Consider the following 122,879-nt stretch of genomic DNA (forward strand, 5'->3'; position numbering starts at 1 on the left):
GAGGGGTGCAGGCAGGGCCCGAGGCACGCGCCGGGCGACCTGGGGGCAACGCGGTGCACGGGACGGGCCGGCCGCGACGGGCTGTCCCGTGAGGAGGGGGGGGACGCGGCGCTGCGGCCACCCGTGCTCCAGCCGCTGTGCCACCCCTGCGACGCTGGTGTCGTTTGCACGGGAGATGGGCCCCGGGGGCACTGGCATTAGCCTTCAGGATGGAGAACAGAAGTGTCGGGGCAAGAACTGCCCTGAACGCTGGGAGCCGAGCAGCAGGGGAGCACTGCGCGATGGGGGGTTCCTGCTTGGCATGGTCGGCCACCCGCCTCTATATGCGCGCCCAGCTTGGCGTGTCTCGGACCGGTTCTACTGAGGACTCCTGTACGGTCCCCCAAGCACTGCGGCTGCCCGTCCGTATGGCGAGCTCCCCCCAAGCTGGGCCACCCGTAGCCGGGAGCAATCGGTTCCCGTCGTCCCGCGCACGAGCCATTGAGCACCCGGGCGCCAACTGAGCATGCTTCCCTGGATCCACGGGTAGTTGCCTACCAAAGCCCCGGCCCAGGCGCCGGTTTCTATCCCGGCGCCCGGAGCCAAAAGCAGCATCTTGTTGGCCTCTGCGGGTCTGCGAGCTCCCCCAAACAGCTGGGAGCCTCACCTGGGTCCAGCTTTGCCAACCCGACGCTCCTCTTCCTCTCTGACTCTGGGAGCTGGACTTGTCCTCTCCCGCTCCGGGCCCGGCTTTCTCGCCCGGACGCTTGCTAAGCGCAACCGAGCGCGGCTTCCCCGAATCCCTCGTGGAAGCTCCATAGCGGCATACCCGTGTTATGGGTCTCTCTTGTTTGTCTGGTACCGCCGATCGCACCCAGAGGTCCGATTCTGGGGCACAAGCAATTGCTTGGGGCAAGCCAGTGGCCATCGTCTCTCTCGGAAGCGCGCCAACTCCTCCCCCTGGCCCAGCCTCCCCGTTGGCTCGGCAGCGACACTTCTTTTGCCAATGCCAAGGATCCCGGTGCTGCCTGGCGCCTCGGTGGGCTCAGCTCATTGTGGGAGTTGGTACTGGGGCTCGGGACGCACCGAGTCGCGAGGTGCCCGAGGGTATCGGCCACGCATGCCAATCGGACCCGGCCCACTCGGACGTCCGCAGCACCATCTGTCCCCGGCCCCCAGCCTCCGCGATGGAGCGGCGGCTGTGTGCTCTCTTGCGAACGCCCGCCGCGTGCGGCATGGCAAAGGTCCCCTGGTCAAGTGGCGTCGGGACAGGCCATGCGCCGGCATGGGATGTGAGGACGGCGTCGGTCCTGGCCTTGGCCCGCCGGGCAGGGCGAATGTAGCGTCTGACGCTCCCGGCCCAGGCTCCTCAGAGACTTTCTGCCTGTCCCTTCCCTCTGGCGGAACCTGTGCGCGGTGGGCTGAGCCCCCGGAGGGCTCGGCATCCTGCGGCCTGACTCCCCGTGCCACCTCAGCGTGTGGCCTGGGGACACTTTGGGCTGATTCTTGCTGCGGGGAATGACTGGGGAGCTCCCATCTGGTCGGAGGGATCGTGCCGCTGGCTGTGCGGACCTGCGGCTCGGGCGACCCAGGGCCAGGAGGCGAGGAAGTAAGGGGGACTGTCAAACGTGCCGTATGCTGGTCGGGATGGAGCGAGCGACGGCTCGCGGGCTCGCAAAGCTGGCGCCTGGATCGAACGGCGGAGGCGTGCTCGGTCAACGTCGAGTGAAGCTCGCTCGATGAGCCTGAGGTGGGTCACTCTGTCCCGGTTCCCTCTTCCTGACGACCGGTTCCCGATTCCCGCTTGCTGGTCCATGCATCCGAGGTACTCGTGACGTAGTAAGAGCATGTTGCAAATGAGCGACGCATCCTAAAGGGAGAGAATGTCACCTGCTACGCACAGGTGCCAACGAAGAGGTCAAAGGAGATCCCGCGTCCCAGACAGAGCCCGAAATGAAGGTCAGTTTAGGATGGGACGGTGGGACAGAATCCTTGTCGGGCCGCCCCAGACTTTGCGTCGAGGCCGCTGGTGGACCGTCCCAAAGAACCCAGAGCACGGTCCCACCTGGCGCAAAGCTGGCAGCAGACCTACAGGCTGGGGAATGGCCTTCTTGTCAGGGCAGAGGCAGAAAAGGATCTCGGAGTCGTTATTGAGGCCAAAAGGAACGTGGGCTGACAGCATGGGGACGCGGGCAGGAAGGCCGACCGCACCTTGTCGCGCATCCACAGGCGCATCTCGAGTAGGTCCGAGGAGGCGATCTTCCCCCTCTCTGCGGCACCGGTCAAGCTGCAGGTGGAGTACTGGTTCTGGGTGCTGCGCTTCAGGAGGGATGTGGACAACCTGGAGAGGGTCCAGAGGAGGGCCACTCGCATGGGCAGGGGTCAGCAGGGCAGGCCCTATGAGGAGAGGCTACGGGACCTGAACCTGGTCGGCCTCTGCAAGAGAAGGCTGAGGGGGGATCTGGTGGCCGTTTACCAACTGGTCAGGGGGGACCAGCAGGCATTGGGGGAGTCCCTGTTCCCCCGAGCACTACCAGGAGTGACTAGAAATAATGGTCACAAGCTGGCAGAGGGTAGATTCAGACTAGACATCAGGAGGCGCTACTTCACTCTCAGGGCAGCTAGGTTCTGGAGCCAACTTCCAAGCGAAGTGGTGCTGGCTTCTACCCTGGGGGTCTTTAAGAGGAGGCTGGATGAACATGTTGCCGGGGTTGTTTGACCCCAGTGCTCTTTCCTGCCGTGGCAGGGGGCCGGACTCGATGATCTGCTCGGGTCCCTTCCGACCTGACCAACTAGGAAACTATGAGATCTCTGGCCAGAGACTTGACCAGGCCAAAGCGCGGCGTGGCCGTGTCGGGCTGCCGCCTGACGCCGCCCCAGCCCCCACGCTAAGTCTCCGGACCCGAAGAAGGCACCGGAACGTGGGCTGGGACGATCCCGAGAAATCCTTCTCGGGCCACCCCAGCCCCCGTCTCTGTGCCCCCGGGGGATTGCTGGACATCCCTGACGAGAGCCTTGCCCGACCCTGAGCACTGTTTCTTCCCGCCACGCTGCTAACCGCGGCACCCCTGTGCCCACTGCGCTCGGTATGCCGGCTCGAAGAAGGCATTTCATTTGGGCCAGGATTAGGGATAGAGATCCTTTTTGGGTCACCTCGCGCCGTGCCTCTGCGGCACCGGGGGACTCTTCCGTAAACCCTCGGCCAGGTTTGTGTCCGGTCTGGAGAATGCTTTGGCCATGCTGGGCGCCAGTGTACTTGCCGTCCGCAGGTGCGATTTACACAGCTACCCATAAGGACCTGCTGTCCTGCTGGGCCTGGGGGCCCAAACCCTTGCAGAAGCATCCCGGAACAGGCCCCCCCCACTGCCTAGGTGCCTCCCAAAGACGTCCGGGCACGTCTGCGCGCAACATGGCGCTCGCTTTTGGCGCGTCTGCCCACCAGCGGACACCTGACCTTGACAACTGTGACGTTGCCGTTCCGCCCGGCCCTGCATTTCAAAAGGGTGGGAGGGGTGCTCCAACTGAAGGTCCTCGAACCGGCTCGGTGAAAGCTGAGTCCACATGCTGCTGCGGGCGCGCCACTGAGAGCGGCTCTCGGAACTGTTCTGTGCAAAGCGCCAGCCCGGAGCATGTGGATCTGGGTCCGAGCACCACCCAGAAACGTGGTCCGGTCGCTTCAAGCCGGGCATTGTCATTTAAAGGAAGCTGCTTCCTGGCTAGCCAAGGGCACCTTAAAACAAGGCGATGACAAGGGACGAGGGGACCGCCGGCCCTCCCTGAGCAAAACCCGAACGACGCGCCGGTACCCGTCGCTCAAAATGGATCGCCGTCAGAGTTGGTGGCCGCCCAACCTGGGGAGCTCCCTGCTAGGCCAGGCGCTCTGGAAGGAGCGTTGCCCATGGACGCCGTTTGGGGACTCTGCTGCTCGCGGGCTGCCAGAAAGGCCTGACTCGAGCCGGTCTACTTAGAGCGGTGGGCCAGGGGGGGCTGCTAACTGGCCCGAAGAAACCACGCTCTGGGCTGGGCAAGACCCTGGTCAGGGTTGTCCCGGACAGTCCCCCGGTGCCGCAGAGGTGTGGCCCAAAAAGGATTGGCAATCCTAATGGCAGGCAAAAACCCAGTTCCTTCTGCAAGCCATTATACATAGTACTAGCAAATGGCCCGTCAAGCATGATCACTGGCCCCGCGACTCGCCCTGCTCACCCTCTTCCGCTGCCCCACTCTCCCCGCACCTCCCTCCCGCCGCGTCCGGCCTGGACCCGAGCCATTCCCCCATCTGTGAGTGCTTTGGGTCTGACCCCCTTGCCCCCTCACCGCTTTGGATCTGACCCTGCTCCCCTCCTCCCTCCTGCCACTTTGGGATGGCCCTGCTTCCCCCACCCCTTCCCCGCTGCTTCGGGTCCGACCCTGCTCCCCTCCTTCCCCCCCTCCCCGCCCCTGCAGCCGCTTCGGGTCCGCCTGGCCCGCATCTGCCTGTCTCGTCTCCCCTCCTTCCCTCCCTCCCTGGCCCCCGTCTCCCCCTCCCTGCCGGTTGTTTTGGGGTGCGGGCGCAGTTGGCTAGAAGCATAGTGGATAGACAGCCAGACACGCAGACAGCCAGACTAGGCCTTGTATGATATTAGTGGTTATGGTGGGGCAGTGGTCAGCAGCACGGCGCGACGAAACCGCACTCGGGGCCAGGCAAGACTCTGGTTGGGGTGTCCGGGGGAGTCCGCCGGTGCCGCAGAAGGATTTCCATCTCTAGCCCCAGCCCAGAAAGCGCTCCTTATTCCAGCCCTCGTCCTTAGTACAGCGGCTGGGAGCGGGGCGGCGGCTCTGAGTTGGCTGCGTGGCAGAGCCGAAGTCCTCTTTGGGCCGGAGAGTACTGTGGTTGGGGTTGGCCGGGCGAGTCGCCCGGTGGCCCAGAGTCGTAGCGTGGGGTGGCCCCACAAGGCCTTCCATCCCCAGTCCCGGGCCACAAATGAGTCCCTCGTTTGAGCCATTCTTATCGTCAAACAGTGGCTGGGCACGGCCAAAGCACGGCTCGGCTCGGGCGAGTCTGTCCTCAGCGGTGCGCGGGAGAGAGATTGCGCGGGGTGGCCCAAGAAGGAGTCGTGGCTATCATCCCAGCCCCAAGTCCACTTCCTTATTGGGGTCCAGAGACTCGGCGCAGCGGCCGGGGCGCCGGCAGCCTGGGGCGGCTAAGCGAGACTCTGGTCGGAGCGGTCCGGGAGAGCGCCCCGGGCGGGGGCACAGAGACGTGGTCTGGGCTGGCCTGAGAAGGATGTCTCACCGTGAGCCCGCGCCGCATTCAGGTGCGGCAACTTAGCGTAGCCCCTTTTGGCGCGTGTGCGGTCGGAGGTACCCGGGAGAGTGCCTTGGGGGCACGGAGGCGAGGCCCGGGGTGGCCCCAAAAGGGTGCCCCGCGGTCATCCCGGCTCCCACCCCGCGGCCTCGCCCCGGGAGGGGCCACGCGAGGCGCAGAGGCAGAGGCGGCCGGCGGAGAAAAGGCCCGCCCGGTCCGTGGCGGGGCGGCGTCGGTCCGGGCCCGGGTCGCGTGCCGGCGCGACTAGCGAGCGGGCGCTGCCCTCTGCCGACGGGCAGGCGGCAGCGGCCGGGGCTGCGAGAGAGCGGCCGGGAGGCGGCCCCGCAGCCCTGAGCTCCGCCAGGCCTTGCAGCGGCGGGGCCGGGGCCGGGGCCGGGGCCGGGGCAGAGCGGAAAGGAGCGGCGGGCCGCGGCGCGGATGTTGCTGAGGCCGGTGCTGGTGCGAGGCGGGCTGAGCCCGAGCCCCCGGTGCCTTGGGGGTGCACCCGGCCGCTCTAGGTAGCTAGCTCGACAGCTGGGCAGACAGACAGACAGGGAGAAGACGTATATATGGAGAGAGAGGGCGAGCAGGAAGCCGTCCTGGGTCAGTTGCCCGAGGTGCATTTCACAGGCGAGTCCCCTCCCCAGTCCTCACCCCTCTCCCGAGTCCTCAAAAGGCCAAGTGTGACGGCGGCCTGGGCCTGCTCGTGGGGTGAATGGCAGCACCTCGAGGAGCGGGGAGCCTCTTGCTGGCGGGGGAACGGCTGGGAATGCCCTGTGCGTGCCGGACGACAGCACGGAGAGGCCCAGACCCCTGCGTGCAGCGTGAGCGCTCTCTTTATTAGGCGTGACGTGTTGCCCGAGAGAAATGTCTAAACGTGGAGCAGGGCTTCACGGGTGGCATCCCTGACGCTTTTGAGGAAGCGGACGACTGGGGACCTGCCGGTGCCCCGCTGCTCCGGCCCGGAGGGAGGAGCCGGACGCGGGAGGCTGCCTCGGCTTGTCTTGGCGGCAGCGGCGACGACGTACCTGGTCACAACGGCGATGCGGTGCGTGCGGAAGGCGGCCAGCGCGGTCACGCACCCGTTGTACGCGCAGCACAGCACCTCGTTCCCAGAGGAGAGGACCAGGTTCCGCAAGGGAAGGAAGGCCTGGATCGCTTCGACAAAGGCCCTGTGGCAGGGGGGCATGTAGTCGCGCATCCGGCACACAAAGGCCGCTGCAAGAGATAGCCCGAGAGGTGCGAGGGTGCCCTGGCCAGCGCCCAGCCTGGCCTGCATGTGTCTCGACAGGAGGGCGCGAGCCTGACTTCCGCGACAGCCGCGACTTACAGCTCTCCTCGTGGTGCCGGATGCCCAGGAAGGCGTCAAAAGCGTGGAGCACGGTGCTCTGGGCCGCGCTGCCTCCTGAGTACGCCTGCGGCAGCTCTGACTCACCTTCATAGAGCAGCCCTGCCTGCATCGCGGGGTTATCCCGCCACCTGGGCGGGGCGGAGGAGGTGGTGAGACACTGCGGCGGGAGGCAGGCAGGCAGGCCGAGGCAAGGTCTCGCAAACCCGACCCGGGCCTCTGCTCCTGGCGGCACCCCTGCTTCCAGAGACCTGGGCCTGCGGGGTCAGGCACAGGGCGGCGGGCTGACCCCACAGGCCACCTCCGCCACGCTTGGCCGGCTGTGGAGTCCCAGGGCCTGTGGAGTGAGCAGCCCTGGGGTGACGGGTTCCTGAGCCGCCCGGGCCTTGCAGGGAGGTCAGCCCCCCGTGCTTGGGAGGGCCCTGCTGCCGCTGCGACACACTCACGGCAGCCTGGCCAGACCCCGCCGGGGCAGCCCCTCCGTGCCCCCATGTGCCTGTGGAGAGTGGCCTGGCAGACGTGTGGCCCGTACAGGCGCTCACCCGGAGAGAAAGAGGCGGATTGTGGTGTAGAAGGTGTCTGGATCCACGTGGAAGTGCTTGTGGTTTCCAGTGCACTGGAAAGCCCAGGAGGATGAATTCAGTCAACACTGTGTTATTCTTCACGACTTCATGGCTTCTCTCTTCCCTCCCATGTTGGCGCTACAGGAAGAGCAAGAGTGACAAAAGATTAGCTCATACCTTCTACACCCAAAGTCCAAAAAAAAGATTAGGGTTGTATCACAGCAGCTTTTTATTCAGTGCCTGCTATCTATCCATCCATGCATCCTGGATGGACCAACAGGTGTCTGGATAAATATATATTCATCTAGACAGAGACATGGAAAGACAAAGATTTAGGACTTTAATACATGAAAAACAGTCAACAAAAAAAGCTCAGTGTTTCTGTTACAGTATTCATTAATTAATGTGTCTTTTCCTTGTTAGCTAAATAGATCAGGGAATAGTTACTCAGCTATTTCTCTGTACCTTCGGATACATGAATGGACAGATATGCATAACCACTCCTGTAGAAACCTCGCTTTTTGAGAATTATTTTATTTATATCAAGTCCTTATATCCCTGTCAAATCCTTATCCCATCTACTTACCTGTCTACTTATCAATCATGCCACTAAAGGTCAGGTTTTACTACCTCTATATTCATTGGATTTTTAGTGTTGCTAATGTTTATGGGGAGTAGTGCGGGGGGGCGGGGGAGGGAAGATAATCAGGTGCTATGGTGATTAGAGTTATATTAGTCTCCAGACTGATCTGATTGGGTCTTAAATCTATGAGGCTTTATCAGTTATAGAAACCTTCTGTTTCTTCTAAAAGATAATTCCTTGAATAAAACCATACTATCATATTAAAATAGGGCTTGAAGGAACCTTGGAAGGGCATCTAGTCCAATGTCCAGCTTAAGCCAGGATCATCTCTTTCTAAATAATCCCAGAAAAGTGTTTGTCTAACTGGAATTAACATTTCCATAAAGAAGGATTTTATAACTTCTCTATTCATCTTATATAATGCTTAACCATTTAGGAAGTTCTTCCTATTATCTGGTATAACTCTCCCTTCACGCACCTGGAACCCATTACTTCTTGCCTAGTCTTCTAATGATTTGAGGATAATAAAATCATCTCATTGATGGGTCGATGGAACAGGAGTCAGACTTCCAGTGAAAGAGAGTTGGGAAAAAAAACCAAAACTGGATAGATTTCTGACTCCCACCTTATATAATAGTGGTATATCAGACACACAGAAAACAAACCAAAAAAACAATCCCAAAGAGCAGCACCCTACCTACACTCCTGGCAGCCCCGGGCAATCCTTTAGTATCATTCCACTCTTTGACAGATATAATGATAATAATACTAATTAAAATGACCATTTTCAGGCCCCCTTTCTGTCCGGGCCCCAGGCAGCTGCCCAGTTCACCCATGCCTGTGTCCAGCCCCATCAAAGAGCCAACTAGAGACAGACCTCTTGTATTATGATGGGGACTTATCACAGTAGTTTCCCATGGTCTACAGAAGCAAGGCGAGTGCTTTCCACTCAGCAAAACCCCTAGGTAAGATGGATGTGTGTTTTGTACACATCGCTGTACTTGCAAAAAACAAAACAGTCTGCTTATAACACAGGAACAGTGATCCCATGTTTAAATTGCACAGGAAGCAGAGGAACATGTTTGCCAGGAAATGCAAAACCAGAAGCAAACCAGCATCTGATTTTTTTGTAACGTCCAATTGCTTATTATCACATTGGTGTGCAAACATTTGTGAATTAACAGTCTGCATATTTTGTTTGCTGTGTACAAACCAACGTCCAACCTGCCCCCACAGTCCCTAAGAATAAACACAATTTTACTTACCACAGTTTGGGAACATGCAGCCTCACTTTTGAGATGTTCAGGGGTAGGAGACTGGTCCTTCAGCAACTGGTAAATGACCCCTGGAATTGGTCAAGGTGGCCACACAATCCAGAGCCTTCCAAAGTTGTAAATCCTACTTCTTTTGCCCTACAGAAACCTCACAAAATCACACATTTAGAAAAAAAAGGGGGGGGGGAGAGAAAACCACTCCCATGTCTCCCTCTTCTCAGTATCAGGAGAGAAAAAGGAAAATGAATATAGTGTGAGCAGAGGCAACCTTCAGATATCATCATTAGAGTTGCTACATAAGAAACTATAGAGCTAGGCAGACATTTAGGTCTTCATAGAAGGCAAATGAGAAAAAAATAATTAGACAAGTGGGCACCCTTTCACTGGAGGATGAAGAGGCAATTCCTTCAGTAAGTGAAAAGAAGTAGCAATGCCCAATCACATAATACAAAATATAAGTGTTTGCCTTTTGAAGAATACGTGGGAGTCACCTTACCAAAAATAAAGCATATTATGCCCTTACCATTCTGAACTCCATTTTCTAAATTTGAATCTCTTGAAACGTCTGCCCAAAGCCAACGAGAGCACCCTTTCTCCATAAATTTGAGACTTCTTGATGCTATCAGTACCAGAGACTTGAAACAGTGAGATGGAGGTGGTATGGCCAGTGCCTAGGAACCATCGAAGAGTGTGTTAATTATGATATCTTGGCTGCTCTATTTAAGGCCTGATGTTTCTTTTCAAAATACTTATCGTTGAGAGAGTGAGACAGAGATTTCTCAACATCCCTGGGACATTTGTCTCTGGAGTTTCCCCAGTTAATTCCCAGGTGATGACTTATTAAGACTTCTGTGTTTTAGCAAATAACAATGTGTGCCACTGCACTAGGAAATGTCTGGGAACTTTGAACTCCCCCCCCCGCAACAAACTTTACTTATTTAGTAACAGCATATTTACTAGAAAACTATATTTCACATAGTCTAATCATTATTTGCAAATTCTTAGACAGTATGCTATTTAACAGTATGCTGCTGTAAAAATAATTTTCTAAATCAGTGGTTCCCAATGTGTGTTCCGGGTACCTCCACTGGTATGCAGACAACCTGTCAGTAGCACATATTAACAGATGTATTATATTACTTTATATGACAAACATTTGCTGCTGGTACTTAAGGTTATAGCATTTGAAATCAGTGTTGTAGAATCTGTTAGAGTTTGGGAACCACTTTTCTAAATTAAATAATATAGCCATACCCTGCAGATCTAAGAATAAAAAAATAATAAAGCTTAATAATAAATTAATGTTTTTAGATTTATTTTCACTAACTTGTCCTTCCATGAATGAAGTTTTCACTTCCTAAAAATATCTGCATAGATCAGTTATCACACACTAGAAACTGTAACAGATAGGCATCTTATCAAAAAGACCCCAAATTCACCACATTGCCACGTTCACTCAACAGATGTGGAAATGCAAGGTCTTCTCAGTATGTACTTAAGGTTGATAGACAGGGTCCATTTGAAGGAAGAAGTACCTCAGGTATTTAAGGCAGATTTCAAAGATGTATCACTTGCAGCCTTGTCTCATGAAGATGACCCCAAATAAATAAGTTATAGTACCACCTATGCAGAAACACTGAAAGGCAGAGTGTCCATCACCACGGACAACTCCATCAGCACCGTGTACCTGCAACTCAGCCGCCTGTGGCCTGCAGACACTGCCACGTATTACTGTGCTCGAGACACAGTGGGCAGGATGCCATTCACAGCCGTGCAAGAACTCTTGGTCTGCAGCCAGCGCTGTCACAGCTGTGCTTCTGCGTCAGCCCTGCCCGAGCATTTCTGCAGCAGGGCCACTGAGGGGCAGTGCGGGATCCTGTGCCCTTCTCTGCTCCACCGAATCTGACAATATATTCCCAGCCCCTCTCCTCCTCTGTCCTGTACATGCTGGTTGCCAAGCTTTAACAGAAATAATGCTGCAACCTAGTCAAGATGGGGCACACCTACAGAGTGTCATAGGAAGTGGGGGACAAGTGGGGTGAAGGGGTGCAGGGGCGCGAAAGCGAAGGGGAAACAGCAGGTGCTGCCCAGCTAGTGTCAGGCGTGGGACAGAGCCATGAGACACTGCAGGGATGGGGGGAAGGTGGCTCACACCACTGCATGCACTCCTGGGCAATCAGGGGAAGGCGTGTGCCCCCCAGATCTGTGCACTGGACATGGGTTAGATCTCACCTCAGGCTTGCCCATGGTGCCAAAATTTGTTGCTGCATCACTGCACCTACAAGTTTCAGTGCACCTGCCCAGGAAATGGGAAGTTTTGTGTATGCACAATACCTGTGCGGATCCTGAAGTGGTGGAAAGAGCTGAAGCACTGTGCGTAAGTGCCAGGGACGACACAGCAGTCTGCTCGGCTCAGCGAAACTTTCCAGATAGTGGTAAATGACACACGATATTCATGGGCACCCCCTATGTCACTACAACAAGGTATCTCTCACAACCCTAATATTTATAGCCGAGATGCCCCCACTCCATGCCATCTCTTCTCTCGCTCTGTATGGATGGCCCTTTTTACTTGTCTCTTTGCTGAGTCGAAACACCTGCAGCTTGCAGCTCGTTCCTTACCAAGTGCAGCTCCCCACTTCCAAGATTGAGCATCTAGAGCTCACGCCTGGCTTAGTTTGGGCTTCCCTAGTTCAGTCCCTGATGAATTTGAGTCTTTTCAGCTCAGTGCAGCTCACACCTGCTGAGTTCAGCTCAATTCTTGTTATAATGTCTTTACTAGCAAGTTCTCGCCTTTTACTCCTTAACTTGTTTAACAGCTGTTTCAGGCTCTGAATTTGTGTTTGTGCTCACTGTATCTTTTATCAGTCTGCCAACAGTCAGTAAGGCTGTTTTCTCTAAAATCCCTTTGCACTGACTTAGCTTAACCACGGTTTAGCACATTTAAGGCCTAGCATAACAGGAACTCCTTCACGTACCAAATGATGGAGGGGCTTGGGCCTGTCTGCAGCGAAGGAAGTGGGGACAACTCAGGGCTTACACCTTCTCACCCAGAAGCTGGCGGTGAAGGTGACCTGGGGAGAGTGAACACGTGGCTCTGCCCAGTACACCTCTCTTCTACAGAGCTGGCTGGTCTTGACCAGACTCCCCCAACCCCTACAATGCCCCTGCTGTCTCTGGGTCGGCTCCTAGAAATCCCAGCATTCACCCTCCCCAGGACGGAGGAGAAATCCTGAGTGGGGCAACTCTCTCTCTGACACGCTGGGATAAGACCAATTTTCTCTTTATTCACCATAGTCACACATACACAACCATCAGACTGCAGTGCTGGCCCCTGTCTTCAGTAAAGCATTTGGCCTGGTGGATTGTCAGTCCTCATGCACAGGTGATTAGACATCGGAGGCAGTGGACACTCCTGTTCTTGGCTTATTTTCTTAGTAGTTTGTCTTTTTGGATATCATGTATCCTAGGGTAGGTCTGTGTTAAGGTAGCCTGTGAGCCATTCCCCTCAGAGTCACCAGCTGGGGGTGAATGGCCCAGGCCAAGAGGAAGCAGAAGAGGATTGGGGCAGAAGCCTGTTGTTTCTTTTTATCCCTGGCTGCGCCTGACTGTGCAGGGAACTATGCAAAGTGGCTTGGTGAACTCTCAAGCTAAAAGCCAGCATCCTGCCCTAGCCCGAACAGGGGTCTTATATGAACAACAGCAGTACCTTACTCTCTGGTTTCACAGCAGAGGACACCAAAGATGAGGTGCTTCTTAACCTGCCTCTGCTTGCTGACAGTGTGTCTAGGTAAATGGGAGATATTCGGAAATAGTGAGATACTAAATCAATGAGAAGCCTGCAGTGTCAGCAATGATTGTGTCTTCTCCACAGGGGTGCAGTCGGCAGTGGAGCTGGTCCAGTCTGGCACCGTGGTGAAGAAGCCTGGGGGACTGTGAAGATATCCTGTAAAACCTCTCGGTTCACATTCACTGATTACTACATGTACTGGGTGCAGCAGGCTCCAGGGAAAGGCTTGGTGTGGGTTGGAGAGATTATCCCTGAAGATGATACTACCAATTATGCAGAAACACTGAAAGGCAGAGTCTCCATCACCACCGACAACTCCATCAGCACCGTGTACCTGCAACTCAGCCGCCTGTCGCCTGCAGACACTGCCGTGTATTACTGTGCTAGACACAGTGGGCAGGATGCCATTCACAGCCGTGCAAGAACTCTTGGTCTGCAGCCAGCACTGTCACAGCTGTGCTTCTGCGTCAGCCCTGCCCGAGCATTTCTGCAGCAGGGCCACCGAGGGGCAGTGCTGGATCCTGTGCCCTTCTCTGCTCCTCCAAATCTGATAATATATTCCCAGCCCCTCTCCTCCTCTGTCCTGCACGTGCTGGATGCCAAACTTTTACAGAAATAATGCTGCAACCTAGTCAAGACTAGAACACAACTTCAGAGTGCTGTAGCAAGGGGGGGGGGGCAAGTGGGGTGAAGGGGTGCTGAAGCAAAGGGGTGCCAACAGGCACTTCCCAGCTGCGGTCAGGCATGGGAGAGAGCCAAGAGGGTCATTTTGGGGGGGTGCAGGGATAGGGGGAAAGTGGTTCACACCACTGCATGCACTCCTGGGCAGGCATGGGAAGGCGTGTGCTCCCCAGATCTCTGCTTGGGGTAAAGGTGAGGTCCCACTGCAGGCTTGCCCCTGGTGCCAAACTTTGTTGCTACAGCACTGCACCTGCCCAGTAAGAGGGAAATTTTGTGTATGCACAATACCTGTGTGGATCCACACTGAAGTGGTGGAAAGAGCTGAAGAACTGTGCAAAAGTGTGAAGGATGACACAGAGGTGCAGAAGCGGTGAGGGGGTTGTGCCAGTACACTCCACAGCCTCTGATTGAAGCTGTTTCACAAATCAGCTAGGAGTCATTGGCATGGGAAATATCTGAAGATGAGGAATCATTGCTGTGTGGTCAACATGCCTGGTAGGGACCCCCTTGGCTCTGCCCACAGAGTTACCTGCGCATTTCATCCAATCCTTATTTAATTGCAAACTTGCTAGACATTGCAGCAGAGTAATTAATCTGGACACTCCACTGTTACCCATCCGGGCATGCGTCACACTAGGGAATGGAAAAGTTGTCCACTGCCCCGTTGTGGCCTCATATTCAATGTTATTCAGGAATAAGAAACTATGCCAAAGGAGAAAGGTGGGTGTGAAGGACATTTAGGGGAATCAGTGCTGAGTAGGAGGACTGTTTCTAACACACACTGGGCTAAGCCCTGTTTCCCTTTATTCACCACAGTCCTTCATACATAGCCGTGATACTGTAGTGTTGGCCCCTGTCTTCAGATCAGCATTTCACCTCCTGGCATTGTAGTACACAAAGGACATGTTCACTAGGGCAACACTGCAGTCAGGCAGCAAAGCGATGTAAAGCCAGGAGAGTGCAGTGAATTCACTTGCAGGCTGAAAGCATGCAGAGGTGATAGACCCCGGAGGCAGAGCACACGCCTGTTCTTGACCCTTGTATCTCCAGTTTCCCTTTTGTGGATTACATGTGTCCTAGGGTAGGCCTGTGTCAAGGTAGCCTGTGAGCCATCGCCTTCAGTCACCAGGTGAGTTTGAATGGCCCAGCCCAAGAGGAAGCAGAAGAGGATTGGGGCAGAAGCCTGTTGTTGCTGCCAGACCTTTCTAGATCAGGGCCACCGAGGCACAGTGCGGGGTTTTGTTCCCTTCTCTACTCCTCCCAATCTAATAATATATTCCCAGCCCCTCTCCTTCTCTGTCTTGCACATGGTGGGAGCGAGGCTTTTATAGGAATACTACTGCGACTTAGCAAAGCCCACAATACAGTCAGAGGTTTCAGTGTACCTGTGCAGTAAGTGGGTAACCTCCTGCTTATTCTCAACAGCTATGTGTACTCTGTTATCGAAGTGAAAAACTCTAAGTGCCAAAAAGGACACTGATTTTGGAGAGGGCAAACTTGATTCAGGTGCATAAATGGCAATTGGATTCTGCCAATACACCCGAAGACCTCAGTTGGAAGAGGGACAACTGGGCAGTCAAGAGATATTCTGATGCAAGCTGGACCTCGGCAGCCAAGAGCCATTGGCCAGGGAGGCAATTGAAGAAGAGGAATGGCTGCTGTGTAGTTTCCCTGCCTGGGAGCAACCCCCTTGGCTCTGGGTCCTGCCCACAGTGTTGTCTGCACATTTCCTCCAGTCCATATTTAATTGCAAACACGCTAGAAATTGCAGGAAGAGGAATTATTTTGGTCATTTTAGCATTATCCATGTGGGCATGTGTCACTCGGGAAAGAGGAAGATATGGCCATTGCACCCCTCTGATCCCAAAATTGATACATCCTGCAGACAGAAAACATGCTGTTTTTTTGAGATACTAAGGGATTTGTAGGATTTCCAAGCAACCTCCTGCTTGCTGTCACTCTTGGTGTTCAGGCTGCTTGTGTCGGGGTGCTCTCAGAAGCAACTGCCTGTAGCCAGCTTCCTGGAGCGTGGGTGGATCACCAAGAGAGCAGCTCCAATGCTTGTTTTATTTGTCTTTGAGGGCAGTAGCTGGTGAGTCTACACATTAGTCAGACCCGGTCAGCAAAACTCGTGGTCTGCAGCCAGTGCTGTCACAGCTGTGCTTCTGCTTCAGCCCTGCCAGACCATTTCTGCAGCAGAGTCCCCGAGGGGCAGTGCGGGATGCTGTGCCTTTCTCTACTCCTCTGAAGCTGATAATATATTCCCAGGCCCTCTCCTCTTTTGTCTTAGACATCTTGGGTGCGAGGCTTTTACAGGTATACTACTGCAACCTAGCAAAGCTCAGAATACAGTCAGAGGTTTCAGTGTACTGTCGGGACCGAGGGTCGGTCTAAGGCTACGGCCAGTAGCCCGGACCGTCAGGTGGGGTTTTTCCACGATGGAGTAGAGTTAGGCATGGAAGCGTATTGGTTTTATAAAGAAAGCTTTGCTTACACTGCCGATGGTCACAGTGCAGGGAGGAAACTTGCTTGAGTTGCAGTTGCACACAGACAAACACAAGTGAGATCTTTTCCGAACCGAACTGAACCGAGATGAGTCGTCGAGGTACGACTCCATGAGCGCTTCACACGGGGGATAAGTCAAATTTCCACTATGACGGGGAGTGGCATAAAGCTGATCAGGCCCCTATGTCCTCCTTCAAGACACATGCGGAGTTTGCTAGGCTCTACAGCACACTCAGAGTTCCCCACGAGACGGTTGTGGAGTCCTCCAACTTGGGCGGAAGCTGATCTAACCTCTTATACGGCTAGCGAGCCAATTGCTAGCCGCCACGTGGGAATAATTTAGAATTGACCAATAGTGGGACACTAATTTGCATACGTGTGGCAGAAGCTCTTTTGCACCGGGGATTTCTCTCTGCAGCTGAGAAATCCACCGCGCAAAGAAAGCTCCGTGTGGCAGGAAAATTCCAATCTGCCGAGGCACTAAAAATCTTTGGGTTATGACACACACCTAACTAAATTAACATGCTAAAAGTTGGTCGGGCCATGCCCCGGGTGGCCCACCCCATTCCGCGTCCTATGCACACAGTCATTACGGGCTTGGAGACGAAGGGAATGGGAGCAGCAGGTCCAGCAAAGATCAGCTGGAACCTAGTAAGGAGGAACTACAACAAGGCAGAGAGGGAGAAGAAGCTCTCGTCTGTACAAGCAGCAGAAGAAGCCGAGCAGAAAGTCCTCTATGGAGTCAAAATTGCAAGCAGCATCGTAAAGGATGCACTGAGCCCAGCACAAGAGCAATTTAGACATGATCTTGCGGGGCTGGGCTTGGAAAGCAGGGAGCATAACCCTGAGTCCAGGTCACATGTCAGTGGACAAGTGGTCTGGAAAACGGACCGCAGCCTAGAAGACTCCAAGCCAGCCCCTGTCATCAATGAATGAACTTTCTCACTGTCCGATGGGCTCCCACCGGCTGTGGATGAGCTGGCCTAGTGGAAAAGGGACTGCAATGCAGCTGGTACCTGCAAGCATTAGCCAGCAGAGATGCCCCGTGCTGAATAAAGCATGCCACGTGGCATGCTCATGGGGCACTCTGGGAAGCTCTCACTGCTTCTAACCTGGCTGGGCTATTTTGTGAATAAACAGAGGACTCCAATCTCCCATTCTGCATCAGGTTAGGCAGACTGAATGCATGCATTAAAATCCTGGGAGGACGTGGAGGGTGCTGAGGCCTCGTGTAATGGTTCTGGGGGCCTGCAGTGGTGTTCTGGTTTTGAAAAATTATCTTGCAGAAAAATTCAGCTGCATCTGAGAACTGCTCGAGTCCCAATGGGCAGCTCGAGTTAAAGGGCCAAGGTCTGCAGAAGTAAACAGGCCAGAGCTGCCACTGGTGTCCCTGGGGCTCTGTCCTCTTGGTCAGGATGAAACCCACGGTGCCTGTACTTCCTCCAAGGTGGAGCTGCAGAGTCCAAGACAAAACACCTCCAGAGCTGTAGGAGAGAAAACTAGCTTTGCTCCATTCCTTTATTGAAGGGGGTTGTTGGTTGTAGTTGTGTTGGTCTAAGGACAGAGGCAGGCAAGGTTCTTCAGGTAAATGCAATCACGATCTCTTTTCTTAGGCCAACTAAATAGTTGGAAAAAAGTTCTTTGCAAGCTTTCGGGCATCTTAAAGAGCACAAACAGCAGCAGAGTCCCCCTTGGCCAGAAGAAGGGTGTTTGCACCCGTAAGCTTGCAAAGAACTTTTTTCCAACCATTTAGTTGGTCTAATAAAAGATATCACATCTGCCCAAAGAACCTTGCCTGCCATTGAGACAGGCATGTCTTTATTTTAAAAAGCCAGATTCTGGCCATTTCCAAAGGGTTAGCTCTGCCCTTCTTAGGACCCCCAGCCCTGGCCCCTCTCCTCACTGCTGGCTAGCAGGTGGCACAAGCTAAGTCAAGCACAGAACAAAGAGGATGATCAGAGATATGTGATGCTGCCAGGCTGAGTACTGCAGCCCCAATTTGCTCACAAGGATCTGCTACCCGGTTCTCTGCAACTCTTGCTGACCTCTAGCGGCTGCTGACAACAACTGAACCACCGATGCGCTCCGTTAGCAAAGTCCCGGGGTGCGAGTGTCTGTCCGTGGACTGAAATGTGTGTGCATGTGCTTGTCTCCTAGGCACATGCAGCTCAACCCTTGGGTACAGTTTCACCTGGGCATGTCAAGGACAGCAGCTTTACTCAGCAGTCCATGATCACAGCAATAATTCACTGCTATTTGTTATTGGCTCCATTCATCCGTTTGATACACACTGAGTGCGTCTACATGTTCATTAATGTGCTTTAGTTACTGCATGTTTCATTTAGTACTTGCTTAATTAAGTACTAACTAAATGTGCAGTAACTAGAGTTACTGTGCCATAGCACCGGCGCACGGTTATTTTGTGATGCTTACTGTGCAATAATACTGCGCGGTTGACTATTAGCATGGTTTTTATTAACTGCCACACTACTGCGCAGTGTTATTAGGCTAATGCACAGTAAGTGTCTCATGTAGACGTGCCGGCTGGGTAAGGAAAGGGGATGGGGAAGTGCCACAAAGCACTGAGGTGCCCTGATCCCAAAGAGGGGAAACTGCTAGGGCTTCCTCCCTAGTAGGGAATAAGGAGCCCAGCTGTAAGTTGCTGGGGCAACCAGGGAAGGTCAGCTGACCAGAAGGGGCGGGGCCTGGCTCCTTTATAAACTGTGGGGCCTGAGACCACAGTCAGTTCCCTGCCAGTAACTTAGGAGGAAGGAGCTTTCTGCCATGGAAGAGGGGGGTGGCCTGACTGCAGGAGCAGTGTTTGGCACGGCTGAGTGATGGAGTAATCCCCAGGTAGGCTTCAAGGTTCTTATGGCCGAGCGGCTTGTGTTTCAGTTACAGCCAGAGGGCTTGTGTTTGTGTTGCTGTTCGTTACACTGGGGGTCTGGGTGAGGCTATTAGGGGTTGGAGGAGGCATCATAGGGGACTCGCAGCAGAGTGTGAGGACCCCAGCACCAGTGGGGGCACAGCATTCAGGGTGTATAGACCCCAGCCCTGGGGGGGGGGGCAGCTTTAGGGGGAAGGCCCCAGAGGAGGTGGGGGGGGCGCAGCTTTAGGGGGAAGGCCCCAGAGGAGGTGGGGGGGGGGCGCAGCTTTAGGGGGAAGGCCCCAGAGGAGGTGGGGGGGGCGCAGCTTTAGGGGGAAGGCCCCAGAGGAGGAGGTGGGGGGGGCGCAGCTTTAGGGGGAAGGCCCCAGAGGAGGAGGTGGGGGGGGGGCAGCTTTATGGGGAAGGCCCCAGAGGAGGAGGTGGGGGGGGGGGGCAGCTTTATGGGGAAGGCCCCAGAGGAGGAGGTGGGGGGGGGGCAGCTTTATGGGGAAGGCCCCAGAGGAGGAGGTGGGGGGGGGGGCAGCTTTATGGGGAAGGCCCCAGAGGAGGAGGTGGGGGGGGGGGGCAGCTTTATGGGGAAGGCCCCAGAGGAGGAGGTGGGGGGGGGGGCAGCTTTATGGGGAAGGCCCCAGAGGAGGAGGTGGGGGGGGGGGCAGCTTTATGGGGAAGGCCCCAGAGGAGGAGGTGGGGGGGGGGCAGCTTTATGGGGAAGGCCCCAGAGGAGGAGGTGGGGGGGGGGGCAGCTTTATGGGGAAGGCCCCAGAGGAGGAGGTGGGGGGGGGGCAGCTTTATGGGGAAGGCCCCAGAGGAGGAGGTGGGGGGGGGGGCAGCTTTATGGGGAAGGCCCCAGAGGAGGAGGTGGGGGGGGGGGCAGCTTTATGGGGAAGGCCCCAGAGGAGGAGGTGGGGGGGGGGGCAGCTTTATGGGGAAGGCCCCAGAGGAGGAGGTGGGGGGGGGGCAGCTTTATGGGGAAGGCCCCAGAGGAGGAGGTGGGGGGGGGGGGGGCAGCTTTATGGGGAAGGCCCCAGAGGAGGAGGTGGGGGGGGGGGGCAGCTTTATGGGGAAGGCCCCAGAGGAGGAGGTGGGGGGGGGGGCAGCTTTATGGGGAAGGCCCCAGAGGAGGAGGTGGGGGGGGGGGCAGCTTTATGGGGAAGGCCCCAGAGGAGGAGGTGGGGGGGGGGCAGCTTTATGGGGAAGGCCCCAGAGGAGGAGGAGGTGGGGGGGGGCAGCTTTATGGGGAAGGCCCCAGAGGAGGAGGTGGGGGGGGGCAGCTTTATGGGGAAGGCCCCAGAGGAGGTGGTGGGGGGGGGGGCAGCTTTATGGGGGAAGGCCCCAGAGGAGGTGGTGGGGGGGGGGGGCAGCTTTATGGGGAAGGCCCCAGAGGAGGTGGTGGGGGGGGGGGCAGCTTTATGGGGAAGGCCCCAGAGGAGGAGGAGGTGGGGGGGGGGGGGGGGCAGCTTTATGGGGAAGGCCCCAGAGGAGGAGGAGGTGGGGGGGGGCAGCTTTATGGGGAAGGCCCCAGAGGAGGAGGAGGTGTGGGGGGGGGGGGGGGCAGCTTTATGGGAAGGCCCCAGAGGAGGAGGAGGTGGGGGGGGGGGGGCAGCTTTATGGGGAAGGCCCCAGAGGAGGAGGAGGTGGGGGGGGGGCAGCTTTATGGGAAGGCCCAGAGGAGGAGGAGGTGGGGGGGGGGGGCAGCTTTATGGGGAAGCCCCAGAGGAGGAGGAGGTGGGGGGGGGCAGCTTTATGGGGAAGGCCCCAGAGGAGGAGGAGGTGGGGGGGGGCAGCTTTATGGGAAGGCCCCAGAGGAGGAGGAGGAGGGGGGGGGCAGCTTTATGGGGAAGGCCCCAGAGGGGGTAGCGGGGTGGCAGCTTTATGGGGAAGACCCCAGAGGAGGTGGGGGGGGGGCAGCTTTATGGGGAAGACCCCAGAGGAGGAGGGGGGGGGGGCAGCTTTATGGGGAAGGCCCCAGAGGAGGGGGGGGGGGGCAGCTTTATGGGGAAGGCCCCAGAGGGGGTAAGCGGGGGGGGCAGCTTTATGGGGAAGGCCCCAGAGGGGGGACGGGGTGGGTGCAGCTTTATGGGGAAGGCCCCAGAGGAGGTGGGAGGGGGGGCAGCTTTTATGGGGAAGGCCCCAGAGGAGGTGGGGGGGGCAGCTTTTATGGGGAAGGCCCCAGAGGGGGGGGGGGGGGCAGCTTTATGGGGAAGGCCCCAGAGGGGGGGGGGGGGGCAGCTTTATGGGGAAGGCCCCAGAGGGGGGGGGGGGGGGCAGCTTTATGGGGAAGGCCCCAGAGGGGGGGGGGGGGGGCAGCTTTATGGGGAAGGCCCCAGAGGGAGGGGGGGGGCAGCTTTATGGGGAAGGCCCCAGAGGGGGTAGCGGGGGGGCAGCTTTATGGGGAAGGCCCCAGAGGGGGTAGCGGGGGGGCAGCTTTATGGGAAGGCCCCAGAGGAGGTGGAAGGGGGGGCAGCTTTTATGGGGAAGGCCCCAGAGGAGGTGGAAGGGGGGGCAGCTTTATGGGGAAGGCCCCAGAGGAGGTGGGGGGGGCAGCTTTATGGGGAAGGCCCCCAGAGTGGGGACGGGGTGGGTGCAGCTTTATGGGGAAGGCCCCAGAGGAGGTGGGAGGGGGGGCAGCTTTATGGGGAAGACCCAGAGGGGGGAGGGTGGGGGGGCAGCTTTATGAGGAAGGCCCCAGAGGGGGGAGGGGTGGGGGGGGCTAGCTTTATGGAGAAAGCCGCGGTTGGGGGGGCAGCTTTATGGGGAAGGCCCCAGAGGAGGTGGGGCGGGGGGGGGGGAAGCTTTATGGAGAAGGCCCCAGAGGAGGGTGGGGTGGGTGGCAGCTTTATGGAGAAGGCCCTGTTGGGGAGGTGGGGGGGGTGCAGCCTTATGGAGAAGGCCCCAGAGGTGGGGGGGGGGGGAGGAGGGCAGCCTTATGGAGAAGGCCCCAGAGGAGGTGGGGGGGGGGCAGCTTTATGGGGGAAGGCCCCCAACAGCTTTATGGGGAAGGCCCTGGGTGGGGGTGCAGCCTTATGGAGAAGGCCCCAGAGGTGGGAGGGGGGGGCAGCCTTATGGAGAAGGCCCCAGAGCTGGGGGGGGCAGGGCAGCTTTGGGGAGGAGTCTCCGGAGGATGGGGGGGGGGGGGGGGTGCAGCTTTAGGGAGAAGGCCCCGGGGGTGCGCAGTGAGCCCTGGAGAGGGGGCGGCATCACTGTGGAGGCCCCAGGGAAGAAGGCATGTAGTGAGAGACACTACAGAGCATTACTTCAGTGGAAGCTTTCAAGGGTGGAGCAGGGTCTGTTTTCCCAAGGACCTGCTTTGGCCCACGTAACCTTCTGTCCAAGTGCTGCTCTGGCTGTACCTGCAGGTGTGCAGAGTGCTGTCACCCTTCTTCCACTTGCTGGCCTACCCGGCTCAGCCCCGGCAATGTATCTGTAGATTGAGTATACACCAAATTAAAGCCTTGGGCCTGCTTGTTTTAACTGAGGGCCAAATCCTGCTGTTGACTGCAAGCAGCCTGCCCTGCAGATCTGTGAGATGCTCCATGCCCAATCGGGAAAGGACCCCACACATCCTGTCCTGTAGGGAGTCATCCCAGACTGGATTTTTATTATGAGAGACAGATCTCTGGCATCCCCAAATACTAATGAACAGCAGCTGTGCTGCACCCCACTTCGGATTCAGCCTCAGTGCTGCTCTCTTATTAAGCATGATTTCACTCCCTGCTTGTATGGCTATCAGGGGTAGGGAAATTAATTTCTAGCAGCTCCATACAATATAACTCACTTGACCCCATGTGTAATATTCCTGAAAATATCTTCGCGTGTCTATGTGGCTCCTCTTCCTCCTCTTCTGCATCTGTTAAACTATCCATCCTCAAGTCACAAACAATGCTACCAAATGGGTACTTGCTGAAAGAATGGGGAGTGGCCTTCACTGTATAAAAAGTGGAGAGTTGGGGAGAGAGGACCTCAAATGCCCAAGGCCAGTTCTATCAAGTGACTAGGAGGGAAGGAGTGTGGCTTGCTGTTGGGATACATGGATGAGGGCTGCGGGGAGCTCAGCACTGCTTGGCATCTTTAAATGAAGCCTGGGGGTCTCCTTCTAAAGGATTCACTCTGGTTCACCCAAGTTGTTGGCTTGATGCCCTTGAGACAGTCTCTGCCTTCCTCTGCTTTGTGGGAGCCATCATGGTCTCTAATGGGCCACCCCCAGGGATGCAGGGGTGGGGGCAGAGAAGGGGTCAGGAAATGAGTTTGTGCTGGGCCACTATTTGCTTGAGGATAGCTGAACATGCACCCCTGGTGCCAGGGGGCATGTGATGTCTCCTTGGTGTCATGGAGGCCCTTGCACTCCCGGCTGCTATGCTTGCAACAGGGCCCTTCACTCCCGAGGTAGATGCCAGAACTCGGAGGGTCACCTGCAGCACCTCATGCCTCAAGTCAAAGCAAGGCTGGGGCCGACTGCATAGCTCCCGTCCCTGGACTCTTCACCTGCAAGGGTTGGCTGCAACCCACAGCCCCTCCGGCTGTATCAGGAACAGCGTCGGGAACAGACGAGAGCCAAGGTGTGACTCAGACCTCATCCATGCATGCTTGCGTGGGAGAAATAGGTCATGCCTGTGAGGCAAGACTCAGAAAAGCAAGGAACAGGGCCGGGCAGCCTGGAGGTGTCACACCTGGGGCCTTTTTTCTCCCAGAGAAAGGACAGACAGTACATGCCCTCTCTGGGAACCAGCGTGGTTCTGGTAGGTGTCATTGCTGCTTACCAGGGTGAATCTTGGAGTGGGAGTCATCTCCAGATCAAGCACTGTGGCTTTCCCCATATGGGCAGCTGACCAGGACAGCTTGATCCTGCCTCCATATGCATCTCTTCTAGCTTGGCCTCACTCCTGTCCTTCATGCTGAGCATGGGGGATGTTATCAGTAGGGACGTGCAGCTGAGTGAGGCACAGCTCTGTTCCTCTGGGATGTTCCCAGCCCTTGCCATTGGCATCAAAGTGGGGTCATCAAGAGAAGCTATGCAAGTCTGTGACCCGTCTTGGGCCACAGCATACCTGTACAGCGGTGGCTGGAAGTCCGGGGCTCAACATACACCGTTATAACCCACCCAGCCAGCTTATTGCCAGGGCATCCTGAAAAGCAGAGAAGAGGGGGGGACCATTATTGATTACTCCTTAAACTCCATCTCTAGTGCCACAGCATCTGCAAAGCCTGCCATGTCTAGGACCAAAGGAATGAAATAATATATAAAGGGAAGAGAGGCTGGTCTGGAAGAAGACTGAGCAGCGAGCATCCCTCCTTGGAAAACGTGGCACCTATGAAAGAATAACTGAGTAACAGCCACTGCCACTACCTTCAGATGGGGTTGGCTTATGGGAGTTTGTTGGCAGAGCAGTCCATCCAGTTTTTCTTATGGTAAACATCACCATGGCACAGAGGAGCATCACACACAGACCCATGGATTGGGATAGATTCAGAGCTGGGAGAGCTTTTCTTTTTACTATAACATCCTGCCTGAAAATGGGGGCTTTGCCAAAAATAACTTTTCAGGGCAATGGAAAACAATGGCAAACATCTGGGTTTTCATACATAGCCAAAAATATCTTGATTTGGTGCAATCAAACCTGTCCAGTTTTAAGTCAACAACTTCAGAGCTCTGAGTGAGACCTCTCCACAGCTTTCAGAATAAAAGCAAGCTCCAAGCTGCAATAATTATCATGCAGGTCGGAGAGAGGTCGCAGGCTGGGTGCAGGGGCCTTGGCTCCTGTTGGGGATTGCTTGCTCTGCCCAGTGATGCCAGTGGTCCCCAGGGCTGGACACAGGTGTGGATGAACTGGGCGGCTGCCCAGGGTCCAGACAGGGTGAAATTATTATCATTATTTTTGCTGAAGGGGGGCCTAATATTAAAAGTTCACCCATGCTGCAAGGAGTCTAGGCACAGTGCTGGTGGTCCTGTGCATGTGATCAATGGTGTATCAGCATCAATAAAGGTAGCGGTGCAGCACTGGCTCAGGGATTGCACGGTGCTGCAGCCACCAGACTCCTTGGCTGGGCATGTAGCCCTGGGGCTCAGCTCTCTGAGGGTCTGTCCCTTCTCCTGCCCCCAAGCAAAGTGGCTGTGAAATGTGGTGTTCAGACCCAGTAGCATTTTCCACCCAACTCCTCACCTCCTCCATGGAAAAATTTAGCCACGCCACTGACCCATGGCACATGGGATGCACATGGAGTCCAACCAGCATGGCTTATCACTAAGTCGGCTGCCCTGAAGGAAAGGGAGCTCCCTTGACTTCTAGTGCCTCCACCCACCCTTGGGAGCTCCCCAGTATCCCCACAGCTGGGATCGCTGTATTTTCAAGGATCAAAGTGACCAGCACCAAGCCCCGAGATGGACCCCAGAGGGAAGCATGGTTTCAGACTGGCAACCTAGCAGCTCAGGGTGGTTGATGCCCAGCACACAGGATGGGGAAGAGATGTGAGTTTTCCTCCCTCCTCTCTCTCCAACTTGCTGTACCACCTCAAGCTAGTCCTGCCTGCACCCTGCTTCATGGGGCTGCAGGGATTCAATGCCCATCTGTCAAGCACTTGGGGTCTGCAGAAAACCACTCAGTGCAAACTTTACTCCATGTCTTATTTGCACCACAACCTTTGTGTAAGTGAAACGGATTCGGCGCATGTGCTAATTACGCCGGGTATTATGGCTGAGAAGGAAGGTGGTGGGGGCCAGTGCCGACGGTACCGTCAAATGAGGAAAGTGCCAAGATAAAGAGTCGCATATTGTGGATTTAATACTGTACATAAATACACTTTACAATTGCAGGAAGGCTCTGTGCTAAGAGGAAACCATTGGAATATTTTATAGTGCCGCAGATCGAGTGAAAAGACTGTGAATAAATAAAAGGGAAGATAATTATTTGATGGAGTTCTCTTAGGATATGCCACAGCAGGGAATAGTTACAGAGAATACACATTACTAGAGAGAGACAGCTATTCAAGCACCAAACTAACCTATAAATTCTCACAGGAGAAAATCGGAGGAGAGGAATGGATGGGCTTTTGGGCACTGGTCTCATTATTAACATCGGGTTCTGCTTTCTACCTTGCTCGTCGCAGTTCCCCGCGCCCAAAGAGTCGCAGTCCCTGCAAGAAGGGAAGACCGCGTCTAATAAATGTCGTGTAGGAATTACGGCCCAACCACTACAGTAAAAAGATGGCGCCGTTTCTCTCTCAGCCATCTGTGTGGGATCGTTTGGCCTGGTAGCAGCCGCCTGCTCCAAGGAAGTTTTCTCTCTCAAGTGTTTTGTGGGGGAGGGATGTTGCACAAATGTGGTCCACGGCATCCCCCCCTTCATGCCCTCTGGCAGGCACTCCTCCCCACGTTGCAAAAGCGCCTCTCACGCTAGATGCCCCCCGTTTCTTTGGCACCTTCAGACATCACAACAGCTGCTAGCCAGGCAGATGCTTAGTTAGGACAAATAGTCTATCCAGAGGAAAGAGGAGACCCAAGGTCAGATAGTTGTGGGAAAGTTAATGCATCTACATGTTGGTGGGGGGAAAACATAGCCCTCATCTCAGTACAGGTGCCCTCACCCTTCTTCCTCCAGACCATTGCATCTAATGGGTAAATGGATGCATGCCCTCCCCACAACGCTTCATCCTCCTATATGACAACTTCACAGATCAGCATCCTCTACGGCCTTTTAGCAGAGGATCTCAAAGCACTTTGCAGCCTTGAATTAATTTGATTTCCTGAACACCTAAAGGGGCACAGGTCAGCATCATTCTCCCCATTTCACGAGCAGGGCAATGAAGGCACTGAGGGGGAAATGAGTTACTCAAAGTCAGAGGTCTGCTCAGAGGCTGAGCTCAAAAGGGAACCCCAGAGTCCAGCCATCCAGTCTCCTTGCCCAATCTGCCAGCCAGCTTCTCCTCAACCCACGGCTTTAAAATTTATCAAATAAATGCTTATAAGTATCCAACACAGTAATCGGCAAAATAATCCAAGTGACTTAATTTTATTAGGCCATATTTTAATGGCCAGTTGCAGCTTTAAATAACACACAATAACTTGCCTGTAAAATCTAAAAATTAGATGGAACTAGTTGTAATAATTATTATGCATTAACCAATCAATTATTAAAGCCATATTGATCCAGACCTATGCCGTGGACACAGTATATTGTCGTGTTGGTTGATCCCTCTATAAATATGCTTGCCTACAATTAACAAAGCACAGCCCTGCTGCTTTCCAAATTCTAAATTGAATCCTTATTTCTGCATGCACACCCCAAACTCTGCTTTCTTATATATATTTGTTTTGCTTGGAAACAGCATGATTTCAAGCCCCTGCTCTTGTCCAGGGGAGACCTGACAGAGCCTGCAGAACTAATGTGGCCCTGAAGTTTCTAAGCATGTTTAATGAATGTAACAGTAGCACAGCAGGTGTTCATTAACATTTCCCCTCCTGGACTAGTCAAAAATTGAGGAAATAATCCCTATAGTATAACTTGGATGGGAAAATCTCAGTCGAACCTGCCAAATACAATATTACCTTTCTGAAGGCTAATTCAGGAATCCTATAAAAACAGCATACACAAAATCGAAACCATGCGGCTATCGAGCCAGTAGGTAACAATGATTTCTTTTACAGCTTATTTAATAAGTGCTGTTTCTATAGTTTCTCTTGTTCTGTTACTTTTATCAGTTGTGCTGTTCCCCACCCCACCAGCCCTCTTTCATCCAGCACTTCCCAGTAATGCTGTAAGGGCCTAGGATGGAGGGGAGTGGGGATGAGAAGCAATTAGGCTATTTAGGAAGAGAAGGGGATATTAGCATGCTGCGTTCTCTCTCTCTCTCACTCCTCTCTTTGCACTTGAACTACAGCATAAGTTCAGAGGCCTAGGGAAGAATGAAGACTTCAGTCCTGCTACACACACGCGTGTACCTCGGAGGGCACGTGGAAGCGTTTGAGAGCTTCTTGCCTCGAGCTCATCCAGGAGAGTTTCATGACAGGTTCACATCTGGACCGTGTCGTGAGACTGGGAAAGCGTGGGCAATGCAGAGGGCAATCGGAGAACGCCACCCTCCAGGAAGCAGGGGTGCGGTGGGGTCCAGTGGATTGGGGGTTAACCTGGTTTTGGGGAGACCTGCTCTGCCAGATTTCCAGCATGACCTTGACCAAGTCACTTAGCCCCTCTGTGCCTCAGGTCTGCATCTGCAAAATGGGAATAGCAGCACTTCCCCAACCACGCAGGGGATTGCAAGGAGACATCAAGTCCTAAAGACAAGACAGTGCTCTGGTCTGGTGGATACAGGAAAGCACCTTACCAGGGAGCTAAATGATTAGGGCTGGAGGGGTTGATTTGAGGGGAAAGCCCTAAATACTGGGGGTGTCTTTTTCACCGGAAGATGCAATAACTCTATACTGGGGCAAGGGTATAACGCAATAAAGAGAGTGAGGGTCTGAAAGGCAGTTCACATGGGGCAGAAAGGATGGAAGTGAGCAGAGGAAACAACTCAGGTTCAACAGCAGGGATACATTTCCCAGACTTAAACTGTGGAATAGGTATCAAAGGCAGGGACAGAAGCTGCAATACTTGAATCATCTCAAAACTCAACAGGGTAAAGTCTGGACAGAGAACAGTCAGCCGGAGATGAATCCACCCAGGCTAGGAAAGGCCGAGCAGGTATCACTGTTCATTTCTTGATATGGGCTCATGGAAGACGAGAGCTGGGGAGGAAGCCTCAGTTTCCCCTCCGAGTATCTCAGCCCTGATCAGACGTGATCACTTAACTCTGTGCGTGCCTGGGTACACAGGTGGAGGGTGCACGTGGGGCCTTTTGCGTCTCTAACGCTGCCAAGATCTGCTGCAAAGGGAAACAAGCAGCACTGGCCCTGAAACCCAGAAGAAAAATTAGCTAAGCAAAGTGCCTTCCACTCAGGCGAGCTTTAACTGTTAGCAGCATAAATTTGCCTGTGGGTCTCCTTCAGGTGAGAGTGGGGGAGATATATTTGTGTGATATGAAGGCCAAGGACTAAGTTATCTGCCCGTGTAAGCTGGCATAGCCCACTGACGTGCACCTCTTCACGTGGCTGTGGCTCTCACACACTGGGTGGATGTCATTAACTTTGAAGGCATCTTCCCAGATCGTCAAGGGGCTGGGAAGATGTCTAGCAATTTTGCTGGGGGAAGGCAGAGAAGCTCTTTCTCTTGCAGAGATGCAGCCCAATGTCATTAGAGGAGACACTCATTATTTTAAACATCTGCCACTGCTTCCAAAGTCCCAAATAGGAGCAAAGGCAATGGAAAAAGGCAAGTTTCCTTTAAGGCTAGCTCATATGGTGGAAATCAAAGGCAGTCTGGTCACCACAGGCCGCCCTCCCTCCCTCTGTCAGACGGGAGTCGCTCAGCTGCTGGCACCCAGAGCAGGACTTCGTACCTGCTCCTGTCACTAATTTATTCCCTGCAAATTCCTATGAATTAGCAGTGCCCAGGAGGATAACACAGCCCACCTGTTCTCACCACCCGTGTCCCTGCTCCCGACTGACTTTGACATTTGGAGGCTTGGGAACAGATATCAGCGCTGGCAAATAGTATCATAAACCATGTGCTAATGTGATACCTGCCAAGGCACCTGTCTGCCTTGATCGCTCCTTGAACGGGGGGCGCCGGGGCACCCGACTGTGCACAGCAGCCACGTCTCTGCCTCCCAGCTCGTACAAGCGAATGAGAGGAGCACCGGAAAGCACGGGGATGTCCACAGCTGGCTGCCACGTTTCTAAAGTGCCCCGTCTTGCTTGCCTAGGTCACCAGGGCAGGTTTTAACCAGGCAACAGGGTGGAGATTGTGGCAGAAATGCCACCATGGGTGCCCCTCTGCAGAGACCTGTCTCAGCCAGCCTGGGAGGCTGGTGTTTCATTCCTCAGGGTGGGGATCTCCCACCTTGTCTACATGACAAAAGCCTGGCGCCTGGGAGGCAGATTCTCTAGTCACCTGGGCAGGGGGGAAAGACCCGGGCCTGCGCGGGCCCAGGTAGCCAGGGATGCTGGGGAGATTGGTCAGCTTGTGGCCAGCACTGGCAGCTTCGATTGAACCGGGCTGCTGAGGTCAGAGAGGTTATTTAAGGGCTTGGGGCAAGAAGAAGAGGCAGTCAGCCATTAGCCATTAGCCATGCGGTCATCCAGGTGAATCTGAACCTGGCTGTCTCCTCATCACCGCATGCTCCAAGAGTGCCCTGCCTCCAGAGGATACAACAACCACCTCTGGATGATGCGTGTGAGTAAGCTACTCGAGATCCGATTAGATATTTAGCTTCAGTAACTCAGATGCGTGTTTAAACGGCTACCTCAGCCACCCTGGTTTGCTCTATGGATTCCTTTGATATTCCTGTAATATTTCTATGATACTGCTCTTCCTTTTACCCTGTTTCCACCCTACCCCCTGGAATCAATAAAGTTCTCCTTTGTGACCGGTGTGAGAGACTTATTGAGGGGTGGGTCTAAATTATGCCAAGGAGGCCCCTTAGGTCTGTGGACTAAGGGAGACTTTCCTAATAAGCCCCTGACTTGGGGAAGTGCCCAAGTGTCTAGGACCCATTGGACGGTCAGGCCTGTGTTTTCCAAGGTGCACAGAGCCAGAAGTGAGTCCAGAGCCTTGGATGGTGGCAGTGGGAACCCCGGGCTAGCGGGTGTGCTCCAGGGAAGGGGTCGGCCGGACGGGAGGCACCCCAAGGGAGGCACTCGGAGCCTGGAAGGTGGGCGGGCGCGGGGAGGTGGGCAGCTCAACGCAGGAGCGCCCCCTACTGGCCCGCCACAGAGATCATCACAGGCCTGACAGGATGCAAGGTGGATGATTCTCATGGGCTCTCAAAGGGCATCCTGCTCTCCACAGTGCTGTTGTGCAATGAGCCCTAGGTAGCCAGGATCCATGGACTGTCTGTCCCCTGCCTGTTGCAAAGTGGTCAAACTTTGGCAAGGATCCAATCTGCAATACTGGGTTGTAATCCCATTGCTGATGTGTTGGGCTAAACTAATGAGTCCTAAAAGCATGCTACGAAAAAAGATATTTTGCTGGAGAGAGGGAGTGATTTTTAAAATCTCCTGTACCCTCCTGAGGCACTGAAACTGCCCTGCACTGAGCAAGAAGTTGAAAACTGCAATTTAACTACAATTAAAGAGCAAGTCACATGAAGGAACTCATGCACCCAGAGGAACAGACATCCACCTTCAGCTTCCTCTGTGCAAAATGAAGTTTATTTTCTACCGATGGGGACTTTTACTATCTTTGATTTTCCCTCAGCCTGTGTGTGTGCACAAAAGCTTGCAAAGAAAGATTATTTTTTTGCAATTTGTTACTTGGTCTAATGAAAGGTATCATTCTCTGAACCAAGAGTTTTAGAGTTTTGCATTATAATTAAACTACTGCACCTTTCCGAGTCCTTTGATTAAATAGGCAAGTATCATGGCAATTTTGAAAAACTCTGCTGCTTGGTTTTATTCCACAGCCAGATGCTGCCTCCTTGCCTTCTGCCTCCCCATCACAGGCACAAACACCCTGCCACATGTATGTAACCGTAACCGCCCCTCTGCACATGCACAAACTGAACCACATGGCATTTAAAAAGGAAATCGCTGTGAAAAAAGGGAATTGCTGCAGTGTGGTGAGCCTGATCTCCGCCCCCCTCCCCCCCCCCCCCCCGTCCTTTAACACTGCTTCCGACTCCAGCTCGCTGCAGCGATAGCAAATCCTGCCCATGAGCAGCAGAGTTGGACTCGATGAACCTCAAGGCCTCAATTCACCCAATGACTCTGTGACTCCAATTGTCCGAGAGCAGGATCAGACCCATTTCTCCTCGTGCTCTGCCCAGGGACCCGCTACAAAACACAAACCCAACCCACAAATAATCTGTGTTAGAAGAAAAAGAGTGCACTGGCTTCTAGGAGCAGGTCAATGAGTCAACACAAGGCAACAAGGTTGTAGGAGCCGGAGTCTCAGCTGGGATAGGCACTTTGCTGTACAGACAGCACTGACTCGCGGCAGCTGGTGTTGTGGCCGCCCCAGAACGTGCATTTTCTGAAATCTGAGGATATATCAGCCTCTCCTGGCATTTCACATTCAAATGCTTCCCTGAGCTGTCTACCCAAAGGTTAACATCGCTGCTGATCAGGTAAGTGTTTGCTCTGCTGCTAGCAGAAAGGCAGAGATATGTGAATACACTCCAAAAAAGCTCTTGGAAACTCCTGCCCCTGTCCCCTGCACTGTGCCTAGCAGCTTGGTCTGGAGACCAGGCTGCTGTGAGGGTCTGTAGGGACTTACTGTGTTGTGAGAGCATCAAGGATGAAACTCGATAAGCAAAGCAGCGGGCGTGTTGAAACTTCTTGGCGTGGCTGGGTCACAAAGCCTTACATAAGAGGACTGCGGCACAATGTGTTCTGGCTCATTGCAAAGCTGGATAAATATTTTTGATATAACTCAATGTCCTGGAGCAGGGAGTGAGCTGTGTTTTCCTGCTGCTGCAGATGACCTGGGCAGAAGGCTTTCCCAGGGAAGGCCTCCTGCACTGCAAGCCGGCTGCATGACCGGTGCCCACAGGAGGCTGGCCTCACTTTCTCTTTGCTGCTGAAGTAAATAGAGAATCGCAGGAGATTTGGGTGGCCGCTGCTGTGGTGCATGCTGCCTGACAGGTGGGGAGGGACAGCTCCATTGAATTTTGTGTCCCTAGAAGCACTCGTGGGATCACCGTTGCGGCTCTGCTCCTCTTCTCTGTGTCAAGGGCAGGCTGGGGTTTGCACGGCCTGCTTGACCAGGGTTTTCAGTGTCTACTAAAAATGTCAGATTTACCCAAAGAACCTCAGTTGCTTGGGGCTGCAGGGGGCGGTCGGGAAGGCCAAGGCAGAGATGAGACTGGGACTAGCTACCTGGCTCAAGGACAACAAGAAGTCCTTTTTTAAATACATAGGGGGCAAAAAGAAGGTACCGGGTAACGTGGAACCTCTGCAAGACATGCTAGGAAATCTGCTTGTCGCACCAGATGACAAGGCTAACCTATTTAACAATTTCTTTGCCTCCATTTTCCAGAGCAGGGATCAGGTCACCCCCCCCACCGGGACCCCCTCAGGCCCCAGGGGAGGTGCACCCAGGCCCAGTGAGGATCTGGTCAGGGCACTTCTGGAGGGACTGGACGTATTTAAATCAGCTGGTCCTGATGATCTCCACCCCAGATCACTGAGGGAATTAGCACAGGTCATTGCGGGACCCCTGGCACGGCTTTACGAGCACTCGTGGTGCTCTGGTGTGGTGCCAGAGGACTGGAAAAGGGCCAATGTGGTTCCCATTTTCAAAAAAGGGAGGAAGGAGGACCCAGGGAACTATAGGCCCGTGAGTCTTACCTCGATCCTGGGTAAGCTTTTTGAGAGAGTTATCCTGGCGCATGTCCGCGAGGGGCAGACGGGGAGGTTATGCTCAGGGACAACCAGCACGGGTTCATTCGAGGCAGGTCCTGTCAGACCAACCTGGTGGCCTTCTACGACCAGGTCACAACATCCTTGGACGCAGCGGTAGGAGTAGATGTAGTGTTTCTGGACTTCAGGAAGGCCTTCGACACCATCTCTCACCCCATTCTCATTAAAAACTCGGCGACTGTGGCGTTGACACCTGCACAGTCAGATGGGTCGCTAACTGGCTAGAGGGCCGCACCCAGAGAGTGGTGGTGGACGGGTCATTTTCAACCCGGAGGGATGTGGGCAGTGGGGTCCCCCAGGGCTCGGTCCTCCGGCCCGCACTGTTCAACATCTTCATCAGCAACTTGGACAAGGGGGTAAAAAGCACCCTGTTCAAATTCGCAGACGACACTAAGATGTGGGGGGAAGTGGGCCATCTGGACAGGTTACAGGGGTGGGCGGATGAGAACAGGATGGGGTTCAACACCAACAAGAGCAAGGTGCTGCACCTGGGGAGGAAGAACCAGCAGCAGACCTACAGGCTAGGGAACTCCTGTTCCTCTCCGATCCCTGTGTCCAGGCACTGGTCCTCCTTCCTGCATCTATGCCTGGCAGTCCTCATTCGGATGGCTCTCACTGTGCCTTTGGTGATAGCTCTTTAATTTGGCTGGCTGATGGCCCTCCCTGTAAGCCTGCTCTGGGCCTTTCCCTTTTGCCCCTTGTGGACAGTGTGACTAGCCAGGCGGGCCGGGCCCTGTAAGGAGGGTGCTGGTCTCAGCCGTCTTGCCCCCTGCGAGCGGAGGAGGATTTTCCCGTGGAAGGCTGGAGGTGAAGCGGTTTGCGGCATGGCGCTCCTTTCCAGCCTGGGAACAGTCTTTTTCCCTCGTGAGAGTGTGGATGGCGGGAGAGAGGAGTGCCTGGGACTGAAAGAGTTTGTTATTTTCTTTTTGCTCTTAAAATCGTTGCAGCGTACTTTATTTTCTTCCCAGTGCTGGAAAAGGGGTGAGATGCGTCCTAGTAGCCTTCTCCTCCCAGCTCCTCACCTAGGGGGTAAAGCATCATTATAGATTTCCATGCCTTCTGGCCTTGGGGAGCATTAGGCCCCTCTCTAATACTTCTGGGCACGTGACCTCCCTGTATGTCAGGGTACAGGTCTTATGCATGCCCCCTCTTTTTGGGTGGCTAGCGTGTTGTTTTGATGACTTGGTAGCTTGCATGAAGGGTTCCTTCCCTCCTTGTGGGAAGGCGTTGTATTCCCTCCCCGAGACCCTGGAAATGAGTGCCCTGGCACTTGGCCAGCCGTTCTTGTGCACCCCCGCCCCTGGCCTGTAAGGTTGTCTCCGGGCTTCCTGCCCCTGCAGCCAGCTGTGTGGAGGGAGCACCGCCCTGTAAGCAGGGTTGCCGGTGCTTGTGGTCACCGTTCATGGTGCCACCCGAGCAGTTGTGTCCAGAGTCCTGGCCCATCGCGCTCTGCTTCTGGCTGGCTGGGAAGTCAGCAGCGGTGCCCGCAGAGGGTGTGCCCTCCCCACTTTCTGCGGACACAGGACAGAGTGGCCGCAGATCCAGGTAAGAGTAAAGGAGGGGAGATGTTGGGGGCTACAGACCCATCTTCCATTGTGCTGACTTCGATCCCGTCTCTTTCTTGTTCTTTCTGCCCCCAGCAAGAGAAGCAGAGAAGGCAGATGAATGCAACTTAACTGAGAACCGGGGCAGAAAACCATGCCAGGCAAGCAGGAGGCAAGGTAAGAGAGTTGTGGGGAAAGACTAGGGATTTGGGAGCTGTGGAAGGTTTGGAGTGAGTGGATGTGCTGGGCCCCCGGCCAGGAGGCAAGGCACAGTTCTCCTGCTCTTCTTCCTCAGCGTCTTAGGGCACTTTGTGAGGTTTTGGCAGAGGTGTTACTTAGGGATTGCAGGGAGGGCTGCAGGCTCTGGAGGAGAGCTGAGCGTGTTAGAACCCCTTCACACCAGGGGTGAAAAGGGAGAAGTGGCAGCCACTCGACGTGCCCTGAAGCTGCGTTTACTTACAGCCAGTCTCTGTCCTTGTCCTTACAGTCCTCGGAAGACCTGGTGGCGAAGGCGCGAGCCAGGAGCAAAGCCAGCGAGGGAAATGGGGTACGAAGGAAAGGGACTCTGGACACGCTGACGGCCCTGCCCTTAGGTCTCGGTCATGTATGAGTCAAAATGTGGCTCCGAGACTCTTGGCGCAGTGGGACCTCCCTGTAAGCGGGAAGCTTGTGTCCCATGGCTTGCCATGTCCAACTGCCCCAGTCTTGGGAAGCTGAACGAGGAGATGTCATGCTCGCCCCTCTGTCGAACAGAAGACAGATCAGCAGGGGATACAGGGAAGGACCAAACTCACAGACATTACAGCTTCCTGTCTCAGTCTCTGGCTCCATGGCTTACACCCAGACTGTGTCCCCCTGTTCTTTTCCTGGGGAGGGTTGTTATTTCTTTTCTTTTTCTTTTTGCAGCTGCCAGAAGGACACGCGGCGGGCAAAACACGAGAGGCCAAAAGCCAGCAAAGTGGGATGCAAAAGGTAGGGACTCTGGACAGAGCGGCCTCCCTGCATTTAGGTCTCGATCACGTATTGGCCAAATTTTGGGCGCATGAGCCTTTGGGCAAGCTCCTTGTAACCCGGAAATGGGTCTCTGCCCTTGATGTTGTTGCACTTGTGCAGCAGTGAGGTGGCAGGTGGACAACCCTGTAAGCAAGGCGTGTGTCACCACCACCTTGTTTCTAAAGCCCGAAGATCTGGTTGGCGGTCTTGCGCAGCGCGGCTGCCCTGTAAGCGGGGTCCAGGCCAGACGCAGCTGCCAGTGGCGCAGCCTCCTGTAAGCAGGGTGTGCGGTGCCTGCTATCGGGAGAAGGACAGTGGGTTTGGACGTGGGTAGCGCTGGACGTCCTGTAACTGGGAGGCCAGGTCCACTGCCAAAGCCAGCCGGTCGGAGAGGTGCCCCTGTCAGCAGGGTGGGCGTAGCCTCCTGGTGCTGGCGTGAGAGCCAGAGCAGTCTGCAGCGCGGTGCCTCAGGGCAGCCTTGCAGACCAGAGCTGAGTTTCGTGGGGTGACAGCAAGCTCCTTAGACCCCAGAGCTGGATGACCTTCCTGTGGCTGGATTGAAGTCTGCGGCCTCCTCTCCGATCCCTGTGTCCAGGCACCGGTCTTCCTTCCTGCATCTATGTCTGGCACTCCACATCTGGACTGCTGGGCTGCCCTGTAAGGAGGGTGTGAGTCCCGTGCGCCTGGTGGAGGGCTGGGGTCTGCAGAGCTGTGGACCACCCTGTGAGCATGGTGCAGGTCTCACTGTGCCTCTGCGGACAGCTCTGTCCTTTGGCTGGCTATCGGCTCTCCCTGTAAGCAGGCTCTGGGCCTTTCCCTTTTGCCCCCCATGGGCAGTGTGACTAGTCAGGCAGGCCGGGCCCTGTAAGGAGGGTGCCGGTCTCAGCCTTCTTGCCCCCTGGGAGCGGAGGAGGATTTTCCCGTGGAAGGCTGGAGGTGAAGCGGTTTGCAGCATGGAGCTCCTTTCCAGCCTGGGAACAGTCTTTTTCCCTTGTGAGAGTGTGGATGGTGAGAGAGAGGAGTGCCTGGGAACGAAAGCGTGTGTTATTTTCTTTTTGTTGTTAAAATCGCTGCAGCATACTTTATTTTCTTCCCAGTGCTGGAAAAGGGGCGAGATGCGTCCTCGTAGCCTTCTCCTCCCAGCTCCTCACCTAGGGGGTTAAGCACTGCTATAAATTCTTGCCCCTTCTGGCCTGGGGGTGCATTAGGCCACCCCTAATAATTTTGGAAAAAAGACCTCAGCGCATCTCAGGGTAGGGCCCCCTCTTGTTGGGTGACTAGCATGTTCTTGTGGCCACTGGGTAGCTCTCATGAAGGGTTACTGCCGTCCTTTTTGAGAGATGGCTATATATTCATCCCCAAGTCCTTGGTGAGACGAGCGCCCTGGCTCTTGGCCAGCCATTCTTCCGTGCCCCCACACCCGGCCTGCAGCCTGTAAGCAGGGCGCAGGTCCCCTTGATTCTCTGCTTCTTGTTCCACTTGGAGAGGCCGGCCAGAGATGATACCCACGGATTGCGGGGAAGGTTGCAGGCTTGTGGAGGACACTGAGTGCGCTGGGACCCCGAGGCTTCATGACCTTCCTGTAACTCAGTTCCAGGGCTGAATGCTGATGGGTTTAGGGGAGTTGGGCGCCTGTCTGCTGATCGGGTAAGATTGGGAAACTTTTCGGCCTTCACTGAGACGCAGTTGTTGCCATCGGGGAAGCCTTAAGGTCCGAGATAGAGGAGGCCCTGATGTCTGGTCACCTCCAGGGTTGGGCAGCAGCCGAGTTAGGGTTTTCAGGTAACAGTATTGGACTCAGGCTCCCGGCTGGCAACCTAAGCCCCACTTTACATGCCCAAGGTCCCTTTTTGTTGTGGCTCTGCCCCTGCCTCTCAATCTGCACCCCACTTCCACGCACCAGGTGTTATGTAACAGGTCCCCGTTTCATGCGGGTGCAGTGATGCTCCCTTGGTTAAGTAAAGCAAGGTAAGTCTGAAAGGAGTCTAACATGGTCCTAGGGTCTGCATTAATACAGGAACACAACCCTGTATTTAACCATCTCCCTGGGAGGGCCGGGGCCCAAGGCCTGTGGCGCACCCTTGGTCTCTCCAGCTGTCTCCCTCCTGTGTCACAGTGATAGTGCAGGGTTTTTTTATTATCTCTATCTCTATATTGCGCGCGCTCTCTCTCTCTCTCTCTCTCCCCACCTGATTTGGCTGTACTTGCACCTCTGCCCGAGCCCTGGGACCCTGGCACTGTGAGTACTACAATGCGGTCAGCCTGCTGTCCCTTTAATTGCTGTGGCCAGAGGCACTGGGTCAAGAGGCGCAGCCGACAGCCTGCTTCCCAGGAGAGCTTGCTATCCTGGTGGGGAGAGTGCTGGCTTGGTATCATGGGTTCAAATCCCACTCTGGCATTGTGAGCAAGTACCTTTAATAAACTGGTCTCTGGGCCAATCTTTTTACTCCCGGGGCCCCCGACTCTTTCATTGCTGTGGCCAGAGGCACCGAGTCAACAGGCGCACCCGACAGATCCCTTGTAAGGAAAGCTTGCTGGCCTTGCGGGGTGAGTGCCTCTCTAGAGGCTGGGGATCATGGGTTCAATTCCCACTCTGGCACTGTGAGTAAGACTGGCCTACAGTCTGTGTCCTGGGTTTGAATCCTGGACTTGGCTGGTAAAGTGGTTTCCTGGTTGACTTCTTTGCTCTTGTGGCCTCCTCCCTCTTTCATTGCTGTGGCTGGAGGCACCGGGTCAAGAGGCGCACCCGACAGCTTCACTTTCAGCAGAGCTTGCTGGCCTTGTGGGGAGAGTGTTTCTCTAGAGACTTCATGTCAGGGGTTCAAATCCCATCCTGGCCCTGTGAGCAAGTACCCTTAATAAACTGGTCTCTGGGGGAAGTTATTTACTCCTGGGCCCCCAACTGTTTCATTGCTATGCCCAGAGGCACCGAGATAAGAGGCACACCTGACAGGTCCCTGAAAAGGAAAACTAGCTGGTCTTGTGGGTGAGGCGCTGCCTTGAGATTGAGAATCATGGCTTCAAATCCCACCCTGGCACCTTGAGTAAGTACTAACAATAAGCTGGTGTCTGGAAGAAGTTCTTTACTTCCCGGACCACGACTCTTTCATTGCTGGGCTCAAAGGCACCGAGATAAGAGGCGCACCCGACAGGTCACTGAGAAAGAAAGCTTGGTGGCCTTGTGAGGAGAGTGCTTATCTAGAGACTGGTAATCATGGGTTGAAATCCCACCCTGGCACCGTGAGTAAGTACCATTAGTAAGCTGGTCTCGGGGAGAAGTTATTTACTCCCAGGGCCCCTGACTCTTCCATTGCTGTGCCCAGAGGCATTGAGATAAGAGGCGCACCCGACAGATCCCTGAGAAGAAAAGCTTGCTGGCCTTGTGGGGAGAGGGCTTGTTTCCAGAGTGGGAATCATGGGTTCAAATCCTACCCTAGCACTATGAGTAAGCTGGTCTCTGGGAGAAGTTCTTTACTCCCGGGGTCCCTGACTCTTTCATTGCTGTGGCCAGAGGCATCGAGATAAGAGGCGCACCCGACATATCTCCAGGAAGGAGAGCTTGCTGGCCTTGTGGATAAGGTGCTGCCTTGAGACACTGGTGGCATGGGTTCTAGTCCTGTGTGTGTCTGGGCCTGGTGAGTGATCCTGAGTGAGCCCAAGACCCATGGCCTGGGTGCCCCCCTAGCTGTGCTGTTTGAGCGCACAGCAGTTGGGGTTGGCTCCATGCTGCTTCTTAGTATGTTGTGCAGGTGCCCACAGGCACTGGGTACTGTTGTCGCAGGACCTTTTGGAGGTCACGGAGAGGTCGCCAGGGTCTGGGGGCGTCCGGTTTTGGCACTCCCGGTGTACATGGACAGTGTACAGTTGTACATCCAGTGTACAGTTGTCCAGGTGAACGTAGAAGTCCACGTCTCTGTTACTGATTATGTGTATGCCTTTTAGTCACTGGGAGGCTCAAAACCAGACTAGTCATGTCCATGTGGTCGTCTACGTTCACCTGGACAACTGTACACTGTACATGTACACCGGGAGTGCCAAAACCGGACGCCCCCAGACCCTGGCGACCTCTCCGTGACCTCCAAAAGGTCCTGCGACAACAGTACCCAGTGCCTGTGGGCACCTGCACAACATACTAAGAAGCAGCATGGAGCCAACCCCAACTGCTGTGCGCTCAAACAGCACAGCTAGGGGGGCACCCAGGCCATGGGTCTTGGGCTCACTCAGGATCACTCACCAGGCCCAGACACACACAGGACTAGAACCCATGCCACCAGTGTCTCAAGGCAGCACCTTATCCACAAGGCCAGCAAGCTCTCCTTCCTGGAGATATGTCGGGTGCGCCTCTTATCTCGATGCCTCTGGCCACAGCAATGAAAGAGTCAGGGACCCCGGGAGTAAAGAACTTCTCCCAGAGACCAGCTTACTCATAGTGCTAGGGTAGGATTTGAACCCATGATTCCCACTCTGGAAACAAGCCCTCTCCCCACAAGGCCAGCAAGCTTTTCTTCTCAGGGATCTGTCGGGTGCGCCTCTTATCTCAATGCCTCTGGGCACAGCAATGGAAGAGTCAGGGGCCCTGGGAGTAAATAACTTCTCCCCGAGACCAGCTTACTAATGGTACTTACTCACGGTGCCAGGGTGGGATTTCAACCCATGATTACCAGTCTCTAGATAAGCACTCTCCCCACAAGGCCACCAAGCTTTCTTTCTCAGTGACCTGTCGGGTGCGCCTCTTATCTCGGTGCCTTTGAGCCCAGCAATGAAAGAGTCGTGGTCCGGGAAGTAAAGAACTTCTTCCAGACACCAGCTTATTGTTAGTACTTACTCAAGGTGCCAGGGTGGGATTTGAAGCCATGATTCTCAATCTCAAGGCAGCGCCTCACCCACAAGACCAGCTAGTTTTCCTTTTCAGGGACCTGTCAGGTGTGCCTCTTATCTCGGTGCCTCTGGGCATAGCAATGAAACAGTTGGGGGCCCAGGAGTAAATAACTTCCCCCAGAGACCAGTTTATTAAGGGTACTTGCTCACAGGGCCAGGATGGGATTTGAACCCCTGACATGAAGTCTCTAGAGAAACACTCTCCCCACAAGGCCAGCAAGCTCTGCTGAAAGTGAAGCTGTCGGGTGCGCCTCTTGACCCGGTGCCTCCAGCCACAGCAATGAAAGAGGGAGGAGGCCACAAGAGCAAAGAAGTCATCCAGGAAACCACCTTACCAGCCAAGTCCAGGATTCAAACCCAGGACACAGACTGTAGGCCAGTGCTGTGCTCTGCTCTGCTCTCCAGGCTAGCAAGCACCTCTGTACATGGAGCTCTGGGCTGCGCCCCTTGACTCGGTGCCTCTGAGGTGGAACGAGAGCATTAAAGACTGGGGGCTTTGGTGTCTTTGCACGGGCCCCGTGTTAGTTAAGATGAGCAGTCGCACTGCTTGCACCCAAAGACCCACCGTTCCCGTATCAGGACTTGACCTCCAGTCTTGCTGACAGAGCAGCGTGGGACTTAGCCCCAAAAACATGCCACCCCCCCAGACTCCTGGAAACACTGGCTAATATATGTCTTCTGTTGAGTGGGTTCCTCCTTGTAGGCACTAAGTGCCCCTGGGTGAGAGCCGCAAAAAGCACAGTAGTTACAGCCCCAGCCTGACTGTTGGTTTTAGTCCTCGGTATGAACCTCCATTTTTCACTTCCCGTCAGGGGAATGGGTCCAGCTAGGTGAGAGCAGGCAGAAGCATCTCACCCAGGAGCCCAGCAGCATGGCAGACAGCTCAGCTGCTGAAACTTAGACTGACCTAACCTGGAGCAGAGCCGTGATCCCAGGCCTCCAGTCTATCGGGCGTACATCTACTCTGACTTTGGGGAGACGTGGTGAAGTGCTACGCCCAGGTCAGGCAGCCTGGGAGGCAAGTCAGGCTCCGGGGTGGGCACAGGCACTGCCTGCCCTCGGCCTCTTGCACGAGCCCGCCTCAGGCAGCTCCTGCAAGCCCCAGCCGTAAAGCCTCGCTTACTCCCTGCACTGCCTCCCCTGGCTGCGCCCAGTCTCTCCGTGCCCGACTTACCTGGAGCATGGCAGGGCCTGTGGCTGCACACGGGCACATCCATCTGCGGGGCTGTGGCTGGAGGTACGGTGCAAGAAGGCTGCACAGGCCTCTGCTGGGGCTGCAGGTCCCGGCCGCCAGCGCCCCAGCTGCAGCACTTGGGGGGCCAGGGCCAGCTGCACCGTGCGGCCAGGAGTGCTCACCACGCTCACGCCAGATATTGCGTGTGAGTGGCGAGTTATGCTCCGCTCGGTTACCTTCCACCTATACTAGATGCTATGGGGCAGCAGGGGCAGGGGCAGTGGCCAGGGACTTGCACCAAAGCTGCAGGGAGCTGGGAGCCGCGGGTCCCTGGGGGAGCGGTGGGACAGGTGCTGATCATGGGCAGTCATGCCTGATGGGTGCTTGCCAGGACAAGCCACCTGTGGCTCCAAGCAGCCCCTGGGTAGGACAGGCGGGGAGAGGACTGCTGGGCCAGCCGCTCACGCTTGGGACCCGGCAGGGACTCAGACCCACGTGTCATGGAGCTGGGAGCTGAGCCCGAGCCAGCCCCAGTTCCCAGTCTCAGCTTGGGCTGGGGCCTGACACCCCAGAGGCAAGGGCTCCCCTCCAAGGGCTCAGGCCTCTGCCTCCCCTTCCAGCCAGCCCTGCTGCGGGCCACGGCCAGGGGCTCTGACTTGGACTCATCTGCCCCGGCTGTGAACAGCCAGGACTGCTACAAAATGGGCTGCAGAGAGAGAGCCATGGCCTCTCACAGGGTCTGGGGCTTGCACAGCAAACACAATGAGAAATAGAGATAGAGATAGAAATACACCTCTATAGAAATGGAGATAGATATATATAGTGATAGACAGAGAGAGAGCTCTATGTACATGCCTACACAGAGATATACAGAGCTTTATATATATACAGAGACAGAGATAGAGATATATATAGGCACACTGCTTAAGAAATGTGGGTGACAGCATGCCTGGGCTCGTGTTGCTGCTGTAAAAGAAAAGAGAGCTGCAGTCTCACACGACAGTCATCCTGCTACTCCGAACTACAGCCAGCGCGTAGCACCGTAGAGGTGGGACGTACCTTGCAGGAGCAGGGTGGACTCTGCCGGGTGACTATATGGCCTCTGAAAGAAGTCGTGAGGTTTTTGAGCAGAGAATGAGGGGTACTGGCCGGTGCAAGAGGTTCACAAAAGTTGAGGACAGCACTGTCAAAGCAAAATTTTTGGACAATTACAGCAATTACTGGCAAAGTGCAATTAAAACACTCGGGAAACACCCAGAAATGTTTGCTTACAATGGTATAAAATGACTATACCTCGGGTGCTCGGGGCTGCAGGGGGCGGTCAGAAAGGCCAAGGCGGAGATGGAACTGGAACTGAAGACGTGCGGCGATTGGCTGGGAGGGATGCCGTTCTGTGCGCTGATTGGTCCGCCTGCGATCCTTCGCGGTCCCATAGCGCGGGCAGGGCAGGGATGCGGCAGCGGGGCCGGGCTGGGCCAGGCCGGGGGGGGTCTCTCCTTGCTCACAACATTTGCACGGACCCCCCCCTGCACTGAGCCTCCCACCTCACTATGCCCGTTAACTTATGGACTCCACGTGTCTCTCCAGGGGCACCTAAGCCCTGGCAGACCCCCTTTCAAGGCCCACCACAGAGTCTGGGGTAACGTGTGCTGCCACCACGCTGAGAAGGGACTTTCTGGAGCCTGTGTCCTCAGGAAAACACAGGCCTAATAGTCCTATGTGTACTAGACCCAATACAAGAACTTGAGGCACTTCCCCAAGCCAGGGACCAAAAAGGATAGTCTCCCTTAGTCCACAGACCCAAGGGGCCTCCTGGGCATAATTAAACCCAGCCCTCTATAAGTCTCCCACACTAGGTACAAAGGAGACCTTCACTGGTTACAGAGGGGAGGGTTAGAATAGGGTACAGGGTAGAGCAATATCAGAGAAATCCCCTAGAGCAAACTCTTGTGGCTGGGGGAGCCTTTGATCTCACATCGGAGTTACTGCAAGCTATATATCTAGTCGGATCTCAGTTAGCTTACTCACAGGTATCATCCAGAGGCTGTTGGAGATTCCCTCTGGAGGCAGGCGGTTCATTAATCATGAGTTTTGAGAGAGAGAGCAAGCTTCAGATGGTCCAGCTCTTCTTTGTTCCTGAGTATCCCTCATGGCTGCTGCCTGCTCCTCCCGGGCAGTCCTTAACTAATATAGCCCTTGTGACCTCACTTACCTGGTCCAATGGAGGCTAGCACCTGTTGGCTGTAAGTGAACCAAGTTGAAATACATCACTAGTTGCCGGGCAGACTCTAGCCCACCAGGAAGGAAGCCCCTCTCTCAGGTATGTGATACCAGTCACGTAGGCAGAGAGAGCAGGTTTCCCCGCTCCCCCAGGAACGTATCCAGCTCAGGTTACCTAAAGAGACAGGGTAAGGATGTCTCTCTCTGCTGGGCCCTTCCTTATCAAATTGTCACAGAGCAGAGATTTTGGGGAGAGACAAAGGTGGCTTTCTGCCACACAGGGCCCTCAGCCCATTAAGAACAAGCCCTCGTATTGGCCACAGCCCGATACTCATCATTGCCTTTTTTACCCTCATGTTCGTGTCACCTACAAACCATAGGCAGAGTCTGTATGGAGGAGCCCTCACACCTCCAGGCAGAAGACCGGGCTCTCTTGGCCTTCCAGCCAGTGCTGCCACAAACACAAGGGGAGCCGGGTGGGATGTGTTAAGGACAGGCCCTGCTTGCTCTACCCCGCGGGACACACACAATCAGTCACACAACAACCATGGCCCACCTAACTCCCTGAGCCAGGGGAGTAGCAGGGGGTCGACCCCAGGGATGTTCTCTTTCATTGGGGCTTTACCAAGAAAGGAAAGTGTTTCCGAAATGACAGACGAGCTGAGAGCACCAGGGCCATTCAGCTCCCGGGAGCTCCAAGGAGGGCATCTGTAACCCTTGGCCAAGACCTATCCGACAGATAACCCCCACACTCTTCCCCAGCCAAGGCACACTTGAGATTGAGCCCTGTGGCCCAGCACCTACTCCCCATGGTCTGGCCCTGCCTCTGCCTCACTGCATTAGGCAGGGCTGCAAGCCCCCTTCGCTTTGGGAGAGTCAGGGGAGGGAGGGAGGGAGGGAGTGGGGTAGGGGGCAGGGGGGGTTGATCTTTCCAGGCAGTGGTGACATGTCACTCACTCAGGAAACTAAACAGGGCCCAGCACAGTGCCAGGCATGGACTGGATGCAGTAGGAGGGACAGTCCTATTCCCTATCCCCAGCACCTCTCACAAACTAATCAGCCCCGTGAAGGGATGGCACCTGTGTTTCTTATGGAGGGGGATATGCAAAACAGAGTGACATTTCTGTTTCTATCTGCCCACCTCTGCCCAGGCTGTACACAGATACCATCTGCCTCCCCCTGTCCCTGCTCCTCTCCCACCACTCCCAGAGACAGCATCTGTTCAGACCCCAATGGCCACAGGGCTTTGGATCCACCTCCTTTTCATCACAGCAGCTCTGGTAGGTAATTTCTGCTCTCAGATCATTGCTGAGACTGATCTACCTTGTTCTACTCACCATAATATACTCATGGATAAAAGTGACTCTCTTTGCAGGTGTCCGGTCTCAGGTGCAGCTGGTGGAGTCTGGAGGGGCCTTGAGGGAGCCTGGAGACTCTCTGTGCCTCACCTGCACAGGCTCGGGATTTGATTTCAGGAGATACGGCATGGACTGGGTCCAACAGGCTCCTGGGAAGGGGCTGGAGTGGGTTGCAGTTATCTATTCAGACAGCAGTAAAGAATACAATGCAGACCCTGTGAAAGGACGATTCACCATCTCCTGAGACAACTCCAAGAGCCAGGCACACTTGGACATGAGCAGCCTGAGACATGAGGACCCTGCTAAGTATTACTGTGCAGCTCACAGCAGTGAAATATCCATCTCAGCTCATACAAAAAGTTCCTCTTGCCTTGAAAGTAACAGTCACATGGTGACACCCACGGTCTTTAAACTACAACTCTCAATGGAGAAAAAGAAGCTCTGACTGCTCTCCTCCATTTATGCATAAGGAAATAGCATGTTATTGCAAGGAAAAAAAACCTGTACAAACACATAGGGTCCATTCACAGATGGACCAGATGCTTTCTTCTTCCTTCTGCTTCATCCACAAAGCTCACAGCCCCCAACTGATGAACCAAAATGACCCAGGTCCCCCAGATAAGGACACAGTCATCTAAGGTCAGATTGAGCAAAACCTTGATAATTTCATCCAGAATATTTACACCAAGAGGATAAACCTGATGGAGAAGGCTCAGGCTTCCTCTTGAGAGGACTGAGAAACCCAGATCTTTACTATGGTCTCCCCCTTTCTCCATCACCCTCTGATGTCAGTAAGCAAGACCAGGTGTTCTGGGATTGGTGCTGGGACAGGGTGGGGACCCCTCGCCCAAAAGTAACTGGGCCTCTGAGCTGTACCTAGCCCCACCCGGCCCCGATCTGAAAGACTGGATTGTACGGTGGCAACAGTGCACCTACACTTGCAGTATTTCCCACTCACATCTCTTAGGGACTGCCATCACCTAGACTCCCTCCCCTCCCCAACCCAGACTGCACCCCTCTGCCAGGCCCTGAGCTCTGAATTACTCACTGTGCAGGGACTACATCTCATGTTAATGCTGTCTCAGCCAAGCCCATAGCCCATGTACAAACCTGAGCACTCCCTCTTCTCTCTCAGCCTCCCCCACCCATCTCTGCCTTGCCTGGAGACCAGAGATCCACTGTCTGCCTCAGGGCTCTCTCCATCTCTGCACACATGGCACCAATCAAAGCTGTGGATAGTGGCTGGGGGCTGACATTCAAACCCCCTCCCATCCCATAACTGGAACCTTGACATTGGAGAGCATATCCGAGCCCAGGGAGACCCTGTGCCTGCTGCCTTGCCAGTCAATGGACCCAGGTACACATGGGGGGGGGCTCCAGCGTAGGGTTACCATATGTCTGGGTTTTCGCAGATATGTCCTCTTTTGTGGCCCCCTGAGCTGCGTCTGGGTGGGTTTTTAAAAAGCAGATAAATGTCTGGGTTTTTTGCTGTTCCTCTGCTCTCCAAGATGGGCTGTTTGAGGCAAGGTGATTGCCAGTTGGGGGTCACATGCTCCCCGTCCCAGCTCCAGCAAGGTAAAGAAAGAGAGAGACCAGGCACACATGTAATGCGGGAGCTGCTTGGGCAGCAGGGCTGGTGGGGTGGGCAGAGGTGTGCGGTTCAGGACTGAGGAGCACCAGCAGGATTGGGGGGGCAGAGGCTGTGGGTCCAGTGTGGGATACTGGCAGTGCTGGAGGGGCAGGGGCTTCAGGTCAGGAGTGAGGGGCACCAGCACAGGGTGGGGGGCAGGGTACTGCTGTTTGGGAGTGAGGGGCTGGGGTCAGTGGGTCCAGAGTGAGGGGCAGCAGCAGGGCTTGAGAGGTGGTGGCTTGTCAGTGAGCAGAATGGGCAGGGGCAGGGCACCAGCTTGTCACTGCCTCCCACCCCCACCCCCTTGGAAAATCTCACCCTCTGCCGTGCCTTGTCTCCCTACTAGATGCTATACAAGAACCACCTGCTACCACTTCCCCTTAAACACTCCCATCCCCAAATTTCCTCTCCCGTCCATCTCATCCGAGGAAACCAGCACCCACCTACTGCCCACAGAGGTGAAGAGGAGGCTGTGTACAATCAGTGCCATGAAGCCTTGTCTGGGAGTGGCTGCAATACACCAGGTAGCAGGGCCTGACACCCCTGTTCACACCCCAGCACAATCTGTTCCCACCATGAGAAGAAAGCAGCTGTGCTGCTTATAGGGTCAGCGAGATGCAAATCAGAGGCAGGCCGTCCCATATAAAGCTGTGTGTCTGGCTTACCGGGATGTACCCACAGAGGCAACCCAAAGCCTGTGGGGTCTGTGCAGTGACTGGCCATCACCTCCAGAGCTTCACCTCCACAACCAACAAAGATGGGACCTGGACTCCACCTCCTTGTCCTGGCAGCAGTGCTGGAAGGTATTTGGCACACTTGGAGGCCAGGGGATGGAGGGGACAACTGTACTGATCCCATCCTGATACTAGTTACTCTTGCTTCATAACTTTGTTTTCAGGTGTCTGGTCCCAGGTGCAGCTGGTAGAGTCTGGAGGAGATGTGAGAAAACCTGGAGACTCTCTGCGCCTCTCCTGCAAAGCCTCTGGATTCACCGTCAGTAGCTACGAGATGAACTGGGTCCACCAGGCTCCTGGGAAGGGGCTGGAGTGGGTTGCTTTTATTAGCACATCCTCCTCTCCTATATACTATGCTGACAGTGTTAAGGGGCGATTCACCATCTCCAGAGATGACTCCAGCAGCCTCTTGCACCTGCAGATGAACAGCCTGAGAGCAGAGGACACGGCCCGGTATTACTGTGCTAGAGACACAGTGAAGCAAATCCTATTAGAGCTAATGCAAAAAACCCTGAGCACAAACTCAACTTGTGCCCTGTGCCACAGGAGGCTGCAGGGACCAGAGCAGCACAAGGCCAGGCCCAGCGCTGGAGGGAGCCTACCTGTTGGTGTCAAGAGTTAACACTTACTTTGACTGCACCAGTCACACATTCCTCTGCATGGGGTTACTGGTTGCACTGGTCACCAGACTCAGCACTGGAGCCAGTCCTGATGGGAGGGCAAGGGCAGGGGCTGCACTCCTAGGTCTCTCTAGTGAGAAGCCTGGGGACTCTCAGCTTCTCCCCTCCGTCAGGCAGCTGCCCCATCTGCAGCTGCTGTAAAGCTCTCTGGAAAATAAGTTTTGCAGAGTCAAGACTAAGTAACAGTTCACAGTGCCCCACTCACCCTGCACTACGCAGCACCTTCAGAGATGGCCCTGGCCCTGCCTCTGGGTTGAGGAGGTGGAAGAGGGGACACCTCCCTATTGCTGCTGTAACAGAGTTACTCAATGGGGAGCTGCCCTGGAAATTTTTGGCAAACATATTTGCATCCTGTCCACCAGAGAACACCACCAAGGCCCTGACTGACCCTGTGATTTTGCAGATGCACTGCAGACATCCCTCCCTGGAATTACCCAGCTCATAACCCATTGCAACGGGGTTTTACTGGAGTCTGGAAGCAAAACCCCCAGCTCAACCTTGGACCGGGCACCTGAGAATAGAGAGAGACATGGGAATGCAACTAGACAGACATCTGCGCTGACTGGAGGCCTGACAGAGCTATCCCCAAGATAGTTTCTTTGCCTCTGTTTTCTTGAACAGGGACCGGGGTATCCCACCTACCAGACGTAGGGACTATTTAAAATATCAGCTTTCTTGTCTGGCATAGCCATAAGATTACCGTTTGCGTCTCGTCTTCATGCTGTGGTCCCTGTGCCCGAGTGCTGGCCTCGATGGTGAGGGGCCTGCTGGCCTGGGTTCCTGCCTCCATCCACTGGGAGGGAATCTGGTCCTGATTGTACAAGAAGTAACTGGTCAGAGGTGGATCATGGACTGAATTCAACCCCAATAGCTCCTTTCAAGGAAGAGCTCCCCTACCTGTACCCACCACTGCTCCCAGCACCTCCATCCTGCCCCGGCGCTAGAACACTACACACCACCACCCCAGTTCCCACCCCACGACCTGTTCGGTTCCCCACATGCCCCTGTAGGACCAGACTCTTGTCCCCTCCCTGACCCTGCACTTACCCTGCAGGGCCATCCCCTCCTGATGCATGGGGTGCACTTGCAAAAAAGAGAAAAAAAGAAACAGTGAAGTGGTAGGTCGAGGGGAACGCTAAACCAGGAACGAGGCTAGGTCAGCCTGGCACCAACCCCCAAGTCAAGTACCAAACAAAACATGTCCTGGTTAACAGAGGGACCCCCCCCACGCATACTCACCAACAACTTCGCCTGCCTCTGCTGGGCATTGCAGAGACAAAAAGCATTTCACATCTCAGCGAGAGCTGGAGCCATCTCAGAAATCAGCCCCTTCCCTTGCGGATCGGAGTGGTCTGCTCCTCACCCCAGACATACGGAGAGAGAAGGACCCAGGACACTCTGCCCTGCTGGGATCAGGGCCCCCAAAACCCCTCCAACAGCCTCCTGGTGCTCAACATAATCTGTAGGCAAGGCCGTCCCACATGTGGGCCCCCCGCTGCCTGTGCACAGGGTCCTGGGGCTCGGAGAGCATGAGGGCTCTGCCCAGGACACAGCTGTTTGGTACGAGAGCACAGAAACCTTCATGGGTTGTCCTGACCAGGAGGCAGAAGTGTTGGTTGATCGTCACCGAGTGCTCATCCAGCATTGATCCTGGGGCTAACATTAGGGAAAGCACCAGACCTTTCCCTATCCTGCTCTTTTTAGACCTCGGCAAGTTCGGGTCTGTGTGGTCTTTTAGTAGGACTCCTGATGCTCAACGCCAGCCAGACAGAGGGCACTCAAGGAAGACTAGCAAGTACAGCAGAAAACTAGCTGAGCTGAGCAGGGAACTTATCAGTAAACTAAATCACAAAAAGGAAGCTTATAAGAAGTGGAAACTTGGACAAACAACTAGGGAGGAGTATAAGAGTATTGTTGTGGCATGCAGGGACGAAGTCAGGAAGGCCAAAGCACAACTGGATTTGCAGCTAGCAAGGGAAGTGAAGGTGAACAAAAAGATTTTCTACAAGTATGTTGGTAGCAAGAGGAGAATCAGAGAAAGTGTGAGTCCCTTACTGAATGGGGGAGGCAACCTTGTGACAGAAGATGCAGAAAAGGCTGAAGTGTCCAATGCCTTTTTTGCCTCAGTCTTCACAGGCAAGGTCAGCTCCCAGACTATTGCATGAGGCAGCACAGTTTGGGGAGGAGGTGAGCAGTCGTCAGTGCTGAAAGAACAGGTTAGGGACTACCTATAAAAGCTGGACATGCACAAGTCCATGGGGCCGGATGGGATGCACCCAGGTGTGCTGTGGGAGATGGCTGATGTGATTGCAGAGCCTTTGGCCATCATGTTTAAAAACTCATGGCAATCAGGAGAGGTCCCATATAATTGGAGAAGTGCAAACATAGTGCCCATATTTAAGAAAGGGAAGAAAGAGGATCCAGGGAACTACAGACCAGTCAGCCTGACTGGAAAAAAAATCATGGAGCAGACCCTCAAGGAATCCATTTCTAAGTACTTGAAGGAGAAAAAGGTGATTAGGACCAGTCAGCATGGATCCACCAGGGGCAAGTCATGCCTGACCAACCTGATTGCCTTCTATGATGAAATGACCAACTCTGTGGATGTGAGGAGATGGGTGGATGTGATGTACCTAGATTTTAGCAAGGCTTTTGATATTCTCTCCCACAAGAGTTTCCCAGGCAAGATAAGGTAGTATGGGATGAAGAAAGAACAGTAAGTCAGACAGAAAACTTGCTGGAGCAATGGGCTCAGCGAGTAATAATCAAAGGCTTGAGGTTTAGTTGGCAGCTGGTATAAAGTAGAGTGCCCCAGGGGTTGTTCCTGGGGCTGGTTGTGTTCAATGTCTTCATCAATGATCTGGAAGATGGCATAGGGGGCACACTCAGCAAGTTAGCAGAGGACACCAAGCTGGGGGGAGTAGTGGATATGCTAGAAGTTAGGGAAAGGATTCAGTATGAACTAGACAAATTGGAGGATTGGGCCACAATGAATCTCATGAAGTTCAACAAGGACAAATGCAAAGTCCTGCATTCAGGACAGAAAGGTGACAAGTACTAGTACAGGCTGGGGGCTGACTGCCTGGGCAGTGCCTCTGTTGAAAAGCACTGTACGATTACAGTGGAAAATAAGCTGAATATGAGCCAGAAGAGTGTCCTTGTTGCCAAGAAGGCTAATGGCATACTGGGCTGCATTGCTAAGTGTGTTGCCAGTAGGTCAAGGGAAGTGATTCTTCCCTCTATTCAGCACTGGTGAGGCCACATCTGGAGTACTGTGTTCAGTTTTCGCACCCCCCACCCCAAGGGGATTTGAAAGAGGACTGAGCTGGACTGTTCTCAGTAGTGGCAGATGACAGTATAAAGAGCAATGGTGTCAAATAGCAGCAAATAAATTTTAGGTTAGCTATTAGGAAGAATTTTCTCACGAGGAGGGTAGTAAAACACTGAACTAGGTTACCCAGAGAGGATGTGGACTCTCTATCTTTGGATGTCTCTGGGTTCACCTTCAGTAGCAACTACATGCACTGGGCCCGCCAGGCTCCTGGGAAGGGGCTGGACTGGGTGGGTGCAATTAACAGTGATGTATCCAGCCAGTGGTACTCCCCGGCTGTTCAGGGGCGATTCACCATCTCCAGAGACAACTCCAAGAACATGCTGTACCTGCAGATGAGCAGCCTCAAACCTGAGGACAAAGCCCTGTATTACTGTGCCGGAGACACACAGTGACTCAAACCCTATTCATGGCAATACAAAATTCCAGCTCAGATCCTCCCTTCTAAGATGCCAGGAGGAGGCAGCCACCCTGCACAGCACAGCCCTGCACAGAGGCAGGAGGGGAGACAGGGGAGAACAGACCCCAGCCTCTATACTCTTTTCCACTCCAGGAGCCCTGACAAAAGCCACCCCCAGGCCCAACTCTGCAGACATGGCTCCAGGTCACAGGAAATCCCAGGCAGCTCCTTCTCAGTGCATGTCACAGGAGGACAGCAGGTCCAGTGGCAGCAGCAGCCCTGACAGAGTGGGGTGTACCCAGCTCAGGATGTTGGGGGAGGAAGAGGCTGGAGCTGAACAAGCTTTGGCACCATCACCCGCTGCTGCACGGGGCTTTGCTTCACACCGCTGTTCACCCTCACTGCTGGCCACCCACCAAAAACACACACACCTGCTTCCCCATTTTGCTGCTTACACAACTGGAATCGACACAGTGCCAGGCACTTTTCAAAGCACCTAGCACTGTAGCACTTGCATGTGTCAAAATGCCCAAAAAGTGTTAAGGGCTGTGAAAGTTCATAGAAATTACACCCCCTGAAAGACCTGCCCAGGTTATCATAGCGAGGGAGCATCTCCAAGGGGAGCAGGCTAGGAGATGGAGCACATCTGCTCTCCTACAAATAAAAGACTGGAGATATTCAGAGGCCTGGAAGAGGCTTTGGGCCACAATTTCTGAAGGAATCAGAACCACTTGGGCAAACATCGTAATCACTTCCAAGTGGAAAAGGGTGGGACCATTTGTAAAGGAGGTTTTTCAGCTACTGGGCACACACACAAAGCCCAGTCCCATCCCAGATGGGACCCTTAACACTCCCAGGGTCTACAGACAGGGTGGGATCTCCAGCCTGGGGATACCAGGGCCTGCGAGGATCTGGGGCTTCACTCCTCAAGGAGGACTGACTGACACCAGAGATGCTCTGTAATCCCTGGCTCTGGGCCCTGCAGCTGTGCTTCCCCTGAAGTCCCTACCTAGCATCCAATGAAGCCACCTGTAGCTACCAAGATGTTGGCACCTGTGAGTATTTAGTCTATAAGGCACAGCTCTACCCCTGCCTTCTTCAAGCCTGTCCCCAGCCAAGGGCTGAAGCCACAGTCTTGGCCGCTGAACAAACCCCAGAGGGCTGCTAGTGTAGGGGAGACAAGGTGACATGCACACACACACTTCTGCTCTGTACATGCCATATCTGGGGACACGGCGACACAGGGAAGAACAAGGGCTGCAGAAAAACTGGAAGCAGAGTCTGAATGGACATGCAACAAGAATCTCAGGCTCCTGCCCTGCACTTTGTCCCTGCTCAACATTAACTACGGGAAGAAGCTGAGGCCAGCCCAAGCCCCAACCCAAACAGGCCTGCCTGCCCCTCCAGCACTGCACAGCTCCAACTCCAGGGGAAGATCCCAAGCTCAGGCCCCATCACCCCAACCATCCTGGGACAGGCCTGGTGGGAGGAAGAGCCCCTGGAGCCAGCACCCAGGAGCCTGCAGACAAGTCTCCCTTGAGATGAAGCCAGGGAGCTCTCCAAGGAGCTCCCATTGCCCTAGAGAGAGGACAAACCATGCATGAACCAAGGAGAGTCATGTACAGCAGTGCTGCTCAAAGTGGAGGTCCGCGAGCCACCAGGCGCTGGTCCACAGCAATTTGCCAGGAAAGAAAGAAATATATTTTCAGAAGCATAACACTGATATGTCCTAGCACCACAGTTCATATGTTCCCACACTCCAGGTGACGTCACGTCGTGCAAGGTGAGGAAATAGAAAGAAACAGCTGGTCCTGCATTTGTGTAGCGCTGTTACACACATTGCTGCCACCGGCTGAACGGGGCTTTGGTCCCTGGCCCACTGGGAAAAAAATTGCCGGTCCGCCACATCAGATAGTTTGAGAAGCACTGATGTAGAGGAAACCCCAGTCCCCAGGGAAGGCTTCAGCTCTGAGGCGGCAACCTGAAGCCCAGAGCAGGTTTTGGATACACCTCTCCTTTCTCCTTCTCTCAGCTGCAGGGCCGGAGCCTGCCAGGGATATCCAACAGCCTCCCTCCAGCCTGCTGAAGCAGCTGGGAATTATGGGGTTGAGTGCAGATGGGGAGGTGACTTAGAGCCCTTGTTACATCTTTCTGGGATGCTGCTGCCTGGTCTGCCCTTTCCCGACAGCAGGCAGGACTTTAAACGGCAGGTTTCTCTCTATAAGAAGCTATTTCAAACCATCTCCCCATTGCCCAGTCCCTCCCTCTTCACCCTGCCCAGCCTGAGCTCTCTAGGATCAGGAGATCTCTGGCTGCTCTGGGTGCTGGCTTTCCTGCTGGGCAGGTGCCTGCTGGGGGAACACTGAGACACTTGCACTCCTCCAGTAATGCCCTTTCCTAAATGAGCTCTAGGTTGACATTTATTCCCCAGTACAGTGTCTGGACTGGGTTCAATCTGAGCTCTTTTTTCTGGGTGACATAACCTACGTCAAGTCATAACAGGACATTTGAAGAGAGGAATTACTGATACAACCTGGTATAATGATAATGATACAAGTGAAGAGTCAAATGTCCCTGTCCCTGACCGCAACACTAAGGAAGGGAAGGACTTCGAACGATGGAAGGAGCAACGAATAAGCAAGGACACTAAGACGTGATTGCAGGCAGTCAGATTGCCCCCCAAAAGGGGAGCTCTGTGAGGGCCAAAGGGCATCCAGAGGACGTGGCACTTCTACATCAGTTCTCAGGCATCTACACCCTCCTGTGCCCACAAATCTCATTCATCTGCCCTCACAGGAGCTGGGACTGCTGATTTCATTGACTCATGAGAACTGAACTGATCTCACCTCAGAGCTAGAGGAAACCCACCCAGGGGAGCTCAGCACTAGACCTTCGCAGTTGCTGGATGTCCAGAAACCTCCCAGCAGGGGCTCAGCACATGTGGTGATCGGGGCAGGTCCCGTCAGTCCGAGACAGTCTGCACCACTCAGAAGCATCCCCGGACCTGAGCTCTGTGCTGTGCCAGGTCAGTGCAACCCCAGGATAGCTCCCCGCAAACCCATCAAAGGGACCTTGTCATGAGCAGAGCTCTTGGCATTTCCTCCCTGCTGCAGGATCCATCTGGATCCCTGGGGGAAGTTCCCTGAATAGCACAACTCCTCCCTGCCAGCACCGTTCACCCACCTCTTTACCCACCCTGAGACACCCCATGCAAATCCTGCTCAGGGGTCCCGTGTTAAATACCAGCCGATGGACTGCTCCACTCTCAGGCCCAGGGCTGGCACTGTGAGAGGTAGGAGTCGCTGTCCTCGGGTCCTTGCCAGTGCTGTGTTTGCCAGGCGGGTGTGGAAAATGCGGGGGACCTCAGACTACCCACGTGGCCTGGCCAACGCGGAGCTGAGCCAAGCCCTCTTAGACGTCCTATCAGCCCCGGGGAACACCCCTGGCTGCACCATCGGGGGATTGATTGCCGCCCGATGGACAGGGAGGTGCCGCTCTGGGAGCACTGGGTGTGTGCCACCAGGCCCCGAAGGGGAGCGCGAGGCCGCTGGAAGGGTTTGCCCGCCCGTGAAAAGAGTCCTGAGCCCTCTGGCACAGCTCTGTGGCGGGAACCTGGGTGGGCCAACAGCCTCATGCCGCCAAGGCTGGGTCCCTGGTCTGCGGGTGGAGTGGCGCAGCCCCAGCTGGGTGGGTTTTTTTATGTAACAAACGATTTGGTCTTCCGGGCCATGCCGAGTCCGAATCCACGAGTCCGTCCAGAGCCATACGTGGCCCGACGGCCGGCAAACCCCCTCCGCCGGGGGGGCTCAGATTTGCCCAAAGCCTTGTGGCGGGCATCCTATGTGCAGGCCTGAGCCTGGGGGCCCCCGGGTGTCACCTGACCTCAGACACAGGGGCGCCGGAGCAAGCTAGGGAGGAGCCTCCCGTTCCCAGAAGGCGGGCTGTAAGGGGCGCCCAGGTGTGCCGTGTGACGTTGGACATGCTCCGCGCAGGCGTGCAGGGAGCTTCCCCTGCGGGTGAGCAGCGAGAAGGGCCATCTTGCAAGTCGGCCGCCGGCCAGGCTGGAGGGACCCACGAAGGAGCCTTGTCTGTAGCCTGACCCGGGGGCTGGGTGTGCAGCCCTGGCTCGTGCCCCAGGGCACGGGCAGATGTGGAGGTGGTGCCCTGCACCTGCGGAGCGGGGACGAGCCCAGCCTTGGAATGGGAGCCTGGCCGAAGGCAGCTCGAGGGCTGCGGGAGATGCCCGAGCTGTCGTTGGAGGGGGAAGGTTGCCTGGTGAAGCATGGCCGGCCAGGGACTCCTGCTCGCAGGGTGTATCCGTGCGTTGGGTTCCTGTGCCGCCCTTCCCAGCCGAGGCGCGGGGCAGCTCCCGAGAAGGAGCGCCTCGCAGACAGGGCCTGCTCTGCGTCGTGCGGGGCCAGCAGAGGTGCGACGGAGAGGTGCGGCCTTCTGCGGGCATGTGTGGCAGGGCCAGGCCTCTCCTGCCCAGCTCGCCTTCAGCCGGGCCACATGCGTCGGGGAACGTGCGCCCGGCCCTGTGCGGGGGCTCTTCCGCAGCGCAAGACTACTTTCCCGGCGAGCATCGGCCTGGAGGGAGGTGGCTCATGGTGGCGGAGCTGCAAGAGCCCGACTGCCATGGCTGAACCGGCCCTTGCCCGGCGGGAGCCGCGCCATGGCATCTGCCCCCGCCGAGGCCTTCCCCGGCTCCCACCACGTCTGCTTGCAGCTTAATGACTATCATCATCTCTGCGGTGGAGGCCGGGCTTGCCGAGCAGTCATGACCTCATCCCGGAGCTCCGCTCCTCGGTGACGTGGGTGTTTCTGGCTCCGTCTCGGGCAGTGTATTTATTTGCCTGCCCTTTGAAGCGAACTGCGGGGAGGCTCGGAGGCCCTGGGACAGAGTGGGCCTTTTGGTGCGAGGCCGACCGGTGCGCTGAGACACGGGCCTCACCAAATGCCCGGCGAGGCCGGTGGCGGATGTGGGGCTGCCGGGCCAGCTGCCAGGTACTGGCACCCTGGCGTCATGGAGAAGCAGGGCTGGAGGGAGCTGGCGAGGGCACCGCAGCCGCCAAGGTCCGGCATCTCTAAAAGATTGTTGATGGACACTTGAGGGACCCCAGGCAGAGGCTGTGCCCCTGCTGCAGAGGAAGGACACCCCCCTCCCTCCCTCCAGTCTGTATCCATCTGACCAGGGGGCAAACGGCATCCTGACTGCCCAAAGTCTGAGTCCTAACGGTGGGGGTTCGGACTGGTCAGAGGTGCGCGAGCGACGTAAGCAAGCGGCCTCCTCTCGCTCAGCGCCCGAGTGCCCAAGTCAGCGAGCCTACGACTTGCCTTTCCACCCACTGCTTAAAGAGAAAGCCCCCAGCGCCGGGTCTGCCCACTGTTGGGGGCTGCGATCCAGCCAAACAGAGACGTGAACCCACCGAATCCCCTTTCCCCCCGTGAAAGAGGAAGGGTGGGCAAGGGGGGTCACCACCGGCGGGGGGGTCGGGTCCCGGAGATGCTGAAGCCTGCAACGGTCTAGGAGTGCGCAAGAAGCCCCATCTTGAGGCGGACTGCCCAGCCAGTTGCTGCGCCTTGTGGGACGCTGTGGGTGTCCCGGCCCTGTAGCAGCTGCTTTTGCCCTGGCCCTGGCGCAGAGACCACGCTCGTGGCAGTGGTGCACGACCTCGGCCTAGGGAGGAACGCGGGGAGGCTGATGGTCCTGCGTCTTTGATGCAGGCGCCCATGAGGCACTGAGGAAGCACGGACAGGACCTTGCAGCAGCGGGGCCGGGGCCGGGGCAGAGCGGAAAGGAGCAGCGGGCCGCGGCGCGGATGTTGCTGAGGCCGGTGCTGGTGCGAGGCGGGCTGAGCCCGAGCCCCCGGTGCCTTGGGGGTGCACCCGGCCGCTCTAGGTAGCTAGCTCGACAGCTGGGCAGACAGACAGACAGGGAGAAGACGTATATATGGAGAGAGAGGGTGAGCAGGAAGCCGTCCTGGGTCAGTTGCCCGAGGTGCATTTCACAGGCGAGTCCCCTGCTCGCCCCCTCCCCAGTCCTCACCCCTCTCCCGAGTCCTCCAAAGGCCAAGCGTGACCGCGGCCTGGGCCGGCTCGTGGGGTGAATGGCAGCACCTCGAGGAGCGGGGAGCCTCTTGCTGGCGGGGGAATGGCCGGGAACGCCCTGTGCGTGCCGGACGACGGCGCGGAGAGGCCCGGACCCGTGCGTGCAGCGTGAGTGCTTTATTACGCGTGACGTGTTGTCCGAGAGAAATGTCTAAACGTGGAGCAGGGCTTCACGGGTGGCATCCCTGACGCTTTTGAGGAAGCGGAGGACGGGGGACCCGCCGGTGCCCCGCTGCTCCGGCCCGGAGGGAGAAGCCAGCCGCGGGAGGCTGCCTCGGCTTGTCTTGGCGGCGGCCGTGACGACGTACCTGGTCGCGACGGCGATGTGGTGCGTGCGGAAGGCAGCCAGCGCGGTCACGCACCCATTGTACGCGCAGCACAGCACCTCGTTCCCAGAGGAGAGGACCAGGTCCCGCAAGGGAGGGAAGGCCTGGATCGCTTCCACAAAGGCCCTGTGGCAGGGGGGCATGTAGTCGCGCATCCGGCGCAGGAAGGCCGCTGCAAGAGACAGCCCGAGAGGTGCGAGGGTGCCCTGGCCAGTGCCCAGCCCAGCCCGTGCGTGCCTCAACAGGAGGGCACGGGCCTGACCTTTGCGACGGCCGCAACTTACAGCTCTCCTCGTGGTGCCGGATGCCCAGGAAGGCGTCAAAAGCGTGGAGCACGGTGCTCTGGGCCGCGCTGCCTCCTGAGTACTCCTGCGGCAGCTTCGACACACCTTTGTAGAGTAGCCCTGCCTGCATTGCGGGGTTATCCCGCCACCTGGGTGGGGCAGAGGAGGTGATGAGACACTGTGGTGGGAGGCGGGCAGGCTGAGGCGAGGTCTGGAGAACCCAACCCAAGCCTCCACTCCTGGCAGCACCCCTGCTTCCAGAGACCCAGGCCTGCGGGGTCGGGCGCAGGGTGGCGGGCCGACCCCGCGGGGCATCTCCACCGTGCTCGGCCGGCCGTGGAGTCCCGGGGCCTGTGGAGCGAGTGGCCCCGGGGTGATGGGTTCCCGAGCCGCCCGGGCCTCGCGGGGAGGTCAGCCCCCCGTGCTTGGGAGGACCCTGCTGCCGCTGCGACGCACTCATGGCAGCCTGGCCAGACCCCACTGGGGCAGCCCCTCCGTGCCCCCGTGGACAGCGGCCCAGCAGACACATGGCCCGTATGGGCGCTCACCCAGAGAGGAAGAGGCGGATTGTGGTGTAGAAGGTGTCTGGATCCACGTGATCTAGGAGAGCAGGGGCAAGGCAGAGCTGGTTGGGGCCGGGGGTGTGGTGCTGCAGGCCACGGCCGGGCCCGGCGGGGACCTGCCTGGCGGCACCCCGTTGGCAAGGCCCGCCATAGGGACAGAGGCACGAGGGGAGCCTGTCCTCACCGTGCATCAGCCTCAAGGCCTCGGTCATAGCCCCGAGGGCTGTCGCCAGCTGTGCCAGGGCTCGCAGCAGGGTCTCCCTGTCGGGCTGCCAGATGGCAGGGGCCGCCTCCGCGATGGCCTGCCGGAGAGAAGTCAGGAGAGCGGGGCATCACAGAGTCCCTGGCCACGGGCTGGAGCCCTCCGGCCTGGTCGCCGGGGCAGGCTGGGGGCCGACTGCCCGGGCAGCCGCTCTGCGGGAAAGGACCCGGGGGCGACAGCGGCCTGGGAGCCGACTAGGAGTTGGCGGCTGGGCCTAGTCGCCGAGAAGGCTCACGGCATCCCGGGCCGCATCGGTAGGAGCATGGCCAGCTGGTCTAGGGAAGCAATTCTTTCCTGCAATTTGGGGCTCCCGAGGGCACCTCCTGAGTCCGGGAGGCAGTTTTGGGTCCCCCACCCCACTTCAGCCCCGCTACAGGAAGGCTGGGGGCAAAGCGGAGAGTCCAGCGGGGGGCAGTAGGAATGGCTTGCGGGGCTGAGGGACCTGCCTTGCAGGGAAAGGCTGAGGGAACTGGGCCGACGTAGTGGAGCACAAGAGGAGACTTGCTGGCAGAGGCTGTAGTAGCAGCCCGCAACTAAGTCTCCGAAGGGGCGTCAGAAAGAGGAGGGAGCGGGGCTGCGTGCTGCGGCGGCGGGCAAGAGGCCCGGAAGCAACCAGCTCGTGTTGCGGCGAGGGAAGTCGAAGTGAGATGTTAGTGATATGATGGTCTTGCAAGGAGGCTGGCGAAGCCTCGGGACAAGTTGCCCCGAGAGCTGGTGGCATCTCTGACCTGGGCGGTTTGTACTGCCTGGCTACACAAAGTCTCTGCTGGCCCTCGTTGTCTGCGATGGCTCCTAGGCTCTGCGTGACGGCGGGGGGCCGACAGGGCTGCCGACTGACTCTTCCCCCTGCCCTTCCCCTCTGGGGGGCAGAGGGAAAGGGCAGAGGGGAGCTGCTTTGCTAGGGGGAGGGCTGGGGCGCAGCGACGGCCGGGGCTGGACCGGGCCGAGGGGCCACGTCCTGTGCTCCGGGCCTGGCGCGGGCCCAACGGTACCTGCAGCCCAGGCACGGCTGCCTTCTCCACCAGCATGGTGACGAGAACGAAGCCCCTCAGGCTCTCTCCTCCCGGCAGCCACACGATGGGGTCCAGGTTCCTGAGTGGGGAGAAGGTAGAAAGAGGCCGTGAGGCTGGGCTGCGCTCCATGGGGCGGCGGTCCCGCTCTGGTCTGCTCTGCATCTGGAGGTGCATGCGGGGTGGCAGCGCCCCTTGCCCCGGTCCCTGTCCTGCTAGGAGCACATACGAGGCTGGTGGGGCCCCATGCTCTTGTGTTGGGGACTGGGCCCCCAAAAGCAGGCCAGTGGAGGCGGGGCCCCTCCCCAAGAGGCCAGAGGCTGCCCACCACAAGGACTGTGGGAGGCGTCTGGGCCGCTTACCCGAGCTCCAGGGGCCTGGCGGGGGTCCGGCGTCGCGGGGCAGGAAAGGGAAAGACAAGGCAGTTAGGTGAAGGGCGCGTGAGCAGAGAGATCTCTCGGGGGCCCTGTGCCACCTTACCCGGCCCGATCCCTTCGCCTCCAGTTGGCGAGCACGAGGTCGGCGTGCAGGAGGATCGGCGGGAGGCCGAGGCGCTGCGAGACTTCCCAGTAGGGCACGGCAAGGTTTTGTGGCAGCACCTGTGAGAGAGGCGGCTTGGGGAGAGGGGGGCCAGCTGGAGGGCCACGACGCGCCGCGTCCCAGCGCTGAAGCCCGCTCTGGGCCCGGGCCCGTGTGTGGCCCACAGCGAGCCGCTCTCACCTTGGCCGGGCCCTCCTCGCCATCCTGCCACACGTAGCCTGCCGTGATGAAGCTGAGCACCAGGCGGGCCAGGCGCAGGTCACGGTGCCCGTGGAGCTGTGCGGTGCTGAGCTGCGGCGCCTGCTAAAGAGTGGCTGGTCAAAGCATCCCCCGGCCGTGATGGCCAAGAGGGCCAAACAGAGACCTGGCTGGTGTTCCCTGGGGTGCTGCGGGCCGTGGCATTGGGGGGAGAGGTGCCAGGTATGCCTGCATGTTGGTGTCTGCCAGCTGAAGGTGCGGGAGCGCCTGGGCCACTCTCGCCAGAGCCACGGCGAAGGTTGTTGGCCGTTGGCAGGAGTGCCAGGGGTGATGTGGCTCCTGCCGGGAGAGCGACCTGGACTTGCACTGCGCGGGCTCGCTGGGCTGGGCAGCCGGGGGAGAGGCGGCGGCCCTGGGCGGCCTGTGGGAGAGGTCTGGTGGGAGGCAAGTGGGAAGGGCGCGAGTGCCTGGCTCCATGGCCACGCGTGCCAGAAGCTGGCAGGATGTTGCGGCCTCTGCCGTGGGTGGCGGGAGAGAGGCGGCACCTGGTGCACGTGGGCGCGGAGCTGCCGGGTGGCGATGAGGTGAGGCAAGCTGCGGGCAAGGTCCATCCAGGGTCCATAAGGAGCGGGCAGCTCTGTCTGTGGAGAGAAGCAGCAGGAGGGGAGCGGGGGTGGCCAGCTGGAGCGGGTGCTGGCAGAGCGGAGGGGAGGCAGCGGGGTGCGAGGGCCAGCAGGGTGCGGAGGAGCAGACCAAGTTGGTGACTGGGCCCCCAGCGGAGCTGGGCTGTGGCTGGGCCTGCCCCCCAGCACGCTCCCTGGAGCTGGCTGTGGGCAGGGGCTTCCCTGCGACTGGGAGGGCCAGGAGCTCGTGGCCAAAGTGGCTGCGTGCCTGGCTTGGGAGCTGGAGCGGGGCTGGCGGCGGGAGGCCAGGGAGACGCACGGAGCCGAGAGGGAGGTGTGCCCAGCAGGGCTGAGGGGAGCCGAGGCCTTTACCGGGGCCAGGCTTGGGGTGCACGGCGTGTGCCCTGTGTTGGCAGGTCAGGGGTGGTCTCCATGGCCCCTGGCTCGGGGTGAGTCTGGGGCTGTAGTCCTGGGGGGGGGCTCTGCGTGCCCTGGAGCTCGTTGGCTGCTGTGACCGCAGGCTGCCAGCCCTGTGCCTGGGTGGTGCCGAGGCCCTGGCGGTGCCCCCTGGGGCTGCCTGTGCCTGTGCCTGGGAGGGAGGGCTGGGGGCCTACCTGTGGATCGGGGAGCAGAAAGCCGTATTCCTGGGAGATGTGGAACTTGTCCAGGGCGAAAGGTGGCGGGGGCGGCTCTGTCTCGTTGGCAGGGTCCATGGGTGGGCACGGGAGAGGCACGGGGGCCAAAGGGCTGGCGTGGGCTGTCGGGGGTGGTGGGCTTGTGGGGTCTGCACCGAGTCAGGAGAGCTCTTTCCAGGCAGCCGGTTGCCGGGGACCTTTGTCCCTGGGTCTGGCCTGCTGCCCTGTGGCGCTGGGGACACGGGGGGTGTGACAGCTGAAAGGCTGTCTGTGCGATCAAGGTGCTTGCTGCAGGCTCTGGGAAGAGGGGACCGAGTGTTTTCCTGTTGTTTGCTGAGATGTGACGCTAGACAGTGTTGCTAAGAGCCTAATTACAAGGTAAGCTGTAGTGGGGTCTCGTATAAAGTCAGGCCCAGTAAACGTAGCAAAGGCCGGAAGTAGCCAGGCCCCGCGGCGTAGGTACAGTTAACCGTAGCAAAGGCATGCAAGGCCCCTGCCGCTATCAGTCAGCCTATGGACAGTCGAGGTAAAACGAGGCTGCGTGGTTGTCGCTTATCGGCCCGGCTCAGAAGTTAGAAATGGGCCAAAACGTCTGGTCAGCGTTGCGAAGGAAGAGACGGCTCCATCAAAAGGATGAGTTAGGCATCGGCCTGGATCGGTGGGCCCGTGGATCTCGAGGAGCCCGAGGACCGAACGCCAGGGTCCTTCCTGTCGCCTCTCAGGTGGTGCTGATCAGGGACGCGCGACTTTGCCGAGCTTTGCGGAAAGAGAAACTTGTCGTCCGTGGGAGGGGAGTGCCGATAAGTAGCCGACGCAATTTGTTCTTGTCTGTCATTGTTTGTTCTGTTACTACGCATAGTTGTGTTTGCGTGCAGTCAACAAACCTTTCTTACCTTTCTACCCGTGACTGTAGCGTCAGGGGGAGGCTGCCAGCTGGGTGGGCACTAGGTCCTGGCAGGGGGTTGCTGAGGGTGGGTGAGTCCCTGAGGCCTGGGTGCCCTGCGTGGGCAGGGCCGCCCGGGTGCCGGGGAGGGCGAATGTGGGGTGCGGAGGCCTCCTGTGCTGCGGTGCATGAGTGCCCTGATGTGTTGGAGCGGGAGCGGGGGCAGGAGCTGCAGCGTGTTGGGGGGAGGTGCTGTGGCCTTGCAGGTGGCATGGAGTTGGGGGCAGGAGGGGGGAGCTGTGGAGCCTGCCCTCCCCTTGTCTGGGGTGGGGGGGATGGTGGTGCCCCTGGGCCGGGGAGGGACAGGGCTGCTGTGGTGGCCTGTGTGGGTCCCTGTGGAGGCTGGTGGGCTGCCGGGGGGGGCCTGGGGAGGGGAGCTGAGTGGGGTCCCCTGGAGGAGCTGGGGGAAGGCGGGAGCGTGGATGCTGCGCCCAGGCTGTGCTCCTTTGGGGGCTGGAGGGCAGGGCCCCTGGGCTGCCCGAGCAAGGCTCTGGAGGCCTGGGAAGAGTGAGAGAGAGAGAGTGTGTGTGTGGTTGCTGGGAGTGGCGAGGGGTGCCTGGAGGGCTGCCCTGCTTGGGGGAGGCCTGGACCCAGGACTGCGGGGGACTGTGAGGATCCGTGGTGCCGGGCTGGGTGTGTGGAGCCGAGTGGAGCGGGGAAGGTGGTGCAGGCCCTGTGTGTGGGGGAGGTCCTGGTGCTGGTGTGTTGGACAGGAGTGGCAGGGGGTGGCGTGTGCTGCCTGGTGACAGTGGGCTGTGTGTTGGGGGGGCACGGGGTGGCAGTGTGGAGTGGTGGGTGGGTGGGTGGGAGGGCCGTGTGGGCTGAGGAAGGAGGCGGTGGAGTCGGTGCCTTGGGGTGGGTCCTGAGCTGGGCCTCTGTGGGCCCTGCAGGCTGGGGGGCCAGTGTCCAGGGCTTTCCTCGGTGGTGGGGCATCCCAGGGCATGTGGGGGCCTTGGTTGTGGTGGTGGTGGGGTATTGTGTCTGTGCTCTGGGGCAGAGCTGGCTGTCCCTGCCATGCCGGGGGGACGTGAGGTGTGTGTTGCTGCGAGGGTGCTGTCGGGAGGGCTGGCTTCCAGGTGGGGGGCAGCAGTGCAAGTGCTTGCAGCCTTGGTGTTGGCTGGGGAGCTCTGTGTGTGTGTGTGTGAGGGGTGCTTGTGGGGTAGGGTGTGTGGCTGGCCCCTGGGGGGGTCGTTGACTTGGCAGTGGTGGGGTGCTAGAGCCTGGGAGGGGGGGATGACGCTCTGTGTGCTTGACATGAGTGTGGGTGGGTGAGGGGCTGGGGTGTGCCAGGGCAGGGCAGGTGGTTGGGTCCCTGGTGTTCCTGTGCAGGTGTGGTGGCATCTGGTCGAGTGGGGAGTTGCCTGTAAGTGGCCTGTCTGGTGGTGTCTTAGCTCTGTGTTGTGTGCCCTTGTCTTTTGCAGCGTGCCGCTCCTCCTGGGCTGCCTGGCGTTTGCTGTCCGAGAAGCGTCTGTCCCAGAGCGATGGCCATGGGTGTGGGCATGTGAAAGGTAGGGCTTGTGACTTGTTTGCCTGGCCCTGAGCGAGGGCCTGAATGGGAGGAGGGCAGAGTGAGCTGGGGCAGCAGTTCCCAACGTGTGATCTGTGGCAATGGGGTTTTGATGGTGCCAGTCTAGGGCAAGTAGGTGCGGGCGGTACTTAGAATTGTCGCCCTAGAAATTGGTGCTGCACAACGTGCTGGGGCCTGGGCACCCTGGGCTGAGGTAAAGGAAGGTGCCGGGAGGCGGGGGGCAGTGTAGCGTGGCCTCTGCCGGGAGAGCCCTCTAGTCTTTCTGGTTTTGGGGGGAGGAGCAGGAGGCCTGTAGGCTGCTGCAAATTGACTCCAGTGAAGTGTGTTGGTGCTGACTGGAGAGGGGTGGAGTTGGAGCTGTGGCACAGGTGCAGCTCTGCCTGGCCCGGCCCGCTTGGAAATGTTGAGTTGTCAGGGGAGGGGAGGGAAAGGGAAAATGGGAAAGAGGGGGGTCTCCGTGGGGGCTGGTTTGCAGCTGGGGGTGGCCCTGAGAGGGGGGGCCGGGGCGGGGCACTTGAGTTGAGGCAAGTCCCTGGGAGGAGTTGGGGGAAGGTGGGAGCGTGGATGCTGTGGCCCCTGTGCTTCCTGAGCAAGGGTTTGGAGGAGGCCAGTGAAGTGGGTGTGGGGCTGGGGTGCTGCTGGGAGTGGTGAGGGGTGCCTTGAGGGCTGCCCCGCTTGGGTGAGGCCTGGGGAGGGGATGGGGGGCGGGGGGGGGCGTGCCTCTGGCTTGGGCAGAAGGGCTGTGAAAGCTGCTGCAACACCCACTGCCCAGCCCCAGCCCAGTGGAGTGGGTGTGAACTGAGGTGGTGCAGGTTTGGGGGGGCCTGGTGCTGCTGTGTTGGACGGGAGGGGGAGGTGTGCTGCTTGGTGCTGGTGGGCTGTGGGGGCTGACTTGGCTGATTGCTGTGCAGGCTGTGGATTCATAGATGCTGGGGTTGGAAGGGACCTCACTAGATCGAGTGTGACCCCTTGCCTAGGCAGGAAAGTGTGCTGGGTTCAGATGCCTATCTAACCTTGTCTTGAAGACCCCTAGTGTAGGGGAGAGCACCACCTCCCTTGGGAGCCCGTTCCAGACCTTGGCCACTCTAACTGTGAAGAAGTTCCTCCTAATGTCCAGTCTGCATCTGCTCTCTGCTAGCTCGTGGCCATTGTTTCTTGTGACTGCCAGGGGCGCCTTGGTGAGTAGAGCCTCACCAATTCCCTTTGGTGCCCCCCAGGATGAATGGATAGGCGGCCACAGGATTGCCTCTCTGCCTTTTCTTGCAGAGGCTGAAGAGGTCCAGGTGTCCCAGTCTCTCCTCGTAGGGCTTGGGCTGCATGCCCTTAATCATATGAGCGGCCCTTCTCCAGGTGGTCCGCATTCCTCTCAAAGCACAGTGCCCAAACCTGGGCGCAGTACTCCGACTGTGGTCTGACCAGCGCCCCATAGAGGGGCAGTATCGCCTCCTGGGTTGTTTGTCATGTGTCTGCTGATGCACGATAAAGCGCAGTTAGCTTAACGGGAGGCAGTGGAGTCAGGGTCTAGGGACCATGGGTGCGGCCCCTAGTGGGGGTGGCTCAAGGGGGGTCTTCTTGGGCTGGGGGGCTGGTGTGCTAGTGCCCTGACCTGCTTTGTCTTTGGAGGGGGCATGGCCTCCCAGGGCGTGTGGGGGCCTTGGTTCTGGGGGGGGGGATTGTTTGTGGGCTCTGGGAATAGGCTGTCCCCACTGTGCTGGGGGAACAGGTGAAGCGTGTAGGAGCCTGGCGGTCACAGCGGAGGTGCTCTGCAGCAGGGCAAACTCTGGGCCTGTGGTGCTGTCGGGCGGACTGGGTCTCAGGCGGGGGGCAGCGGGTGCAGGGGCTTGTGGCAGTCGGTGTTGGGTGGGGAGCTTTGTGTGTGGGGGGCAGGTGGGAGTTGGTGTGGCTGGCTAGCCCACAGAGTGTAGAGACCCAGTGTCCCTGGTGGGGTGTGTGGGTGCTTGAGGCAGCTGAGGGCCTTGGGTGTCCTCAGGTGAGGCATGTGCTCAGGTGGCTTGGACTGAAATGCCGGAGGGGTTTCAGCTGCTTGAGTGGCACCTTGTTTGTAGAATGAGGCCAGCCTGTAAGCAGGCTTTTGTCTTGCCTCTCTGTGTGGACCTGCCTTGCTGTCGGTCTGTACTCCCAGGCTGGCCAAGGGGTGTCTGTCCCAGTGTGAAAGTGATGGGTTTGCGACTTGTTTGCACGGACAGAGCTTGGCTCTGGGCAGGGGCCTGAACCAGGAGCCTGGCAGTGCCCAAGCTGTGGGTGTGGCTGCAGAGGTCTGGCCATACTTTGGGGTGCTGTGTCCTGTCTCAGGCCTCAGGGACAGGAAGGGGGTGGTGGTTAGGGCCTGCTCCGAGGAATGAGGCCTGCTCCAGGTCAGCTGAGGGGAAGCCTGCTCTGACTTGTGGGATGCTTGCAGGTGGCATCATCCAGCGCAAGGGGCAGAGAACAGAAAAGCAGGCCCAGGGGGCTCCTAGGAGGGCAGGGTCAGCATGTGCGAGTGATTGTGCAGCAACATGTGAGCCAGAAGGCAGTCAGGTGCTGGAGCGCTTCCCCTCTCCTCTAACAGGGGGAGGCTCTCTGCCTCTGCGTTTCTCTCCTCTGTCCAGCTGTCCTGCAGCTGGTGTGTTATGGATTCACAGTGCTCTTGGACTCAGGGCGGTGCCCAAGTGCCGGGGCCCTCTTGGGGGCCAAGAGGCCAGAGTGGAGCAGCAGGCCACACTGGTGGTCCCCCCAAGTGAGTTGTGGGGTGGTGGGAGGGGCAGAGGCAGCCCCTGCAGGGCAGCCTGCAGGGGCTGTGGGGTGCCTTGGCTGCCCCACACAACCCCTGCAGGCTGCTGCTGCCTGGCCCCAATGAGGCCAGCCAGAGCCAGGGGTGCAGGCCACCCTCCCCAGCCCCCTTTCCCCCCCCCCCACCAAGTCCCCATCTCGCTTTGAGATGGCATCCCCCCGCACCACGAGCACCTGCTCCTCTAATAAATATACTAAGTCCCAGACCCCCTCCCCACTGCTCTGCAGCCTGGCCTGTTCTCACCCCTGGGGCTCCCTCTTCTACACCCACCACTGCAACAGCCAAAAAAACCTCTCCGCTCCCTCTCTTCTCTACCACAACACCCAAACACTCAATAAAAAAGGCTCCAAACCAAACTGTCAAGGCACACTAGTCTGCTCCCACCACAAGACCAACAACACCACTACCTCTGACATGCAACAAGCTCCAAACACTGCCACTTTATTGCTGCCCTGCCTCAGTTTCACCGACGCCGGCCTGAAGCTCGGCTCGCCTGTGACACCGCACTGCCCGCTCGAGACGCCAGCCTGCTCCTCTGCGGCCCTGCCTGTAGACAACGGTGCTACCTGCGTCTCTGCTTTCTGGCTTCCGCGCACCACAACGACAGCCATAAACGTGGCAAGTGCCCCTACCTGTGCCTCCTGCCGTCGCCCCAAACCTTGCGCAGATGCTGCTGGTGGCTGTCGCGCCACTCTCCCCGGTTTATGGCTGTGATGCCGTCCCGCTGCCCCGCGGTACGCCTGCCAGGCCAACACTCCCGCAGCTCCGGCAGCTAGCACGCTGGCACTGGCAATGAGTGCCACCAGGCCCTTGCTCAGCCCTGGCCCTGCAAGGCAACAGAAGCAGAGAAACAGATTTAGAGACAGGTTTCCTTTTCCTTTTTCACAACTGTCAATAAAGCCCAACATTTCTCTTTCCTTTAAGAGAGCCGGGACCATTCCTCCTCTTCACATGCATCCTAAACCCATTTAGTCCCGCTGCCTGAAGTCTGTCCAGCCTCACAGCTGGCTCCCGCCTTCCAAAAAACAGTCCAGACCTTTTGGTGTCCGCACACGCAGGCTGGATAAGGTCTGCAATGTTGCGGCAGCACCTGTCAAGACGCTGTCCGCCAGGAAAAAGGGAAGACCTTCAGGAGTGCGTGCCTGCACCTAGGGTCCCCCACGCTTTTGCTGCCTAAGAACTGGCTCGGCTGCTTGCCAAAAGAGTCCCTCTCTGGGAAGCTTGGGCATATGGGGCCTGGTGCCCGAAACAAAAATGGCCCTCGTGAAAACCATGTATCGCACAGCACTGCCTCCCATCGACTGCTCCATCCATCACGGCGTTCACTTTCTGACGCCTCCCGCTTCGAGACTGCCTTGCTGCCTTGTGCCTTAAGGACAATTTTGCCACGCTGGGTGTTGCTAGAAAATACAGAAAAGACATAAAGTCTCATTTAGCTCATCCCTACAGCTCCTTTAAAGCCATTACTGAGCTTTAGAACCTATTGCCCAAGCAGACAGGACAGAAAGCACCCATTGCACACCCCTGATTTTGGAGTGGCCTCGGCCCTCCCATACTTTCCCAGGGGAACCCCCATCCTACGCTCCCTCTCAGGAGTCTGCTAAGCCCCCTTGCTGGAAAGAAGGAAAGCCAAAAAAACATGAGCGAAACAGTTACCTACCTGCTAAAAGGGGTAAGAGCTGCAAACACGGCCAGTTCACAAAAAAACAAGCTTCTCTCCCAGGATCCCGTGTCAGCAGTGGACGCTTTGGCCATCCATCGGACAGAGTTTCAGGAACGAGCGACGGTGGTCCCGTCTCGTGCGCCCACACAGAACAGGGTCTCCTCTCTCCCTCCAAAAGGATAGGGGCCTCAGGAACGACCCACAACACATTTTTTCAGAAGCCGCGGCAACAATCCGCAAAACAGACCCACTGCCACCACACGCGCCACACACAGCAGCTCCTTCCTCATCGCCTAAGGCCACAGCACCTGTTGCCTGCACATCACGGCCAAAGACTACAGAGTTTCTCCACAGATACCGCAAAACTGCCGCCAAACCTCACACATTCCCACCCTCGCGACCCTTTGGTTTCAGCTCGGCTCCGGACGTTTTCTTGGCTGGCTGCCATGCCCCCTCAGTTAAAAGCCAGCCTATTCTCATAGACGTTTGTGCCAACCACACCTCTAGCCGAGGCACTCCCCTGACTGGCAGCAATCATTCCCCAGCCGCGGTCCTTTCGGGGACCCCGCCAACTTTTCACAGTGCTACCTTCCTCTGCGGGCACTGGGCAAATCCTTTCCTCGTGGGCTACTGCTCACTCCAACCTCAGAAACGCATCAACCGGCAGGGGGACAAGCAACAAATTGCCCATTTCCCCTTTGCTCCAGGAACTGGCTGCAATTGCGGGGCCGGGGGAAGATGACAACTAGGTCACAGAACACAGACAGACAGCGTGTGTCTTGCTACGCCTCCCTCATGAGACTGACTACAATGCAGACACACAGACAAAAAGGGATAAGAAGGGCACTGCCATCCAGCGCCTGCACAAAGAAGTATCCTCAGCAACCTGGATTTCAAATCGCGCTCGTTTCCACCAGGGTTCTCTCTGCCAGGTTCCCCGTCAGCATTTAAACAAAAAAACCCACCACACCTTTGTTGGAATCAATCCACCCTGGAATGAAGGCACACGAGCAGAACCCTGGCACCCGTCGCCACCACCCACGGCCCCCACCAGCCACCCTGGGCCGCTCCGCTTACCTCTGCGCACGGGGCCGCTGTCCACGCTGCCCCCCGAGCCAGGCTGCAGGCAATCTGGTGGGGCCCAGCCCACGTGGCAGTGGCAGTTGCCCTTGCTGTTGCACACCTGCAATTCACACACCACAAGCCCAGTTACTGCAGCCCCCTCGCCCACACAGGACAACACCCCTTCCCCCTCCACCGCCCAGCCCCACAACACACCACTCCTTCCCCACCTCCACAGGGCAGCCCCACCTCCCCCACATCAGGCATCACCCCCAAGCCTCCCAGTTCACCCACGGCACACAGCCACCTCACACCCCCAGCCCTACAACCTTCCCAAGGCTCACCACTCTCACTGCAGCATCCTTGGGGGGGTAGGGGGGAGGGTGCAAGGGGACCAGGCAGCATGCCAGCCCACACCACTGCACCCCATCCCAGCCCCAGGCCCCTCCACCCCGCTCCTCAGCCAGCCATGCCCAACTCAGCACTCACCCCGTTGCCGTTGCAGTCCCTCTGCGGATGGCATGCTCCCTGGTCCGCCAACAGCCCCACACACGTGCGGTTCATGCACACCTGCCGAGACAAACAAAGCCAGCCCGTTAGCTGGGACCTCCCCTGCCCACCAGCCACAAAGTCCCCTCCCCTGCTTCCCAGCCTACAGTTCCAGCCCCACAATGCCCCCGCTGCAGGGGGGAAAGCCTTGAGAGGTGGCAATCCCCTACCAAACCAAGCAGCCCTGAACAGCCCCACCTGAGACCCTGTGGGCCTCTCACATTCAACAACACACACCTGTGGGCTTGCCAGGGCCTCCTCAGGGCTCTCCCCAGCCCTAGCCCCTCTTCCCTGTCTCTTCCCCACCCCCCAGCACATACAGTTTAACACCTCCATCTCCAGCACTCACCTTGGCCCTGACATCAAGCCTCCTGCTGCCCTTTCTGCAGAGCAGCTGCCAACCCCGAGACCCTCTGCCTTAGGGCCAAGGCCCCTCATACTGAATGCAAGGGGAAGAAGCTTACTACCCCCAACCCAGGCCTTACATGCCACACTGGGGCCAGCACCACAGCTACCCGACACAACTCTCACTCTTGGCAACTCCTCTGGCCAGCAGCTCCTTTCCCCACTGCGGCCAGCCCCGCACTGCCCTGGTTAGGCTCCGGCTTTTCAGCCCGGCCCCTTCCTGCGGGTTGGTGACCCTACTTAGCCCCTCCCTGCCCAGGGCAAGCTGCAGGCAATTGCCTCCTGACCCGCCAGCTCCTGGCCCTGCTCTGAGCCCAGGGCCTAGCCTCCCTGCAGGGACGGGTGCCCCACCCCGCCGTCCCTCTCCCAGCACCCCGCCGCCAGCAGCTCAGCACATGAGCTGCCCTGCCCCCCAGCCCCCACCCTGCCCCCCAGCCCCCACCTTCTTGTCCCCGCACGGCGTGCCGTTGTCCACCGCTCCTGTGTCGTGCTCGTTCCTCCCCGCGTCGTAGTCCACGCTCCAGCACACGAGTCCGTCCGTGGCGTGCTGCAGCACCGTGACGCGGTCCCCCAAGTTGGGCAGGCGGTGCACATCCACACACTGCAGCCTGCCGCACATCACGTCCCTGCACAGCCCCGACACAAGCCCTTACGACCCTGCACTCAGGTGCCGGGCGCTCCCCGCACCCCGCCTCCCCCACGGCCGCCCCAACCCCCCACGGCCAGGGCCTGACAGCTGGGTCGTGAGGTGACCTCTCTGCTCCATGTTCTCAGGGACCCCTGGCCCAGGATGCCACCTCTCTGCCTCGCAAAGAATTCTCCCCCCTCAAACTAGAACCGACTACAAAAGACAATGAAAATGCTGCAGCAGATACACCTAAAGCCCTCCGCATACGGGTGACCAGAAGGAAAAACTGCCCTAGGGCTCATTTGCATCCAAGACAGGACCAGACGACAATTCCCTTACATGGGAGATGGAGAACAGAGGACCCGAAGCAAAGACCGCAGAAAATTCCGGGATCAGAGAAGCGGGGGAGCGCCGTGTGACGGGCGCTCTGCGCTTCGAAGGCTGCTCGGTCCACGCTTACGCACGCCCGGCTCCACATTGATCAGACCAATTCTAATCTGGATTTACAAAGGGCTCCCACTCCCCACACACGCCTCATCTAACCAGAAGTAAGTACAATTCACGTTGAACAGGCACCTGGGGCTATGGGAGGCCCGTTGCGACTCGCTTGACTAACACTCGGTCGCCAGGTTAGGGAACGCAGAGGCGAGAGACCGAGTCGGAGGTGGTACGGGCGACATTCGCACCACAGTTGAGGATCAGTCGCGGAATCTGGCCCGTCAGAGCCCCGACTGCACATGCCATCGCGCTTCTCCCAGGACCAGTGCAACTCCTCCCCGCAAAAGCGGACAAAGGCTTTGAGCGAGATCGCAACGAGTCACGCTAACCTGTGGCAACCCCGAAGCCGCGAGCCAGCGATTGTTTCTACAGAAACAATGAGGTCCCCCATCTGGTCTATCTGCTAGCCACAGGAACGTCAAGTGTGCTCCCAAGTGTCCGGCGACTCCTTAAACATAGACGTTGCTCCTGGCCATTACCCGATTTCCGGAGACGTTCCGAACCGCGCGACCCCTCATTGGTAGACCGGACGATTCTCACCGCTACTCAAAGACCTCTTCACAGAAGCTGACCCGAGGGTACAAACGCACGTACAAAAGCAGCACCGTGGCACCTCAAGAGGAGGCCTCTCTCCCGTGCCGTCCGCCATCATTCCTAACGAGCCGAAACAAACGGAGCGCCTCCCCTCGAGGATTGCGCTGAGAACTTGGCCCGTCCGCGCAGGAACCCGAGTGCCTTGGACCAGCCAGATGCCGCTGATCACGCTCTCTCTCTCTTTTCTCTTTGCTCTCTCTAGGCCTAGATTTCTGACCCGGAACCGTACCGGGTAGACCCAAGCTAATCTTCCCCAAAGACTTCGAGACGCTACGGTACTATCACAATGGTTTGCGTTGGTTTTCCTTCGCGCAGCTATTACTACTCGTACCGTGACATACTTCACACGCCTAGCAATTGATTGCCGTTAGAGTCATGCCAGGGGAAACCGGGCACCTTTTTCCTTTGTTACTTTTGCTCCCCCGCTCGCTCTGCGGTGACGCGTCTCGGACCCAAGCTAAAGATCCCTGCGAAGCCCAGAAATACCATGGCGTCGGCTCGTCGACAGGCCGGACTTTGGGATGCGCTGAGTTGGAAACGCGCAAGGGCCTCAGCTCGCATGGGCTGATCGCCCCGGTTGGGCTCAGACGGGCCCTAACAAACCGAGAGCTGGCCTGTGAGGGTGTCCGCCAGATGCCCAGCTGGACGCAAAGGTACTCCCTTTACCCGTGCGCTCGCGTCTGCCCACAGTCAATCGGTACCTTAACAAACCGACTCTCGGCACATGAGGGCATTGGCCCGTCCAGGCCAATCGACCCGGCCGGATCAGGCGCGTCACGTTAACCTGCACGCGCGTGACCGACTCGGGGACCGGAGGAACCCAGCCCTGTAGAAAAAGAGTCCCGCGACACGGCTCCCTTGGAGGTGAGGACTGGCAGAAGGCAGAGACGCAGCTCCGTCTAGAAACTCAAGTAACACAAGCAGCGCGTGGAGAGACTTACCGAGGCCCTAGAAACGCATCCCTAATAAATGAGCGCACCCCAAAGTGACGGGCAAATCTGGTAACAGCAAAGGCCACCAAGCACTAACACCCACCCCTCCACCACACCCCCACCCCTCCCCCCTCCAGCACCTACTCGGGGGCGCACCGCCGGTACCGCGGGCCACGCGCGTTCCTGCCACAGTTGCCAAAGCGGTCCCCGTGGACGTTCACTGCGTGGAAGCAGGCCGGTGGCGCTGCTCTTGCCCCTGTGGCACACGACAGAGGAGATCCGGTCAGCCCGCCACAGCCTCCCTGCCTGCCGCAGCTCCCGTTTGGCCCCGACCTGCCCCGTGCCTCTGCTGGGTACCGTGTCCCACACCCCGCCAGCCTCTCTGTGGCTCAGCTGACCCCCAGCTCTACTCCCGCCCCAGCTGCTCATCTTACGTATCGCTAGGTCTCGCCCCGTCGCTGCCAGGCCCGCCGCCCAACAGGCCCGGGCCACCCGGCCACGCGCCACGCCTCCTCAGCCCGGCTGCGCTCCTACCCCTGCCAAAGATGCGCACGCAGAGCATGTCCTTATCGAAGCAGGACCCACGGTAGCAGCGGCTGCCCTTGCCGCAAGGTGCCCCGTCTGGCAGGTGCACATCCTCCGGGCAGCGCGTCGAGTTCCCCTCGCAGTACTCGGCCACATCGCATTTGTTGCTGCTCTCTCGGCACACTGTGCCCTGGCGCAGGAGCTGCGGGGAGTGCCAGGCCGCCAGAGCCCTTCCTCCTGCTGGCGCACGCGGCCTCCCCAGTGCCCAGGGGCTCCGCTACCCGCCCCCGCCTGCAGGCCCCAGGGGCCACTGCCTCCCCCCGGGAGCCAAGCCCGTCTCCCCCCGCTCATCTCCGTGCCGCCCCTTCCCCCGTGTAGCGCCCCCACCCGACCTCGTGGCACCGTCCCGTACTGCAGAGACTCCCAGCCCACCTCCCTCCCTGGCTGGCACCTGCCAGAGACCCCCCCCTTACCTGACACCCGCGGCAGCACAGCCCCCCGGCGCAGGCTGCCCCGGGCTTCAGCTTGCAGCCGGCCTTGCAGCACGGGTCACTGCGGCACTCCTCCGGGAGCCCGCAGTCGCACGGCTCCCCCTTGTCCACCACCTTGTTCCCACAGTCCTTGCCCGTGAACAGCAGGTCCTCCGCAGGCAGGTTCAGCAGGCAGTCCCCTTTGCGGTCCAGCAGCAGCTCCGCGTAGTGCATCCGGCTGCAGTTGCTGAACAACGGGGTCTCCCTGCGTCGACGCATGCAGGGCCATGACCGCCACGGCCTCCCGCCCATTCAGCGCCGCCCGAGCGTCGCGCCCCGGCCCCCCTTCCCGAGCACTCACTGGATGGTGGGGTTCATGATGCAGTACATGTGGTTGCAGACGCAGCCCGCCACGTCATGCCGCATGCCCAGGTTGTGGCCCATCTCGTGCGCCACGAGAGGGGCAAAGTAGGAGGCTGGCAGGTTAGCCATCTGCCGCAGGGACGAGACGCACCCATGGCACCTTTGCGGGCAACATGCCCCGGCAAGCGCCTCCCCCCCCGCCCCCCCGGGGCTCAGGCTCACTGTCTCGACCCCGGTGGGCCTGCCCATGCTGTCACACGCCGAGCCCACGTAGGCCAGCCCCAGCACCTCCCCATAGCTCTGGTACCTGTCAGGAGAAGACGCAGCTCTGGGGATCTCCTTGGGGTCCCTGCCCAGCCTGGCCCCTTTCCCGGCTGGCCCAGGCACCCGTCTCCCTCAGAGCGCAACGGACGCCCCCCCAGCCACCGCTCACACAAAGAGATGAGCTACGTCATGTGCCACCCGCGGCCGCAGGTGCGTCCCCCGCCACGTGCTGAAGTCCGCCAGCACCTCGGACATGTCACCAACCACCTGCACCCGGTTATTGTCCGTCCAGATCTCCACGCCCATCAGTACCACGCGCAGGTTGAGGGCCCGATAGACCTACGAGCAGCAGGACGAGCGCAGGCCCCACACGCTCAGGCTTCTCTTGTTGCAGCGAGCTCCCCACAACCCGGGAGCACCCTGCTAGGCTGCCAACCCTCAGCCTCCCTCGGGCCCCGGCACACCGCCCATCTGCACGCAGGGACGCCTTCCACCTCTTACCATCTCTCCAGCACCCCCGCCCCAACCCAGGACCTACCCCAATGCCCCCCCCCCGGAAAGGGACAGGCAAGTGCACCCCCCCTCGGGACTACCCAGCAGCTCCCGCCCGGGCTGGGCCCTGCCCTCCACTGACCGTGTCCACCGCATTCAGAGCGTCAAACACTTTCCTCTTCACGGAGGTCTCGTTCCTGCCCAGGAACACGTACTGGCACGACACAAGCACAGGCCTGGCTGCCGGGACGGCCGAGCCGCACCCCACAGCGCCCCCCGCCCCGCCGAGGCCCCGCTGACTGACCTGCTCGCGGTCCACCACGACAAACACCTCGATGTAGCGCGCCTGCAGCCAGATGGGCGACGGCCTCCTCTGCTGCGCACAGACCGCACAGCTCACACGCCTCCTGCTCGTGCCGGGACATGTGCCTCCCAGGCCCGAGCCTCCCTGCCGCCGGCACGTGCTCCGCCCGCCCGCCCCCGGCTGTGGGCAGCCCCGTCTGGCCCCACCGCTGCGCAGCCACAGAGGCGGACTCTGCCCCTGTCCTCAGCAAGCCCCCCCCCCCTCCCCCTCCCCACCCCCACAACCCCGGACCACCACCCGTCTCCAGGGCCTGGGGCACACCCACTGGGACTCGGCCCCGCAGGCTCGCCGCCCCGCTTACCGCCCCACTCGCTCTCCCGGCCGCCGGGCTCAGCCGCCAGGCCTCGCCCACCACCCCGCAGTGCCGGGTGGCTGCACGCCCTTCCGCCAGGCGGAACACGATGTGCTGGAAGGCGGGCGAGCCTTCCACAGGCTCAATCCCATAGCTGCGCCCCTCGATCCTCAGCAGCCCCCTACAAGTGTGGAGCGGCCCTTCAGAGGCGCCAGGACACAGCCCAGCCTCTGCGGGCGCCCACCGGGCCCTGAGACCCCTGCCACCAGACTGCCCAGGCCTCCGCTTCCCCGCAAGGTCTGCCCCGCGACGGGGGCCATGCAGGCTTCGCCCAGTATTGCCTGTCGCACCTGCTCCTGCTCCGCGGCTGGTCCCTGCGCGACAGCCCTCCCCCGCTGGCATGCTGCAGCCCGGGGCTGACTCCCGGCCCCTGCCTCCCGGTTCCCCGATCCTTACAGCCAGTTCCTGGGTCCCGGTTCCCGGGGCCTGCGTCCGAGCTGATGCGAGGGGCTGCCTGGCAGTGTCTTAGCCCAGGGGTTTTGCAAGGACAAAAGATGATTGGAGGGATTGGGACTCCCTTTCCTCACCAATCAGGCCCCAGAGACTCACCCTCCATGTCCTCTCATTGGCCCCTTGGGTCACCTGGAGGGGGATAACAGGGGCTGCCCAGCTGACTCAAGGGAGACCTGCGAGGGATCCCAAGGAAGGTGCTTCCAAGAGCTGGGCTGGAGCAGTTGCCTCAGAAAAGCTTGAAGGAGCAGGACCTGCAGGCACTGCAGTGCAGGGTGCTGCGGGCAAGAGAAGCTCCTCACTGGGCTCCAGGATTGCCTATGAGAGGCTGCGGCTGGCAGGAGAGGCTCCCCAGCTCCGGTAAGGATCTGAGCAGCGACCCCAGAGGTTCCTGGCCCTGTTTCCAGCTCCTTCAACCAGAGACCAGGTGGCTTGATGTGAAGCCAGGCCGCTGGGAAGGTCAAGACCCCTAGCAGCTTAGAGCAACGCTAGTACTGGTGCCTCTATGGTAGAGTTTCTGCCTACTACGCGGGACACTGGGGTCTAAGTCACAGCTGGGATGACTTGGGGGGAGTGAGCTAATGGGGAATTTCTTCTTGCAGTGGAAAGGGGCTATGGTGTTGTCCCCCTTTCTCTCCCTCCAGGTACCTAGGCCCTATATTCCTTGTCATTTGACAGTTTGTATTTTGTAACTTTTTATATTTCACCAACCAGTCTTGTTTGGTCTGCTGTTTGTGTTTGACACTTTGGTTAACACCGTCTTTTGTCAACTTCATGAATGTCTGTGAATGTAACTGTCTAACCTTTGTTCAATCCTGCCCCCTCGGGGCGTTGTACTGTCCCCTATACCGCTCGGTTTCTACCGGTAATGTTCCCAGGATGTTCTCTCATTAAAAGGTATGTAGTTAAGGCCCCATTGGTGGTCTGGCTCTGCTCTATAGGGGGAGAAGGGTCCCTACACCTCCCACAGCACTCATGCGCCTGCTTTGATCCCCTCCATTGGAGAGGGGTACCTCTTGGAGTACCGCCCGGGTTATGGCGATCTCTACCCCATAGGCGCTTGGGATTCACATGCTGCACATCCTGCAGAGAGAGACTGGCAGGAGCTAGGCCTAGGCGCTCCCTGCTACGTCCGGTAATATCCCCCCGCCAAGGTCCGAGTCGGATGGCGTGAGAGGGCAACGAGCCACTTGGGCTGGTCCAACCTTCCCACTGGGGGACCATCCCAAAAAGCGCTGACCGCGGGCCTGCCCGGCCCACCCGTGCCAGCTGATGGCCCCCGTACCTGCCGGGCCGAGAAGCATGGCTCCAATGGGGACCCAGCTATGGGGCCGCGATCGCAGCTAGACTGTCTGCTCAGGCCACCTGCCGAGGCAGCTCTGCACCCCTGGGGGGGAAACTGTGCTGGACACCCTTCGCCAGAGTCACGCCCGGCCCAAAGCGCAGTTTTGGTGTGCCGGCTGGCTGACTGACAGCCCCACATTGGTGCTGCACAAAAGGCCTAGGCTCACAGAAGGAATTGGCTTTGAGCTAGACACACCTCTGCGCCACCAGGGAACTCCCCCGTGCCTCTCTGGAGACTTGCCCGGGCCAAAGTGCGGCTCGGCCGCACTGGGCTGCTGGACATCACGCGAACCCGAATACGCGACTGGGTTGGAAGCTGGGATTAGGGCCAGAAATCCTTCTCGGGCCACCCCAAAACATGTCTCTACACCACTGGGAAACGCTCCCAGACATCTGTGACCACACACTTGCCCAGCCCAAATCACGGTTTGGCTATGCCAGGCTGCCTGCTGACATGTCCCCCCCGCCTCCCCGAGAGGGTGCCAAGTCTCTGGACCCAAACAAGGAACTGGATTTGGGGCGGGTTTCTGCCCAGAGCTCCTTCTTGGGCCACCCTCGGCAGCGCAGTGGGACTTAGCTGGACGGCTCCGACCGGATGCCGGCCCGTCCCGAAGCACCGTTTGGCCTTGCCAGGTGGCCGACCGACAGCCCCCCATCCCTGCTAGACTAAGTGCGTAGGCCTGCAAATCCTTCTCGGGCCGCCCTGAACCACGTCTCAGTGCCGCCCCGAGTCTCTCCTGGACGCGTCCAACCGGAGACTCACCCGGGCCAAAGCGCCGTTTGGCCGGGCTGGGCAGCGCCATTTGGCCAGGCCGGGCAGCAACCCAGCCACCACGCTACGTCGGCGGAACTGAACGGGGACCTGGATTTGAGGCGGGGATTATACCGAGACGTCCCTCTCAGGCCAGCCTGCCCCATGCCTCCGTGCCACCAGGGAGCTCTCCTCGGCATCTGCAACTGCAGACGAGCATGGCCTGCGGCTCGGTTTGGCCGCGCTGGGCGGGCGACTGACAGCCGTGCCCCCCCACTGGTGTTAAGGGCATAGGCTGGAAGAAGGAATTGCCTTCTGAGCTGGGATTACCGCTAGAGATCCTTTTTGGGCCGCCCCGCGGGAAACCTCCGCACAACTGGGGAACTTTCCCAGATGCCTCCGGCGGGAGACTCACCCGGCCCAAAATGCCGTCGACCCATGCCACGGGACCGCCTCGTGGTGCCCCGGCCACCATGCTAAATATGTGGACCCGTACAAGGCACAGTGACGATACCCGGGAATCCTTCTTGGGCGGCCCCGGAATGCGTCTGGCTGCCGCCGCGGAGGCTTGCCTGGCAGCCGTGCCAGGCGGCCACCTGACACCGCCCCCTAGACACCGGGCTAGGTATTCAGACCCGAGTAAGGAACGGGATTTGGGGCTGGGATGATGGGTGCGTGTCCTTCTCAGCTGCCCCATGCTCTCGCTCCGCATCACCGGTGGACTCCCCCGGGCATCCCTGACCAGAGTCAGGCCCAGCCCAGAGCGCCGGTTTCTTCCTGCCAGGCCGCTAACTGCAGCCCCCCGTGTCCAGTACTAGAATAAAAGACTGAGTCTGGCTGCCGGGGGGGGGTCTCTTACGTCTGTCTGTCTCTAACGCTTCTAGCCAACTGCGCGCGCGTCCCCGAGAAGGCGGGGGGCCACGAGCTGGGCAGCATGCGCCGGGCGGCCCAGAGTTTGCACTGCTGCCAGGGAATCTGGGAGGAGAGGAGCGGGGCCCGATCCAAAGCGGTGGGACGGAGGTGAGGGGCAAGCGGGGTGACAGAAGGGGGGGCACGGGGCCGATTGCGGAGCTCCGTACCCACGCCCTCCCCCACACCCTCATCCTTCTTGATGAACCCTCGGCTAGCACTACGTACAATGGCTTGCCAAAGGAACTGGGCTTTGGCCCGAGGCAATCGTTGCCCATCCTTCTCAGGCCGTCCCGCACCATGCCTCGGTGGCGCCGGGGCACTCTCCCAGAGACACCTGACCAGAGCCTTGCCTAACCCCGAGCGCGATTTCTTCGTGCCGGGCCTGCTGCGCTAAGTAGACCGACTCGAAGCGGGCCCTTCTTTTGGCCCACAAGTGGCCGGGTCCCCGGAGGGCGGCTGTGGGTGACACTCCCTGCCAGAGCGTCTGGGCTCGGAGGGAGCTCCCCAGGTCGGGCGGCCACCGCCTGCGAAGGCAATCCATTTTGAGTGACAGGTACAGGTGCGTCATTTGGGGTTTGCCAAAGGCGGACCGCCAGTCCCCTCGTCCAGCTCGTTTGAATGTAATCTTGGCTAGCCAGGGAACAGGTGGCTTTAAATGACAACACCCAGCTTTACGTCACTGGACCAAGTTTCCGGGTGGCACTAGGACCTCCATGAGAAATGCCGTGGGAACGTCCCCGGGGGCCTCAATCCACATGCTCTGGGGTGGGGAGAGGGGCACTTTAAACGGAACGGCTCCGAGAGCCGCTCCGGTCAGAGATGTCTGGGAGTCCCCCGGTGGCACGGAGCATGGGGTGGCCCGAGAAGGGTTTCTCGCTCGAATCCCTGCTCAAAATCGAGGTCCTTTTGCAGGTCTCTGTACTTAGTGCAGGGGCCACCCGGCGCTTTGGGCCGGGCGCAACACTGGCGAGATGCCTCCGGCAGACTCCTCCCAGGGCCGCGCAGCTCTCCCAACGGAGAGAAGGTCTAGCCGCGCTCCCGGCCCCGAAGCCAGGTTCGTACAGGAGCCGTTATACTCAGTGCGGCGGGCACGGAGGCTGTCAGTCGGCAGCCCGGCACGGCCGCGCCATTCCTTGGGCCGGGCAGGAGCAGGGCCAGGGTTCTCTGCGACAGGAAAATTGGGATGGCCCGAGAAGCATTTAGCCCCGTCCTCCCATCTGATTCGGACTCTAGCAGAGGGCTCTGTCCCGGACACGGGATACAATTGAACGTACTAATTCGAGCACTGACAGAGCTCATAAAAACCTGTCTCTTTTGGAGGCGTCCTTTGTGCATACCTAGTTTTCACTGTGTCGAGATTAGCTCGCACGCAGGAGCCGGGAACCGGGGATAAGGAACAGGCCCCAAGGAACAGCCGCCCGCTTTCGCCTCATTCCCCGCCGGGCCCTGCTGCCGCACCAAGCTCCTCGAGCACACGGCTCACCGCCATCAGCGCCCGCCCTTACCTGAGCCCGGCGCAGGTGCTGAGCGCGACGAGGGACTCGGCGACGTCCTCCACGTAGCCGTGGTAGTAGCAGTCGTCCTGCGGGGTAGAGCCCACCTCAGCTCGCCGCCCTTCGCCCCGGCCATGACGCACCCCGTCCCCCCGCGCCGCACGCCCCGGGGCGGGCCTGGCTTACCCGCGTGAAGGGGTAGTCGGTGACCAGGTCTCCGCGGGCGCCGTAGGTGAACACGGGGAAGGGCCGGGCGATGAAGGTCCTGCGGGGAGGAGGAAGGGGCGCAGAGGGACACTGTCCCGGGTGCTCGCGGCAGCACAGGCCCCGCCCCCGGCCTACGCCCCGCCGACCTCTTGCGCAGCAGGTGGAGCACGCGGCGCTGCCCCGCCACCGACACTTGATAGGAGACCTCGTCCTGCCACCAACGGAGACACGCCCGGGTCGGCGCGGGCCCTCCAGCCGCCGCCCCGCGGCGCCCCGCGCCCACCTACCTCCGCCGGCCGCCCGTGCCGCGGCTGCAGGCGGCGGGGCACGCTCAGCTCGTAGTGCGCGAAGCGCAACGCCCGGCCGGCGCCTGCGGGCAGCGGGAGCGCGCGGCAACAGGCCGGGCCCGCCCCCGCGCCCAGCGCCAGCAGCACCAGGGCCAGCGCCGCCATCCGCCCCGCCCCGCCCCGCCCGCAACCGGCCCCCGCGCGCGCGCGCAACCACGCCCCGGCCACGCCCCCGCGCCGCCCGCCCGCCAATGGGAGCCGCCCCCTCCCCCTCCCCCTCCCCGCTGGAGCCGGTCGGCGACGCCTCCTGAGGAGAGCGCGTGGCGGCGGGCTGGCGCTCGTCCTGACTGCTGCGGAGCTCGGTGCAGCGCCCTGCAGGCAGGCCACATGAGGGCGGGACGACGGGGCAAAACACTTCTTGGGCCGCCCCAAGCGTGGTGGCAAAGCCACCGGGCGCCGTCCCAAAGAGCCCTGACCGCAGGCCCGCCCCCCCGGCCACAGTGCAACGCGCGTGGGTCCGAATAAAGACCCGGGACGATGTCTGGACATCCTTCTCGGCCCGCCCCGGCCCACGTCCCTGTGCCACCGAGCCACCACCCCCGACATCTCCAACTAGAGACTGACCTGGCCCAAAGCGTGGCTCGGGCGCGTGGGGCAGCCGGCGGACCGCCCCCCGGTATGGGCGAGGACCTGGACATTGGGCTGGGATTAGACCCGGAAGCCCTTCTCGGGCCACACCTCGGCGCCGGCCGCCCCTGGCCCTGTGCTTGTCCCGTCCAAAGGACGCCGTGGCCACGCAGAAATCCTTCAGGGGACAGCCCGAGAGCCACGGGACTCTTCAGCCTGGAAAACTGCAGGCTCCGAGGGGACCCAGTGGCCGCCGAACCATACATCAGGGGATCTGGGAGCGCCCCGAGGGTCGACAAGGTCAAACGGGCACAAACATCACCGAGACGGTTTCGGGCCGGACGTCAGGAAGAACTTGTGTCCTGCCCGACACCCCGAGGCCTGGCATGGACTGCCGCCGGAGGAGGGGCAGGCCCCTACTCTGGACTCTGAAGAGGCATCTGGACGGTTATCTTGCTGGCAGCCTTTGACCCAGCCGACTTGCTGCCCCTTGGGCGAGGGGCTGGGCCCAATGATCTTCCGCCACCCCTTCCAGCCCTAACGTCTACGCAAACTAGGCCGGGCACCAATGTCCTCGCCATCCGCACAGGCTCTTTACATGGCTACCGATAAGGCAGCGCCGTTCTGCTGGGCTTGGGGGGGCTGAACCCTCGCAGAACCGTCCCAGAGCATGTCCCTGCCACATGGGAGCCTCCCGAAGACATCCGGGCACATCCCCACTCAATGCGACACTCGCTTTCAGACCGTAAGCCTGCCTGCGGATGCCCAACCTTTAAAACCTCGATGACGCTATTCTGCCAGGCCCCAGAGGGCAGCGCGAACAGCCCCGCTGACGGACCTCCGCTGCGACGCGTGGTATTTCAGATTCCTAGTCTCGTAGTAGCTAGGGTCAGGAGGGACCTGATGAGATCGTCTAGCCCGACCCCCTGCCACAGGCAGGAATGAATGCTGGGTTCCCGAGACCCCAGACAGGTGATCGATTGTCCAACCTCTTCTTGAACGTGCCCAAAGTAGGTGCAAGGACCGCTGCCCTGGGAAGTTGATTCCAGATGGTTGCCGCCCTACCGGTAAAATATTGCCTCCTGCTCTCTAACCTCAACCTATTCTCCAGCAGCTTATAACCATTGTTCCTCATCACCCCAGGTGGTGCTGGGGAGAAAAGGGCTCTGCCTATTTGCTAACAATCTCCCCCGATGAGCTTGTAGGCGGCTGCCAGGTCTCCCCTCAGCCTCCTCTTGCCGAGGCTGAACACGTTCGGGTCCCTCCATCTCTCCCTGTAGGGCCTGTCCTGCTACCCTCTCGCCGAGCGGGCGGCCCTCCTCCGAGCCCTCTCCAGGCTGGCCACGTCCCTTTTGAAGTGCGGTGCCCAGTACTGGACGCGGTACTCCGACTGCGGCCTGACCAAAGTCGCGTAGAGGGGGAGCATCACCTCTCTGAACCGGCTTGAGATGCGCCTTTAGATGCACAACAAGGTACAGCCGGCCTTGCTGGCTGCAGTCTGGCACTGGCAGCTCACGTTCATCTCGGAGTCAGTCGTGACTCCGAGATCCCTTTCCGCCTCCGTGCTTTCAAGAGGGGAACTCCCCAGCCTGTATGTATGCTGTGGGTTCCTTCTCCCCAGGTACAGCACCCTGCATTTGTCTATGCTAAACCCCATCCTGTTCTCATCTGCCTGCTGTTGTACTCTGTCTAAATCTAGTCGCAGCCTCTCTTTCCCTTAGAGCATGCCCACCTCGCCCCGCATCTGAGTGTCGTCAGCAAACTTGGACAGCGTGCTTTCCGTCCCCTTGTCCAAGTCGCTGACAAAGATGTTAAATGGTGCGGGCCTGAGGACCGAGCCCTGGGGTACCCCACTGCTCACGTCTTGCCAGGTTGAGTACGACCCGTCCACCGCTACCCTCTGGGTGTGCCCCATCAGCCAGTTTTTGACCCATCCAACTGTGCAGTCACTTCATTTATTGATGAGGATGGGGTGAGAGACGGCGCCAAAGGCCTTCTTAAAGTCTAGAAAGACTACATCCACGGCGACACCGTCGTCCAAGGATTTAGTTACTTGGTTGTACAAGGCAACCGGGTCGGTCAGGCAGGACTTGCCTTTGACAAACCCCTGCCGGTTGCCCCTGAGCAGAGTCCTAGCGTGGGCAGCTGAGGATTTCCATCCCCAAAAGAGCTCCCGACTCATGCCAATGTCCTTAGTACAGGCATGGGGCGGGGTGTGCTCCGAGTTGGTGACGCGGCACGGCCGAAGCGCACTTTGGGCCAGACAGTCCTCGGGTCGGGGATGCCCGGGAGAGTGGCCCGGTGCCCCAGAGTCGTAGAGCGGCGTGGCCCCACCAGGCCTTCCATCCCCGATCCCAGCCCACACAAGAGTACCTCGTTCGAGCCGTTATCCTGAGCACCGTGGCTGGGGGGTGCTGTCAGATAGCAGCCAGGCACGGCCAAACCACGGTTGGGGCTGGGCATCTCTCTGGTCAGAGACGTTCAGAAAATTTTGCCGCTCTCTAGAGTCGGAAGGGACCCGGTAGATCATTGGGTCCGACCCCCGGCTCCAGCTGACCCCGGCCAGACACCTGTCTACTCTCCTCCCAAACTCCTCCAGGGCAGGAGAAAGCACCACCTCCCTTGGAAGCCCATTCCCTATTTTGGCGACCCGCACCATAAAGAATTTCTTCCCGATGTCCCAACTCAATCTGTTCTCCTTGAGTTGGTGGCCATGATTCCTGGTAACCCCGAGGGGTGCCCCTGTTCCCCGCTGGCCCCCACCAATGAGTTTGTAGGCAGCCACAAGATCACCTCTTGACCTCCTCTGGCGGAGGCCGAGGAGATTCAGGTCCCTTGGTCTTACCTGCCAGCCCTCCGCCGTACGAGCAGCCCTCCTCCGGACCCTCTCGAGGTAATCCGTGTCCGTCTCGAAGCGCGTTGCCCAAACCTGGACACGGTACTCCATCTGCGGTCTCACCAATGCTGCGCACTGGGGAACGGTAGCTTCCCTGGACCCGCTCGCGAAGCTCCTGCCAGCATGAGACAGCGTGCGGTTAGCCTTGCTTGTCACCTTATCGCGCCGGCGACTCACACATGTGTTTGTGTTGGCCAGGACTCTGAGATCCCTTTCTGCCGTCGTGGCGCTCAGACCGGTCCCCCACCAGGCTATAGGCGGGTTGGAGAGTCTCTCTCCCCAGGTGCAGCACCTTGCATTTACCCTTGTTGAATCGCATCCTGTTCTGATCGGCCCACTTCCCTGGCCTAGCCAAATCTGTCCCAGTTTGCTCCCTGCCCTCCGACACGTTTACCATGCCCCATCTTTCTGTGTCACCCACACATTTGGACAAGGTGCCTTCAACCCCTTCGTCCAAATCGCCGACAAAGATATTAAACGGCACAGCTCTGAGGACCGAGCCTTAGGGGATGCCCCTGCCCGCATCCCTCTGGGGAGACATTGCCCCATCCGACACTGCTCTCGGGGCGTCCCGCGAGCCAGTTTTTCACCCACCCGACTGTGAAAAAATCCACCCGGCAGCTACTCAGCTTGCTCGTAAGAACCGGTCGCAACACCGTGTCAAAGGCCTGAAAATCCGGGGAAAGAATATCTACAGCCTGCCCTGCATCCAAGCACTTTGTGACCGGGTCATAAAAAGAGACCTGGTTAGTCAGGCAGGATCTGCCTCCTATAAACCCATGCTGGTTGCCTGTGTTTAGTGAGCAAAGCACACTGTGTGTGTGGCAAGCAACACAGAGGGTGTGCGCATGTGTTTGAGCAAAGACACTGAGAGAGGAAATCACGCTGTGTGAGAGCACAGCACTGTGTAGTGAGCAAATCACACTGTGTGTGTGTGCAAAGCACACTGTGCAGTGAGCAAAGCACTGTGTGTGTAGTAAGCACAGCACACACTGTGTGTAGTGAGCCAAGCACAGAGACTGTGTGCGTGTATTGAGCAAAGCACACAGCGTGAGAGCAAAGCATACTGTGTGCGTGCGTGTGTGTGTGCGCAGTGAGCCAAGCACACTGTGTGTAGTAAACAACACAGTGTGTGTTTGAGCAAAGCAGACTGTGTGTGTGCCTAGTGAGCAAAGTACACACTCTGTCTATGTGTGAGCGAGAGCAAAGCACGTCGTGTAGTGTGTCTGTGTTTGACCAAAGTACGCTGTGTGTGAGCAAAGCACATGTGTATGAGAGCAAAGCACTGTGTGTGTGTGTGTACTGAGTGTACTGAGGAAAGCAAACTGTGTGCGTGTTTGAGGAAAGCACACTGTGTGTGTGTGTGTGTGTGTGTGTGTGTGCAGTGAGCAAAGCACACTGTGTAGTAAACAACAGTGTGTGCGTCTGAGCAATGCACATACGTGTGTAGCGAGCAAAGCGCACACTGTGTGTGAGTGAGAGCAAAGCACGTTGTGTAGTGAGCAAAGCACACAGTGTGGGTCTGTGTGAGCAAAGCACACATTGTGTGTGTGAGAGAGCAAAGCACACTGTGTATGTAGTGAGCAAAACATGCTCCGTGTGTGAGCAAAGCACAGGGGTATGTGTGTGAGAGCAAAGCACACTGTGTGTAGTGAACAACAGAGTGCGTGTGTGTTTGAGCAAAATACACTGTGTGTGAAAGCAAAGCACGCTGTGTAGTGAACAAAGCACACTGTTTGCGGAAGCAAAGCACACATTGTGTGTGTGAGAGAGGGAGCAAAGCACATTGTGTAGGAAGCAACACTCTGTGTGTGTGTGTGTGTGTGTGTGTGTGTGTGTGTGAGCAAAGCACAGTGTGCAAGAGCAAAGCACCCACTGTGCGTAGTGAGCAAAGCACACACTGTCTATGTGTGAGAGAAAAGCACAGTGTGTGTGTGGTGAACAAAGCATGCAGTGTGTCTGTGCGAGCAAAGCAGTGTGTGTGTAGTGCTTGAGCAAAGCACTGTGACAGCAAAGCACGCTCTGTGAGAGAGCAAAGCACACTGCGTGTAGTAAGCAACACTGTGTGTTTGAGCAAAGTACACTGTGAGAGCAAAGCACATTTTGTAGGGAGCAAAGCACACTCAGTGTGTGTCTGTTTGAGCAAAACACACATTGTGTGTGAGAGAGAGCAAAGCACAGCGTGTGTAGTGAGCAAAAAGGGACATGGGACTCTTCAGCCTGGCAGACAGAAGGCTCAGGGGGAACCTGGTGGCTGCCCATAAGTATATCCAGGGGGCGAATCAGGACCTGGGAGAACAGTTGTTCACCAGGGCTCCCCAAGGGATAACTAGGTCTCAGCCACAAACTTCTCAAGGGCCGATATAGACTCGATATAAGGCAAAACTTCTTTGCGGTCCATGTGTCCCGGGTCCGGAATAGACTCCCCCCAGAGGCGGTACAAGCCCCGACTCTGGACTCATTCAGAGGGCATTGGGATGTTTATTTTGCTGGGATCGTTCGATCCTGGCAGACTTCCTGCCTCTGGCAGGGGGCTGGACTCGCTGATCTCACGAGGTCCCTTCTAGCCCCTAATGTCTATGAAATGTATGAAAGCACACAGTGTGTGTGTGTGTGTGTGTGTGTGTGTGTGTGTGTGTGCGTGTGTGTGTGAGCAAAGCATACAGTGTATGTGTGAGAGCAAAGCACACTGTGTGTACTGAGCAAAGCACATGGTCTGTGTACGTGTTTGAGCAAAGACTCTGTGAGAGGAAACCACACTCTGTGTCAGACCACAGCACTGTGTAGTGAACAAACCACACCGTGAGGTTCTCACCGTGTGAGAAAAGTATAGTCAGTGCGGGTGTGTGTGCGCAAGAGCAAAGAACAGTGTGTAGTAAGCAAAGCACACTGTGTGAGAGCAAAGTGCTGTGTGTGTGTGTAGTAAGCAAAGCACACAGTGTGAGAGCAAAGCACACTCTGTGTCTGTGTGCAGTGAGCAAAGCACACTGAGTGTAGTGAGCAACACAGTGTGTGTGTTTGAGCAAGCACACTGTGTGTGAGCAAAGCACAGTGTCTGTAGTGAGCAAAGCACACTCAGTGTGTTTGTAGGTAAGCAAAGCACACCGTGTGTGTGCGTGCAAGAGGAAACCACAGTGTGTAGTCAGCAAAGCACTCGGTGTGTGCAGTGAGCATAACACACTGTGTGTGTAGTGAGCCAAGCACAGAGAGTGTATGTGTACTGAGCAAAGCACAGTGTGAGAGCAAAGCACACTGTGTGTAGTGAGTAAAGCACATGCTCTGTGTGTGTGCCTAGTGAGCAAAGCGCACGCTCTGTGTGTGTGAGAGCAAAGCACATTGTGTGTGTAGTGAGCAAAGCACACTCAATGTGTGTCCATGTGAGGAAAACACACATCGTGTGTGTGTGAGAGCAACAGCGTGTGTGCTTGAGCAAAGCACTGTGACAGCAAAGCACACAGTGTATGAGAGCAAAGCACACTGTGTGAGCAAAGCACACATTGTGTGTGTGAGAGAGAGGGAGCAAAGCACACTGTGTGTGTCAGAGCAAAGCACAGACTATGTGTGTGAGAGGACAAAGCAGTCTCTGTTTAGTGAGCAAAGAACACACTGTGTGTAGTGAGCAAAACTCAGTGTCTGTGCATGTGTAGTCAGCCAAGGACACTGAGTGCGTGTGTAGTGAGCCAAGCACAGAGATTCTTTGTGTGTGTGAATTGAGCAAAGCAGTGTGTGAGAGCAAACCACACAGTGTGTAATGAGCCAAGCACACTGTGTATAGTGAGCAACACAGTATGTGTGTGTTTGAGCAAAGCAGACTCCGTGTGAGAGCAAAGCACTCTGTGTGTGTGTAGTGAGCATAGCATATGTTGTGTGTGTGTGCATAGTGAGCAAAGCACACACTGTGTAAGAGCAAAGCACATTTTGTGTAGTGAGCAAAGCACGCTCAGTGTGTGTGTGTGACAGTAAAGCACCCTGTGTGTATAGTGAGCCAAGCACACTGTGGATCTGTGTGCAATGAGGGAGGGAGAGGGCACAAGCATGCACACTCATAGGGTGAATCCCACCCACACACGCCGCCATGCACATGGGCCCCCCCTCACACCGCCACACACGCCAACCCTTACACCTGCCAGCCACACTACCCTCCGCAAACCCCATACCCAGCCAGACCCCACATATCCGCACCCCCCATACACTCCCTCCCTGCACACACCCACAACCCCCCACAAACTGATGCCCACTCCCCTGCCCCCACGCCCCGACACCATGCATGAGCACTGCACGTTAAGCCGGCGCCCCACCTAGCCGTCACCTGGCTGCAGTGCATCTGGCCTTTCTTTGCTGCGAGGAAATCGCAGCCTCACCTCGGTCTGGCCTCTCTCGCCAGATCTGCGGGTGATGGTAGGAGCAGCCTCTCGGCGGGAGTATCCGCTTCTGCTGTACGCTGGGAGCGGGCTGGTTCCTGCTGGCAGGCTCAGCAACTCGCGGGCCCCTGCGATCTGCTCGCCCCTTTGGGTGCAGCAGCCGGTGTTAAGCAGGAGGCCTCAGCCAAAGACGTAACCAAGCGCGGGTGCCTGGAAGCTGGCGGCGCCGGCTTGCGCGGGGGCCGCTACCATGGCAGTACAGGCGGCTAAGCGCAGGCCTGCTGCTGTGCCAGGGGTCCAGGTTCCTAGGGGGCTGCCGTTCAGAGCTAGACACCTCTCCGGGTCTGGCGTCTAGCTCGCCCCCTGGCCCTCTCCCCCCAGTATGTGATGGCATCCTCTGCAAAGTGTCGTCTTAGCTCAGCTTGCTCTCGTGCCGTTGCCAGCCTGCCAGGATATCGTTTGCGGCCGACCGTCTTCGGCCTTAGCTGAGGCGGGCTTGGCTACGGTAAAAGGACCGCCAGCCTTCGCCAGAGAAACCTCCGGGAGCCAACAGACCGTCCTGCTGGCCTGCCTTCGGGGAGACACAGGTAGTCAGGGCTCCTCGGGAAGCAGTAGCCCTGGGAACCTGGACGGCGGAGGAGGCCAGTGCAGGTGCTCCCGATGCCCCGTCTTCTCCCATCCTGCGAGCCTGAGCGCAGGCTCGCCAAGAGGCCCGGAAGCGAGTACAGGGGGTTTCGGCGGAGCACCTTCCCGGCCTGGCAAAACGCTCCTGCAGCTAGAGGTGCCAGAGGAACGGCGGAGAGCAGGAACTGGGCCTGCTAGAACAGGCCTCCACAGCCCACGGTCCGTGGCTCACTGTAGACCCTCGTCATGGAGCGGCCATGCCCAGGCAGGCAGGGCAAGCTCCCGGTGGGAGCGGGCATCGGTGTCACCATACGGCAGCCTGGAAACTGTCTCCACTTTGGGAGGGGGTGTGGGGGTGCCAAAAGCAAGAGCTTCAAGAAATTGTGGCTGCCTATGTGTGTGCTGAGAGGTGGGGAGGGCGGGCGTTTTCATGACAACGGTTCCTAGGCAGCCGCACCACATTTAAAAACGGGCGGTGGGATGCTTTGTCTAAACGTCGTTCAGCAAGCGCGAGGTCAAGCACCCCACGGCCATTGCGCAACGTGCGTGGGCCGCATCCATGTGACGCCGGGGCGAGGCCGCAGCTTTCTAATGAGAACAAGGAGCTGAAACAACGAGGCACCAATTAGCACACCCGTGAACGTGTGCCTAATCAGCCCATATTAAGTACGTTGTCATTATTTAGGAGGAACCTCCCTGCGGAGCAGGCCTCCCATCTGCCCGCTTTGTTGAGTGTCACAACAGGAGAACAAAGCGGCAAACGATCACAGAGTACCACTGGCAGCTTCCACCAGACCGCATCTTGTCCTAACTATTTATTTTTTCCCTTATTTATCCTCAAACACCTTAACACGTAGGGGTACACTCCGGGGCGACTTGCCGAGACCTCCGGCGGCACGACAAGCAAGCGGACAGGAGAGAGTGCGCTCTGGATAGCATGTTCGGGATCTTCTTCAACAAAGACGACTGTTTTTGCGGCACGCTGGCGCCAGCTGCTGTGGAGAAAAGAGCAGTCGCGTCACATAGAATAAAGCCAGGGTCTCCCAAGGGCACCGAGCCCATGGCCCTTCCTCGAGAAACAAGCCTCTCCTGCGGACAGGGTGGGATTTGGTCCGGGGAAACGCCTTTGCATCTTCAGCCTGCTCTCGTAATCGCTCAGCCATGGCGCTTAGCCCACATGGAGCCCACAAGCCGAGCGAACGAGCCCCGCGTGCTACAAAGGTGGGCCCGAGGCTGGCACGCCGGTAACCAGCTTGACAGGATCCTTTGCCGGGGCCAAGCTCTGCACAATTGAGTGCTTGATGGTCGGGAACTAACTATTGCGTTCCCGCAGCGCTGCACAGCAGACAGCAGGCAGGGCAGCAATGACAGGCTCTGAGCAGGGCAGTGAATGTGGGGTCAGCAGGCCTCGAGTCGCTTCCTGGCTTAGCTACAGGCTTCCCGCATGCCCCAGAGCGTATCACCTAACTTAGCCAGTCATGTTCCCACGTCGATCCCCCCCCCCCACGTCACGTCGCCACGCATACCTGTGTTGACCCCCATGTCCTCTGGTCCGTGCAGATCTTTCTTTCTGGATCCTTCAGACAGCGGCTCAAACTGTTACACGGAAAGAGTGGGGAAAAAACGGGGGGTCAGGCAGGGTCCTCAGGACTACACAGTCACAGAACAAGGGGCAGGCCGTGGCAGCGGGGCAGGCCTCCCCGCCACGTTTCCCAGGGGTGCTGCGAAGGACCGGCTGAAGCCCGAGGTCGTCGTGGGTGCAACCCAGGCCCCGTCTGTCCTACGTGCTGAAATCAAGCAGGGAATGGTCAACCCCTTGCCCGCCTCCACCGCTGCCCCCGCTCCTTGTCCCATCTGCAGTTTCTCTGTGCTTCGCCCTCCCCAGCGCAATGCAAGCATCGGTCTGCTGCACTCGCTAGCCCCTCCTGACAATGCTTCCTAGCTCTGCTGCTGCCGTTGGCGTCCAACCTCCGCCCCTTACCAAAAGAGTACTGCTAGCTCCTGTCTGCGCCTCTCCATGCGCATCCGGGGTGGCAGGGCTTGCCAAGCCTGGGTCAGGAAGGATGGCTCGACATCCGCAATGCGTGGACGTGGCGCCTGACCCATGAAAGACAACGCGAGAGCTAGAGAAAGTACAGAGAAAGGCGATCCAAAGGACAGAAAGGAGAAAGGAGGCAGCCGGGCCGCAAATGGACAAGATCCCCGTGAGCGTGCACCTAGTCTGCTTCCCACCGGACTCACGTCGGGCAATGCTCCTGCCCATCTCTTACCAAGACCCAGACTTCGCTTCAGGACTTTGGGCGAGGGACAATTCATCAGACCCCTGGGCGAGTCGTTCCTCTAGCAAAGAACCCATCGTGTAACTGGAAAATAGTGGGCACCCAATTCCGAGAACGAATCCGGCCAGGCACATCCTCCGGCCGCTGTGGTCGCTTCTGCCCCTGGCAGGCAGATTCGAGCGCCTGGACCCACTGGAAACTTGCCCTCCACAGGGTTGCTGTTAGCCCACGATCAAATGGCTGCTAAACCTTCTCTCTTCTGAAGGTGAACAGGTGGAGCCGCCATAGTCTCTCCTGCCGAGGAAGGGCTCCTATACCCAAGTCCAATCTCATATTTCTTTTAGGAACCTTTTCCACTTGATCAGCCTTCCCTGAGAACTGGATACAGCATCCGGGAAGGGGCTCACTAATGCCGCAGACGGTAACAACGATGCTTTCGTCTCGGCAATCTACCTCCCGAGGAAGCCCAGCATGCCAGTACCGTTCTTCAACGAGGCAGCCTGGGGTAACGTGTCACCGTAGGCAAAGTCCACGACGTTACGTGCATGCTCAGGTTGGCAAGATGCGGGCCTCCAAAGGCTGCATGCGTCACAGGCGACAGCTAGCTTTTAAGGCCTACGCTCGGCCCCGACTCCCTACACGCCCCGACTTCAGCGGCGGCCGACCGGAGCCAGCGATCTTAAAGGGTCGAGTGACCGGGCTGGGGATGAGACTGCGTCACGTGGCTAGAGGCCAACTCTGCGCAGAGATTACGGGGCAGATACGACAACAGAAGGAAAGAGGGAAGAGCCCGCCAAAGGCAAGGACTCGGCTGGGGAGGCCGAGAGACCTTTGGTGGGCCACCTTCCGGGGGTGGTGTTGCCCCAGGTTTGACAAGATATTTGCCGCAGACATGTAGGAAGAGTTCTGCGTCCCAGGCCCGGCACAGCTCAGCAGAAATCCCTGGCGACAAAAAGACATCCACGGTCAGCTCACCTGGGACTCCTTCCCACTTGCATGACGGCTGTCTCGAGCGGTTGTTTTCGCGTTGCTGCAAAGCGGCGTCCTGCGAGCTTTTATGCCAGCGGGCCCGGTCAGGCTGCTCGTGCCCCAGCAGGTATGTCATGCCTGCTCCCGCTTACGCTGCCTTCCCAAGCTGATGCAAGGTCACCGGTCACCCGCCACCCCGAGCAGGGTTTCACAGTTTCATAGTTGGTAGGGTCGGAAGGGACCTTGACAGATCATCGAGTCCAACCCCCTGCCATGGCAAGAAAGAGCACTGGGGTCAAACGACCCCGGCCAGATGTTCATCCAGCCTCCTCTTAAAGACCCCCAGGGTAGGAGCCAGCACCACTTCTCTTGGAAGCTGGTTCCAGATCCTGGCCGCCCTGACTGTGAAGTAGCGCCTCCTGATGTCTAGTCTGAATCTACCCTCTGCCAGCTTGTGACCGTTATTTCTTGTCACTCCTGGTAGTGCTCGGGGGAACAGGGACTCCCCCAATGCCTGCTGGTCCCCCCTGACTAGTTTGTAACAAGCCACTAGATCCCCCATCAGCCTTCTCTTGTGGAGTGTTGAACAGGTTCAAGTCCCTTAGCCTCTCCTCATACGGCCTGCCCTGCCCTGCCCATGCGAGTGGCCCTCCTATGGACCCTCTCCATGTTGTCCACATCCCTCCTGAAGTGTGGCGCCCAGAACTGGACGCAGTACTCCAACTGCGGCCTGACCAGTGTCGCATAGAGGGGGAGGATCGCCTCCTTGGACCTGCTCATGATGCATCTGTGGATGCATGACAAGGTATGGTTGGGCCTTCCTGACCACGTCCCCACACTGTCGGCCCATGTTCATTTTGGCATCAGTAATGACTCCAAGATCCTTTTCTGCCTCCGCACTGACAAGAAGGGAGTTCCCCAGCCTGTAGGGATGCTGCTGGTTCTTCCTCCCCAGGTGCAGCACCTTGCACTTGTCAGTGTTGAAACCCATCCTGTTCCCATCTGCCCACCCCTGCAACCTGTTTAGGTCCAATTGCAGCCTATTCCTCCCTTCTAGCGTGCCCAATTCCCCCCACATGTTAGTGTCGTCTGCAAATTTGAACAGGGTGTTTACCCCGTCGTCCAAGTCACTGATGAAGATGTTGAATGGTGTGGGCCCGAGGATGAGCCCTGGGGGACCCCACTGCTCACATCCCTCCCGGTCGAAAATGACCCATCTACCACCACTCTCTGAGTGCGGCCCTCCAGCCAACTAGTGACCCATTTGACTGTGTAACTGTCGACGCCACAGTCCCCTAGTGTTTTAATGAGAATGGGGTGAGAGACAGCGTCGAAGGCCTTCCTGAAGTCCAGAAAGACTACGTCCACCGCGACCCCTGCGTCCAAAGATTTTGTGACCTGGTCGTAGAAGGCCACCAGGTTGGTCTGACAGGACCTGCCTCAAATGAACCCATGTTGGTTGCCCCTGAGCATAACCTCCCCTGCTGGCCCCTCGCGGACATGCGCCAGGATAATTCTCTCAAAAAGCTTACCCAGGATCGAGGTAAAACTAACTGGCCTATAGTTTCCTGGGTCCTCCTTCCTCCCTTTTTTGAAAATGGGAACCACACTGGCCCTTTTTCGGTCCTCTGGCACCACACCAGAGTACCACGAGTGCTCGTAAAGCCGTGCCAGGGGTCCCACAATAACCTCCGCTAATTCCCTCAGCACCCTGGGGTGGAGATCGTCAGGGCCAGCTGATTTAAATATGTCCAGTCCCTCCAGAAGTTTCCCGACTAGATCCTCACTGACCCTAGGCCTGGGTGCGCCTCCCCCGGGGCCTGAGGGGGTCTGTCGCGGCTCCCCTTCTCCCTCCCACCGCTGCTCTGCCACAAGCTTTTCCTGCACCCACTCCCCTCCCTCCTTGTTCTCGCTGGAGCGGGCTGCCAGGCGTGCAAGGAGGGCCACCCTGGTCCCGTGAACTACGGCTGTGCGCCCAGAACCACCCGCACAGGGCGACAACAGGTTCTGCTGCAGGAAAACAAGCAGCTCTTTTCAGACCAGGAAGCCCGCAGGGCGCGTAGCCCCGGGGATTCTGCGCTTGTTTGCTGAGCGAGCTGGCCGGAGCAAGCGGAAAGCAGGGCGGCTCGAAAAAGAAAGACCGAGCTGGTGACGCCGCGGAGCCAGCCAGGGCAGTGGCAGGGCCTAACCGGCCGCTGGAGGCCTGCCGGTGGCCCAGGGGGCCCGGGCCTCTGCATACATCCCGGGGAGCTCAGAGAGCGTGGCCGGCGCGGCTGGGCACTGGCTAGTGAGCGAGCGAACCCCAGGCCGAAGACTAATGGCCACGGAGAGCCGCGCGGAAGAGGCTGGGAATGGGGCCCTTCACCTCTGGCAGTTAGGAGTTGGGAGGCCAAGGAGGCTGCCAGGGCCCAGGGGTCTTTCGCGCCCGATGCCCCGTGTCTGGGGTCCAACAGGCGCGCGTACGGGGCTGCAAGGGGTGAGACTTTTGACCCGGCTTGGAGCACATGAGGCTGAGGGCACGGGCATCTCAAGAGCAGTATGCGCACTGCGGAGCTCAAGGACAAAGCTTCCTCCGGCAGAGCGAGGACCGGGAAGGAGCACGGGAAGGCAAACAAGTTGAGCAGAGCTCGACAAAAACCCAACTGAGACGCCCAGGACAGGCGACAAGGGCCCAGGCTCTCAACAGGTGAGGCTATCGCAAACACGAGGAAAGGAGGCAGATGCTTGCGGTGCGGAGAGCTGACCGGACCGGGGCCAGTGGGACATTTGCCTTTGGCCTCCGGGAGCCCGGATGCAGACTCGAGCAAGATGACAAAAGAAGTTTCTGTCAGGGGGCTTTGAACCGATCCACACACAAACTGTCTGGGTCACAAGCCGGTTGGCTCCCGCTCTCTCAATAGAAACTCGGTTGTCGTGACGAGACCCAACGATACTCAGTGCCAGCGGCCGCCAAAGAGCCTGGGTCTGGGTTACCTGCCGCCGCTTTTACAGCTGGGTGAGCTGCACTCAACGCCCGGTTTCCCCTCCGTGTCCAATAGCCTTGCTTTGGACAGCCACCTTTGACCTGCTCTCTGCCACCCGTCAGCCAAGCACAGAGCAGGGGCTGTCTGGCCCGCAGGCTTAGCCCAAGGGATCCCGGCCCTCGTCTCATCCCCAGCCAGATTTCTCGGGGGGGGGGGGGGGGGGGGTGATTCCAGATTAGTGGATTTTCTGACTGCTAAGCAGGAATCCCACCTAGTGAGGGTCCTCAGTGCCGACGGCCCACCGCAGGCTCTCGAGGAGATGGCCCACCACCCTTCCGAGAGCACGCAGCATGCGCAGTCGATGGGCATTCGGCGCCACCCGGACAGCTTAACAAAAGACCCGGTTGGAAGCAAAACGCCATTCGCAAAACAGCGTTGCCCCGGCCTTGTTCTTTCCCCTTCCCTCTCCTGCTCTTACCGTGGGCTGTCCCAAGCTAACCGCAGAGAAATAACGGTCTGCTTTTTCCCGGGCCTCGGATCTCGTGCTGCCGTCGTTGGGACACGTTGCGGCCAGCAATGCTCTCGGCGTTCTTGGGTCGTCCCCGGTCGGAGCGACGACAGCTTCTTGCAGCTCCTCGAGAGGTTCTGCTCTGACGTAAATGACCCATAAATAATCAGTCTCCGACTCTGAAGCAACGGGCACGTGCCTGATGGTCACACGAGGGATCCTTTTCACCGGCAGCTCCCCCGTCTTGGCAGGGATCCCCTCTGCAGAACTGCCCGTCCAAGGCTCTGCGCCAACAGATGCTCGGGAAAGACCCTCGCTGGCGAGTCTGCCCATGCTCATCGGATGTCGGCTTGGTGCCGGCGGACAGTCACTGACGGCCTGCAGACAGGGGCTGTCGGACAGTTCCTCAACGATCGCGGTCGCCGCTTGTTGAGGGAAAAGGGCGCTGCCACCGCTCACGTCGTTGCAGAGACCTCCTTCGGGTCCCGCTTCTCGTAAAACACTCCCGGACACGGAAAGAACCGGTCGATCGACGGCTTCGGGATGTCCATCGTGCGGCTCCCCGGCAGTGGCCCCACGGCCGAGTCGACAGACGGACGGGCCCCGTTCTACGGCCTGTCTGAGCGCCTTGCCAAGCACAGTCGCTTCGGCTCGTGCTAAACCTCCGTCGAGCTTCGGGCTTCTGCCCTTCGTCCAACGTGACGCTTTTGGCAGGAAGCTACTTAAAATTCCTGCCGCAAATGTCCCGGGGGCCGCCAGACCACCCGGGCCAAAAGTCGGTTTTGGAATCTCCTCCGTCGTGTCAAGATCTGCAGGGAGGTTTTCCGCAATCCCAACGCCTTCCGCCGTGCAAGACGGGGCGGGCAATGTCTCCTCCTCTGAACCGGCTCATGCTCCAGGGCTGGCAACGTGCTGGGCTCCTGAAGCTGTGATCCCAGGAGCGAAAACTGCTTCCCGACCTGTTAGGCCTCTGCAACTGCAAAGGTCTGAATCGGCACGGTCCGCAGGGCTCGCGCGAGCGGAAGGCGACAGATCTCCTGTAGCTTGGCCATCTTCGGCACGTACAAACGCCCGTCCGCCGATCTGTTCGTCCCCATTCCTCCGATGGCTCGACAGGAGTGCTCGCAAAGCATGCCGTATTTTTCTGGCTTCCTCGTTCGCTAACAGAGCCTTCTCTGCGTCCAAAGCCGCAACGGGAACGAGGCAGGGAAAAGCTGACAACAGGCTCGCTGCTAGTTTTTCTGCGATGAGAGCAACCGTTGCATGAAGATCCGGCGAGCAACGGCTGGAATCACCCAAAGGCTCGATGACGGCTCTTGGCGCGGTCTCGACAAGGCGGCGCACTAGTTCTCCACCAAGAGAGTTCTGCAGCGGCTTCCCAGAAATCTCTCGGACAACCGAGTCCCAAAGAGCTTCACCGAGGACCGTGCTCCCGCTTCTTACACGCTGCCGCATGTCCAGTTTAGACAGGAACCGCATCAAAAGCCTGCCGTAGACCGCATCGGCAATCGTTTGACTCGCACTCTCCTCCCTGCCGGGCGGAGGCACAACACACTGGCAGGACGAGGTCTCCCCTCTACAGATCCTGGCCAGCACTCGACCGATTACCTTCACGTGAGTCAAGTCAACGTCTGCAGGCGCGGCTTTCTTTTCTGTGGAGGCAGACGTGCTGGCGGTGGCCGGCAGAGCGCGAGATAAAAGCCTGCCGATAGCGTCTTCCAAACATCCAGGGCCTACCTCCAGAGTTGGCGGTGGGGGGCTTTGGCGTCGGGCAGTGCTTTTGCTAGCGTCTTCCAACTGCCTCTCCCCAAACTCCCCAGGCTCTCGGGGCGTCGACAGAGCCGACGAGGGCGCTTTGGCCACAGCGCCTTCCCGCCTGTCGTTGGCCATTTCACCCCAGAGCCAAACATCCGAGCCCTCTGCCGGCGCGCTCTCTTTGCCGCTCGGGTCCGGGTAAACCGTGACTTTGGAAGCCCCGTCGTGCAGAAGTTCGGATAAACTGGAGTGAATTATCTGGGCCGCCAGCACGGCTACGTCAGGGGGGAGACCCTGATCTTCAGAAGGCTGCGGATCTGTGGCCAGACACGCGGACAGCTGAGTTAGCACCGACTTGACCACATCTGCACCGATCCGTGACGGATCGCTTCCAGGGACTGCGTTGCCCCGAGCAAGCAGCTTGCGCGCGGGGACCGGTTCACTCGTCAGCCGGGCACCCGATGCTTCCGAAAAAGCCTCAGCGTAAATCCTGGTCAAGGACTGCGAGGGCCGAGGCGCCAGCGCATATGTGGGCAGGGGCTCGCTGCCTGGTGCTTCCTCGTTGGGAAATACCTTTTGGCGTGACGAAAAGCAGAGCTTCCTCGCGAGCTGCCTGCCCATCCAGGGGACGGCTCCTCCAGAGCAGACCGCCCTTGGCTCACTTAGCGTGTCCGGGCGGGATGCGGAAGGCTCGAGCTCCGGAGCTCCTCTGCAGGGACTCGGCTTCCCAATGCCCCCTGATGGGGGCTGCACAAGCCCTGGGACTTGCAGCGGCCCGGGCAGTTGCCCGTCCCTTTGCACGTGTTCCTCGGCACGAAGCGTTCTTCCCCAGACACCGATCTGCGAAAAGAAGTTTCTCTGCGTGCCCCCAGTTGGGCGATCCTGCTCCAAGCAAGGAGAAACGTCTTCTCTAGCAAGACGGTGTGGACCCGCGCCACCTTTTCCGGCAGATTTGTACGGAATGTACGTCTGTCTACGAGGAAACTCCTGCCTGGGGTGCTCACGCAGTGCTCCCACACGCGTGCCCTCCCCGCGCAAACCAGAAATATTGCCAGCCGGATGAGGAGGGGCCCCCGCTGGTTCGGCCTCTGCAATGTTGGCTGCCCTGAGCTCTCCGCCTGGAGGCAGCGGCCGGCTTCTTGCTGGAGACAGGCCGGGGGACCGTTGGGAACGCAGCGGGCTTGGCTGACCGCTACTCCGTCGCTTCCCATGCCCTGGCAATACGCCGGCCGTTCTCAACTCGGCGTCACTGCCCTCCTCGTTTCTGCCATCTCGCTTTGCCATCTCGCTCTCGGCGTATTGTCTTATCGCCAGACGGCCCGTGTCTGGGACCTCGGGCACAGACCACGTCACAAGATCTGTCATTTCGTGAGGCATTTCTTCGGTCAGGTTGTTCTGCAGCTGAAACACAACAGAAAGGGCAATCACTAGGAGAACTCCTTCCCTTTGGGACACGGCAACAGCTGTCGACCGGGTGCGATCCAAACTTGTAGGAGGAACAAGAACAGCCCCCCCATCAAAAGTGGTGTGCATCGCCAGAGCCATTGGGACAGGGCGGGGTATCAATCTGACTGACTCAAGATAGGAAAGGAAGAAACTGCCCGGTCAGCAAAATACCAGGAGATCGGGACCTTTGAGCATTATAGCGCTCTGCTCATCAAGTTTAAAAACCATCAGGGCCCACTTGGTTCTGTGTTGGACCCTGACCCTGCAAACACTGATGCAACGTGCTCAGAAACAAGCATGAGAGCAGTCCTGCTGAGCTCCCTGGGCTCACAGACGTGCTTGAAATAAGGCACGTGCATGTTGTTAGACGGGGGCTGTAGTCATCCCCTTATTTATGAAATTCTAAACAGAGTGGCCAGCAAATCCACTGGCTATATATAGATATATGAAATTGTACTGTGGCTTTGTTTCTAACCTCCGTTGCTTTAGGAAACAGGTGTTTCTTTTTGCACAGCTGTTTTCTTGGGCCATCCATTGGATGTTTTTCCTCCAAGCTTTTTGTCGTCCTCCACGGAAACCCTGGCCAGATCTCCTGAGAAACATGTAAATGGTTAGTTAATATCACTTCAGCTGTGATCCATTTCTGCTCCACCCCCGCCCTCTTACCTGGGTTTCTTTTTGCTACAGCGATTGTAGCACTTTTGAACCGATCCCAAGAAGTTGCCAATACCACTGGTGAGCTATAGTTCGGAGGTTCGCATGCTGTTTCAGCAGCGCGCACCGCTGATGAATCAATGCAGGCCACGTCCTGTTGTTTTGAGGGCACAATGAGAGGGGAAGCACGCACCTGCCCCCTACGAGCTGGGAAGGGGACCACGCTCCACATCTTTCTTTTCTAGGAGACGTTCAAAGTCATCTTCTCCACACCTTTTATAGCAAGGCCTTGCAGCAGGAGGTTAGATATCCAACCGAGCGCTTGGATGAGGGGCACAAACCCGGAAAAATGGAAGCGGGACAAGGCCCCTTTGGAGGGGGCCCAAAAGCAGACATCAGCCTCGCTGGGGAGAGAAAGTCGGCACCGGGCCCTGGGGTCACTCGAGTGGTGACCCTGTCCAGGGCCTGGGATAGACCTGACGATCCAGGAGTCTCTCCACTCTTCTGCTGGCAGCACATTTCCGTGAGCCTGACTCAGAAAGCATGCGTGCCCCACTCCTCTCTTCCCCTCCCTCCCTAGACTCGTGGACAGAGAGGTGGAGACTCGGCCCGATTTGGCGGCCAAATCTCCGACTTCGAATCGAATCGTGGGGACCAATCCAAAGGTCCGAAGCGAGTCGAAGCTCTCCGAATTGATCCGGAAAAGATTCGGAGAGCTTCGACGATTCGGACGAGCCCCGCCCGCTGCAGCAGGGAGCTGGAGCTGGACTCGGAGGCCCTGAGGGGATGAGATGATTAGAAACACCGATCGCGTGATGAAATGCCATGGCCAGAGAAGTACGGGTCGAATCTCGCCTCTCTCCGGCGCCACGGAATGGCATTGGCTCACAATCACCCTGCGCTAAGCAACCTCCGGCCTCAAATGCCCGGCCCCATGATGGGCTATGTCGGTCTCATTGGAAGACAAGCCATATCCTTCCTCCCAGCAGCGTCAAAGTATGGCCGCCTGGGCGACATGCAAAGCTCTAGGTGATTTGAGGGACGTCTTTTCTTGGACCAACCATATAGTTGGTTAAGAATTCCCCGCTGCCATTTATATCATTGTCTGCCACATCTTTCACCCAGTCACCATCTTTTTTTCACCCAGTCACCGTCTTTTTGCTTTATTAGAGAAGTTTCTGGGCACCAGATCCCCTTCTTCTGTGCCCTTGTCTAACGTTGCTCCCAAATTTGACACCCGGTCCAATAAAAGACACCCCCAGAAGTCCCCCCACCTTCACTTCGCAATTGCATCGCCTTTGTCGGGCACAGAGACACAGAGGGCCTAGCCCCATGCCTGACTCCCTCAAAGCCCTCCTCCTCCGGCCCCCGCTTCTCCTTCCTGACCCAGAGTCTCCGCCACGCACCAGAGCCCTCCCTGGTAGGAACTGGAGGAGAATCCCAGTCCTTTGCTGCCTCCCCCACAGATCCCTTTGGGCACAGCTCAGCTGCTCGGCACAAACAGGCGTAGGACAAGGGAAATGGCAAGAGCAGAAGGGAAGGGAGAACTAAAGGAGGGAGGAAAGGCCCCCGTGGAAGTCAGCAGAGCGGTGGGGGGAGTGCTGGTTGGGTGTGCCACGATCTGTGCTCGATCCCCACCGGCTGAGACTTGGCGCAGTCCCTTGGCTTTCAGTGACAGACAGCTGGAGAGCCCGACAGAGCTGCAGGGGCATATGGGGGGGGATCCAAGCTGCCCGCCCATCAAAAGGGTACTACTGTGTATTTTGTCCCGAGCCCAAACGTTCCCGGGGGCCTGACCTGGCTGAGATTTGGCCGAGCTCACAACTGGCCGTTAGACCGTGTTGTTGCGTGCAAAGGCCCTCTGAATTACAGCCCGCGACGGAGAAGGGCCACAGCCCTCAACTCCTTAACCACGTGGAAGGGCTGGGGACTGGGCAGGGAGAGGGGCCCAGGGCACCACATGGCCCAAACCTGAGCACTTCTGGGGGTGGCAGAGGTGAACAGATAAGACGGGTGGCTCTGGGACCAAGAATAGGAATCAGATTCCCCCTCACCTGTATAAGCCTCAGCCAGAGAGACCTGCTACCATGAAGGTGTGTTCAGGTCTGAGCCGCTGGCCTGGGGCTCTGGACCAGGCCCAGCAGGCTGATGTCAGCCCTCTATGAGGTCACTGACTCTGGCCCAATGCCCGGGATCCTACTGATGCACCTCTGTGAGCTCACCGTCTGCCTCGCTCTCCCCACCCAGCCGGGCTCACCCCCTACCCATAGCAGCCCCTTCACCATACAGCCTAGGGGCGCGTGCAGACGAAATGAGGGGCACATGCGGACGACACTTTAAAGCGGGTTAAATGCTTTTGCGCTGCTTTGATGCTGTGGGCATTTGCACGTGGCGGCAGCATATCGCGCATGAATTCCAGCCGCCGTAGCACATGCAGCAGCGTCACACGCCTTCCGTGACATTGGGGTGCAGCAAACTCAAACGCCTCCGAGGATTTTTAGTTGGCTGCCCTACAGCCGCGGAGCCAAGCGCCAGGCTCCGTGCGGCTCAGGGGCTGTGCAGGCAGCTTGGCAGCAGCCCGGGAAGGCAGGCACCACCAAAGAAAAATAAAAAGCAGCGAGCCTGCTCTTTTTTTCTCCTCCCCCCCCCAGAGCCTGCCTGCCTGCCTGCAAGAGCTGCGCAGGGACCTGGTCCTTCCCTCTGTGGCTGCGGTGCCCCCTGGGACCGCCCCAGCTGGGTGCCTGCAGGCGGGTGCCACCTGGCGGGACACTGCTGCTGCAGAGCAAAGCAGCAGGAGGGGTGCATGTGTCCCCTCCACAGCCCAGAGACCAGCTTGCCCACCAGTAGCTCACCCTCCCCTGCCCTCCCCACTGCTGGAGAGGCAGGTAAGACACGAGCGTACACGACACGGGGGTTTCATAGTTTCATAGTATGTAGGGTCGGAAGGGACCTGAGGAGATCATCTAGTCCGACCCCCTTGCTGTGGCAGGAAAGAGTACTGGGGTCAAATGACCCCGGCCAGATGTTCGTCCAGCCTCGTTTTAAAGATCCCCAGGGTAGGAGCCAGCACCTCTTCTTTTGGAAGTTGGTTCCAGGTCCTAGCTGCCCTGACAGTGACATAGCGCTTCCTAATGTCTAGCCTGAAACTACCCTCCACTAGCTTCTGTCTGTTGTTTCCTGTCACTCCTGGCAGTGCTCAGGGGAACAGAGACTCCCCCAGTGCCTGCCGGTCCCCCCTGACTAGTTTGTAGACTGCCACTAGATCCCCCTTCAGCCTTCTCTTTTGGAGGCTGAACAGGTTCAGGTCCCTCGGCCTCTCCTCGTATGGTCTGCCCTGCTGCCCCCTGATCATACGGGTGGCCCTCCTTTGGACCCTCTCCATGTTGTCCACATCCCTTCTGAAGTGCGGCGCCCAGACCTGGACGCAGTACTCCAACTGCAGCCAGACAAGTGCTGCATAGAGGGGGAGGATCGCCTCCTTGGACCTGCTCGAGATGCATCTGTGGATGCACAAGGTACGGTCGGCCTTCCTGACCGTGTCCCCACTTTGTCGGCCCATGTTCATTGTGGCATCAATGATGACTCCAAGATCCTTTTCTGTCTCGACACTGGTGAGAAGGGAGTTCCCCAGCCTGCAGGTATGCTGCTGGTTCCTCCTCCCCAGGTGCATTACCCTGCACTTGTCAGTGTTGAACTCCATCCTGTTCTCTTCGGCCCACCCCTGTAACCTGTCGAGATCCGCTTGCCACGCTTCCCCTACATTCCCCACGTTCCTTCCTACTAGCATACCCACTTCCCCCCACATCTTAGTGTCATCTGCAAACTTGAACAGGGTGCTTTCTACCCCCTCGTCCAAGTCACTGATGAAGATGTTGAACAGTGTGGGTCCGAGAACCGAGCCCTGGGGAACCCCACTGCCCACATCCCTCCAGGTCGAATAAGACCCGTCCACCACCACTCTCTGGCTGCGGCCCTCCAGCCAGTTAGTGACCCATCTGACTGTGTAGGCATCAACACCACTGTCTCCTAGTTTCTTACTGAGAATGGGGTGAGAGACCGTGTCGAAGGCCTTCCTGAAGTCCAGAAAGACTATATCCACTGCGACACCTGCATCCAAGGCCTTGGTGACCTGGTCATAGAAGGCCACCAGGTTGGTTTGACAAGACCTGCCCCTAATGAACCCATGCTGGTTGCCCCTGAGCATAACCTCCCCTGCTGGCCCTTCCTGGACATGTGCCAGGATAATTCTTTCGAAAAGCTTCCCCAGGACTGAGGTAAGACTCACAGGCCTGTAGTTTTCTGGGTCCTCCTTCCTTCCTTTTTTGAAGATGGGGACCACACTGGCCCTTTTCCAGTCCTCCGGCACATCGCCTGAGCACCACGAGTGCTCGTAGAGCTGCGCCAGAGGTCCTGCAATGACCCTTGGTAGTTCCTTCAGCACTCTGGGGTGGAGATTGTCAGGACCTGCAGATTTAAATACATCTAGTCCCTCCAGAAGTTCCCTGACAAGGTCCTCATTAACCCTCGGCCTGGGTGTGCCACCCACAGGGCCCTCGGGTGGGTCAGTGGGGGAGAGATATCTGGGTCCCTCCTCAGAAATACGGAGGCAAAGAAATTGTTGAATATGTCAGCTTTACCCTCAGGTGAGATGACCAGATTTCCTAGTGTGTCCTGCAGAGGCCCCACGTTACCTGGCACCTTCTTTTGCCCCCCTATGTATTTGAAAAAGGACTTGTTGTTGTCCTTGATCCTGGTCGCTAGTCCCAGCTTCATTTCCACCTTGGCCTTCCTGACCGCCCCCCTGCAGCCCTGAGCTACCAAGGCATAGCCCTCTCTTGTGATGGCCCCTCCCTTCCAACGGGTGTACGCCTCCTTTTGTGTTTGGAGACGTTCCCGGATGCTTTTGGTGAGCCATGGGGGCCTTTGAGCCCTCTTGCCCCCTTTGATTCATGTAGGGATTACTTCCCTTTGAGCTTGGAGGATCGTCTCCTTAAGGAGTGACCACTCCTCCTGGACACCCAACTCTCTCCAGCTCTGGAACCTCAGTGCTTGCCCCACTAGTCTTCTTACCTCATTAAAGTCCGCCCTCCTGAAGTCGAGGGCTGCTGCCTTGCTGGAGGCTTTCGCTACCTTGCGCTGGATGGTGAATTCCAGCAGACGATGATTGCTATGGCCCAGGTGGTTGAGCACCCACAGACCCCGTACCAGGTCGTCGCCCGTGGCCAGGACCAAATCCAACAAGGCGTCTCCCCTGGCGGGGCTGTGTACCTCCTGGGTTAGATGGAGGTCCTGTATGTCAGTTAAGAACCTGCATGAGCAGTCAGACCTGGCTGTCTGCTCCTCCCCGCAGATGTCTGGCAAGTTTAGGTCACCCGTGACGACCACATCCTTGGCCCTAACTATCTCTGTGAGCCGACGTAAGAATTCCTGGTCTCGATCTTCTCCTTGGTCGGGTGGTCTGTAGTAGACCCCAGCCATTAAGTCCCTTTCTCCCCAACCCCCTTGTACTCTAACCCAGAGGACTTCCCGTTTGCTCCTCCTCTGACCCAGTGTTACTCACTGTGGATGTGTGTTGCTCCTTAACATAGAGCGCCACACCCCCACCCTTCCTGCCTGTCCTATCTTTCCTGTAGAGCCCTTGATATTCATCACCCAGTCATGTGTTGGGTCCCACCACGTTTTGGTGAGCCCCACTGTGTCTGGGTTGGTGCTGGCCAGCAGGAGGACTAGTTCCTCCTGCTTGCTTCCCATGCTGCAGGCATTAGTATAGAGGCATTTGAGGGCCCATGTCACTTACCTGATTACCTGCTTCTCTGGTCATCCGTTTAGGCTGGGTTGCTCCTACAGGCGATGCTTGGCTTGCTTGTCTGAGGCTTCCTCCGCCCACGTCTTCCCCTTTCCCCAACGAGCCTAGTTTAAAGCCCACCGGAGGAGATCCGCCAACCTACAAGAGAAAACACGCTTACCTTTGGGGGAAAGTAAATTTAGGGTTTACTTTGCCCTAAATTGAAGCAGTGTCGTTAAAAAGCCACCGCTTCCATTTAGGGGGAAGTAAACCCCCTGTTCGCACCACTGATCAGCAGAGAGCGCTTAGGGATCGTTAAAGCACAGATAACCCTTAAACAGAACATGCAATACAAACGTGGACAACGCAGCGCCCTGAAATCAAAATCTAGCTTTGACGACGACAACGACACACTTCACTTGCTTGCTTCCTTCCCCCTTTTACGCTTTTCTTTACCTTGACTCCTTTGATGACGCCGAGCTTTTGGCTGGGTCTCTCTGCAGGCAGCATCTCCTTCCTGTCAGCATCTTCCTTTGTTCAGCCGCCCTGTTACAAGCACACCTCTTAATCTGGCCTTCTTTCGGTGGCTTCCTTTAAGCCTGGTCTGGTGGTCTCCTTTATCACCTTTCATTAACATCCCTCCCATTCAGCTGGCTAGTGCCCTGTTCCGTTCATTTGAGCCAGCAACAAAACTATCGCTGCGTTGCGTTTGAAAAACTTTGCATGGTGGAAAAGAAAGGAAAGACATGTCATCACACAAGCCAACTCAAGGCCATAAGCTGCTTGCAAGAAACAAGGCCAGCGGATCTTGCAAACACCAGCAAAATTCAAAGGTCAGACAACAGTGAGGCTATACAGAACTTCAGGCTGAATATAAAAGAAGCCTTTCAACAATGCTATCATTCACCACTCGAGAAACAGGTGCAACTTTAACACATAATATGTGGCGAGCTGCCCTAACAGCCCATTTTGCCAACACACACCCTACCTGGTTCAGATACGGTGAGGGAACGAACAAGCCCCCCGCCGCTCCACACACAAGGGAAGGGGCTTCCCCTGCAGCCCGGTTGCCATGGACGTGTCGCATCCCACGCACCCTCTGAGACATCCCAGCACCCGGTCCACAGCCTTGTGCTTCTCCAGGAAGTCTGGGGATCTCAAGAAGCCTTGCAGGGACTGCAGGGAACAGAGCCCGCGTGACAGCCCCCCGTGCCCATCCTGGCCTAACCCCTGACTTGAGGCCCTCGTTGTAGCTCAGATACATCAGGTGCTGTGTGATAGCCAGAACCAGAGGGATTAATAAGCAATAATATGTGCTTCTTGGAGGCATTTGGTATTTTGCCTCAATAGGTAATATTAGTTAATATAAGCTTGTAAGTTTGTAAACTGCAAATGTAGCTTGTCTGTCATAAGTTTAAAGAAACTGATAAATTAACTGTTCGTGAAACTGACTGGGCCCCAGAGGCAAAGCTGTAGCTGTGAGATTAGCTGGCCTAACAGTTTTTTGCTCAGGGTTCAGCCTTAGCGATAAAAACTGGATCTAACTGCTTGGCACACCCAACACGTTCCAGGAAAGTGTATCCCAAAAAAGCATATTCAGCTGAAGCCTGAAAGGGGTTGGGATTTAGGCGGAGCGATGCCAATTTCAAACCTAAAGGTGCTGCATCATAATTTGCTTATTGGATAAACCTGAGTCTGGGTAGTAACCTTTGATGATTATTTTAACACCTTTCAATCCCATAGGGTAACAGCTATAGGGCAATATTGTGAGTGGCCCTGAGGCCAACAGATTAACATAAGACTAGGTATAAAAAAACACATGCATCAGATGACCAGCAGGAAGGAGGGAACAGAACGGTCATTTCTGTCCCACGCCCAGACCCCAGACTCCTGGTGTGAGTGAGGATCGGATCCTGAGCAAGGGACCGTCCCCGGTAATCCCTCTGACAGCGTCGATCATCAGGGACGCCTGACTTCACTGGAATCGCTTGGCGCACACCTGGCATTGAGGGACTATCAATAAGTTGCCAACCCATGTCTGTCTATTTGTTGTTTTGAACAGCCCAGTGTGGCTAATACCCTCGCAGTGCCCAGTTGGCCTGTGACAGATTGATCTATCTATCTATCTGTTATTATTATCTGTTGTTATTATTTTACTATTAGCTCTTTTATACTGCCTTATCTGCTTATCGCATTTATCTTTCTGTTAACCGTTGTGTGTGTGTGTAAGCTATAATAAATTTGCCTTTATTTCACTCCCAACTTTTGCCCCCTCGATCCTAAACTGAATCAAACAGCCCAGTTGGCCTGTGATAAAATTGATACACTCACAGTGCCCAGCTGGCCTGTGACAAAATTGGTGTCACGAACAGGATCGAGGATGGAGAGTTTGGAGGGGAAGAATGGTGCAGAGGGTGCAAAGGGGTGGACCCCACTGATTGCTTTGATAGAAGAGGTTACGGGAATTAAGAATCCAGGGTGGGATAAAGAGAGGTTAAGACCCGCCTGGAGAGATCCCACCACAGTACCCTGTCAGTGGGCTGTGTTCACTGCCGTGCAGAAGGGGAGACCTAAGAAGGGATGCCTGTCTTGGCTGCTGGCAACCTGCCTAAGACTGGGAGCAGAGGAAGGCACTCAGCTCCGTCAAGAGAACCAATTCTTAAAAGACCGAGTGACCCAGCTTGAGGGGGAATTAAGGGAAGAAAAGGATTCTAGCAGTGTTGCGTGTGCGGCTGCCAGAGCAGCTCAAGATCAGCTAGAGATATTAGAGCATCGGGAGGGAAAGATACTAGTCACACGGGTAATCACCTCCCTTGAGAAGAAGGTGCAAGTGGCACGATCAGTGGACCCTTCCCCTGAAAAGGTTTGGCAATGTCTTTATGGCAAAATTCCAAAAACTGAGCTGTGGGATGACCCAGAGAGTGAGGATCTGTATGGTGAAATTGAAGCAACTAAGCCAGGAGATGATGAGTATGTGAGGCTTAGAGAAGAAGCCTGCGAGATCCCACCTCCTTTGCCCCACCAGCCCGAGAGAGTTTGGGAGGAGAGTTAGCCCAAACCTTCCCAGTAGTGGTGACCCGTGCAGGGCCATAAGGGGGCAATCTCCGGACAGAGACACGGTCCTTTACTCGCACAGAAATCCAAGAACGACAAAAACAACATAAGGCCAAGCCAGGGGACCAAATAATAGACTGGTTAGTTCGAATGTATGGTGAAGGGGCCTCGGCAGTATCTGTGAGTCGCACCGAGGCAGCACAGTTGGTTCTCCGCCCCGAGATCCAGTTGGGTCAGTGGGTCGGGCAGGACCACAACATTACTCTGTTTTCTGCTGCAATGCAGGTTGCCGCAGGTTATGGTAACATGGAAGAAGAGCTTAACCCTCCCCCACGAGCATGGACTCACTTAGAGGAAGCTATCCACTGCCTGTATCAACTGTCTTTAATTGAAATCATTCGAGCAGGGAACTGGGGGCACACTCTAGATGAAGAACTAGTGACAGAGACCATGTGGAGAAAGTTTTGCCGACGAGCCCCGACAGAATGTACTTCAGCTCTGCTGGCTTTACAACAAGAGTTGGTAACTCACCCGGTAAGAAATGTGATTCGGAGGTTGGTACAGCTTCTGCCCATCTTGCAGAAGCCTGGGCTTCCCAAACTAATAAAACCTGCCAAGGCCATGGCAGTGGCCGCTGAGAAAGATGACTCGGCAGGGCCCCGCAAGTCTGGGAAAGTGGGGAATGGAAGATCTAAACCCCTGCGGGCACAGATGCGGAGGGAGTTACTGGCAGCAGGGTTCAATAAAGAACAGATTGATGGGCTGCCCACCCCGGTCCTGCAAGGGTTATGGGCCAAACACTGTGAGGATGGAAAAGGGAAGAAGATAGAGCCCTCAGCACCCCCTGACCTCCAGCAGTAGGAGACCCAGCCAACCCAACCCCCCGAGCAAGGGGCCATCGTGGGGGCAGTAGAGGATTGGGGACTGGTAACACAGAATAACATTGGCCCCTTAATTCAAGTACCTATAAAGATTTGTCTAAATGGAAGTTAAAAGTCAATTAGTATGCTATTAGACACTGGTGCCCAGCTACACATTTTGGACTGTGCAGAATGGAAAGGGGCACGGGGAACTCCCTACCAAGTGGTAGGAGTTGGAGGTGCCAGACGACCAGGACCTAATGGCTCCGTAGTAACAGCAGCCGCTGTCATGCTCCGGGGAGGGCCGAACCTACTGGGACTAAATGTGTTGCAGGGGCAGCAGTTTATTCTTAAGCAGGAAACCTGGCAGTTTGGATGTGCCACAGCACAGGAGAGTGAACAGAAGGACGTGATGACAGCAGTAGCCCAATGCTCCATGACCCCGCTCACCCTGCCAGCCATGAAGGGGGTACACTGACCTCAATACCGCACACCCCCTGAGGCAACACGACCCATCCAGGACATCATCAACTGACAGCTGGAGGATGGAACCATCATTCGAACTCATTCCCCGTACAACAACCCGGTGTGGCCGGTACGTAAACCAAATGGGAATTGGCGATTGACTGTTGATTTCAGGGCTTTGAATGCCAGCACCGACCATCTGACAGCCATGGTCCCATCCATGCCTGCACTGACAGAAAGCATTAGGTGCTGTGGCCCCCAGTGGATGGGATCCATAGACAATAAGGACATGTTCTTTGCTATCCCCATCCATGAAAATCACTGGCCTTTGTTTGCCTTCACATGGCTGGGACAGCAGTACACCTACACAGTCCTACCCCAGGGCTGGGTGCACAGCCCCACCCTGGCCCACGGAGTGCTAGCTGCAGTGGTACATAAAGTCCAATTGAGTCATCCAGAGGTACATGTCTGGCAATACGTCGATGATGTCATGGTGGGAGGTCAAGGCCGGGAATTAACTATTTCTGCTTTTGAGTTCCTAAAAGAGAAAGTGCAAGCATTTGGGTTCACGCTGTCCAGCAAAAAGATCCAAGAAGTTGGGCCCCAGTGTGAATTCCTGGGAATCCAATGGCAGCAAGGTGGACCCACCATACCGGCCAAAGACGCGCAGAGTCTGGTAGATACCCCTGCCCCAAACACTGTAAAAGAGCTGCAAGCCCAGTTGGGTGGGCTTAACTTCTGGTGCCTGCATGTCCCTGAGTTTAGTGTGTTGGCCCGGCCTCTGTATAATCTATTCAAGAAAAAAACACAGTGGGAACGGGGCCCCGAGCACCAATATGCTCTGCAGGCCCTCAAGGAGGCAGTGATCACCCATGCCTCCCTAGCAGCACGGCACCAGAAGGGGAGCTCAGGCTCCACGTAAACGTGTCCGAAGGGGGGCCCCATTGGAGCTTGTGGCAAAGGGACACACCTGAGACAGAGGGAAAACCCCTTGGGTTCTGGAGCCGAGGCTGGAAAGGGACTGAAGCCCGATACACCCTGCTGGAACAAATGCTGTGTGCAGCAGCCGCAGCTTTAGCAGCCACAGAGGCCCTGAGAGGGGAGCTACCACTGTCATAACCACTCCAGTGCTCATCCTAGGAATGGCATTGTGCGACAGACACCTCCCGCCAGGGGGGCGAGGCCAAGAAACCACAGTGCAAAAATGGGTCTATTATATCTTAAGTCAAGCTCAGCGAGTGACCCCAAAGGGACGTCCAGCATTAGTAGAAAAGGTCACAGAGAGCACAATTAATGTATACCTAGACACAGCCAGCCCGGACAAGCCATCTCCCATCAAGGAAGCACCGCCCTTTTCACTCAACATGGAAACATCAGAGGACACAGAGGTCTGGTTTACTGACAGCTCAGCCAAAGGTCATACCTGGAGGGGGGCTGCCATACGAATCCGAGATGGTAAGCAACTCACCCTGGGGGGAGATGGTCAAAGTGCACAATATGCTGAGCTAGCCACTGTAGTCAATGTGGCCAAGTATGAACTGGTAGAGGGACCAGGCCGCCCTACAAGGCCCATTTATATTTACTGCGATTCATGGATGGTAGTGGAGGGTTGCACCAAGTGGCACAGGGAGGCCTTCCCTTATACATATAGCATGTCAGTGCAGCGCATGGGAGCAGAAAGGCTGAGGGGCCTGAGGCAAAGTGGAACAGGCAAGTGGATGAGCTAGCCAGAGGCAACACAGAACCCCTTGTTGCTGAAGCAGAGGTTCAATCACCCCCAGAGAAGCTGCCCAGCCCCTCCCTCTGGCAGACCCCTGGAGTACTAGCCACAGAATGGCTGCATCGGCAGCATGGGCACCCTGGCCACGATGGCACTGCTCGCCTAGCAGCCACCTGGGGCATTCACCTAACTAAAAAGGAAGTGCAGGAATTAGTCAACTCTTGCATCACCTGCCAGGAGGTCAAAGCTCGACTAACCCCTGCCTCGACTACCCCTTTGTCGCTACGCAATGGAAAGATTGGGTCCATCCGCGGGCACAGCCATAGCAGCCCCGAGGCGGCCTGAAATCATCACCCTGCTCCAGAGTGACGCCACCACCCTCACCTAATAATGAAGGGGTGGAATGCCATTATGATGGGACTGCTGGTCGTTTGCTACTGTTTGATTACTGTGGGGCATTCGCGTGCTCCCGCTGCCAAAGCCTCAGACACGCGGGGAAACTGGGAACGCCCAGCCACGATCGAAGAAGTGTGAAACTGGCCTTACAGTCGCCGACGATGGATTGTGGACTGGCAAGGGGGAATCTGTCAATGTTACTGTGGGACAGGGTGGTTGCTTGGTTTCCTCCCCTATGCCAGGATCGGGAAAAATGAGTGTGGGACAGGAGGAGATTGTTGTGGTTTCTTCCAATGGCCCTGGTGCTGTTATATTTTGCCTGCAGGTGTGCTGCCCACCCTGGGTCCCGACATGACCACTGCCGCAATCCCACCTGCAGCTCGAAATTCTACAACCACCCGGAGCCCAAGGAGGCAACCAAAACCTCCAACCCCACCCTCATGGGAGACGATAGCTCCAGCAGTTCCCCTGCCCGATGACATTTTGGCACAGTGGTGTACAGCTCACCTAATACACCGGTCCTCCAGATACAGCAAGGTACTGTGGTGGTTTAAAAATGGCTCTTATGCTGTCAAGTGGTGGTCCATGGACTGGGAAGCCAACACATCCCATGTTCCAGGTATTTTATGGTTCCGCCATATGGATGAAGGGGGGATCGCTCACGGAATTGAATACAAAATAACTGCATATCGCCAATCAGTCTGGGAAAATCTGCAGGGCACAGCTCTGGTCAACCCAGAACAACTGGCCAAGCCCATGGGGGGCACCGTGCCAGAATTATTTCTGCAAGAAACCAAAGCCATAGTCATACCTGGGCAGTGTGCATTTAAGTATACAGATGGGGGCACACCCGAGCGAATGCGCTCCTTCGACCAACCCGATTGGGAGGTTTACCAATCCCAAGAGGAAGAAGGAAGATGGTTAAACACCCGAACAGGAGAACCCCTAGCCGTTTTTTGCATTAAGCAGGGATATACGTTGTTAATCCAAAAGGAGCTACCACAGGTGTATCCGCTACCTTGCTTATCTAACGTCACTCCCTGGTGGAGGTCCCAAACCAGGGCTCCGGTCCTCCTTAATGCTTCCTTGTTCAATGCCCATATCACATTTAACCCCAAGCAATGGTTTATCAGAACAGCATTTCCTAACTGCTCTGCTGGCGCTCAGTTGGCAGAAAATATGCTGCGCAGGGCCTGGCCAACTGTTTTCCAACCCACAGCCCAGCCTCTAATCGCCCGGAAAAAGAGGGATACCCTAGACCATGTGTGGAATGGGCTCAATTCAGCCATGGGAGTTTGGAACATAGATAAATCCCAGAAAAATACCCAAGGAATCATGGATATACAGCAAGCCATAGGTTTTCTCACTAAGGGAGGTATGATTGATAACATGGCTTTAGAATACATTGATGAGTTAGTGGCAACCATTGGCCAAAAAGCAGCACAAATAAGTCACCTTTTGATGCATGCAGCCTTCCAAGCCAATACTAATCAAACCTGGAGCACTGCTTGTGCCCAAGTGCAGCTTTCACTTAACCTTCATTTTTCCCAGGTAATGAGTGATCTCAGACACAAAGAATGGCCTGCTGGCTTAGAGCACCATGGACTACCCCCAGCTTTAGCCCAACGGTTAGTTTACCAAGACACATGGAGCACACGCTGGGAGGGGTGTAGCAAGACAAAATGCTTTTTTGTTGTACACAGGGTAGCAAATGGCACATGGTCCACTGCTCATCTCTTGACAACAGGACTAGGAGGTGGGTGCATGTGGGACTGGGACTTACATCGTCCCATTTGGGAAACTGTAATCCCCGAAGGTCCCAAGTATTTGGCCCAATCCCCGGTGTACCCTGTAAAGGGCATTCTAATAGGCTTGGGAACTTTATGGAGAGGGTAGCCTAATAGTCCCCCCAACATGGTTTGTGTGACACCCCTACCTACCAGCAACTCCCTATATTACCCTAGCCCAGCGAGTTTGCTGGGAAGGTCCTGGCTGTTTATATCATCCTAACGATACATTTTGCACCTCCTGCACCAGTTGTTGTGCAGAGGCTCAAGATTTCCAAGGGGCATCAGCTACCCTATATGTCCATGACCAGGAAACCACCTTAATGTGGCCAAAAACCCAATTAGAAAGTGTCACCCTTAACCTAAGTCTTCCAAAATCCTGGGTTAAAGATATAGACATGCCCCAGCTAAAGGGATGGGGTGAAGTAGTGACCTACATTAAAGGTTTGTTTGAAGATGCCTGAAAAGGAAAACAACTTGCCCTCATAGCTCAAGAGGGAGGGAGAATTATTAAATGCGCTACTAATATTCCCCCGCTGTGTAAATGGTATGAAGTGGTCTGTACTGTGAAAATGTATACCTTTACTAAAGGTGCTCCTTTTCCTTGGTTTGTAGTAGTAATAAGTTTAGTCATAGGAATCATATTATTCAGTGTAATCTTTAAATGTTGTTGTTATAAAATTAAGTCTAATACCTATGCCAAAGTAAATGTTGTTTCTGCCAACCATGTATACACCGCCTGGCAGAAATCATATTTGTAGGCTTTACCAAATGCTCCAAAGAAGCAAGGGGTGGATTGTGATAGCCAGAACCAGAGGGATTAATAAGCAATAATATGTGCTTCTTGGAGGCATTTGGTATTTTGCCTAAATAGGTAATATTAGTTAATGTAAGCTTGTAAGTTTGTAAACTGCAAATGTAGCTTGTCTGTCATAAGTTTAACCAAACTGATAAATTAACTGTTCGTGAAACTGACTGGGCCCCAGAGGCAAAGCTGTAGCTGTGAGATTAGCTGGCCTAACAGTTTTTTGCTCAGGGTTCAGCCTTAGTGATAAAAACTGGATCTAACTGCTTGGCACACCCAACACGTTCCAGGAAAGTGTATCCCAAAAAAGCATATTCAACTGAAGCCTGAAAGGGGTTGGGATTTAGGCGGAGCGATGTCAATTTCAAACCTAAAGGTGCTGCATCATAATTTGCTTATTGGATAAACCCAAGTCTGGGTAGTAACCTTTGATGATAATTTTAACACCTTTCAATCCCATAGGGTAACAGCTATAGGGCAATATTGTGAGTGGCCCTGAGGCCAACAGATTAACATAAGACTAGGTATAAAAAACACATGCATCAGATGACCAGCAGGAAGGAGGGAACAGAACGGTCATTTCTGTCCCACGCCCGGACCCCAGACTCCCGGTGTGAGTAAGGATCGGATCCTGAGCAAGGGACCTTCCCCGGTAATCCCTCTGACAGCATCGATCATCAGGGACGCCTGACTTCCCTGGAATCACTTGGCGCACACCTGGCATTGAGGGACTATCAATAAGTTGCCAACCCATGTCTGTCTATTTGTTGTTTTGAACAGCCCAGTGTGGCTAATACCCTCGCAGTGCCCAGTTGGCCTGTGACAGATTGATCTATCTATCTATCTATCTATCTATCTATCTATCTATCTATCTATCTATCTATCTATCTATCTATCTATCTATCTATCTATCTATCTATCTATCTGTTATTATTATCTGTTGTTATTATTTTACTATTAGCTCTTTTATACTGCCTTATCTGCTTATCGCATTTATCTTTCTGTTAACCGTTGTGTGTGTGTGTGTGTGTGTGTGTGTGTGTGTGTGTAAGCTATAATAAATTTGCCTTTATTTCACTCCCAACTTTTGCCTCCTCGATCTGAAACTGAATCAAACAGCCCAGTTGGCCTGTGATAAAATTGATACGCTCACAGTGCCCAGCTGGCCTGTGACAGTGCTGGAACCCAGGCGCTGAATCCAGGGGCTCGGTGCCAGAGGTAGCGTTCTCCAGCTGCAGCGCCCCCCCACCCCTGAGAGGGCACGCAACGTGGGCAGAGAGAGTGTTACCTCTCAGCTCCATGTTCTTGGGGAACCCTAACACAGGACACAGCAAGACTTTAGAGCTGTATAAGAAAGAATTAGCACACACAAAAGTGTTGTTAGAAGAAGCGAGAGCAGCAACTCGTTTCCTGGCAGAGGAAAACAAGGCAGCAAAGGCAGCCACAAGCCATCAGAAGTGTGAGGCAGAGATCGGGAAATTGTACGCCCAACTTAGTGCCCACGAGGGGGTGGTAGCAGCTGTAAGGTTGAGAGAGGATTGTGACTTCGAGTCCCCTGGGAAAATAGAGGTACTCCCTGATGCAGTCCCCAAAAGCCCACTCAACCCCGATTGGCCCCACGTGCATAATGTTGCCCCTGTTACCACAAAGGAGGTTAAACGCCTACTTGCAGGAGATGATCTTCCCACAACGGAGATGGTCACTGACATAGTAAGGGGGTCTCCCAGTCAAGCCAAGGCTAATGCCGAGAGACTGGAGCCACTGAACCGAGACACAGCCATTGCGTGGCTGGCTCGCGTTTGGCAAATGGACCCCTCTGCTGATGGCATGGACTTAACTCAGTTAGCTCAGTTATGTGCCTCTCCTTGTGATGCAGATGCTCTAGACGTGGGCATAGGTTCTTGGGAGCGAACTGCTCCTGGCCCCCGGGAATGGTTGATAAGCGCTCTTAAAATATTACCGCCTGCTTCTTCCCTTAGGAGACTGCACGTAATGGAAGAGCAGAACCCAGGAAAAGCCCCAGAATCTTACCTCATCCGAAACAAAATGCTAGCGGCTCTCTCCAATTCGTTACCCCAGACAGAAGAGAATGGAGTTATCACTCACCGTTATTAGGGACCTGAATTAATACAGAGCACCTACGCAGGGTTAAATTCCCAGACAGAAATGACCACAGGGGTTGTGGATTTGGAACACAACCTGGAATGAACTAGTGGCAAAAATCAAACAGGCTGGAGATTTGTTGCGAGAGACTGGTGTTTTAAAGAGACAAGCAGGCAAAAAGATTACAGCAGAGCCTGTGCAGGCAAGTCACCTTTGCAAATAATGGTCCTCATTCTGCCAGTCGCCCTCCCAATGCTAATCCCCTTTGCCTCACAACCCTGGGCAACGACAATCCAAGGAGACCTTTAGGAGAATGATTTGGAAAGAGCTAGTAAATTTAGGGGAAGATATGGGAAAATATGATCGCCAGACTATTAGTGTCTTGATTAATGCTTTGTCTCAAGCCATGCGGAGAGCAGAGCTAATGCAGGGAGCACCCCCTCAGCCCACTGCCCCAGTCCAGAGTGCACCCCATGCACCCGCTCCCTGGCAGCGCCAGGCCCCTGCCTCCTCTCCTGAGTGGAGGCTCCCGAGGAAGTCTGTTAGTCAATAGGGGTGCCCGGTTCTCCTCGGGCCTCCCCAGCTGGTCACACAACAGTGTGACGTATGGGGGAGACCCACTGTGAGGGCTACAGTGGGGAACCCAGGGATGTTAGCCCAATCGCTAGTGGATATCGGATCCTCGGTAAATATTCCAAGTCCTCGGTGGATCTCTGGAGGGAGACCCACCGCAAAACATGTTCAGCTGAGCGGATATGGGGGAGAAATTCAGGAAGCTCCAGTCTGGCAGGCTGTTCCCTTGCAAATTGACAGACTGCAAGGACAAGCAGAGTGCTGTGCTCATGAGGCAAATGAGAAGGGAAGCCTAGGAGGTCCTTTCCTCCAGGCATTTCAGCTAACTGTAGATCTAGCGAATGGGGTGTTATGGAAGTTAAAAGGAGGACCTGCAGAAGTCTCTGCTGTGCATCGTTGTGCTGCCATAAAGGCACCTACTGCCACCCTAACCTCCATTAGTGATCCACGGGGATGGGAATTTCCCAGGGTGTGGACTAAACATAAGGCGGAGTGTGGAAAAATAAATGCTGAAGTTTTGATTGAAGGAAAAGATCCCCCTCCTCAAAGGCAGTATAAATACCCAGCTGCAGCAGAGGAAGGCATTAAAACTACTATCGACTGTCTCTAAGAACAAGGAGCGCTTCTGCCTATGCAAAGTATTTGGAATGCACCAGTATGGCCGGTCCTTAAAGCAGACGGGGTCACTTATAGAATGACAATAGACTTCCGTGCCTTAAATGCAGCCACCCCTGCCGCTGCTCCTGTGGTAGCTCAATACAATGAGATCTTAGCAGCAGGAGCAGCCGGCTCCAAATGGTTCTCTGAAATCGATTTGGCCAATGCTTTCATGGCTATGCCCCTCCATCCTTCATGTTGGTATAAGTTTGCTTTTACCTAGAGGGGACAACAATATGCCTTCAGCCGAACTCCCCGAGGTTTCCATTCTTCCCCTAACGTTTGTCATGCCCATGTCACTAAGATGTGGAACCGTTTGAGCCCTAAGCAACACTTACACGTAATTTCATACGTGGATGACATTTTGATACACACTCCCGCTTCAGAAATGAATAGAGAAATCACTAAGGAGGTGCTGACTATAGTACAGGAAACCGGATTTAAGGTAAATAGGGAAAAGGCTCAGTTACTGCAGCAACGAGTGAAATACGTGGGTGGATGTCTAGGAGAGGATGGCAGGACTCCAGATCAGCAAAGGGTAGAAACCGGAGGAAAGCTGCCTGCTCCCACAGACACACACTCTATGTGAGCTCTTCTGGGAACTTTTAACTTTTCCAGAGAGTTCATTGAAACGTTCTCTGACAAAGCTAAGCCTGTACAAATTATTAAAGAAAAACACGATTTGGGAATGGGGACCAGACCAACAAACTGCCCTGGCTACCTTAAAACAAGATTTGGCTTGTGCTCGGGCTCTGGTGAATCCGGACCCTGTCCTTCCTTTTGCGATTCAGTTGGCCTCTTCAGAAACAAGTATTGGAGCCACTCTTAGTCAAAAGCAATGTGATAAGCTCCAGGTCATTGCATGTGCCTCCAGGCTCCTAAATCAAATAGAGCAAGGCGTCACCCCCTGTGAAAAGGAGTGTCTTGCCCTGGTCTGGAGCCTTGCGCATTGGGAATGTATTATTGGAGGGTCGAAGGTCATTGTTCAGACTGTGCATTCCCCGCTTAAGTACATCATATCAGGGAAAATGCAAGACAGTCAGGTTTCTAACCCACGCATTACTCAGTGGACCCTTGCCCTAGTAAACCGAGGAGTAGAGTTTAAAAAAGAGCAAGCTGTTTCACCAGCCCCGTATGGATGAATCATAGAAAGAGAGGAGCATACCTGCCCCCTCCCTCTTCTAAAACACCTCGAATGGCCTGTCAAGGGAGGCAAGAAGCTTGCAGATGCACAACAGAAGGGGTTTGTAATTTGGTTTACAGATGGATCAAGTTTCTACCATAAAGGGCATCCCCAAACAGGGTCTGGAGCCATCCGCATAAATGACAGAGAGGTGCTCCAAGGACCAGCTTGCCCTCATTCTGCCCAAGCAGCTGAAGTAGAGGCAGTTAAAGCCGTCCTAGCTTATAAATCTCGGGACACTTCTGTTGCTATTTATACTGACTCTGACTGGACAATCAGAGCAATCACCACGTGGCTCCCGCTTTGGTTAGAGAGAGAAATGGTAGCTGCAGATGGGCGTCCCATTTCTCATTCAGACAAAGGGAGACAAATTGCTAACCTGATCAAAGAAAGGACTGGGGACACCCGGGTGACTCACACAAAGGGGCACTAGAAAAATCACTTGGAAGAGGTGCACCAGAACAATAAAGCTGATGCCTTAGCCAAGGCTGCTGCTACTAGTAACCGCACTGAAGACACGGACCAGGTAAAGAAAATAGATGCAGTAACTACCCAGAGACAAGCTTTAGGGAAAGGAATAGATACCTTAGACTTAAGTACCCTTCAGCATGGGGATACAGAAATCCAGTCCTTAGCCAAAGCAGGAAAAGATCTTACTGGCAAATACAAGACTGAACAGTCTGGCGGGCAGTGAATACAAATGGTCAAAGGCACTGGATAATCCCCAGCCAGGTACAGGGGGGCCTGATTCAGTTTGTGCATGAGCAAGGGCATAAAGGGAAACAGGATACTTTGACCAGGATTAAAGATACAGGCTGGTGGCCAGGCATGAAAGCAGATGTAGATCAATGGTGTGATAATGGCTTACAGTGTGCAGTGGTTAATGCTGATCGCCAAGTTCAAAAGAACGCATTGGGGCATCAAAGAATAGAGGGTCCCTGGCCCCGGATTCAGACAGATTATATAGGTCCTTTGCCCACCACTAGTAGAGGGAATAAATACTGTCTGGTAATAGTAGATCCCTTCTCCAAATGGGTGGAAGCCATCCCTATTAAAACCAGCACTGCCTCTGTCACTGCTAAACAGCTCTTCAACATTGTTTTCTCGAGAATGGGAATTCCCAGAGTAATTGATTCTGATTTAGGATCTCACTTGGTGGGAGACGTTATGCAAGAGCTATGTAAGGCTCTCGGCATTCAGCATCATTTCCCCATAGCCAGACACCCCGAGTCCTCTGGACAAGTAGAACGAACCAATCGCACTCTGAAGGAAGCTTTGAGAAAACAGGTAGAAAGTTCAGGAAAAAATTGAGATGAAAAGTTACCAATTATCTTGATGGCCCTAAGAGGCTCTAAGGCAATACACAGGCAGACTCCCTTTGAGGTCATGACTGGAAGGCACATGCGCACGCCTGAAAGCTGGCGGTTAGGAGTAGACCTGCCTAGTGCCTGGGAAGGGAAGGTGGTGACAGATGACTAGGTACAGACCCTTGTGGAAACAATAGTGGCTCTATGCAAGCAAGTGGCAAGACAGCTAGGCATAGTACAGCAAAATGCAGACAAGGGGATGGGATGGAATGGGGAAAACCTCCTTTAATATGGGAAATGGGCCAACCAGTAATGTATAGGAAGTTTTCAGCAAAGGGATGCTCTTTGACTCACACCTGGGATGGTCCTTGCTTTATTGTAAATCGAGCCAGCCCCAATGT

At 56.9% G+C, this 122,879-nt stretch overlaps 2 protein-coding genes and 2 long non-coding RNA genes across 9 annotated transcripts; 2 read left to right on the forward strand and 2 right to left on the reverse strand.

The window, feature by feature from the left end:
* Window positions 1-31,658: 31,658 nt before the first annotated feature.
* LOC132251383 (uncharacterized) lies at window positions 31,659-36,326 on the forward strand. The gene is made up of 3 exons (XR_009463355.1): window positions 31,659-32,049; window positions 34,984-35,064; window positions 35,794-36,326. It is a non-coding gene; the product is annotated as an uncharacterized LOC132251383 (long non-coding RNA).
* Window positions 36,327-45,093: 8,767 nt separating this feature from the next.
* On the forward strand, window positions 45,094-49,233 carry LOC109282108 (uncharacterized). Its single transcript, XR_009463356.1, has 3 exons — window positions 45,094-45,432; window positions 45,528-47,943; window positions 48,039-49,233. It is a non-coding gene; the product is annotated as an uncharacterized LOC109282108 (long non-coding RNA).
* A 9,262-nt stretch (window positions 49,234-58,495) lies between these two features.
* Window positions 58,496-63,971, reverse strand: LOC106739382 (indoleamine 2,3-dioxygenase 2). 2 transcript variants are annotated; one of them, XM_059730646.1, is made up of 10 exons: window positions 62,814-63,971; window positions 61,559-62,217; window positions 61,314-61,437; window positions 61,201-61,215; window positions 60,821-60,920; window positions 60,557-60,687; window positions 59,751-59,868; window positions 59,552-59,603; window positions 59,004-59,152; window positions 58,496-58,891 (listed from the first exon to the last, which is right to left on the reverse strand). In XM_059730646.1, exons 1-10 carry the CDS (start codon window positions 62,910-62,912, stop codon window positions 58,545-58,547), a joined length of 1,794 nt encoding a protein of 597 aa, XP_059586629.1. In that variant the 5' UTR covers window positions 62,913-63,971; the 3' UTR covers window positions 58,496-58,544. The 2 variants fall into 2 exon arrangements, with proteins under 2 accessions (XP_059586629.1, XP_059586630.1); XM_059730647.1 differs by lacking the exon at window positions 60,557-60,687 and having other exon boundaries at window positions 61,319-61,437; window positions 61,559-61,678; window positions 62,122-62,217; window positions 62,814-63,859.
* Window positions 63,972-68,258: 4,287 nt separating this feature from the next.
* On the reverse strand, window positions 68,259-108,017 carry LOC102559746 (disintegrin and metalloproteinase domain-containing protein 20). Of its 5 annotated transcripts, XM_059730641.1 has the most exons (25): window positions 107,581-108,017; window positions 106,854-107,072; window positions 106,069-106,247; window positions 93,191-94,725; window positions 92,736-92,805; window positions 90,523-92,204; window positions 86,174-86,339; window positions 82,561-82,625; window positions 82,394-82,472; window positions 82,220-82,296; window positions 77,207-77,378; window positions 76,846-76,917; window positions 76,684-76,755; window positions 76,219-76,388; window positions 76,008-76,092; window positions 75,784-75,914; window positions 75,426-75,687; window positions 74,962-75,154; window positions 74,572-74,683; window positions 72,218-72,401; window positions 71,311-71,391; window positions 70,837-70,942; window positions 69,757-69,924; window positions 69,368-69,496; window positions 68,259-68,922 (listed from the first exon to the last, which is right to left on the reverse strand). In XM_059730641.1, the coding sequence occupies exons 6-25, from the start codon at window positions 90,546-90,548 to the stop codon at window positions 68,456-68,458; spliced, it is 2,817 nt and encodes a 938-aa protein (XP_059586624.1). In that variant the 5' UTR covers window positions 90,549-92,204; window positions 92,736-92,805; window positions 93,191-94,725; window positions 106,069-106,247; window positions 106,854-107,072; window positions 107,581-108,017; the 3' UTR covers window positions 68,259-68,455. The 5 variants fall into 5 exon arrangements, 1 of the variants encoding a protein (XP_059586624.1); XR_009463359.1 differs by lacking the exons at window positions 68,259-68,922; window positions 69,368-69,496; window positions 69,757-69,924; ... (14 more) ...; window positions 82,561-82,625; window positions 86,174-86,339 and adding exons at window positions 97,899-101,084; window positions 101,605-101,721 and having other exon boundaries at window positions 91,979-92,204; XR_009463358.1 differs by lacking the exons at window positions 68,259-68,922; window positions 69,368-69,496; window positions 69,757-69,924; ... (14 more) ...; window positions 82,561-82,625; window positions 86,174-86,339 and adding exons at window positions 97,899-101,084; window positions 101,605-101,937 and having other exon boundaries at window positions 91,979-92,204.
* Between the last annotated feature and the right edge of the window lie 14,862 nt (window positions 108,018-122,879).

Source organism: Alligator mississippiensis, chromosome 7 (assembly GCF_030867095.1).
Source record: "Alligator mississippiensis isolate rAllMis1 chromosome 7, rAllMis1, whole genome shotgun sequence".
NCBI lineage: Eukaryota > Metazoa > Chordata > Crocodylia > Alligatoridae > Alligator > Alligator mississippiensis.

What these genes read in the sequence shown, in the direction of transcription:
- LOC102559746 (XM_059730641.1), bottom strand. Translation starts at nt 90,548, where the DNA reads ATGCACTGCAGCCAGGTGACGGCTAG. An exon ending in CGTGCGCATCTTTGGCAGGG is followed by an intron (nt 74,684 to 74,961) that starts GTAGGAGCGCAG and finishes CGTGTGCCACAG; the next exon opens with GGGCAAGAGCAGCGCCACCG. An exon ending in GCTCTTACCCCTTTTAGCAG is followed by an intron (nt 69,497 to 69,756) that starts GTAGGTAACTGT and finishes TGTATTTTCTAG; the next exon opens with CAACACCCAGCGTGGCAAAA.
- LOC106739382 (XM_059730646.1), bottom strand. Translation starts at nt 62,912, where the DNA reads ATGGACCCTGCCAACGAGACAGAGCCGCCCCCGCCACCTTTCGCCCTG. An exon ending in TTCTGCTCCCCGATCCACAG is followed by an intron (nt 62,218 to 62,813) that starts GTAGGCCCCCAG and finishes TTCTCTCCACAG; the next exon opens with ACAGAGCTGCCCGCTCCTTA. An exon ending in ATCCGCCTCTTCCTCTCTGG is followed by an intron (nt 59,153 to 59,551) that starts GTGAGCGCCCAT and finishes TGCCCCACCCAG; the next exon opens with GTGGCGGGATAACCCCGCAA.